General features: G+C 47.3%; 3 protein-coding genes and 1 long non-coding RNA gene across 4 annotated transcripts; 2 read left to right on the top strand and 2 right to left on the bottom strand.

The window, feature by feature from the left end:
* Positions 1-1,568: 1,568 nt before the first annotated feature.
* LOC119168330 (uncharacterized) lies at positions 1,569-32,359 on the top strand. The gene is made up of 6 exons (XM_075865616.1): positions 1,569-1,820; positions 25,773-26,039; positions 27,831-27,947; positions 28,786-29,017; positions 30,531-30,682; positions 32,080-32,359. The coding sequence occupies exons 1-6, from the start codon at positions 1,571-1,573 to the stop codon at positions 32,175-32,177; spliced, it is 1,116 nt and encodes a 371-aa protein (XP_075721731.1). The 5' UTR covers positions 1,569-1,570; the 3' UTR covers positions 32,178-32,359.
* Positions 32,360-36,419: 4,060 nt separating this feature from the next.
* Positions 36,420-42,793, bottom strand: LOC142765048 (uncharacterized). The gene is made up of 4 exons (XR_012884038.1): positions 42,509-42,793; positions 39,338-39,571; positions 37,199-37,378; positions 36,420-36,639 (listed from the first exon to the last, which is right to left on the bottom strand). It is a non-coding gene; the product is annotated as an uncharacterized LOC142765048 (long non-coding RNA).
* A 25,185-nt stretch (positions 42,794-67,978) lies between these two features.
* On the bottom strand, positions 67,979-75,583 carry LOC142765047 (amblin-like). The gene is made up of 4 exons (XM_075865615.1): positions 75,481-75,583; positions 73,177-73,362; positions 70,744-70,923; positions 67,979-68,176 (listed from the first exon to the last, which is right to left on the bottom strand). The coding sequence occupies exons 1-4, from the start codon at positions 75,557-75,559 to the stop codon at positions 68,067-68,069; spliced, it is 555 nt and encodes a 184-aa protein (XP_075721730.1). The 5' UTR covers positions 75,560-75,583; the 3' UTR covers positions 67,979-68,066.
* A 28,635-nt stretch (positions 75,584-104,218) lies between these two features.
* On the top strand, positions 104,219-143,598 carry snky (ubiquitin protein ligase sneaky). The gene is made up of 13 exons (XM_075865614.1): positions 104,219-104,345; positions 105,221-105,289; positions 107,459-107,642; positions 107,850-107,987; positions 116,951-117,078; positions 119,140-119,294; positions 120,422-120,521; positions 120,782-120,877; positions 130,229-130,355; positions 139,988-140,247; positions 140,818-140,931; positions 142,259-142,447; positions 143,239-143,598. The coding sequence occupies exons 1-13, from the start codon at positions 104,220-104,222 to the stop codon at positions 143,311-143,313; spliced, it is 1,761 nt and encodes a 586-aa protein (XP_075721729.1). The 5' UTR covers position 104,219; the 3' UTR covers positions 143,314-143,598.
* The last annotated feature ends 581 nt before the right edge of the window (positions 143,599-144,179 follow it).

The following is a 144,179-nucleotide window of genomic DNA, read 5'->3' as shown; positions in this document are numbered from 1 at the left end:
AATCGGCTCTCGCTGTCACGGTTGCGCTTACCGACAGCAGTCACGAGCTCCGATAATCGTGTTTCAGTCTCCGAGGAGTGTACCTTGAAAGATCAGTCAACAAAGCAAGTTGGCTCAGCTATATCTCAAGAAACAGCTGAAACATGCACTGGCGAATAAAGAAAAAGACGTTTGCAGTCTGCCTACACAGTATTTTTCTATTGTCAATATTTCGCGAATTTTCGTTCTTGTAGAATAAAATCAGTCTTGTACAACAACCTTTTGCTTTTTGTGTAACATTTCGAGTTTTGATCTATACTTTAAATACCCCTCGCTCTCTTTAATGTCTTGTCGCGATGCAGGTAAGGCGTATACATAATACATAAACGAAAAGAAATATCGTCGCTGCCTCACCCCACAGCTCGTTGTCCTGTGGGTTGCCCTGGCAGTGGCTCCAGCACATCAGTCCTTCGGCGGGACAGTCGACCACAGTCGACATGCACATCACCAGAACGCCAGGGGAGGCACGAGGAAGCAGTCTGGATCAGGCAAAGAGTTTCTCGGAGAGGGTGACCAAAGGCCCGGCGTACCCTCTAACCCCTTTTGTGAGTACTTGCAGCTCTCTCGAGTGGAAGTTAGCTTGCCTTACACGCGATGCTACTTTAGCTTCTTCAACTACGATGCTTAAGGTGATGTCCACAGTACCTCGAAGGATCTTGCAGACAGTGTTGGCTGTGCATGGTAACGGGTCTTTTTAAAGTTTGCACTGCGAATTGAGGTAGCCCCTATTTTACGACAGATGATCAACCACCATGTTGTTGCGCTGCTCCCTGACGAGTAACGCCTATATGCAAGATGCATATTTCACAAACTTGCACAATGAAATGGTACCGTTTTGGGTGAATATCGCTCTCTTCACTTCCCATAATATGTTGATTACTGTTATTACACATGTTGGCAATAAAGGTGCTGGTTAAGAATTTAGAGTATTTAAGTGATTGATCACTCAATCTTGAGTGTAAAAGGAAATGGTTTTTTAGGGGCGAAGCTCCTTAGGGCGTGGGCTGTGCGTCCCCTGTATGTAGCCACCTCTAGTTTAGTTCTTGCAGTGTTCACTGGATGGCGGTACCGTCCCCTGTATGTAGCCACCTCTAGTTTAGTTCTTGCAGTGTTCACTAGATGGCAGTACCGTCTCCTGTATGTAGCCACCTCTCGTTTAGTTCTTGTAGTGTTTACTAGATGGTGGTACTTGTAGCTGATGATGAAAAGATGCAAGATGTTATAAACTAGAAAGCGGTACTTGTAGTTGATGAAAGACGCGAGATCTTATAAAATAGGAATGATGTCACATATGGCGCGTGTCATTGGTTGAAAGCAATCGTTCGATTTAGTGCGGCGACGTACGCTAGGGGGAGCGATGTAATAAAATCGAGTGGGCAAAATGTACAGAGGATTCATGGTTTACCAGGTTTACCTCCGGAGCTTCGCCCACTCATCATCATTCACTTCGTGGATATGGCGGCACTTTTTAACGTTGCCTCCTTTTGCTCCTCTATTCACTTCCTTTCACTCTACTTCTGCAGCAGCGCCCATGCTGAACTCAAACTCACCGCTATTGGCCACAACGTACTACTACAACCCGCACCGGCAAGGGTCGGGTTCACCATCGTCCTCTTCATCCGCACACCACCGCCACCACGACCTGCTACTCAAAGAAGGGGCCGACCAGGAGATTTGCCGGGCGGCTGACGGCCGTGACGGCACCTGCTACGATGCCGTCCAATGCTTGAACCGGGGCGGAACGCCCATGGGACGTTGCGAGGACGGAGTCTGCTGCGTTTGTGAGTAATACAGCCAGATTTACTGGGCGGGACCACTTTGTCCTAGGTATTGGTAATTCACGGACCTTAGAGCATCAGATTTCAGTTGGGCTCAGCGGTGGAACATTCAGTCATCCCAACACAACAAGTAATGTACTATTTATGAATGACCATGTCGAGTATTAATGAAACTGCATGGTAAATACGTCGGAAGTGCGTACATGCTATAATGAAGCCGAAGTTTGACCTTTGAATTACTCTAGCGGAATTTCACGGTTGCTAAATCTAGCTAGAATGTGGTGAGAATTGGCTTGAACCATATGCTGAATTGGGTTAATGTACCTCCTATGCAACTTCAGCGCACAACAAGAATGACTTTAATTCAGCTAGCCTCGAAACTTGGATGGCCCACAATCAAAAGTGACTTTTCATATTCTCGAATCGGGCAGAGCACGAGTTGAGCAACAGCCTATACACTCTCAAAACTGGCCCGGAATGTCTTCTAGCGTTGTACTGCGTACGTGGTATGGCGGAAACAAACTACCTCACTGTTGTTAGAGGAGACTGCATTATATAACGTGTGAAAAGTGATGGGTAGAATCGGATGTGGATGGGCATGCGCAAAGTAATCATGACGCAAATTAATTTACAGCAAGGCCACGGGAAAGCTGGGCTGCCTTGTTTTATGGCCGTTGCGGTCAGAATAAACAATGCTTAACTTAAAAAAAAAGAGGGTTCTTCTCTTAGCTTAGATCCTTACGGGCACTCATTCTAACAGTCATTGTTCGGCTTCGCCACCGAAATGCATTAAGATATTATATGCAAATAAATTAGATATTTGAACGTGTTTAAACGGTTCTGACCTTCATCGAGGCGTCCAACGCTAACTCACCACGGATGAATTTCAACCAAAGGAGTGTGAGGTGGCAATACTTGTAATATAATATAGATAGATAGATACATAGACAGACAGACAGACAGACAGACAGACAGACAGACAGACAGACAGACAAGCGGACAGACAGACAGACAGACAGACAGACAGACAGACAGACAGACAGACAGACAGACAGACAGACAGACAGACAGACAGACAGACAGACAGACATATATATAGATAGATGTTTATTTGGATGAATCTTCATATCAAAGGTGGCTGATGGATGAATAGGTTAACAGGCGGATTAATGCATGGGTAGGTGCATGGCTCAACGCTTTTTTCGAACACCCGTCCCGACCTTGAATTAAGATAATATTTGGGAGTGGATGACATTTAGTGGCATAATCTACAGTCTCTCTCAGTAACGGACAGAACATAAGTGAGATTGTAGGTTTAAATAGGCATATATACTCGGACAAAAATTCAGAAATATGTGCCCCCCCCCCCCCCCCAAACGATGGAAGCGCTGCAGGCACTTGCTTAAGCTAATAAAGGAATAGACTGATGCACTCGGCAGTGTTTTCTGAAGGCAGTGGGCTGCCCGCTCGTCCCCCTCGTGACATCAGTAGGTTATGAAAGCATAATAATAATAATAATAATAATAATAATAATAATAATAATAATAATAATAATAATAATAATAATAATAATAATAATAATAATAATAAATTGGCAGATCCCACGTACAGAGGGAATCACTGATATGCGAAGCACGAATTAGGAAGCTTGATACGTAACTTAAAAATCAGGACAACAATACGAGGCGGAAGTAAATGATGCCGTACGCGACTTTCATCTCATGATTATCGCGTTTGGACGTGTCATTCACCTTCGTCATCTATTCACGTCACCCGATACCGAATTTGGTATATATGTGCAGCTAGCGAAACAGCCGCGAGCACGCGATGAGCGTAACATGTAGTAATGTTTTACACGACACGAATATCGCGATTATCATATTCGGACGTGTCACATACCTTCGTCGTCCATTCACGTCCCGTAACGCCAAACTTGGTATACGTGAAGCTAGCGAAACGGCGGCCAGCTTGCGTAACGTCGACGCGCGCCCATGCTGGCTACAGCGACGCTACGCTAGCAAAACGCGAGTACTCTATTAGAGAGTTTTAGTACTGCGGAACGGTGCTACGTACGCATCACGCAAGCGCCTTGCGTTACGTGGCGTCCTTTGCCACTAATCGGCTTTTAGTACGCCGTAGAACCCGCGTACGTAACGAGCGTGAAGCGTGTTGCGCCATCTGGTAGATCAAAATAGAAGTACGTGTTGTTGACAGCCAATGTGAGCCAATCCAAGTGTTATAGCCAGATTATGGCCATATTTTAAGCCACAGATATTCCAGCCACCCTACCACAGAGCCGGTCGGTGCTTGCCTACGATGCCGCCATTTTGCAAAACGAAGTCTCGCGCTGTCGCGAACTTGTTCGAGATCGGCGCGATCACCTCATACGTATCGATCACCTCATACGATCACCTCATCAGTCTCATGCGTGCGTACGTAGCGGCTGCGTACGTAACGTGATACGTGCGCGTTGTGGTCTGCGCATGCGCACTATGCAGAACTTGGCGTCCTTACGTACGCAACGCCGCCACGTACACAGCGTACGCAATACTAAAACTCTCTATTGTTTGACACCAGGCGTGACCAGCGTTTGTCAGCGAGGCCTGGCGGCAACCATGTCGAAGTGCGACATGTTGCATTTCGCGCCGACGACTAGGTAGTGGTGGTAAAAAACATTTATTTCAGAAAAAGTTTACTAGAGAGTGCCGACGTGGCCCATCGGCGTGCTAGAGTGGCAAGACCCTATTCCGGGACGCCAGTGGAGCTGGAAGCTGCCCGTGCGCGCTCCACCAAGGAGCGTTGTGCAGCCAAGGTAGAGCAGCCGAGCAGGTGCTCCTCCCAAGCCTCTCTAGTTGGGATAGGAAAAGGGGATGAGAAAGGGACGGTATTAACTGGGCACGATGCTACGACGTGATATGTGTCGGCGAGCACATGACAGGTCGAGCAGGTGCCATTGATTTCCGGCAAAAAGTGCCTGGCGACCGCCGGACTGATAAAGGTGTTCGTCTGCAGGCGGCGTAGCAGTCGTTCGTCCGCTTTCTCCAAACCGCGTGCGGGGTCCGGGTAGAGGCGGCGCGAAGCCCGGTAATAAGCCAAAATTTCGCGAAAGCGCGTCAGGTTGGTATTGCCAGATTCCGTCTCGGGACATGGAGGGGCAACGACCCGGACAGGAGAAGCGCGGGCAGCGGCATTTGCCGCCTCGTTGCCGGGCAGGCCCGAGTGGCCTGGGGTCCACACTATACGAATGGGATGAGGGTTAAAGCGCCAAGAGGCTGCCTGTAGTAGGCTAGCCGCCAGCGGAGCAATGGAACCCTGAAGGTACTGAGAACAGGCCGAGCGCGAGTCCGTCAGGATGGTGCGTGAGGCAGGGTGACAGGCGGCCAAAGCTATGGCAACCTCTTCAGCATGCGTTACTGTGTCTGCTCGAAAGGAGAGGCCATCTGCGTGTTTGCCCTCTGTAATCACGGCAGCCGTGAAGTGACCCGAGGGGGAGGGAGCCGAGACGTCCACGTAGAAAACACCAGGACGATCGGAGTGTCGGGTATGAAGGGCCGCGGCGCGTGCTAGTCTACGGCTAGGATGGAGGTCAGGGTTCATATTATGGGGTAGAGGTTCCACCCATAGCTTTTGACGCCAGAGCTCTGGTACCGGCTGCAGAGGGTCTTGGTCAGATATCGGGTTAAGGCCAAGTCTGTGTAGAAGACGGCGCCCTGAAGGCGTCTGTGACAGTCGATTGATTTGGTTAACGCGATGAGCTTCGCGCATCTCTGCAAAGGTGTTGTGTACCCCCAGAGCCGTGAATCGGCTGTTGGAAGTTGCAATAGGTAGGTCCAGAGCGCGTTTGTATACTGAACGAAGAAGGACGTCCAGCTGGTGCTCGTGTCGACGACGCAGGCGAAGGTAAGGCAAGGCGTAGAGGACGCGACTGGTCACAAACGCGTGGGCCAATCGGAGGGACTGAGACCCGCGGAGGCCGCCGCGCTTGGTAGAAACTCGCTGTATCATGCGGCTCACCGGTTCGCTGGTGCGTCTGAGGCCTGCTATTGTGCCCTTTGGATCCAAGGACGATGTGAGGTGAAGGCCAAGAACCCGAATATTTTGCACTGACGGGACGGGCCCGGACGGAAGTAAAATTTGAGGCGGCGGTAGCGGAGAGACTGAAAGAAGAGCCGATTTAGCTGGAGAGCACTCCAGGCTGCATGAACCTGCGTAGGTGTCCACCAGAAGGGCAGCCTTTTGCAGGCGTTCTTCGATTTGCGCTAAGGAGCCGGTGTTGGTCTAGATTGTGATATCGTCCGCATATAGTGCGTGTTGTATTCCCTCGACCTCGCTTAGAAGAAAGGGGAGGTTCATCATCGCCAGGTTAAAAAGCAGAGGAGACAGGACTGCCCCTTGAGGTGTACCCCGCGTGCCTAATAAGTATGGGCCGTGTTCGGTAGAATTAAGGCGAATGAAGGCGGTGCGATGTGATAGAAAGGCGCGAATGTAGTTGAAAGTCTTCTGCCCGCAGTTTGTGGTAGACAGGTTAGTGAGTATAGTGCTGTGTTTGACGTTGTCGAACGCCCCGCGGAGATCGAGAGCGAGCACGGCTTTATCGTTATGGCGCATAGTAGTCGGCTCTATGATATCGTGTTGAAGCTGGAGCAGGACGTCCTGCGCCGACAGATGTGGGCGAAAGCCAAACATCGTGTCGACAAAGGTGCTCCTGGCCTCCAAGTAGGCGGAAAGGCGTTCGCGATCCATGGTTTCCATGAGTTTGCCTGCGCAAGACGTAAGTGAGATAGGTCTCAGTGCCTCAATACTAACGGACTTTGCCGATTTGGGAATGAATGTCACGACCGATGTGGTCCATTCTGTTGGAAGCGGAGAACCGTCCCATATCGAATTTATAAGCTGGAGTAGCGAGAGGTGTGCTTGGTCGGGAAGATTTGCCAGGAGCGATACTGTGATTCCGTCGCGTCCAGGGGCCGTGCCCCGTCGCATTTTCGTGAGTGCAAATCGTAAATCAGAAAGCGTGTATGGGGCGTCGAGGTCGGTGTTAGGGGCGCCGGCATACGTATATGCTGGGCCTGCGGGATCAATTGTGCGGCAGATGTAGCGGTCACAAAGTTCTCGCGCGAGTTCATCCGTAGTGCCCTGAAATGCATGCAGAACACGGTGGAGCTGGCGTTGCGTTTCTCCCCTGGTGGTGCAGGGATCGAGAAGGCTTCTAAAGAGTCGCCACGCACTCTTAGAGCTCATCTGGTTTGCAGCCTTCGAACAGGTGTCTGCCCAGTTAGCATCGGAAAGTTGTGCGGAGTATGCGGCCGCCTCTGCAGTGAGCGCCTCAATGCGAGCGCGAAGTTTCCGATTAAGTTTGTTGCGTTTCCAGTGCCTTATGAGCCCGCGGCGAGCGTGCCAAAGATGTAGGAGGTGTGGATCGATTGCAGGAGTCAAATTAGAGGTTGCAAGGGTGCGAGTGTTCGCTTGTTTCATATGAAGAGCGTATGATGCCCACGCTGCATATTCGGTCGAGGAGAGGCCGGCGGAGAATGGTTGCATTCTGAACTGAGTCCAATCTGTGAGACGGGCTTGGCCCCAGTGTTGGCGCATTTTCTGCCGCGGTGTGAACGAAATGCGGAGTAAAAAGTGATCGCTGCCTAGGTTTTCGCCTAAATTTTCCCATGTAGCATCGCGGATGTGACGGGTGAGGGAGAAGTCGGGGCATGTGTCTCGCGTGACCGAGTTGCCGGAACGTGTGGGTTGTGCCGGATCGGCAAGAAGCGTCAGGCTCAGCGAGGAAATGAGCTCCTTGAGCTCTCTGCCCCGGGCCTTCTCGTAGTGGTAACCCCAGTGAGGGCTGGGGGCATTAAAGTCCCCGACAATCACCAGTGGTTGTCGGGCCGCTATATGCAGTGCCCGATGGAAGAGATGCGCAAACGAAGCCCTCGAAAGGCGAGGGGGACAGTACACGTTTAAGATATGTATTGATAGTTGGCCCCTCCGCTGAGACAGCACTGATATCATGCAGTAGTCGTAAGGAAGATCCAGATCGAGGTCGATCTGTATCGCCGTGTAAGCTTTATGCACGAGGAGGCATGTGGTGGTGCCGCCTACATAGGAGCAGTATCCAGAAAGGGATGAAGCAGGGCCAGATTCCTGGAGCGCCAAGACGGCCGGCTGAAAGCCAAGTGAGCTGAGGAAAAGGGAAAGATGTGAACGCTTTCGCCTGTTCCCGAAGCCTCCAGGGTTCCACTGTATGATCTCGAATTTAGACGCAATGTTTGAACGGGACGTACGATTGGCAGCCATCTTGACTGTCCTAGGTTTTATTTTTTTATATTTGGTCCTCCATGTCCCGCTCGGAATCCTCAGAGGCAGGGAGGGGCACGGAGGCCGGGTTGTCCGACGGCGGGGTGGTGGTAGCCACCTTACGACGACGCCGTGGAGCTGTACCCTCACTGCTCACCGAGCAGGAGCGGGAACGCGATGCCTTGGGTTGAAACTGGGTGATTGCCCAGGCTTGAATAGCCTGGGTAACCTCTACTACTATGCGTTGGACCGAGAAGCTGGTGAGGAGGTGATTAATCGAAGCTTCGACGCGCGTGAGGCGTTCCTCTACGCGCGGGGTGCGCTCTTCGCTAGGGAGAGTTTGGTTAGCGGGCCAGATAACCTGAGGTGCCCCAGGAGCCTCAAGAGCTTCTGGAGTAGATGTGGCACCGGTTCCGAGTGCTTGAGTACAAATGGTTGCTTGAACCGGCGGTTTAATCTGAGTGGGCTTAGCGCCAGGACTAAGCTTGGTTGTAGCTGGTGTAGCCGCCTGGACAGAGGAGGCAATAACGGATGGCCTTGCAGTGCACTGTTGTTGGGGTTGAAGTCGCTTATTTAAGAGTTCGAGTTGTTTAGTTAAAAGAGAATTTTGCTTTTGAAGTGCCGCAACTTGCTGGCGAAGGGCCGCAAGTTCGGGAGAAGGAGGATCGACAGAAGGGGGTGAGAGAGGCTTAGAAGCAGCTTTCCCTGCCCAACTGCTCACCTGAGGTACCACCGCTGGTGCTTCGAGCGGTGGGAATGCCTGAGTGTCGGCGTGGAGTGGTGGAGCCGACTGATGCAGGTTGGTGCCGCTGTCTGGCTGTGACGAACTTGAGGTGGTCCCTCGAGCAGATGTTGAGGGCTGCTTGCGTTTCCGATATTTTCGATATTTTGCCGTGCAGCCACTGGTCCCAGTCTCATGGGCGCCGTGGCAGAGGAGGCACTTGGGGTGGAAGTCGTGGGCATTGAGACCTGCAGGTGCGGGGGTTCCACATTTGGCACACTGCGTTGGAGCGGGGTGAGGACACTGAGGTGGTCGATGGCCGATGGTACCGCACTTGGTGCAAACCGGGACCGTTTTCTTGTAGGCGCGGATGTACGTCGCCACGCAGTGGTAGAAGAGGAAGCGGGGTAACTTCGTGCCCTCGAAAGTCACCACCGCCGCCGCGGAATCTCCGAGTTTGCGGACCGCAAGGATAGTACCTCGAGGCCAATACAGTTCAGACTTTATCTTTTCCGGGCTTTCAGCAGGGTTTACGTTGATGACGCCCCTGCATGTATCCCCTGGTGCCTTGGCGTGGCCTCGAACGGGCAGCTGCTGATCCCCCACTTGCAGCTGGAAGTCCCCGAGGAGTCGCTGTGCCATAGGCAAAATGGTGGTGCTACAGACCAAGATGTTCTGTTCCCAGATTGGCCACATTTGAATTTGCGTGGTAGTCCGGTCGCCGAGGTAGCTGCGGATGGCGTCGCCCGCGCGATCGGCCGGGACAAATGTGCGTAGCTCGCAGGGAACGCGAGGTTTAACTCCTACGATGTAGTCGTCGCGAGAGAGGCGAGGAGTTTGACGCGGACGCCACTTGCGTTGCTTCGCTGGCTGCGAGGACGGAGCAGAGGTAAGCACACCACCGGAGGGATGGCGCGCCGCCGTTCCTTGCAAGGCTGGGGAATGGTGGCCCGCTGTGGCGTCTCGTTGTTGTTGAGACGCGGGCTTCGATTTCGCTTGCTTGCGTTGCCACAGTCTCACCATGTCGTCGAGGTATTCATCTTCTGATGGCATGGTGTTTTCGGAGGATGAAATCTCCATAGACAGCATTTGGCTTGAGGTAGGATCATAGCCCGTAACCACGTTAGCGGCCGCCATCGCCGGGCTGAGAGCCCTTAGCGAGGCGGCGTTGTAGCCGGGAGTGAAGGACGTCCCTCAAGTTGTCAAAACTGGACCCACCTGGACGAAGGTGTTGTCTAGGCGAAGCGGAGAACTTGGCGGTGACGATAAATCCAAGTTTCAGGGGTACCAAGGTGGATGTCCGCAGAAATAGCAGAAAATCTACGGAGGCGATGTGGAGTGCGTCCGTCACCATCGAGCGCTCGCAGCGCCCCCCGGCGAAGCGGAGAACTTGGTGGTGACGATAAATCCAAGTTTCATGGGTACCAAGGTGGATGTCCGCAGAAATAGCAGAAAATCTACGGAGGCGATGTGGAGTGCGTCCGTCACCATCGAGCGCTCGCAGCGCCCCCCGGCGAAGCGGAGAACTTGGTGGTGACGATAAATCCAAGTTTCAGGGGTACCAAGGTGGATGTCCGCAGAAATAGCAGAAAATCTACGGAGGCGATGTGGAGTGCGTCCGTCACCATCGAGCGCTCGCAGCGCCGCCCCGACGACTATAGACAGCACCGCGTCTGCTTAGCTTCGTGACGGATGGACGTCGGGCGCGCTCAAACGCGCAAGCGTCATAGCAACGCACCGCGGCGTGCGCCTGCGAGTACGTGCCAGGCAGATTGGCGCCTGGCGTGGCATCGCCAGCGTGACACCGCCAAACGAACGCCAGCGTCGGGTCTCGTCGAAGTGTTTTGGCGCCTTGAGTGTGGCAACAAGTCATGTTCTCACATGACGCGCATCTCATGATTATCATGTTTGCACCAGTCACACATACCTTCACCATTCCATTCACATGACGTAATACCAAATTTGGCATATGTGAAGCGAGCAAAACGGCCGCGACCGCATCATGAGTGTGGCATGTATGTAGTCTTGTTGTTACATGACAGGCATGTCATGATCATCATGTTTGAACGTGTCATTTACATACGTCATCCGTTGGCGTCACGTAATACCGAATTTGGTGCATGTGAAGATAGCGAAACGACCGTGAGCGCATCATGAGTGTGGCTGTAGTCACGTTGTTACATGACACGCATCTCATGATTATCATGTTTGAACCAGTCATATACCTTCGTCATACATTCGCGTCTTGTAATACCAAATTTGGTGTATGTGAAGCTAGCGAAATCGCCCCGCCACGGTGGTCTAGTGGCTAAGGTACTCGGCTGCTGACCCGCAGGTCGCGGGATCAAATCCCGGCTGTGGCGGCTGCATTTCCGATGGAGGCGGAAATGTTGTAGGCCCGTGTACTCAGATTTGGGTGTACGTTAAAGAACCCCAGGTGGTCAAAATTTCCGGAGCCCTCCAATACGGCGTCTCTCATAATCAAATGGTGGTTTTGGGACGTTAAACCCCACAGATCAATCAATCGATCGAAGCTAGCGAAACGGCCGCGAGCGCGTCATGAGCGTGGCACGTAGTCACGTTTTTTCATGACATGCATATCATTATTATCATGTTTGCACCAGTCACATACCTTGGTCCCCCATCCACGTCGCGTAACACCGAATTTGGTATATGTGAAGCTAGCGAAATGACTGCGAGCGTGCCATGAGCGTGACGCGAAGTCATGAATCTGACCTACATGACACGCATGTTATGATTTCAACGTTAGGATCTGTCACTTGTGTTCACCGTGCAGTCACGTCATACCATGCCAATTTTGCAACATGTCATGCGAAGGAAACCGCCGCGAGAGCAGCAAGACCTTGAAATATAAATCATGACTTTAATGACATATATAATGATAGTCATGTTCTGACTAGTCAATTATGCTTGTAATACCGTCATGTTATGCCACACCAAATTTGGTATTGATACCATTAACGAAACGGCCAGGATAGCTGAAAGTCGTAGGCGGCTAGATAGATAGATAGATACATAGATACGCTCAAAGTCGCCGAAGCTCGTTAAGAAATGCTTCGCATTTTATAATAATAATACCTAAGTTTATTGCTTGTTTCGCATTCACCTTGCTCAAGTAAACGACGCTTTGTTTATAATGAGGCTCCAATAGTAGTAGCAGGAACTCGCAGGTAGACTTTTTATTGCCTTTACAAGAATTCCTCATTTTTTCCCCCAATTTTTAGAGGGTATGTCTCCTTCTGAAGAAGGAGGAGGAGGAGGAATAAATGAGGAAGGACAGGGAGGCTAGCCAGTTCTAAGACCGGCTGGCTACCCTGTACTGGGGAAGGGGGTAAGGGGATAAAGGATGAGAGAAAAGAGACGTAAAAAAAAAGAGAGAGAGAGAAGGTCATCAGACGATCCACGACACTGTTTACAGTCTGTCTCTAAGACCACTTGCCCGCAGAAAGCGCAACAACGCTCTCAGTGCCTTGCGTGCAGAGGACGGTCTCGGCCAGTGTCCTAATACCCTTTCTTCCGACAATTGGCGATTGTCTATTCTATCTAAAGCTTTTGATCTCCTTCCGAAGTTGAGCATGGCGTCTATGACGTGGTGGTTCTTTGTATGGCCCCGAACGCGGTGAATTCCCACTAAAATGTACCCCCAACGCTCGAATTGTTCCTCCTAATCGCTTTTTTTTTGTGCGTATCTGACTTTGTGAACGCGTTAACGAAGTGAGCGAGACAAAACTGAAATCAGCTACCCACTGCCATACCATACGTGCGTTCCAACACGAATATGCGGAAGCCTCATCCCCGTAGTCATCGCGCCGATGCCGCGGTAAGTTGACGCTGAGTGAAGGGAGGTGCAGTTCCAGTATAGAGCCACAAGGGGCGTATATACTTCGACACCCCTAGAGAAAAGGTGTCAAGGTACTAATATTAGTCAAGGTTTAGAGTCAGCTATAGTCGGTCATAACCAAAGAATCAATCCAAGCACCGCCTACAGAACTGCGGCTTACCTGCTATTGATTTGTGCAAGATAGCCACACCACGTATACATATAGTTTTCATTCTAAAAACATATGATGGGGGGCTCGTTGGTCAAAGATTTAGGAAAATTATAACGGCGGTAAAAACGAGACACGAGAATGAAGTGGACTGGACGATCGCAATTTCGCAACCGAGTTGCAACCTTAGATGAGTTTCCACTGCTAACATAAATGCCATAAGAAGTTCGTAGTCCCTATTTCAAATAATATGTTGTACAGATAGTGATGTCGAAATCTTTGCCGAAATCACGCAGAACGTCAACGTTTTTCGACCACAAAGTATAGCACCAACATATCTGTGTGTTGTGAAAGCACCCATCTCAAACGTGCGAATGGTACATTACTTTCACGAAAATAAGTAAATGCGATTTAGGGACTCGCCAGGGGGCGCTCGTCCAGTGCGGATGTGGGAACACGTCGGCTCCCGATTGTTCAAGTGTTCTGGCACGGATTTTTTGCCTCAACTAGCAAGAACTGTGCATCATTCGACGCCGTTTGTTGTAGTGAACCAGCAGATACCAACATCTTACCGGTGGGTGAAATTTTTGGACATCCCCAGGACTTTTACCCACGCCACGCAGACGCCTCGCGCGTCGACGCGTTTCTCGGGTGCTGCAACAGCGTCGCGACGACGCCTAAGGCGTCGTCGAGCTGAAGAATGGCCTCCAACCCCAATGTGTCGGTTTTAGAAGGCATGGACATCAATCCGGAAGAAGCGGAGTGCGCGGGAAGGATTGAAGTAGCCAGCAAGAAGAAGAAACTTGCCGAGCGGGCGGATTGTAACGCTGGTAATGCGCCCACGTCAGCGACAGGAAGCGGTAAAGGCGGCTCCCGCACTGCCGCCTCACAGAACGTGTTGAGGCGTGTTGTGAAAGCTTCCAGGATCCCAAACCTTCCCAGGGATCACTTTAAGACCATTATACGGCCACGTGGAGGGATGGATGTCAAGAAGACAGACCTTCTTATCTTCAAGCGCTCGCTCGCAAAGGCGGCTTCCCTAACAGCAGAGCAGGTGTTCGACGACACGCTGTGCACGAACCCCTTCCAGAACATTTTCGTCGTTGCCACGCCGTTCGAGGCGAATGCGCGCGCCTACGCCAGGGTCCAAGAGATAAGTATGGGCTCGACTGTCATAGGCTTGGCGGCTTACGTGGCTGCGTCTGACAACACATGTAAAGGAGTGATCCGTGGAATCAATGTGGATCTCAGTGACGCAGAACTGACAGAGATGATCGTCAACCGGAGGAACCCTGACGCTCTGGGGGTTCGAAGAATCAAGAAGACACCAACAGTGATCGTGTTGTTTGACGGACAAAAGGTCCCCCAGCACGTCGTGTGTGATGGTGTTCGATACCCTTGTTCCTTGTATCGCAGGCAAGTGGACGTGTGCTATGCATGTGGTGATTTGGGCCACAGGTCTGATGTTTGCCCCAAGGGCGATGAACAGAAGAAATGCCGCGGATGCGGCATGCAGTCACCATCACCGGATCATCAGTGTGATCCCACGTGTGCCATCTGTGGCGGAGCGCACCCAACGGCGGACCGCAAGTGCAGAAAGCGCTTCCAGATGCCCTACATCGTGCGCCAAAGACGGCGGCACCGCCGTAGGCGCGCGCAGCGTGGCTCCGACACAGCTGGAGGAGAAGAAGGACTGGCGGAAGAAGAATCATTCTCCAGCGCTCATTGCAGCAGATCGGCATCTAGAGGACGCTCCCGCTGCAGAGGACGCTCCGGCATCAAATCGCGCTCTCGCTCCAGAGGGCGTGACAAGGGCAGCAGTCGCTCCCGTTCGAGAGGACGATCGGGTTCCAAGGGCCGCGTTCAGAAGCAAATGTCTTGGGCGGACAAGGCCAGGATGAACATCCCAAGCGGCCAAAAGGTAACGCAGGGCATTTTACTAGAGCAAAAAAGAGAACAATCAGAGATTTTAATGCTTAAAAAAGAAAATGCAGAACTTAAAGAAGCACTGCGAACGCTGAGGACCGAGTTCGAGCTCTTCCGCAACTCGCGTGAACCCCGTGAAGTAGCCACACCCATACCGGTTCAAGCAGGAGGGTCGAATAAGCGCAAGGCCGTTTCGCCCCCCGCGATCGCGGAAAGCGTGGCGATGCAAAGTGACGAGTCCCCCGCTCAGGTCCCTGAGAAAAATGTACTCGCGTCTTTAACGGCGATTGAGGAATCGCTCAAGCAGGTGAGAGAGGCCTTAGCCATTCAATCTAGCACAATCGAACGTATGGACGGGAGCGTCTCCCACCTGACACGTCGAGTAGGAATCCTCGAATCTAAAATGAAAATGATTGACTCTAGCAAACTCAAGACGACCAACACTGGTACGATTGCAAAAGCCAAGATAGTACAGCAGGATTCGGACGCTACGAGTTCGCTGCAGGCTATGTTCCTTCAATAATATTCAAAATGGCGAGCCAAACCGGAAACATAACTATCTGGCAGTGGAATTGCGCAAGTTTCTTAAGGCGTAAAGCTGCTCTACTGCAGCTCATCAAAGCACAGGCGTCAATGCCGCACGTCCTGCTCTTGCAGGAAACACTTAGCGAGAAGGTAGTTCTCTCGGGCTACCGTTCGATTAGTCAAAAAGGCGCAAATGGCAGAGGTATCGCCACGTTGGTCAGGAAAGATACCTCCTTTGAGCAGCACGAAGTCAAAATTTGCGACTCGGATAAGAGATCCGGTCTCGAGGCACAATTAATTGAAATCAACCCCAACGGCAAAATCCGAAGCAACATATTCGTTTTTAACCTGTATAGCCCTCCTTCGGCTTATAAACATAATATCCGCTCACTCCTTCATGTGGTCGCAACTGCCGCCAGATCATACCCTTTAATAGTAGCTGGGGATTTCAACGCTCCCCATCCGTCTTGGGGCTATGTTACGAGGACAAAGAAAGGGGCCCATCTAGTTGCAGCCAGTATAGACTTAAACCTAACGCTTATTTCTGACCCGCGTTTTCCCACGAGGCTGGGAAACTCGGTCGCCAGAGACACGATGCCTGATCTCAGCTTCACTAGAAATGCGGTGGTCGAGTGGTCCAACTTACAGGAGAACTTGGGAAGCGACCACAGCATCATAGAACTCCGGATGGAAATAAGAGCACCACCCCCAAGAACCTATAAATATACAGACTGGGACCTTTTTAGGCAAATCAGAGGTGAAGATGAGTCAGTACATGACACCTTCAGTGAACTTCTTGTACAAATCCAGAAGGATGTCGAGAAGGCCACCAAAGAAATAGTAACAGAATTTGATGCTCCGGGGATGGATGCAAGGTTAGCGCACCTCCTGGACGCCAAACGCTCTCTCATAGTGAGATGGAAAAAACAAAGGGTAAATAGCAGGCTACGGAAAAAGATTGCGGAGCTCAATCGGCATATTGAGGAGCACTGCTCCGAACTCCATAAACAACAATGGAGGGACGCCTGCTCGGCTGCGGACGGGAAAATGCGCAAAGGAGGCAAATGGACCCTCTTCAAACACCTCCTAGATGATGGACAATCCAAAGGCAATCAGAAACTAGCCATAGACCGACTTATTAATAAGGAGAAAATGGCAGGCATCTCAGAAGCTTCCCAATTTCAGATACTTGCCAACAAGTACCTCCCGCTTAGCCAGAGCTCAACTTCTGTCCCCCACCGGTATGAGGGTGTGCCTTCCCCAGAGTTGGACGCTCCCTTCTCGGAAGCTGAGATCGGGGAAGTGCTCCATAGTCTAAACGGAAGGTCTGCCCCAGGTCCCGATGGAGTTACGAATCAGCTCTTAAGAAATTTGGATGACAAAGCCATTCAGGCCTTAGTGAAGGAGATAAACAGGGTATGGGAGGAGGGCGTCGTACCAGAAACTTGGAAGAGAGCCACAGTGGTCTTAATCCCCAAGCCAGGTAAATCACCCAGCTTAGATCACCTCCGCCCGATCTCCCTTACTTCTTGCCTTAGCAAAGTGGCAGAACATGCAGTACACAACAGGATATCGCGCTACATCGAGAGGAATGACCTATTTCCATATAATATGGTAGGTTTCAGGCCCTCACTTTCCACGCAAGATGTCATGCTCCTCCTCAAAACACAAATAATTGACTTTCCAAGCAAAGATGTAAAAGGGGTCCTCGCACTGGACCTCACTAAAGCATTCGATACTGTCAAACACGACTATATTTTTAAGGAGATATCGGCTTTGAACCTGGGAGTTAAATTCTTCTCCTTCGTTGAATCTTTCCTTGAGAGTCGGACGGCGGCAATAAAACTGGGACAATCAGTCTCGGAGCCTTTCAAACTCGGACGAAGGGGTACTCCCCAAGGGGCAGTTATCTCCCCCCTTCTATTCAACATAGCCATGCGCAAGCTGTCGGCAAGCCTTTCTAAAGTTCCTAATGTCGGACACGCTTTATATGCTGACGATATTATTACAATCTGGTGTCCCGGAGGATCGGAGGCGGCGGTTGAACAAGCTCTACAGGAGGCTCTGGACGTTACAGAGTCTTTCCTGGAAGGTACGGGACTGGCGCTTTCGCCGGAAAAGTCGGAACTCCTGCTGTACAGACAGGCTAGACGAGGTGTTAGGGGACTCACCCCTCTCGATCAGGTGCCCATTAGCGTTTGCACCAAGGATGGTCGCACAATTCCTAGAGTCGATTCTATGAAAATTCTGGGGCTTTTATTAGACTCTAAGGGATGCAACGCAAAGACTATAGCCCATCTCACCACAAAAACAGAGAACATTCTGAGATTAATTATGCGGGTGTCCAACAAGAAGGGCGGCATAGGCGAGGATATCCTCCTTAGGGCCCACCACGCTTTCCTCATGAGCCATATCATATACATAGTGGCGGCTCTCAATTGGACCAAAACGGAAAGAGATAAATTGGACACGCTCATGCGCAAAAGTGTCAAAAAGGTGCTCGGCGTCCCAATTACGACTAGCACAGAAAAACTCATGAAGTTGGGAGTGCACAACACCACTTCGGAATTAATTGAAGCGCAAAGGTCAGCACAAATAATTCGGTTATCGAGTTTCAAAACAGGAAGAAAACTGCTCGATGCGGCAGGCCTCCGTCCTATCTTCAATCAGGGATAAACTACGCAGCTTGATTATCAAACAAGGAATTCCTTTATTGTGGACCCTCTTCCACGAAACATCCATCCCCAACACAATAAAGGTCGTAGGTTGGCGAGGGCTAGGGCTTTCATAAAGAACCTCTCCGGAACAGAGACATTTGTGGACGCGTCGCGCCACGCCGGCGGCAGCGGGTTTTCCGTGGCAGTAGTCAATGACAGGGGAGAACTTGTCTCGGCAGCTTCAGTGAAGACCTCCTTGGTCGATGTAGCAGAACAGGCTGCTGTAGCGCTGGCATTACTGGACACGAAACGCACCACGGTGTACACCGATTCCCGAGCGGCCGTTAGGGCGTTCGCATCGGGATTGATCGCCACAGAGGCAGCCAGAATTCTCCACAGCAAACCCCCCTCAGACGTTATTCATCACATAGTCTGGTTTACCGCTCACATGGGACCAGACGTACTGCCGGGTCACCTGAACCCAAACGAGATAGCCCACGACTGTGCGCGAGGTTTCACAAGCCGCGACGGGGTGGTCTCTCGGGTGGGTTCGGGAGAGCTCGTCCACAGTGATCCTCTCGTTACTTTTCACGAGATAACATCTCATTACAGAGGAGAGCGACAGACTTTTCCTTTTCCCCATCATAAGCTCCACAGATCACAAGCAAGCACGCTCCGCATGCTCCAGACGGGGTCTTACCCCTCTAGGGGCTTTCTGAGCATGCTTCATCCGGATATTGATCCACTTTGCCCAGATTGTGGTGAATTTTGCTCTTTGAGTCACATGCTCTGGCAGTGCCCTGCGTTACAGGATTTTAAAACAGAAGAAGACTGGACGACGGCAATCACAGACCTCAGACAAGACGTCTAGCTTCAGGCTGTCCAGAGGGCCCGTGAACGAGCGGAGAGGCATGGCCTCTCTGTTCCTACATGGGACTAGCCAACGGCTGGGTGGGGACCTACATAGTTGGCCCGCTGCCTTGCCTCTCAGGACCAAATAAAGTTGTTTGTCTTGTCTTGATGCGATTTGATGAGCGACCTGTGCAAATATTTTCCGGGTGGGAGAGTTATGGTTGTAGGTGGAGCTTACATTTATTCTTAAATTGGTTACAAGCGACTGTAGTATTTATTTTCTCACTCTGAAGGATAACACAAAAGTCAAACCTCGAATGAACCTTCTGTGCGGTATCGGTTTGGCGGTATCGGTTACAGATAACATTCTGCTTGAGGCATATAAATGCTTACTTTGAGTGAATTATAGTAAAAGATGAGAAAGAGCTATGAAGGGAAAAGCCGAAGTGGTACCTTGATTTTCTTCTCTGGGATACGTATGCAAAAATGTCAGAAAACTTTGCAAAGAAACCAGAGTGCGCATGGTAGCTTTTAAAAAGTTTGATATGTTCGTAGTGTCTTAATTTCGACGCTACTAGAACCATGCCAAAGCCAGCATCAGTAACATAGGGACGGTTCACTGCTCTCCCATAGTTGAGTACCAAGTACTCAAAATCGTTCAACATTTTTTTCTAAACACACAGTAGAGTATGCTGTACTCTAAATCGTTACCCCCTTTTTTTTAATCCCCTCCCCACCAGCTTCGAGCGTCAATATATGCACTTCTAGGCCTACGGGACGGCTTTATGCTCTCCCATAGTAGAGTACCCAGTATTCTAAATCGTTACCCACTTATTCTAAACACATGCTTCTCATAATAGAGTATGAAGTACTCAAAGTCTTCAAGCACTTTTCTTAAACACACACTTGTTCTTTGTGCGTTGGAGCGGGTGGGACTCATGAAGCGTCAGATAGTGTGTGTTTATAAAAAGTTGTTAATGGTTTAGAATACTAGGTACTACTATGGGAGAGCTCAGGTAGTACTCTGGTAATCTAACTTGTTCCCCACTTGTTAAATGCGAAGCATTTCTTGGCGAACTTCAGCTACTTTGAGCGTATCTATCTATCTATCTATCTATCTATCTATCTATCTATCTATCTATCTATCTATCTATCTATCTATCTATCTATCTATCTATCTATCTATCTATCTATCTATCTATCTATCTATCTATCTATCTATCTATCTATCTATCTATCTATCTATCTATCTATCTATCTATCTATCTATCTATCTATCTACGACCTTTAGCTCTCATGGCCGTTTAGATAATAGTATCAATACCAAACTTGGTATGTTATAACACGACTGTATGACGAACATAACTGGCTAGTTGCAACAAAAAAATCATGAATGTATCTCATAAAAGTCATGATTTACTTGTGATAGTCTTGCTGCTCTTGTGGTGGTTTCATTCACATGATATGTTGCAAAACTGGTATGTGATGACATGACTGCATGGCGAACACAAGCGACAGACCCGAACATTAAAATCATGACATGCGTGTCATGTAACAACATGAATTTGTCCCACACTTATGATGCGCTCCCGGCCGTTTCGCTATCTTCACATATGCCACCGAAGTTTGGTATTACGTCACGTGAATGGATGAAGAAGGTATGTGACTGGTGCAAACATGATAATCTTGAGATACGTGTCGTGTAAGAACATTATTACACGCCACATTCAAGGCGCCTGTACACTTCTACGTGATACGGCGAGCGTGCGTGGCGGCGTTCGTTCTATCGCGTCACGCCAGGCGCAGGTACCCCCCTAGTAGAGATCAGTGGATCTACCCACTGACCTTGATAGTGGATCTGCATGCCATATACTCGCAGGCGCGCCATGCTGCGTTGCTTTGACGCATGCGCGTTTAAGCGCACTCGGCGTCCCTCCGTCACGAAGAGAGGCGGATGCGGTGCTGTCTAAGTAACGTCGTCGGTGCGAAATGCAGCATGTCGCATTTCGCGCAGGTTGCCACCAGGCAGTGCCAACGAACGCTGGTCGCGGCGGTCGCGGCTGGCGGAGGGCTCGCGTTTTGCTAGCGTCGCGTCGCTGCGCCCAGCCCGAGCGTGCGGCAACGTTGCATCGAAGTAAATTTGGCCCTTCAAGGAGAGATGCTACTCGAAGACGCTCGTTTTTTTAATATTCACCCTAGAGCAATAAAACTTGAGTTGTTTATGGAACTTTTTATGCTAATTTCAAATATATAATTAGTTTTCTCGCAAGTTGCTTACTTTTAGCTCTGCAAAATGACAAAGTGAAAACCTTAACCCTTTTGCCCCCCCCCTCTTTTCATCCCTGAACTTTCGTAATTTTTTACCATTCATAGTTCATAATGTTTGAAATAAAGTGTAAAATGCAAATAACTAATTAGAAAACACATATGTACTAGGTGTGAAATATAATAGACGTAAAAAGTCCATATTTCACCTACCCTAGTAAAGGATTACATATAATTTTTTATTATGCCATAAAATATTGAAATTTAAACCAGATAATTGCATTCGCCCTACTTTGAAAAAAAATGCGCAAAATTTTATGCAGATCCTCACACTAGAAGTGCCCGAAAAAGAAGGGGCACATTAAAAAAAATGGCAAAATTTGTGCTTTGAGAAAAACGAGTTTTTGACTTAAAATTGAGTTTTTATACAGTAAAGTTATCATTCAATCTGACGAAATTTGTACACAAAAAAAAAACAATGCTTCTTGTAGTGGCCACTGAGACTAACATACGCAAGCCCCATGAGTTTGTCCCTCTTGGCTTTTTCGAGCCGACGCCTCACAGACATTTCACTCACAGACAGGGCCATGAAACGCTTGCCAAACTTCCGCTCCACTTGGCGGAGTCTTGTTCCAACTGCAAGCTAGGAAGAAGTTCGACAAGACTGCGAAATCCAAACTAAGTGCAGTGTCATGCCAATTTGCGGCCATGTTTGTGCCACATACCGTAGTACATAATGGCAATGTCGTCCCTGCTAAGTTCTCTCACTGCGAGCTCTTTCGACCTCGCAAGATTGGTGCTGACGTCATCCACTGCCGCATCACGAGCTTTCCGGCTGATGGGTGTGAATGACTTTTGATGAATTGGTTTTTGCAAGCCAACAACTGCCGCAAATCAGACCAGCTGCTCATAGCCTATTCCTACAGAGCGTGCCGCACAACGGCTTTCACTTGCGAGCAATGCTTTTTTCCTTCATAACGGAGATAGGTACACGAGAAAAGCATTGTTCAGCTGCGCTGCTCGACAATACATGAACCCCGCAAATAGGCTTCACAGCACATACAGGCGCGCAGCGGCTAATGGCGGTCCCCGATCCTTACCACATGATAATCCATCCAGTCACGGCGCTCGAAAAACGAGCAGAAGCGTGCTTCTTTTTATTATTTCTTGCGGAGCATCAGTGAGAAAAACTGTTGTTATTTGTTGAGTGAGGATCGACTGTTCGACTCATGAGATCAACAATGGCGAGCGGCGGCGCATTATCGACAGCAAGGTGCTCGAAGACTGCACACTTTCGACCTTTTAACAGGCACCTTGTGCTCCTTTGATGCTATTTTAAAGCATTTCCAGTCAAGCCTCGACCTGTATTTTTTTTCCATAACAGTTGAGCTACTAATGTTATCAAAACAGGCAAAATAAAAAAAATCTGTAATTTTGAAAAAAAAAACTCACGTTTTTCGACCCGCATATCCACTCAAGACGCGCTCGCCGCCCTTACAATAGCTCCCATGTATCAAATTTGGTGTTACGTGACGTTAATGGCTGACGAAGGTAAATCACATGTCCAAACTTGATAATCATAATATGCGTTTTATGTAAAACATGACTACATGCAACACTCATAGCGTTCTCGCGGCTGTTTCACTAGTTCCACATATACAAAGTTTGGTATTACGTGACGTGAGTGGACGATGAATCTAAACGACACGTCCGAATATGATAATCATGATACGGATTTAATGTAAAACATGACTACATGCTACGCTCATAGCACGCTCATGGCCGTTTTGCTAGCTTCATATATAGCAAAGGTGGTATCAGGTGACGTTAATAGATGACGAAGGTAAATGGAACGTCCAAACATAATAATCATGACATGAAGTCAAGTACGGCGTTATTTACCTCCGCCTTTTAACGTTGTGCTGGTTTTCAAGTGACCTATCACCCTTCCTCACTCGTGCTTCGCACATAATCGATTCCCACTGTACGTGGGATCTGCGAATTTTTTTAAAGACATTAAAGGCTTGAGGAACGCTTTTCTGCTCTTCCCTAGTAGAGCACCAAGTACTCACTAGTGTTAATTACTTCTTTCTAAACGTCTTCTATTTTGCGTTCGTTTACCGGGACGGCTTGGTGCTCTCTCATAGTACAGTACCAAGTACTCTGAATTGTTAGTTGTTTCCTCTAAACACACTTCATTTCTCTGTCTCTCTTTTTTCTTGAGTCCGCGCTTGGGCCGGGTCTTTGCTCTCCCATAGCAGCGAACCAAGTGCTCTAAGTCGTTAAACACTTTTTCTAAACACCAGAAGCCAGCGTAGGGACGTCGGCCTAGTGTGTTAAAAAGTGTGATTCCCACAGGATGCCTTTGTCCAATGACGTTGCTCGACTCCGTGCTGCTTACGCGGAATTTTAGTCACCACGGCCTCATTATGTGTGAGGCCCATGGAACGGCTTTCTGCTCTCCCATAGTAGAGTACCAAATTTTCAGAATCGTTGACCCCTTTTTTCTAAGTACATTGCTCTCACCGGTTAATTCCCTATTTGCTCTTGCATAGTACATCGTATTTTAAATCGTCGAAAGTTTTTCTAAACACACGTTGGGCATGAACAAGTCCAACTTCTTTTACGGCCAACGTGATGCTAAAGCTGTACTCACCGACAGACCAAATCGTGATTCGAGCCGGTGGATTTTGTACTAGGTCACCATACGTCAGCCATTCCCACTTACGCGTGAACTGATTCGCGCAGCAACGGAAGCGTGAATTTCTGTTGGGAGGCTCGAGAATCAATAAAAAATCCTCGCTTGTTTCTGATTCCTGATTCTCCCCGGTCGTGTGAAAGCTGGCTGTGGAGAGATCCGAATCGCGTAACATGTCACGCGGCCGATATATCCGCGATCACGTTCGTTGTGTGAAATACTTAAACCTCACCGTCAGGTGGAGTTGATTTGCTTGTCTCCTTGCCCTTTTTATCTGTGTTCAGCACCTTAGTATCTTATGTCCTGGTGAATCTGCCACCAAGTTGATGTACGCGATTGAAGAGTATGTGCCTTATACTCATTTACCCTGTTTCGTATTGTGTCAGTTGGGAGTTATGTGCATCTGTTGTTATGTTTATCAGACTTCTGCTGATCACTCTATGCGAGAATATTAGTTAAGGTGACGTACAAGTGTGAATGTATCCCTGCACACTGATTTGTCACATAAGAACCATTTTTATTGCGATAGCAATGATATTGATCCTCTCATCTGTTTTCGCCGTCGCCGTAGCGTCTTGTCGCGGATATTTATTTGTACATACATTTATGCACATCAAAGACATAAAGAAAAATGAATCGAAAGAAAAAATTCCACGGCACCCACTGGAGATACAAATCAACGACCCTTCGCTCTCAGCGGGCTGCATGAGCCAACTAGGCCATCACGCTCGTACAGTTCCTTACACTAACGGCGAACTACTTATCTACACCATTTGCCGCTGGCTGTTAATGGACATATAGGAAACATTCTGGAATGAAGCATCTACTTTGTTTGGACAATCCATACTGCTTTTCGTAAACATTAACGTGTCCGACAGCTTGATCATGTGATGGGTGGGTTCACTGAAGCAGATACAGATGGATGAAAGGGGCGTTCCAAAGTGTCTTGGCTGCACTTTCACTGAGAGGCAACACGGAAAATCGGTCAAATCAAGTACAGCCCTATTCGGGAAGTTTATGGTGCTGTCATACTCGTGAACCCGTCGATATGCGCTCCGCCACTGCCAGTTTAAACGGAGAAGCTGAACTCGCTGCCCAAGATGAGTTGCGGTGAGGATCGCACTGTTAAAACATCAGATGGTTTCATCGTCACAACAGTGTACATCTCAACAGGAACCTTGCGGACTGACATCATTAACTTCTTGCTGCACAACCTCCGTGCGGCATAACTACAGGGTGTGCCGGTGATAGTAACTGCAGTTACTATCACCGGCACATTGACATTGTATTAGCATTGAAGTCACCATGGTGACTTCAATGATAATGCACTTCGATATGAAAACCAGTGGCTTGTCACGTTTATGGATGCCGAACTTGGACTTTGGCTCCTCGAGGACGTCAGCAGTAAACTACTCACAACCCCACCTATTTCAATACCGTGATTACTGCATTACTGTCAATTCAAGCATAATCAACCCTGTTCACTGCATTTTGTATGGTTCCTAAATCTGGTCTTACTTCGTATAGAATAATAAGCGTGCCAAAAACGCTTCTTATTCTATACGGAACTAGCGTACACGTCAAGTGATATGCACCGAGCATGAGAAGCTTGCCGAGCAAGCTACTAAAACGCCACCATTCTGTGTTGTGTGACGGGTACTAAGCATGGCAGTACAAAGGCTGACGCCACTGCATCCTATCCTTCTTTTTCCTTCTCTACCCCCCTTCCTCATGAGCTACTCTTTAGGTGCCCTCCCACTGAGAGACAGTTACGGGGCTCACTTTTCTCTTGTTTTCATTTGTAATCACTCCACCCCTCCTCCCCCTGAGAGACAGTTACGTAATCGGCCCCCCCCCCCCCCTTTACTGCTTCGGCAGTGCGTTAATGAGGACCCATGTCTATTTACCAAAGCTCAGAGGGGATTATAGCTGTGCCCAGGGAGCTTTCTGCGAAGGGGTTACTAATCGAAGAGCTGCCCTTCTGGTCACGAATTTCGGCGTTTCTCGCAGTCGAGGTGTCCTGCGGGGAGGCGAGCTCGGAGCGCACGGCGTACGTTCGCAACCCGGGCTACCCCGGCACGCACAACCGCGAGGCCATGTGCAAGGTTCGTGTCTCGAAGCGGGACGCCGACGTGTGCCAGTTCCGGCTGGACTTCCTCACGCTGGACCTGGCGAGGCCCGTGGACGGAAACTGTTCCCAGGACATGCTCGTCGTCTCTGGCCAGAACGAGAACAACCAAGTGCCTCGAATATGCGGCCTCAACACCGGCCAACACGGTATGTAGCCACCACGGACTTTCTTAGGCACAACGTTGCACCGAGATATCACGAATGTTTCTTTCAAGAGAGCGCAACGCGTGATCTGACACCCCAGCCCTTGCCTAATTCATTCAGCTGTTGTAACACCCCAAGAGAGCACAACACGGCATCCGACTGGCACTTTCTTAGACGCTTTGTAATACCATGGATTCACTGACTCTTCGCTATAGATAACGTAACTTGCTTTCTAAAGTCGCAGTATTAATGTACTTTCATTACCTGTTTCTAACTCCTAGCATTAAAAAGCTTTTTTTTGCAAGCCGCTCCAGGAAGATAATGGTGCCTGAAGAGAAGATCTTGGTCACCTTGTTGACACCTGCATGAATTTTAAGCCTCACAATGAGACTGAATATTTTTTTAAACTCCTTTCCCTTCAGCTTGAATTCCTTATTCGAATTGCACCCTTATTATATTACTCTGAGGAATTCCGGATAAATCGTTGTCAGATAGTGACGGAGCGGTAGTTCAGAAAATATATATATACACCACCTACAGGAGCGAAAGTGGTTGATTTGAAAGCACGGTGAGGTGTGTAGGGTGTTGAATTTCCCGAGCTCGCTCGCCTGTAGTTTTTATTTTTCTTGTGCGATGAGCCTTCTCTAAAGCTTCCTGGTTCAGTCGCGGGTTTCAGCCCCAAATGTAAAATATGTGGCCCACTGAACAACTGACACGAACTTAAGAACTCAGACAGACGTTTATTAGCGTCCATATGAGTCCAAAACAGCTTCTCATAGTCTTCTTCTATTGAGCCCATGATCTCACTCGCCCATAGTTTTTGTTCTTCTTGTGCGATGAGTGCGGGAAATTCAACATAGGGAGAAGGTATTGTGAGGAAATCACTGTACAGATATAATTAATGTGCCTTTGCGTAACTAAGTCGTTACAGCTCTACAATACGTTTTAAAATATATCACAAAGTGCCATGCTATACAGGCCTCGAACCGAGACACGTTATCCACACCTCAATAAATTTTACACATTGTTTTAGAGCACAGCTTCTAGGCACCCATTCTTGCATTGAGCGGCGTCGCTGTGGGCGTTGCCTTCACTGTGGGTAGCGTAACCAATAGACATAAAAAATAAGTAAAAATAAAGCAGCACCCAAGATTCAGACAGACAGACAGACAGACAGACAGACAGACATACAGACAGACAGACAGACAGACAGACAGACAGACAGACAGACAGACAGACAGACAGACAGACAGACAGACAGACAGACAGACAGACAGACAGACAGATAGATAGATAGATAGATAGATAGATAGATAGATAGATAGATAGATAGATAGATAGATAGATAGATAGATAGATAGATAGATAGATAGATAGATTCACTCTACACGTCTCCACTTCGCTAAGAATTGCTTAGAATTTAGTAACAACCAGTCATCATTTGTCAACAATTGTGTGGTTTAATGTTTACCACCATCTGGAATATGGTCAGCCCTAATTGTTCTTCGTAATATGGTCAGCCATAATGTTTCACCGTCATCAGCCAGGTTCACCATCAACAGAGTGAACACATTGCATAAATATGTGTAGCTGTTTCCTAAATTACCCACAGAAAGATTAATAATATCGCAGTGGTTGGTGTGCTACATTACGAAAATTATGATTCATGGGATAGTTGATTTCTAGTAGAAAGCAAACACTTCAGTTGCAGTTGGCTTTGGCCGCACCCGAAGCGGCGTTCAGAATTTGCCTTCGGCAGTACATTTATCGTTGGTGAATTTTTTTTCTTTCCAGCATACGTCGACGTGGAGGAGTCGGGAGGCATCAGCTTGAACCTGATGATGGTCGGTAGCTACTCGAGAAAATTTGACATCAAGGTTACGCAAGTGGAATGCGAAGGCCCCCAATCAGGCAAGTGCTCGAAATATCATACGTTGTAGCATTTCATTCATTTTAGATTTACGGAGTTTGAAGTGGTGATATTCGTAGAATAATATTTGTATGCGTTGTCATCTGATGCCATACGCACACAGCGACAGATAGGTGAAATAATAATTGCTACAAAAATAGAAGAGGCCACTTCAGCATTGAACACATGTTTAAAGGGACACTGAATAACAAAATGATTTTTCGCGTATTGAGTACAATTTCACACTCCCGAAAACACCATCATCACCGCGACGTAATGCTCGGTGATAAAACGTGTGAAAAGGAAGTGCGAGTGGAGACGCCACTGTGAGATTCCCGCACCAAAGCCCGTGACGTAGTAAATTTCAAAGGCGTCTACTACATAGCTAAGTTCTATATAGCTTCTACTTGATAAAATTGAAGTAAATGTCTACATTAGGTGTCCTAGACCGAGCATGCAAAGCTTCAGAAAATTTCACTGAGCTAATGCCAGGAAAGTATGAAAAATATTTTGAAATTTGCTGTGTCACGTGCGCAGGTTTTGGCGCGAAATTTTAAAAGGAAACTTTTCCACTTGAGTTTGCCCGCAAATAAGACAATTCTTACAGGGATACTTTACTTGTGGAACTCTACTCGTGTCAGTTGGCTCGATGTTTTTCTTTCCCCGTTAACTCCCTGTTTAAATAACAAAACTCTTTTTTTTGTTTCTTTGAAGAACATGTACAAATGGGATAGTAGGTGTTACGCGAGCGTGTACTTCTTAACAGCAGACCAGTTAGAAGGGATCAGAACAGACGAGAGTCGACGTACACTGACTATGATGGCGTCTTCCCGCTCGCAGCACCCTCTCACTGTCTACAATACTTTTGGGGCACCCACGGCACGGTGAAAAGCTTCAATTATGACGAGGCCGGGGGTAGCTTACACCACCAGGGCTACCCCAATGACCTGGACTACGTGGTTTGCCTGCGAAAGGAACCCGGGTTCTGCTCGGTCACCTACGAGGTAGCCCCGGATGAAGAGCTCGGCGCCTCGCCATTCGGAGTGGGTGCCATTCCCTCACAGAGAGAAAGGTTAGGCTTCCCATTAAGTCTATGTGGGATAGGATTTTGTATATGACGTTGCATAAAAAATATATAATCATATTTGTGTCACTTGTTAATAATGTAAGCAAGTACCTTCTAATGGCAAATAACAACACTGACATTTCGGGGTTCGTAAGGATCCCCTGTTCAAACTGCCATGTCTGTCGAAAGGATGGTTATGCTAGCAATGCCTTCACCCGGAAGGGCGCAATTGTCCTTCAAATAATGCTATCTTCATATTTTCATGTGCAATTTTAAATTATCAGACGTTAGGTTAACAACTTTTGATATGTTTGTTTGCAATTCCTCTTAATCCTAGGTCATAAGCAACATGTCTTGTTTACTTTCTTTCAAATTATTATGTTCACTTTTATGTTCTCCTGGTTTTGCTTCAGTGATTGTTAACCATCTGCACTAATTTTTATACATTGACGCCCAATCGGCCCCAAACAGTTCTAGATTTCCGAGCACCCTTGACTGACTGATTTATTTTTTGGTTGATTGATTGGGAATACATTTCTCCTCATGAGCCTTTCTCAAAGCACTTTCAATTCAATATTTACGCGCACAAAACGCAAAGGACTTCTACCTAACGTTTTCCCAAGGAACCAGTGTCGAAGGTGTTCCTGAGAAATTATCCTCTCCTCGCTGAGTGTCTCTGAGGTGAGCACGAGTAACATGGTTGGTGAGAAAGGTCTGCATGAAGCACATAGTATAGGCTATTTTTCCCATGGATTGTAGTTTGGTTATACTTGACCGTAAACCTGGTGATCTGGATATACTTGATCATTGAAAACCTGGATAGGCCTTGGAGATCTCCATGAATAGATCAAGGGCAGAGAGGCCGTCTTCTCGGTGGTGACAGACACCACGATTTCCACGCCACCTCTTTGCTTTTTATCTGATGAATGCACCTCTGACGTTTCGGGAATCGGAGTTGGCGCTCAGAAGCTTCCACCGACATTGTGCAGCGGTCCGTAACTCATCAGTAATCAGATGCTCGTGAAACTGCCGACACCTCGAAAACAAGATCTCATAGCTGTATGTATTCAATGTAGTGTGGAACACGCGAGACATTCCGAAGGTTTAGAAAGGTATATAAATAGTGCCCATTTCAAAACAAAGAAAAGATGCGGCTGACTAGGCTTCGTCGTATCACCCAGTTTCCCGATTAACTTGCGTCCAAGATTATTGAGAAACTGATCCATTGCCATCTGAATTGGTATTTGGAACAGAAAAGTGAACTTCCTACATGCATGATTGGTTTAAAACAGCGACTGTGTGCTCAAGATAGTCTACTAGAGATTGATTATTTGCTGCATGGTAACCTGAAGGCCCAAACGACAATGGCGTGTTGAAAAACAGGCTGCAAGAATCATTGTGCAAGATGAATGAACAAAACTGCTACATGGACTAAATATATTTATTTTGGTCACTCGGTTCTCTCAAGTTACTGTTTCTCATCTTCCCCCCCCCCCTTTTTTTTTTTCTCTTATGACAGCGTTCAGCTGACCTCCTCGCCGATCATGGCTGAGTGCCCGGATGATTACATCATCATCGGAGGAGTGCGCATGTGCTCCACGGGCCACGAAACCGAGGTTGAGCAGCGCCACACGCGGGATCTCAACGCGACAGGCCTCACACTCATTACAGGTAAAATGTGGCAGCATGTCTCTTTGCCTGTGAACGAAACATGACTGCTTCGCCCGGGGTATCTCCTATGCATCGTCTTCGAAGTACCCCAGTTTTGGAATAACACGGAAGCTTATTGTGCCTAAATGTATGACCACAGGCATGTGTACAGGAGGGGTGTGCAGGGGGAGGGCCAGCTGTACCCCGATATTACTCAACGCTTTGTGCCAAGCCTGCGCCACGCATTTATTCGGTTGGACCTTCACCGCAATTGTAAAGACTTCTATGTTATATAAATGCTCATTTTTTACCATCATGACGGCGGATGATTCCTGATATTGCATAGCGAAAATTGTTCCCTCCCTGTATTTCGACTTGGAAAGACGGGTGGTAAAGGCGAGCCGTTTTGACAAGCCCTCATCTCATTTTCATTTTTGCGTTATTGCGAAGGGGTTTTTTCGCAATACCGGGTGTTTGGGAAAAACGGGTTATCGCAATAAAGAGGTTGTTGCGCAGGGATATGTACCAATTCGCTACCTCTCGCGGGGGATTTAGCGCACGCCTGTGGTCATGAGTTAGGCTGGGTTTCGGCTGGACTTGTGTAAAAGAACTGAATAGAGCCAATATTTTCACAAGAGGGCCATGCAGAGCCTAACGAAACAAGACGCGACAGGTGCTTAAACAACCATAGCAGGGCAGGGTGGATCGGTGAATAAACTTAGACGCAGGAGGGACCATTCTTATAGTTGACCTTATGATAAAAAAATGGACCTGAGTGGACCTGAATGACTTGTTGATCAGTGAGAGCAATGCATACCGAGGAATGGAAAGTGTAATTTGGGGTGACAGAGATAGATGGACTGATGAAATTGAGAAATCGCTGCGCATGAACAGAAATTGAGTCACCAAGAAAAAGAAAATTTGAAGGTCTGTATACGTTGTTACGTGGTTTGCAGGAACTTTATCAACGGGCAGTGGAACATAACCAAAAAGGCGTCTTGTAGGAAGTCGCAGAAGTTGACTGTGGTATACTGTGGCTCGCGATTGACATTGGTATTGTCGCGTAACAATATACAGAACAGGCTTTCTTGATTGGATTGATTGATCTGTGGGGTTTAAGGTTCCAAAACCACCATATGATTGTGAGAGACGCCATAGTGGAGGGCTCCGGAAAATTTTGACCACCTGGGGTTCTTTAACGTGCACCCAAATCTGAGTACACGGGCCTACACGATTTCCGCCTCCATTGGAAATGCAGCCGCCACAGCCAGGATTCGATCCTGCAACCTGCGGGTCAGAACAGGCTTTCTTCAGGCAGTGGGCTTATAACTGGCTGATTATGATGACAATATCTCCTGAAGTTAAAGCTGCTTGATGTAATATCCGTCGCTGTATCTCCTGCTCTTCTGGATTCGTAGATGGCACGCCCGGTCCGTTCCTGATGCGCTTTGTCTCGAACCACGTGAACAACGCCCGAGGATTCAAGCTACACTACCGCCAGAATCCGTGCAAGTGAATCAAAGCGAATGGCTCCAAAAAGGTCTCCTCTTTCTTCAGCCATCTGATATGCATCTAGTAGCATCTGATACTCCTATAACACAATTCGTTCTGGTGTCATCAGTGTTTGTTCATTTGTCCCCCTCTTCTGTAACTTGTATCCATTGTATGTGAATGTGTCATTAAACCAATAAAACAACAGGTTAGAGTTAACTGGCGTGTTTTATTTTTGATGGACTTACCGCAACATAGAACCCCTTGCGTTATTACCACAGGAACTGCTTTCTGGTGTATTAGCACATCTTCGAAACATCAACACAATTAAACAAGTGAGTGTTTGGGCGGAACTTGAAAGTTAAAACCAAAACAAAATCGTTGTATGCGCTGGAATTTGGATTCTGGTTTTCAAGTAACAAGAAGTCGAGATAGTTGACAAGGAGGATTTGTCCAAGTTGAAAGTAATGCTTGCAAATACGGCCCCAGAGTTGTTTGAGTTGCTTCGTTCTGTTCTAGTGTGTCTGTGTTTTCATGCTTTATCCTCTTTCCGCATTATTGAGATCTCACCGCAAAACCACCCAGTGCACAAAGAGAGGCTGTGTACCTGAATTTTCACGCACGTCTGTTTTATACGCCCATCATGACACAAAAGCTAGGTAGATTGCGGAACCCTTTTTCATAAAAAAGGATAATGATAGCTGGGTCAGCTCTCACTGTCTGTATTGCTTTTACATTGTGAAATGTTTCTTGACGACATTTGATCCCGATGGAACCTTCTCAATCGTATTTATCTTTCCCTTTGTGTTTTCCGGGTTATATTATCATCCATAAGTAAACCAGTTTCATTCTGCGCTTTTCGATGTACTTTTTCTGCGTGCCGCTATAGTTTGCTCAGCCAGTATTTAAGTATGAATCACCCAAACCGTCATAGCCTCGATGAATTGTCTCCAAGCAATTTTTTAAAGACTATAGCATTCTTGAGAAATTTCGACACAAAAATTTTGATCCGCCTGTCTATCTGTCTGTCTGTACATTTGTCTGTATGTCCGCCCTTAACGATACCCTTAACGGCACCAAACGGTACCCTGAACGGCCAACGCCATTCGCAGCGCCCACCAATATTGCTCAAGATTCAGCGCTCATACTTGTGCGAGAGCCAATTAAAAAGCAAATACAGCACATATCATTGGCACCATAAAAAACACGTCAGTAATCTGTATTTGTGCCTTTTTACAACAAAATCCATACAAAAATAATTACAAGGGCCGTAGAGTTTATAACGCTACGCTGACAATGCAAAGATTGCACGAAAAGGCAAGTGTTTCTAAAGCTTTGGTAAAGCTAAAGCCCCTATACTTCGTAAAAGTACCGCTATCTGCTCTTCCCTCGCTGCCTTCTCTCCGGCGCGTTGCTTTTTTTTTTCTTTCGCTTGCGACAGTGGCACCCTCTGTAAGGCGCCACGAGCTTGCAGGTTGCTTTCGAGCCGGTCATGCACTGCCGCTGCTGCATTAGTCACAGCCGCTTCTGTACAGCCGAGTGCCGTGGATCGCATACGGCCTTATGTAATGATCCTTCTCTGTTGGTTTTCTCAGCAAGACTGTGTGCGCTCACCATCAATAATACGGCAGAAGAGCTGCTGCAAGTCACGCACAAGATTTAGTGATTTGCAGGTCATTTAAACTTCTTTTCGCAGCGTAGTGTTTCCTTGTGTATTTGGCGCTGATATACATAACTTGGTTTATTGAGAACAAGTTGTAATTAAGTTAAGAAAACCCGGCACGCTAAATATTTAACTGGTAAGAAATATTTAAATCGCAGCTGCGGTGTCTTTAGCAAAGCTGTTTGGGAAGGAGTCGCTCACGTGTGTACAAAATATCTCGATATTTTATAACTGCAGCAATGTCAACAATGTACATGAAAATGCTCGCTCAGAACTTCGTGACATTTCACATGCGACCTCTCCTCTGCCTGTCCAATGACTTGTACACGCAGTTCGCCGTTCTGAAAAGTTCGTCCTCTGCGGCACAGTTTGCAACCGCTGTCTTAAGGTTTTACAAGTCTTAGTTCATGGGCGTTGCAGATAATGTAGGTGATAGAGGTCAATCTTGCACACGGGAACCATTTCGAATTGCTGGATGGCCAAGATGTTGCCGTGATGTAGAGGTAAAAAAAAACACAGTCGCGTCATCACTGTGGAAATTACCCCTCGCCCATTTCTAGCAATGTATTCTCTGAACTCAACGCACAGTATCACCTCAAAGCAATAAAGCAGTTCTACACATCGTTATGTGTACTGCAACAAAGCTTTTTTTTTCGGCAAGTGTCAGTGGTTCACTTCATAAGGAGGACACGCGGCGTGCACGCTGTTATTGTGCTTGAGAACAGCCGCGATAATCATGAAATTCGAAACATTAACCACTTTTGAGAAAAATGCTCTACAAAGTCTTGCACTTTGCAAGCGGCGAACAAGCAGCACAGTGGCGCTTTGGCGCATCCAACATGGCGGTGAGCGGTGACAACCGATTTTTCGCCGCATCCACCCGAAGAGACAAGAAGCTCCGGCGGGAAGAGGAGAAAGCGGCGCAAATCAAAAGAAGGCTGTACTTTTCCGAAGGTATAGAGGCTTTAGCTAAGACGACACGGTGGTGGCACTTACCCGTGGTCTTGCGTTCTACACCTTATGGCCTCCGAGACAGGCGCGCACGCCGCGCACTTCGTTTTCCAAGTTAACTACCAGATAGCGCTCATGTATCACGTGTGACGTGACTCGATGCACTAGTTCGCCTTCGCTGAACGGTCGAGGAACACTAAGGCAGCGCCTCCGGAATACCGTTCACCAAATTTATTCCGCAGAACATCAAATAAACATTTTGTTCACTCTCTCTAGACGCCAGACTATTGTCTTTCGGCGATATTTGCAGTGTAACATGCTGATGTGAAGCCAATTTTTTTTAGCTCATCTTGCTGGATTTTCTAACAGTGGACCATTCCGAAGGCATGCCATCATTCCGATAAATGGCGGTGAAGCATGTAAAATCACTGTCGCACAGAAAATTGTGCTAACGGAATGTTGGAAAAAAGAAAAACAACTTTATCTCATCTGAAGAAAAAGGGGCTGCGAGAAGGTGAGGGATACTGCTCACGGTAGACCTCTTCTACCACCTCAGCCCCCCCCCCCCCCCCTCCAGGATAGCTTCGTGAAGATGAGGGTTATAGCTGTGCATGGCAGCCTCCCACAGCTCCCGACTACTTATTTGTTTACGAAGGCTCGGAAGAGAGGAGTGATTACGACACTGCTACAAATTGTGGTTAAGGTCCACTTCCTTACCGTACAAAACATGCAGTTCGAATTCGGGTGAATTCCGTGATAAATTTTGTGGCGTAAGGTATGAGAGAGAAAAGTTCGAGCTTGTAGTTTACGCCGGAGGATGGCCTCACGCCTGCGGGAGTACTGACGTTGTAAAGGCAGTAGGGTTCTGCGACCGACACGGCAGTGCCCGCAAATGTCATTGTATGTAAGTAATCCTTTAGATATAAATGCAGTAAAGAAATCGTTGGTTTCTGAAGCATCCCGTAGGCGAGCTTGCGCTTGGATCATGAAAACTCGATCGCTTGCGTGTGCCGCTTCGTTACCAATTATGGCTGAGTGAGCAGGTGTCCAGATTAACGCAACAAGTTGCGATGGCGGATTACGGGAGAGATTTGCTAGGGGGCTGACCTCCAAACCCTATCCCCACTCCGAAGTTGTATGTGGAAATACTTGGAGGTTAGCAAGTCCATATACCAACTGGCTGAATTGTGCTCATTGCGCTAAAAATTGCGCTAAAATATTAGCAAACTTGAATTGCGCAAAAAATATTAGCAAACGTGAGTGTCTCACATAAAAGAAATACACGCGTCACCTCGAAATGCACGAGGATGAGTGGGCAAAGCTAAGTCCTAAGGTCCCCAATGTCTACAAAGTCACCGACCAGTATAAGGGACGGATGGATGGACATATTAACCGGGCATTTGATGACGCATTGTGCTGTCATATACTTGACATACTCATAAAGCCAGTTTTTAACGCAGATGTCTCTTTTCTTCATTGCGCACGTGATCAGTTTGCATTTTGGTTCTATGTAGTGTGATGGACGCCGACAAGGCTTGGCTCCAGGGAGCTTCGCCCAAAAAGAGAAAAAGCTCTACCCGGCACTATAGTGAAGGGACAAGAGAGGCGTGAAAGTAGGAAAGAAATGAGAGTGGAAAGTAAATGACATCCACGTTGGAGTGTTACAATCGTTTAACAAGGTGGGTCACTCGTGAAAATTTCAACAGTGCCTTTGTCGTACTCTTGTGTGGAGCTCGACTTTTCAGGCTGTCCAAGATAGTTCACTCAGAATAAGCCAGTCAGCCTGCCTACAAATGACCATATCCACCAGGCTTCGGGTGCTGCTTGTGTTGAGTCCAATTAAAGCTGGGGCAGGCCGTTTGTACGTTTCGATCTGAAAATAAAGTAAGCTGTTCTGAGAAAATTGCCGCAGTTAAATAAAAATTGGCCCGTTTGAAACGTTAGATGTCATCACGTAGGAAACAGGCAAGGCTACATGCAAAAGCGACTGAAACATACTTATGTTCGCAAAACTTCTTAAAAAAGCCATTTCACCTATACCAATGGCGCATGACCAATCAGGGAAAATGGTGACGTCGATGTTGAATGACTCATGCACCGCAGTTACCTTATTTTTAATATAGCGCTTAAATTTCATGTGTCTCTTCATCTGTGAAAAATTGTTCGAGATGCTTTTATTTATAAAAACACTTCGCGTAATCGTCCCATTATGCCAATTATTTTTCATGACGTGTGCATATTTCCTTTTTTTATGATAGCCCTTCTCCGCAGATCATCTCGTAAATTACAATATACACAGTAAGAAATGTCGCTACTATAAATTAAACTATAATCCAGTAGGCATTAGTATAGAATAATGCGGGGCCCATGAACTAAAAGCCAGTATGAGTAATTCGCAAAACAAACAAAAACAAAAACAAAAAGAACTTTACCGGTGCATCTCAATGTGCATGTTGCACATGACGAAAATTTATTAGCAGTGGCTCCACATGTTCCGGGTGGGAAGCTCTTACAGAATCCACTTTGCATATCAAAGTACCACGTTTGCTTCATCGCCGGACAGGGACCAGGTTTTGGAACAACGCTGCACAAAATTTGTTGCCGTAGAGGAGCTGCATTCAGAATAAATCGAGTCAAAATGTGAGAAAATTCGACACATCTCACGTATCTTGGCAATCGATCTTAGTAGAAGCAAGCCCACGGAAGGTGACCATGTTGTAAAACCAAATACGTCTTATATAAACAGTTTTTTTTTCACAATTGCGTAAGGATGCCAGCAGCCAGATGGCTATTAGCAACAGCAGAAGCACTGAGCTGATATGGAGCACTGGTGCTCGCGGAGATGGTAGCCCTGGATACTCGCACATCAGTCAACTTCAGAAGATGGCACCTAACTAAAAGTGACATTAACCCAATTTGACAGCTGTGCCATAGAAGTACACATGTGACATTCATAAAGTTGAATAGCCAACAATGCAACCTGAATTGATGTTTCACTAACATTAGGGTCTACTTAAAAAGTGGTCCTGAGACTTGACGTGGCATTGTGGTGGAATGTGCTCAGAAAAAAGTGGGGAACAATTTAGAGTATTAGGTACTCTACTATGGGAGAGCATGAAGCCATCCCTTGATCCTCTGTTGCAAGCGTGGCGCAGTTTTGTGTACCAGAATACTTGATTGGTACACAGAATTCAAGGGTTTGATTTTTGCTGACTGTGTGACATTTATTATTTGCATACATGGGGCATTATTAGGGTTAACACTTCAGATGTGAGCTATTCCCTAACGCCCAGGCGTTAAAATTACTCATGCGTGCTCTCGCCGTTCCTGGATGAGTGTCAACCATTTGTGGCACATACCTGCATACCAGTGGCACACACCCACCCGCGGGTATGTGGCACTGTCCGGCAGATTGTGTTTGACGACGTACATGACAGAATTATGACATATTTCATGTCATGACCACCAAGTCGTGTTGAACGAACCATCTTACGCTCCTATACTAAATTTGGTTTTAAGGGGTCGATCGCGAGAGCACCCAGACGTAGGCGGCCAGATAGATAGATAGATAGATAGATAGATAGATAGATAGATAGATAGATAGATAGATAGATAGATAGATGGATAGGTAGATAGATAGATAGATAGATAGATAGACAGATAGATGGATAGGTAGATAGATAGATAGATAGATAGATAGATAGATAGATAGCTAGATAGATAGATAGATGAAGTAGCTGTAGTACACAAATAAATGCTTCGCATTTTAAAACTTGTTCGTCATAAGGTTAAATTTTGCTAGGCAGAAGATTACGTTTCAATGCCAACTTCATTCAGCAGAACCTCCACATCCCACCCCAAGCTACGCTTGCCGTTGATTTTTAGCTGATGCCAGCCTTATCTGAATACGTAAGTTATTTTCAGAGTTCCGGAGAACGAAGAAATATATCCATATTTATAGAGTTTAGCTTGATGTTTTTTTAGCAATTCTGCTGAACTGTTGAGCGACATTTACCTAATAAATGCTTTATGTTAGCTACATGGCATGCGCATCAGCCAAGTACATAAACAATGACAGTCGGTATAGGTTATGCAGGTGCAAGCATAAGCCCACTTACCCCGAATGCTCCTAAGTGTGGCATACGTAATGGCTTTATTCAAGCCAGTGCATGATGAAGGAATGGGCAATGTAGCGGAGATAATACCGCGGCATGCTTAGACAGTATGTCGGCATGTGATGTAACATCTCGGAAACTAAACCTAAAACAGAATCCGCTACCTAAATACTGTGCCATTATGCCAATCTGCCTATATATTAGTCTCCCTCTTCTTATGTGGTAGTTCTGCAGCGATCACTACAAGATTTTTTCATTGTAACTTTTTCATTGCGCAAACTGTTCGAAACGTCAGTCTAGCTACTTCACAAGTGGATCTTGAAATTCCCATCGATTGAGAGGAATGAAGCGGAAAGGGGGTTTAGTGATTTTTAAAAACGCACGAGAATTCTTAACATGATTTTTTTGCACCTTAACACACTTGTAGAATATTGTCATGTATGTTTTCGTACTTACGCAGGCATTGTTGCTGGCATTGAGCTTCGGATGGGAAGCTCCTCCTCCGTATCCTTGTTGACACCGCCGTCGCTGTTGCTGTTGCTGTTTGTGCTTTTGTAACATTACACTGGTATTCGACATACATCTTGCATGACTTAATTCCGAAGTCAACTGCCCAATCTTTGGCATGTTGTTTGCACGTTTCAACTGCTACTCGCGTAAAACAGTGCTTGTATATGAAGCTTCCAACAGCTGAAAAGAAAAAAAATGACAAGAATCTGGGGTGGTAGCTGAGATTTGTTCTTCTGTTGCTATTTGAATAATGTTCATGAAACCACCTGCCAGCTGACTACTTGCGGTGAAATTGTTAACAATGTTTTGTGGCAATTTTTGTCACGTAATTGAGTCAATGAATGTCTCCTTATGCTACTATACATATTTTGTGGTCGCGCTATGATATTCTTTTGGGGTCTGGTTCCGCACTGTTTGAAAAACTGTGATCAAGTCACCCTTTCACCTCGTTCTACCATCGTATACTTTCCATCGGCAATGAAAAATCTAGGAGAATCGAAAACTTCACCAAGAGCCATCGGAATTTGCTACTGAACCACGGCAACTGCATCGCAAGAGGCATTTGTCCCAGTTGAGTGAAGAAAATGCAGCGTGATGCGAACATGCCCCTGCCAAGAATACAAACACATTGCACAGATAGAATAAATTGCGGCCGTCAGCAGTGCGTTCACCATTGCAGATTCTGGCGAAGCCACGACGAGTACCCCTATAACTCAACCACCCTTCAACCTTAAGCCAAGTCTTCCCGCTTGCGAACCGCAACAGCTCGGATGCCTTCTGCAGCAATACAACGAGAATGTCTCGTCATCATCAATAGTTTTACAAACGCCCCGAGCTTAGCGCCGTATTATACCAGACGAAAGTACTCGACCACACCGCTAGAGTTCCTTCCAGGTGTCGACACGAGAACGAGGAGTTGTGAAGTGGCAAGTCGACCAAATGGTGTAGGACCTTAACATACATCGATCGAAGAGTCTCTGCAATTCGCCAGTTGTAATCGCGAAGAAGAATGCGTTTGCGCAAACTCTTCCGTTGCAATCACTTTCTCGAGTCACTTACGATCGATAGTACCTGAAGCGCTGTGCAGATGCTGTACACGTGTTTTACTTTACTCGAGTGTATTCGGTAACTCGTGCGGGTTTATTTGAGTGATACGCTTGCATTATCCTGAATGCGTTCACACTAGAGAAGTTTCTTTTATATTCCTGTTATATGTTCTATCTTGATGATCACAAACGTGCATCCCAAAACGGCACAAGCGCCCTCGTTCAACATCATTAAAAAGCCTGCGCGGCGAAAAAAAACAAGAAATACTGAAGACAAGACAGTTCGTGAGCTGATTGAGGCTTTTCGTTCAAAAGCGGGAGAGATTGTACAAGCAACCCATCGATAGCAATTTGTAAAAAAAAAAAATGGTTCCAAATATGCTTGTTACACCGCAAATGTAGTCGAAAGACGATGATTTCGTGTCGGGAGAGAGTGAACAAAACATTTATTTGATGGTCTGCGCAAGAAAATTGGTGAAGGGTATTGAGGAGGCGCTGCGTTAGAGAACCTCGAGCTTGTAGCGGAGGCGGACGAGCACATCGAGGCACATTAAACACAAGCGCCATCTGGCAGTTATCTTAGAAAACGAAGGCGTGCAGCCCGCGCAGAAGGATGCGTGCCAGTCTCGGAGGTAATAAGGTGTAGAACGCAAAATGACGGGTAGGTGCCACCACCGTGACGTCGCAGCAAAGCGTTGGAAACACCTTTTTTAGCATCGCGTTGCACTGTCAGCGCAGCGCGATAAACGCTACATTCCTTAGAATTACTTGTGTGTGCCTCTTTTAGTGCAAAGGCAGACTTACAAAACTTCGAAGTGTTGTTATGGCGCCTCAGAAACGCGCAATATATGCTTTTTTTGAAATTTTACAATCGCACAACTATGAACGCTAAACCTCGAGCAATATTGGTGGGCCCTGCGGATGTGGTTGGCCGTTTGGTGCCATTTGAGGTATCGTTAGGGCGGACAAACAGACAAGTGTACAGACAGACAGACAGACAGAGAGAGAGAGAGAGAGAGAGACAGACAGACAGACAGACAGACAGACAGATAGATAGATAGATAGACAGATAGATAGATAGATAGATAGATAGATAGATAGATAGATAGATAGATAGATAGATAGATAGATAGATAGATAGATAGATAGATAGATAGACAGACAGACAGACAGACAGACAGACAGACAGACCAAAATTTTTCCGTCGAAGGTCTCCATGAAAGACTATCGTCTTTAAAAATTTGAACAGTCCGCTCCGCCGCGGTGGTCTAGTGGCTATGGTACTCGTCTGCTGACCCGCAGGTCGCGGGATCGAACCCCGGCGGTGGCGGCTGCATTCGCGATGGAGGCGGAAATGTTGTAGGCCCGTGTGTTCAGATATGGGTGCACGTTAAAGAACCCCAGGTGGTTGAAATTTCCGGTGCCCTCCACTACAGCGTGTCTCATAATCATATGGTGGTTTTGGGACGTTCAACACCACGTATCAATCAATCATCAAAAATGAATGTTTATTGTTTACATTCATTGTGCTAAAACACTTGTTTCAATCGCGTTTTATTTTAGCAGTTTCCTGTGCGCATGTGTATGTCCCTACTTTTGGTGTTTTTGTTCTCTCTGTCCTATATATTGACTCGCTTAAGTTGTGAAAAAAGCAGTTGTAAGTTTGCGCATATGTCATTGTCTCTTCTTTCGTGGGCTGTGTTTTAGCGCAATCTTTGTTTCTTGAACAATGCATCAACTAAACCCTAAATGTGCTCCACTTGTATTTTATATATCACACCCTCGGCTCACATCCTTGTCTTGAGGCTAGCAGTAGTGTGAAAAAAAGGACAATAACAAAGTGATCTGACATGCAACTCATGAAAGTAGTTCAGTACATAAAACAAAGGTATTCTTAGTATCAGTAAAACGTCTAAGACAAGGTGTCCAAAAGCATGCTGCAGGCTCAAAACAGAGCCGTATTTTTGTGCATATTAAGTGAAGGAAAACTTTTATAATACAAAAACAAATTATTTTTTTCCTCTCAATGGCGTTGTCGTAAGATAAAAAAATAACAGTTGTACGAACTTACCATTCACTTGAAAGATGCAACACGATATGACTAGAAAGCCGATGAAAATTTTCTTAGCTGCCGTTTTGCGGTGATCCGCTAAAACTGGTCGATTCTTCAGGATACCCGAATAATTCTCGATAGTTGCACTGTCTGCAGCAGTTGCTTCTTTTGAAGCCACTAGACAGCGTTTAGTCGGCGGCATTAATTTCGTGGCTCAAGTTCCGCGGAACACTTAAAAAGTTGTGCTGTGCTACTACAGAAATTACAACTAGACTTGATTCGAAACGTAAGGCACTTGGTGAGATGTCCACGGAAAATCGCCGCTTATTGGTCTTTCACAATGTGCCTTATTTTTTGCGGTCAGCATAAAGAAGCACTTGCGTTATCTGCCAGTACAATTCAGTCATTGTTTCTCTATCCGCAACGCATGTATAACAAAATAAAGCACTACACCCATAAAAACTTGCGTAAAGAAAGATCAGCACTTTAAACAATAATCCTTGGAGATGCCAATTTACATTTTGTAGGGGCAATTTATGTTCTCTCTTTGCTTTCCACTAGTGACAAAGCAAAGACCAGAAACAATGAACACGGCATCAACGACAAACACTAAATTATGCAACCTCGCGGCTTTTCGTTTCTTTTTATAACGTTAGTTCAGGGAATATTTTAGCGGGACGGCTCAGGGCTCTCCCATAGTTGAGTACGAAGTACTGGAAATAGGTAAACATTTTTTGAATGCTATCTATCTATCTATCTATCTATCTATCTATCTATCTATCTATCTATCTATCTATCTATCTATCTATCTATCTATCTATCTATCTATCTATCTATCTATCTATCTATCTATCTATCTATCTATCTATCTATCTATCTATCTATCTATCTATCTATCTATCTATCTATCTATCTATCTATCTATCTATCTATCTATCTATCCGGCTACGACTTTTCGCTCTCCTGGCCGTTTCGATAATGGTATCGATACCAAACTTGGTATTGAATAACATGACTGTATGAAAAACATATTCGACTAGTCATAACATGAAAATCATGACATATATGTCACAAATGTCATGATTTACATTTCATGGTCCTGCTGCTCTTGGGGTGGTTTCGTTCGCATGGCATGTTGCAAAACTGGTATGGTATGACATGATTGCATGACGAACACAAGTGACAAATCCAAACATGAAAATAATGACTTGCGTGTCATATAACAACATGACTTCATGTCATGCTCATGATGCACTCACCGCCGTTACGCTAGTGTCACATATACCGAGTTTGGCATTACGGTATACGTGAATGGATGACGAAGGTATGTGTTTGGTTCGAACATGATAATCATGAGATGCGCGTCATGTAACAAGATGACTACATGCCACGCTCAGGATGTGCTGGCGGTCGTTTTGCTAGCTTCACTTACACGAAATTTTGTATTGCCGGGCGTGAATGGAAGCCAAAGGCACGATACCGGCGCAAACATGAGATGCGTGTTGTGTAACAACATGTCTACATGCCACGCTCATGATGCACTCGCGGCCGTTTCGATTGCTTTACGTGTATCAAACTCACTATTACGTGACGTCAACGGACTACATACATAAATGACACATCCAAACATGATGATCATGACCTGAGTGTCATGCAACAACATGACTACATGCCACACTCAGGATGCGCTCGCGGCCGTTTCGCTAGCTTCACATATGCAAAATTTGGTATTACGTGACGCCGATGGATGATGAAGGTATGCGACTGGTGCAAACATAATAACAATGAGATGCGTTTTATGTAAGAACATGACTACGTGTCACAGCCAAGGCACCAATACATTTCGACATGACGCGGTCCGCGTGCTCGCCGGCGTTCATGTCGTCGCGTCACGTCGGCGTTGCCAAGCGAGGCGCCGGTCCTGCCATATACTCGCAGGCGCGCGCCGCTCTGCGTTGCTTTGACGCATGCGCGTTTCAGCGCATCCGGCGTCCCTCCGTCACGAAAAGAGGGAGACGCAGTGTTGTCTGCGTAACGCATCGGCATAGGGTAATGTTACTCTATGGCATCGGCGCCAAATGCAGCATGTCGCATTTCGCGCTGATTTCCGTCGGGCCGCGCCGACGGACGGTGTTCGCACCTGGCTTCAAACTATAGACATAGAGAAAAAAGAAGACAAGAGAGGACACTCCGCGAAACCTGGCCTCAGGAAGTGCGTCACGACTACGTAACGAACTAGTGCTCTCACCAAACGTCAGAGGGCGCAAGTGCAAAAAAAAACAACAAACAGTTATAATCAATGCAACAGAATTGTTTTCCCAAAATAATAATCATACGCCCGAATTCGGTATGTTCTTTATACATAAAAACAATTTATTCAACACACCTTACGCGATTATTTTTCTTCAGCCGAACTGTCATAAACACCATCTACCCAGCGACAAGCCCATGCATGATTGACAGCGAGAAGCTTTCGTCGCTTTCGTCAACATCGGCTGCGTCGGCCTTTTCGTGCGTGAGATAACAGGTGAGGTACGTTTTCAAGCGAAGCTTGTTGAATGACATGTTGTTGGTCTTGTTGGGTCATTTTTTCAGAAAACGGTTACACTTGCGCGAATAAGACACCATGCAACAAACATAGAATGATGCACACACACACGTTGCGCTTCGTGTGTGCGAGTTTGTTTCTTACGTGGCGTCTCATTCACGCAGTTGTAACCTTTTTCTGAAGCTTGTAAGGACTGGGAGGTTCGCTAAAAAGAAAGTTTGTGGCTCTATGCGGCGGCTAGACGGGAACATTGTGCAACGTATGCAGTATAGCAAAGGCGGCACGGCGTCAAGCCGAGGCGACGCGTGCTGCGTCTGCCACGGACGCAAGCGTCTGTGCGCTGAGCATAGCTGGGCAGCTAGGTCATAGGCTCGGTGGCTCGGTGCAAAATATTGAGAAGCGTTCGCTGGGCCTCGCATGCTTCATGACGCGTTTCCCGAAGGCTCGGAACACGAATAATTCTTGGTGTGCCAAAGGCAAATCTGGACTAGCCAAGTGGCCATCATCTTCGTTTCTTCGCTAGCCTTGTGCCACTAGTGCAAGCTGCTCACAAATTTTTTTGACGTTTCCAATATAATTTTACCGCACAAATTTCAACTACGATTTTTCTTGCCAATGTACTGCTGATACTGCGTACGTACGAAAGTGTTCTAAAGTTCCCAGGCCGCGATACCATTGCATTACAAGGGATAGTGGCCTGGAAACTTCTGAAGATCTTTGTACGTGGTCTTGACGTATATCTTTGTAAGTCAGGGTTTTATGTGTCAGAGATGTATCACTGGTTTTGTATTGTGCATCGATTAGCTAATCATTCAAAGGGGTTTGTTGGTACACTTATGACGTGCACATATCTTTTTCGTAATTTGACAGCGAAGCATCCACTTACTAACATTTTCAGACCGCGCTGATGCCATGCCGTCCGGCGGTCCAAGCTACGGCAGCTACTGCTGTGTATCGTGGTGCTTCAACAATGGCAGAACCCACAAGAAGCCTGGGACGAGTTTCTTCCGCATACCACGGGACGGCAGGTGTGTTAAAGCTTTTGTATGGTTTGCATGTCTTTAGGCTTACTATTCATACTTGCTCAGTGAGGGTAACAATAAAAAATCACTATTCAAGCACTTCCCCTTTCAGCTGATACTTCATTGCCAATGCAGGATGAAAGCATGGATGCAGTATGCTGGACGAGATGATCTCCTGAGTAAGCCGGCCAGCCTATTGTACGCAACGTACAGGGTTTGTAGCGACCATTTCACTGCTCAAAGTTTCATGGACCCTGGGCACACAAGGCTTACAAGAATCGCTGTGCCCAGTGTGCAACCAGCTGCACCATGTAAGTGATTGACTGAAACTCAAATATGTGCAATAGCAGCCACTTGTATTGAATCAGTGGCGACAGTTAACCGCGAAGATCTTTGTAGCCGATGGATAAACCTCACTATAGAAGTAACACTTGGAAAGTCTTAAATTTTGTGAATTGTGGGCTATTACCTTCCTAACAGCAGCTTTAAATTTCTGTCGTTTTTTGATGCTCTTGACCTGCGCAACTTGTTTTGAAAGACTTTAAAGGGCTATTTCACGTTATCTTCAAGCCTGAGTGCACATGTACATATACCTTTCATCGGTGAAAGCTGGCACTGTTGATAATTACAAAAATCACAAATTACTTGTTTCCTAGTTGGTGCCTTCTCTTTTCTTCCACGTTCGACCAATTTATGCGTTTGAAAGAACTGTTTAAGTTTCCCCATGCTACAAGCTTTGTAACTTGTACCAACTGCACATATATGCACGTTCTCCGAGCGTCGCTTCAAATAGTGACTGTGACATGACTGCAGAAGCTGCACTGCAAGGTGCGGATGAGCTTCAGTTTGTGTTATTTTAAGCCTCTTACTGATACATTGTCGTAAGTTCATTTCTTCAGGATCTGCGGTAGAGGCTTCAAAACGCGGCTCCCACACATTGAGGTGCCCCGATGAGCAGGGTGCGTTCAGTGTCGCGATTTCTTTTTTTTTTACCCAAATTGACTGTTGACCAAACCTCTGCAGGTGGCAGCTCCCTTGTAGCTGGTGAAAGAATTTCTGCTGACTTCGTCTTGCCGGAGAAAACCTTAACCAGTCGTTCAGCTGTCACAAAAGGAACTTGTGTGACCGGTAAGTTGTATGTTCACTTCAACACCAGAGTGGATTGATATAGAGACTTCCACAGGCCGCTCGCAAGATTTTTTCCGACAGCACTGTCCGAGGCACTGAACAAGCTTCAGAAGACCCTCCAGAAGATGTCTCCGCTAACAGCTCCACGCCTGAGTGCCCTAGAGAAAATGGTGACTATGCTTTTATTGCAGTTGTTTTTATTGTGCTATTTTATGTTTAGGACATTCTGAGGAAACTATCCTCAAAAGGACACTACGTGTGCACTTACAAAATGTAAGGGTGGGCTCTCAGTGATTTTCATTTTTTTTGTGCCTTGTCAACATTGTGAATGGTTTGTTTTTAGGTAGTGGAATCGAAAACTTTGCACCACAGAAAGTTGTGAACCTTGGGTCTGAAAGAGCGAGGAAAGTGTTCGTATGGGATTAGTTGTTCTTCGCTTTTACATCCATTCTTTGTTTATTGAAGTGCGTTCCTGTGTGCCAGCGACAATGTCTCCATCAATGAAGTACAAGCAAACCATTAAACATCTGCAAGCCAAAGTAGCAGCACAGCGGACCCACCAGTATTTTACAATGCTCAAAGCATACCACGTCCCCAGCAAACTTTTTGGGAATCTCACTGTGCCATCAGAAGCAGCTTTTGCATACGTACAACAACTTGAATCTCATTTCTTGCCATGATTGAAGCCACTGCACATCACCTGAAAGTGTGCGATGTTTTGTATCACCATCTGTCAAGTGTTGGCGATTTTCATTTCTGCTCTTCTGGGTGTCGCGCGAAGTTTCTGAAAATGTTTTGCTGGCTTCGTTTATGTTGGCATGTGCGTTTTGTGAACCGAAACTTAGAAAGGGTTAGGTTCCAGTCTTCAGTATCAGGCATACAGCTTGACAAGTTCAAAGGTTAACAATTAGCGGCGGGTTTACACTAAAGTATTCGAGTTGAGCCGAATCCTGCAATAGCTTTGTTATGTTATTACTTCGTTACAGCAGACTTCATTATGGTCTTATATGCTTATATTCAGTTCAACTGGACTAACCACTCCTTCATTGCATACATTATTTAGGTTACCCGCTATGCGGAGTAGGGACACTGTGTATTCGCTCGAAGTGATTTGCATAACCTTAAAAAGAATGTTGGGTATCCTGTCTGTATTTTTGTAGCAGATCCGGGCGAACTGTAAACTTTACTGTGCGTCGCTTGGTCACTGTGTATGCTTTATCTCTCCAGCTCAAGTAATATATCGATGACAAAACCGCTTGTTGAAATGTCTTCGAGCGGGTAAGGAACACAGTATGAAGTGGGCACGGTTCACGTTATCACACTTTTCGTATTTTAGCTTCTCATCAACCTCCTCATCTCGCCCCTTCAAAATTTTCAAAAGAATACCCAATTTTGTAGCGTTTGATGGGGCTGCGGACGCGGCCATTTTATTTTTATATAGCTTGTGAGTGATAACGTACCATGTAGAGCCTTTGTGAAGAATAATGAGCCAAAGTGGTTTCCTTCTGCTATTTATTAGCCCTGTAATACCGCTCTCGTAGCACCAATTAAGGTCCACAATTCTGTATAAGTGATGACTACAATCTATTTCAGCTCGCGAGCGTCACAGCAACACCCAGACGCAAATCACTTGGGATCTTAAGTTTTTGATGAAGGCGACGCATAAGAAGAGCCACAAGACCTGCCAGTGTTGTAGCATAAAGTTTGTCTTTCACGTAGTGAGCAAGCTGCAAAGCCCTACCTTTCTGAGGACAAGCAGGCATCAAATCTTCTTTTTTTCATTTTGGACTAGCTGCTCTTAAGCACACCCAGCACACTGCACCTTTGCCTTTCTGCTATATTGTGTCGTGTGGTTTCTGTGCGCTCTTTTTTTCTATGCACTATTTCGGTCAACTCCAGGCGTGATTCGCGACTTCATTGCTGTGTATATTGTTATGCCAGCGAGTCCTCGTCAAACGTCCGTGCCTCTGAAAAAGGCAATCTGGGTCAAGGCCAGCCCGCAGTCCGCCTGGCGCGATCAACTCGACGGAGTGAACACGCGCGGCGCCTCCCTGGCCCACGTGCATTGAGTCAGCTGCGCGCGTGACAGCGAGCCGGCGTCCGCGTGTCTGGTGATCTGACGCATGGCGCGGCGACCCCCATTGGCGGAATCTGCCCTGACGACCAGCGGCGCTTCTGATTGGACATTTTGGTTGGACCCGGTGTAAATAAAAGAAGCCCTGCGGCGCGTCGCGATCGGAGGTCCTACGAGAGAGGAGTCCCCGTGTCGGAGAGCCGACATGTGTGTGAGTCAGCGGTCTTAGGCGAAAGGCTGACCTATGTGTTAGAGAGGAGAGCTCGGCTCTTCGAGTCTCTGTCGGCCCCAGTGCCGAAATTGTAACGCCTCTGTATATATGCTGTACATAAACCTTGTTTAACTCACCGTCGTCTCGTCCGCTCGTCTTATCAGCTCTGCGCAGAAGCAGTCGCGAGCTGATAAACATACGCTACCAAACGGCTGGTGACCTTCCCGGCGGAGTTGGAAGCAGTGGCGCCATCGGGACCGTGTTGGCGTCGCCGTCTTTCGCAACAGTGGTGGCTTCGGCGGGATCGGTCCGCCTTCGCAACAGTGGTTGGCAGCTGCGGGATCGGCCGGCGTCAGCGACATCGATGCGGTGAGTGCCTGATGTTTTCCCCTCAGTTCACCAGACTACTCTAGCTCAGGTTGTAGTAGTTTAGAGAAGGGCTTTGTGAAGCATTAGAGTGAGCTTTGATCGTTTCAAGCAAAGTCGAAGTGCTTTGAAACCAAAGTTAATGCGGAGGGGGTAAACACGGGAGAGTGAAAAATTGCTTGCGCGTCTTGCTAGTTGACTTATAGTGGGTACGGCAAGTAAATTGTTAACAGGGGCAAACAGCAAGAGGCTAGTGTGAACGATGGAGAACCTTAAAGTGAAGGAACTCATCGAAATTTGTGAGGAACTCGGCATTACTTTGGGCCGTGCGAAACGAAAGCAAGCGATCCTTGAGATCATGAAGGATGAGGGAGTGTCGGCTGAGGAAGTCGATGAGGCCTGGGTGGATATTAAAGCACGCCGTGAGGAGGCTGAAAGGCGAGAAGTAGAAGCTCGCGAAGAAGCTGAAAGGCGCGAAGCTCGCGAAGAAGCTGAAAGGCGCGAACGTCGCGAGGAGGCCGAGAGACAGGAGCGTGTCGAGTTGAAACGACTAGAATTGGCAATCCTACAGTGTTCGCAGGCGCCTAGCGTAGCTTCTCCAACAGTTCAGGTCAGCGGTTTTAGAATTCGGGACCAACTGCCACCGTTCGTAGTAGGCGAGGACATGGCGAAGTACCTCGTCAAGTTTGAACACGTCTGTGAGCGAAACGCTTTGGAGCGGTCTCTTTGGGCGCAGAACCTGTTAGCTCTTCTTCCCGGCGAAGTGTCCGACGCATTAACTTGCTTGTCTAGGGAAGCGTTTGAGAGCTATGACGAGGTTAAGGAAGTGCTCTTGAGACGTTACAAGTTGTCACCCGAGGCTTTCAGGCAAAGGTTCCGGTATGCTGAAAAGGGGAATGAGTCACACGTTGACTTCGCGTTTCGTCTTAAAGCCGATTTAATTGAATGGCTCAAGGGCGAAGGTGTTTATGACGACCGCGATAAAGTGGTGGAATGCGTTGCATTGGAGCAATTCTACCGCTGCATCGAAGATAATGTCAGGCTTTGGCTGCAGGACAGACTTGGTGAAGTACAGCTAAACAAGGCAGCAGAGTTAGCTGAGGAGTATTATACTCGTCGAAAGTTGCACAGCAGGGCAGTGCGCGTTGAAAAGGATGAGAGAAAAGGGGGCTTTTCAAAGAAACCTGATCAACGGAAACCCGCTCCGCACCGTAATTTCAAGGACCCGTCTCTTACGAAGGACAGTGTAGGGGAAGGGCAAACAGAAGCGGAGAAATCGAGTGAGGTTTTTACCACACAGGCATTTGAATCGGAAAACAAACGGAAGCCGCTAATCTGCTACAACTGCAAAAAGGAAGGGCACATCGCGAGAAACTGTCAGGAAAAGTTTGCTTTCGCAACGATCCGAGAATCAGAAAAAAACGTGCGGTTGTTGGAGCCGTATCTCCAAGAAATTAGGGTGAATGAGAAAACGTGCCGAGCACTTAGAGACTCAGCGGCAACCATGGACGTTGTCCATCCTTCATTGGTGTCTCCGGATGACTTCACAGGAGAATGCGCGTGGATCAGGCAGGTCGCCGAGGAGCAGAGTGTTCGCTTACCAATCGCCAAGGTTGTCATTAAAGGCCCGTTCGGTGAGCTTCGCACCGAAGCGGCTGTGTCTGCCGCGCTAAATGATCGTTTTCCTTATCTTTTCTCCAACAACTCGGAGCAGCTTCTCAAAGAGCAGGGCAAATCGTTCTTCCCCGGCTTTGCGTGTATGGCCCTCACGCGATCGCAAGCGCGGAAGTTATCGCGGCAGCTTGATCTGGTTCAATGCAGTGAACTCTCAAGTGACCTTGTCGGCGGGTCGACGGAACCCCAGAAAGAAAATTTTCCGCATGAGTCATGTGAGCAGTCACGCGAGCGGCCCGTCGCGGAAGCGGCCGGCGCGGTATGCCTTGGGGGAGACGGCATGGCGCCATTGAATCAGAGCGAGAGGGTTGCAACGCTCTCGCCTGTAGCGGAAAGTTGGAGCGAGCTGCCGAGAGTTGATCGAGAGACGCTCATTCGAGAGCAGCGTGAGGATCTCTCGATTGAAGCGCTAGTGGAAGCCAGGTTGAAACGCTAGTGGAAAGCCAGATTGAAGCGCTAGTGGAAAGCCAAATTGAAGCGCTAGTGGAAAGCCAGAAAAACGCGGCAAAAGTGCTGTCGAAGGAGCACTGCGAGAAATCGGTGAAGAAGCGTGCTTTTGAAGTTGATAATCAGGTAATGCTGCTGCAGCCGTCCAAAAGGAACAAGCTTGATGTTGATTGGGAAGGGCCCGCCAAAGTAGTATCGAAGCCTTGCGATACAAATTATGAAGTGAAATTAGGAAGGCGGCCGGACAAAATTTACAACTTGAAAGCAGTCGTAAATTTACTTTTAAGTGCTTCAGAGGAAGAGGGAGCGGAAGTTTTGAGTTCTAGTGAGGTAATTGAAGGGGGACCGAAAGTAATCCGGGAGCAGATAAACCTAGAGCCTAGCTTAAGTGAAGGAGGACCTGAGAAAGAGGACCTGAGAAAGATTGGTTCCGAGTTTGAGGACGTGTTTTCGGACCACCCCGGAAACACGAGGGTGATCGAACACGATATCGAGCTAAGCGGTGAGGAGTCAATCCGTAGCAAGCCGTATCGTTGTTCCCATGTGCAACGTCGCAAGTGTGAGCCGCTCTTGGTGCCGCATAGGTATCGTCGCCTAAAAGTGGCCGGTTACTGAGGTGGAGCATGTTGCTCCACAGCGCAACTTTGACGTTCACTATCAAAAAAAAGGGAAAGCTAAACGCTAATGCAGGTGCATTGAGCAGTGCGTTCTAGCTAGTACCTTCTCAACCTTTCGGTTTCTGGCTGGCGATTCGGGGCAAAATTTTGACCTCATCACGACCTGGGCCGAGCGCTCTCGTCCAGAGTGAGCTCAAGGAGCCAACTTTAAGTTGTATTCTAATTCGTTACGTTGTTGTACGTGGGAAAAAAAATTGAGTTGTCATTTTAAGGGTCTTTTGTCCCACATGTGCCTCTTGATGTAGAGGGAACAAAATTCCGATAAACACGTAGTTAGGTATATGTTGTACTATACTTTGTCTGGTGTTCTGTCGGGTGACCGAGGGCACTTGCTTGTGTCGTGTGTTGTCTGTTGTCGAACCGTTCTTAGCAAGTTGCAGAACCATCGACAACTGCCGAAACCGAAGATGGTCAGAAGAGACGAGTGAAGCTGGTCGACAAGTTGTGGCGACAAGCCAGTGGAGCTGGGATCCGTCATCAAAAATGGGATGTGTTCCCGGAACAGTTTGGAGCTGTATTCTCCCTATGGCCCTGGAGGCGAACCTGGAGGGACCTGGCGAACGAGCGCACCTGACATCCGAGCCCCGTGGAAGCAGCTCGTCTTTCCGGTGCATTGTCTGGCGGCGGGGGTGCTGTTATGCCAGCGAGTCCTCGTCAAACGTCCGTGCCTCTGAAAAAGGCAATCTGGGTCAAGGCCAGCCCGCAGTCCGCCTGGCGCGATCAACTCGACGGAGTGAACACGCGCGGCGCCTCCCTGGCCCATGTGCATTGAGTCAGCTGCGCGCGTGACAGCGAGCCGGCGTCCGCGTGTCTGGTGGTCTGACGCATGGCGCGGCAACCCCCATTGGCGGAATCTGCCCTGACGACCAGCGGCGCTTCTGATTGGACATTTGGGTTGGACCCGGTGTAAATAAAAGAAGCCCTGCGGCGCGTCGCGATCGGAGGTCCTACGAGAGAGGAGTCCCCGTGTCGGAGAGCCGACATGTGTGTGAGTCAGCGGTCTTAGGCGAAAGGCTGACCTATGTGTTAGAGAGGAGAGCTCGGCTCTTCGAGTCTCTGTCGGCCCCAGTGCCGAAATTGTAACGCCTCTGTATATATGCTGTACATAAACCTTGTTTAACTCACCGTCGTCTCGTCCGCTCGTCTTATCAGCTCTGCGCAGAAGCAGTCGCGAGCTGATAAACATACGCTACCAAACGGCTGGTGACCTTCCCGGCGGAGTTGGAAGCAGTGGCGCCATCGGGACCGTGTTGGCGTCGCCGTCTTTCGCAACAGTGGTGGCTTCGGCGGGATCGGTCCGCCTTCGCAACAATATGTCACTTCTTCCTTCTTCATCAGCATTGTGCGCTGTGTTTTTGCCATAGATCCTTACTTACCCACTGGCCCGGTGTGTCATACTTCACCAGCTTCTCGGCTTCTGCCATTTCTAGCGATGTGTGCGTTGTCTGTGTTCTCTCTGTATTTGTTACAATTTATTTGTAAGGCGAGATGCATTTGTTGTCTACCTTTGTCATATTGTGCTTTTTATATTCTCAGACTCTACCTTACCTTTGTATAAAACATTGCGGATACTCTGTCTCTTTGACTGATATATACATTGATCACTTGTTCCAAAAGAAAAACACAAGCGCGATGAATAAAACCGTAGTGAATTATCATTACCTGCATCTCTTTTTATTATAACTTAATCGAAATAAAAATCACGTCACGACCAATTCGCAAGAACCACTGAACAAAACAAAACAGGGAATCGCTAAATCAAAACGACCAACAAAAACTATCCATTTGGGCGATGAAAAGTGGTCTGAAATCATGAACTTTCGTCATAGCCAAACGTCGGTTACGCAAAGTAATTCAAAATTTGCGCCAGTGCAACCGAAACAGGAAGCGCACGCCACTTGCTCTCACCAACCACCAGGTGTGCTAGGGTCAATTGGGCCGCTGGGGTCTACGGGAGTGTCCACTCTTAACCTTTTTTCATTTCTCTATGCTATAGAGTGCTCGCGTTTTGCTAACGTAGCGTCACTGTGCCCAGCGCGGGCGCTCATCAACGCTTCATTGGAGTGCATTGGGCCCTTCATGATGCGCTTGTGGCCGTTTTGCTAGATGCATATATACCAAATTTGGTGTTACGTGACGTCAATGGAAGACGAAATATATAACATGATAACCCTGACACGCGCGTCATGTAAGAACATGACAACATACCACGCTCATAGCGTGCTCGTGGCCGTTTTGCTAGCTCCACATATACTAAATTTGGTATTACGTGACGTGAATAGATGACGAAGGTAAACGACACATCCAAACATGATAATCATGGAACGGAAGTCATGTATGGCATCCTTTACCTCCACGTCGTAACATTAAGCTGGTTGTAAAGTGACATTTCAACATTTTTCATTCATGCTTCGTATATCATAGATTCCCACTCTTCGTGGTATCTGCCAATGTTTTTTTTTCTAAACACACAGTTCTGGAGGAAGCGCAAGAGGCCTAGAGACGGCTTTATGGTCTCCCATAGTAGAGTACTTAGTACTCTAAATCGTTAATCACTTCTTCTAAACACACAGACTTACAGGTAACTAAAGGTGTTCACCAGGAATGCCCAATCACACCAGTGCGTTTTGTTCATTCCATACATCATCTCCTTAGGAAAGTGACGAAGTGCCCTAATATTCAGGACTTTCTAATGGTCTGGAGGCAGCATCACCGCTTATGCGGATGACATCTATGTGTTCGTGCGAAACCAAGCCAGTTACCGCGCTTTCTTGGAGCTGTACGAAGAGTATGCCAGTTTATTAGGTGCTTTCCTGAATTCGGGGAAAAGCAAGGCTCTTCGTTTCGGTGGCTTCCACGGCTCTTTGCCGGGTGGTATTCAATACGTGGACGCCGTAAAAGTTCTCGGGGTATACTTTCAACACGGGGAGGTGGCCAAAAGAAATTGGGAGGGCGCCGTACATAGAGCCACGCAGGTCTTCGCACATGCCAATGACTTAAATTTGTCACTTTGTCGTCACTTCGTCGCAGGTCGTACGAACAACTGATATGGGAGATCAGACAAATGCTGCACTATGCGACCGAACAAGGACACAACGTTGTGTTCTAGTGGATACCAAGTCATTGCGGTATCTCTGGCAACGACCTCGCCGATAAAGCAGCCAGCACTGCACACGTACAAACAAACCCTGTGTCCGTATATTTATCAAGGATTTACTCGGCTAGATACCTAAACGAGCTTGCGCAGGACATGACACTTCATAAGTGGCAGTCATCACAGTTTGCACATAATCGACTATATTCTCTCGACCCATCTCTACGACTGCGGCTACCCTCTGGTTTTTCTAGGGAGGAAGGTACAGTGTTGTGCCGTCTGCGTCTGGGCGTAGCCTTCACCAATGCTTACTCATTTAAGATAGGGATGACCGACAGTGTGGAGTGCAACGACTGCGCCTTCGATGAGACTATTGAACACATCGTTAACTTACTTACAGCGCAACACTGGAAAAAATACAGGACAGGGAAGGAGTAGAATAGAAAGAAAAGACGGCGCTGACTCACAACTGTTGTTTATTGAAAAAATACGGGTTGAAAAGTATATATATAGGTGCTGGTAGCCTACATCACAACATGCGCAGAATACGAGGTGCATCGAGGTGCATTTTTTACCTTGAAAGTACCTTTGTGTCGTGGCGGGAGATCTTTATGTACAAAAGTCTGGTGTCTGCATAGGGTCGAGCGTGGCCCCTATTATTAGTGACATTATTTTAGGCTACATTGACAGGCAGCTGGAAGGTCACCTTAGTAAGTGCTGCAGTGCTGTTTTTCGTTACGTCGATGATTTTGTAATTTTTTCCCACAATGACATTCACCATAAGGACATTGACCACATTCCTAAATTGTTCAGTCAGCATGGTATAGGCCTCACCTTCACTCACGAAGTCTGTAACGATTACGAGCTACAGTTTCTTGACCTAAAGCTAAATTTTGGTAAAGATCATTTGTGTTGGAAATATGACCCAAGATCAGTTAAGCCTAGCTTAAACTACAAGTCTGGCGATTCTAAGATTGTGAAGAGAGTGATTGCAAAGACAATTTTAAATGCGTCGCTCAGGAAATCCTGTGTGCACGTGTCGAATACTGCTTTTCATAACCAGGTAAAACGCTTAGTAGATGCTGGGTATCCTGACAAGGTGATTTCGTCTGTGTGTGAGTCAATGGTTCGGAGCGTTGCGCTCGTGAAACACAGAGGAGCTCAAGAAAATTCTGATGGAAAAAGAAATAGAGGAGTTTTCCCTTATGTACACAAATCGGCGCATGGGCTGAAAAACGTAGGCTCAAGGTATGGTGTCGACGTTCTTTTTTTCGCCGAACACAAGGTAGGTCGCATTTGCCCGATGGTTGATAATGCGCTGAGGAACAAACAGGCCAAAGGGAGATGCGCTGTGAATCATAAGAACGAGTACATCGCATGCGTAAAAAAAGCTGTGTATTTAACTCCATTATCGTGTGGTAGGGAGTACGTGGGACAAACGAAACGATGTATGAATGTTCGTTTAAGGGAGCATGAGTTATCTCTTCAAAGAATCGCGCGACTTCATCTGCCGGAACATTGCAGGTCATGCGGTTGTCGTCCCATTTTTGAGAGAACCACCATCATCTTCAAGCATTCTAACCAGCTAACTAGAGAAATCACCGAGGCATATCATATAAAGATTAGGGGTAACAAGTGCGCTAGTGAACCATCCGTCACACTGCATGAAAAAGAATTAAGTTATTTAGGCCAAGCTTGTTTATTGCCATGAGTGTGATAACGCTACCTCGATGCACCTCGTATTCTGCGCATGTTGTGATGTAGGCTGCCAGTACCTATATATATAGTCGCTACCCTTCTGCTAATGCCGGCAGAGTGCGATGTACTGGGCTGGCAAGCTGAGATCAACGCCTTGCAACTGGCTATCCTCCTGCCTGTCAACGTGTCAACCGCACATGCGCACCTGAGCGATTTCTGGACTACGCCCCCTTCATCGACAGCAGTTGGTGCTCTGGCGGGCCTCGACGGAGGAGCGATGGCGCTACAAGCAATTCACTGGAGTATAAAGCCGGATCGCAACCATCCAGACGCCATAGGGCACGGCAGCATCACTGGCATGACGTCTAATCCGTTTGTTTTCATCTTCCAGGTGAGAAAACATTACGGCAAATGCTTTCGCTCAAATAACCTTTGTCTAGTTGTGCTGCCGTGCCCAGGGCTGCTCTGCTTAATATTGACTGAAATGCTGTCTCATATTAAGAAATTACTGCTACTTTGTGGAGACGTTGAAACTAACCCTGGACCTGGACCAGACCTAACCCTCCTCCTTAAACAGATTCAACAAATTGCTGATGATGTCAAGGAAATTAAGAATGACCGGCTCACTGCCATAGAATCCAAACTGGAAAAAGTAGCAGCTCTTGATGAGAAGGTTTCCTCATGTGTAACCGCGGTAAACAAATTACAGCAATCACTTTCTGCTATGGAAAACAGGCTAGATGACCTTGAAAACTGTTCCCGACGGTCTAATCTAATACTGTATGGAATTCCAGAGAACGGCAAAGAAAATGACAGGGACCTTGCTGAAATGGTTAATGAAGATGTAATAAAGAAGGTACTCGAATTAGAACCCGTGGCTATCGAACGGATACATAGACTAGGAAGACATTCTGCCAACAAAGCACGGCCGATAATACTAAAGCTTTTAGATTTCCGGGAAAGGACTACCATACTGAAGAATTGCTATAAATTAAAGGGATTAAAGATCGCGATGGGGGAAGATTTCACTCCCCGTGTACGCGACATCAGAAAGAAACTGTGGCAAGCAGCTAAGGCAAGGAAACTAGAAGGTGACAAGATAAATCTTGTGTTTGACAAATTAAAAATCAACAACTTAGTGTTTGAATGGGACGATGATGTAAACTGCATTCGGCCTGTTAAGCGCGACCCTCAGCAAAAAAACGAAGAATCCCATGTGCGCGCGTTGCGACCACGCAACACTCAGTCACGCACCAAGTAAAGTTCGCAAACATAAACGTTCGCAGCATTCTTCTAAAGACAACCTGCCTAGAATCATTTTTACTCAGCACGGATCCCGACTTTGTCGCCCTCACCGAAACGTGGTTGTCAAGTGATGTCAGGGACTTCGAAATAACGCCACCCAACTATGTAATCTTACGTAAAGACAGAGCTACACGGGGGGGAGGTGTGGCCATCCTAATAAGAAAAGATATCGCCTTCACGGCCCTCTGCGATGTCGATGGGGTGGAAGCAGTTTTTTGTAAAATGCACTTGACTGCCTGTCCAATGGTAATTGGTTGCGTTTATCGGAGCCCCTCGTCACACTCGGAAGCAATGCATTCCCTGTATAAATACCTGCACATTCACGCTCTTGCATGTAGGCTTATACTTGTTGGCGATTTTAACCTCCCTGATATCGACTGGCTCACCATGAACCATCAATCATCTTCATCCGACATTATTATTGATACTATGCTGACATTCAACCTCTCCCAAATTGTTAAAGAGCCCACTCGTGTACAAGGGTGTTTCTCAAATATACTTGACCTAGTTTTTATTAGTGACCACTTTCCTGCAGATGAGGCCATCATTGAGCTAACTGATGGTATATCAGATCACAAGATAGTATTGTGTTCGATTCCCTTGCATGAACGTATCAAGAATTCAAATTCAGTTTTGTCATTTCTTGATTTCAGCAGCGCTGATGACACTAGTGTACTGGACCACTTATCATACGAATTTAGCTCATTCGAGCAGCTTGCCGATAATCCGGATGTTGATGTCGAAACGTTGTGGCAGAAATTTAAAGACATTGTTTCGTATTGCGTCTCTCAATATATACCTTCTAAAACAAAGAAAGAAAGACAATTGAATCCATGGATAAACCGCGACATTATTCATGCTAAACGTAAAGTAAAGCGCCTAAGAAAGTCTTTCAAACAAACATCGAATCCCATAACTGGTAAAAACCTTGCGGAAGCCATCAGTTCAGTGAAGTCTCAAATTAAAGCAGCTAAGAATCACTACTTTTCTTATACTCTACCTAATTTTCTTAATGATGCACCTCGAAAATTCTGGAACTACCTAAATCCAAAAAATAAAAAATGTAGTACAATGTCTCCAGAAGAAAGTAGAGACCGAGCTAATCTGTTCAATAACTACTTCCACTCAGTTTTCACTACAGATAACGACATCCCACCGCCTCTCGAAATTCATGGAGTAAGCCCCATTGAACCTCTCCGTATAAACGAAACAGGTATATTTGACCTTTTGCTAAAAACGAAGATCAAGAAACAACCAGGGCCTGATGATATACCTAATGAGTTTCTCACACGTTACGCCGAATGGGCAACTAAATATCTGTTTATTATATTTAACATGTCCCTAACAAAATCTTCACTGCCCAATGACTGGAAAATAGCACAGGTCATACCAATTCACAACTCGGGTAGTGAAGCTGACGTCACTAATTATCGCCCGATATCCTTAACAAGCACAATCTGTAAAATATTTGAGCATATTATTTTTACACATATAACTACTTACCTTGAAAACGAGAACATTTTGACACCATCTCAGCACGGGTTTCGTAAAGGTCTTTCCACCGTTACGCAGCTTACCAAATTAATACATGAATTGTCATCGGCCATTGACCATCAAAAGCAGATCGACCTCATCTCACTCGACTTTTCTAAAGCATTTGACCGGGTTTCGCATCAAAAGCTCATGGAAAAATTGCAGGTGACAATAGGTAAAGGACCAATCACAAACTGGATTAGAGCATATCTAACCAAGCGGACGCAGTTTGTGAAAATAGACCAGCAAACATCGGAACTAACGGAAGTTACCTCAGGTGTACCACAGGGCGGCGTCCTAGCTCCTATTCTATTTCTGATTTTTATCAACGATTTGCCCCAATCCATCGGGACGAACATAAAGCTTTTCGCAGACGATTGTATTATTTACAAAGAAATTAACTCACCTTCAGATCATATGGTCCTCTGCAATGCTCTATTATCAGTGTCAGATTGGTGCACGAAATGGCAGATGACATTAAACGTAAAAAAATCAGCCTTGTTAAGAATAACCCGTAGACAAAACATTTCAAATTTTGCCTACACTATTGGCGGCACGCAACTAACTTCCCTGAAACAGCATAAGTATCTTGGACTAGTCATTTCTAGTGACCTTAGATGGGAGGCACATGTTAATTACGTTACATCCTCAGCCTTAAAAAGATTAGTTTTTTTAAAAGACGACTACAATCCGCACCACCTCAAACAAAACTCTTAGCCTATAAAACCTTCATTCGACCTACAATAGAATACGCTAACTTAGTCTGGTTCCCGGCCACAAATAACTTAATTAAAAAGCTAGAAAGTGTACAAAGAAAGGCGGTTAGGTTTATCTACAACAAATACAGTCTGCTCCATTCACCTACTGAATTAATCGCAAAAGCTGGGTTACCAACATTGCGAAATCGCGCTCAACTCTCACGTTTAAAAATGCTCTTCCAACTCATTCCTAAACAGCTAAACATCGACAGCTCTAGGTTCATATCAATTTCGGAAACTAGACAGTCATGCCATAAACATCCATTAACTTTACAGGAATACCGTTTCAACAGCAACTGCTTCAGGTATTCTTTCTTCCCACAGTCAATTAGAGAATGGAATAGATTACCCGACTGTATAATTAATAGTAAAGATTTGAATACATTTTTGATGTTGCTTAATAATCATATTCGTGCCACCCATAGTTAAATTGATTTTTTTTTGCTCAATTCTTGAGTGCCTTTTGATCATGATAAGTATATCAGTGTCGTACGCATGGAAAAGTCTTTCATGTTTATTAGTGATATTTCTTGCATGTTATTATTAACCGTCTATTATGTACCAAATCTGTGTTCTAAATGTTTTTCACCACATTGTTTATGCTCCCATATAATCCATGTAATATCGTATAAAATCTGTAGTCATACATTTTCACTTTTTCAATGTAAGTGTATCTATAGTATCTTTTGATTGCCCTCCTGCAATAGTCCCCATTGGGACTGGCAGTATGTATAAATAAATAAATAAATAAATAAATAAATAAATAAATAAATAAATAAATAAATAAATATTCTTTTCACCCCGTTTTTTCCAATAAACAGCAGTTGTGAGTCAGCGCCGTCTTTTCATTCTGTTCTACTCCTTCCCTGTCTTGTTTTTTTTTTTCTGGTGTTGCGCTGTAAGTAAGTTCACGATGGATCCTAACCAATTGGCCCAACTTACCGTCTTACTACAATATATTGAACACAACTTATGTTACTGCCCAACATACACAAACGAAAGGCTTCACCTGCACTGTGTTTTAAATCAACTAGACAAAAGTGATTTCGCTGTCGAGAAAGTATTGGGACCGTGACACTGCTCATCCAATTTCCGAAAGGCAACGAAAGCACTGTTGCATTTTCTCAAAGACACCAGCCCGTTGCATCTTTTGTGATGGTGAAATTGTTACGCGTCGGCCCAGTCAGTGACCTTTTCTCTCCTCCTCTATAACTTTCCTTCCCCCTATCCCCTTCCCCAGTGCAGGGTAGCCTACCAAGGCTTAGCCCTGGTTAACCTCCCTGCCTTTCTCTTTGTGTTCTCCTCCTCTCTTGACGCGTAAGTGACGGAGGTGAAAACCAAAGCATGTGCATATGCTTTTTATATCGTGCACTTTGCACTCATACCCAAACTTTTTGCGAGCCGCCTTGTGTCATTAGTTGGAGCCTTCCTATGGGACGGGAAGAAGCCGAAAGTTCAACAAAAGTTCCTGAAGCTTCCAAAAAGTTGTGGAGGACTTAGTCTGCCAGATGTTGCGACATTCACAAAGGCACTTGCAGCGAAAACATTTCACAAATTGTTTCAGGACGATTACTATCCTGGTCGTAGTTTACTGCTATTTTGGACTGCAACTCTTGGAGCCGCATTCACGTCGGAGAGGTACCGGGGGCCTCAAGCAGAACACCCACATGCCTTTTATAAGGCAGCAGAGGGCCCCAAGCATTCGGTTGATGGCGACGCCGCCGAAGAATACTTTGCAAAGCTTGCACCTGCACGTATTAGCGAAATGTTAATCAGTCGCTCGATTACTGTCAAGAAAAACGAGATATGGAAGCCCAGAAAGTGGAAGAAATGGCGGAACAACCACGTACCGGAAATAGTTAGAGAATTTGATTGGCTGTGGCGGTGGGACGCGTTGCCAATCAGAGACTGTCAAAGTGGGGTATAGTCCCCAATGACCACTGCCCCAACTGCGGGAAAAGAGAGACGATCCGCTACAGGATGTTTGAATGCGTAGCGGCCAAAGGCGTGTGGCACGTCGTGCGTCGTCAATTCGGAGTGTCAATTCCTTCGGGCTGACAGCGCAGAAGGGGCTTATTTGAACAACTCGTGCTGTACGTCACAATGTTCGTCTTGTGGCGTTGCCGCTGCATGGCCGAAGCACGGTGATGACCCCAAGAAGCTGCATACCCAGCGTTACAGAAGATTAGAATGATCATGGTTCGGTACCTTACCGAACAGATTGAAACGCAGGGGGAAGAAGCCTTCATCAGAAGGTGACATACGCGTTTTTTTGGAGTTCGGATTGGGAATATTGAATTTCCTTTAGTGCCTTTTTAACTCGTAAATAATTGCTTCTCATCGCACGTAATATGTGAATCTGTTCCAACTTAGTGATTTTTGCGTTTCTTTTTGTCTTTGGTTTCTTGGGTGATTCATCATCTGTGAGAATATTGAAGTGCTGTGTGTTACATCCTGTCAGTGTTTTGTTGTTTCAACACGTCACTGAAGTGATTTTGTTACACCAGCCAGTTGTACTCACTTGAAATGTTGTTACCAGTTTGCAATAAACTTCTCTGTCTTAATCGCCGAACGCCAACAGCTCATCATGCCCCTAGTAAGATGGCTGCCGCAGCCGCCATCTTATGGTTGGCAAGACTTCAGTCGAGGGCGATAATTTCCACTCCAGCAATATCGTTTACACCTCCTTGGCTTGTGTTCACTTGTGTTTCCATTTGTTGGTTCAATTTGTACGTTTTCATGTATGTTTCATTTGTGTGTGGAGTTGTGTGTATGTTGCGTGCCCCTTGTATGCCCTCTCCCCTCCTATTTGTGTGCATTACCGTGCGTGTGCCGCAAAGTGAACACCCAACGCTGCTAGGCGAGTGCAACAAAGCGAGCGTGCGGAACGTTATATACGAGCATACAAATGTGGCTGAGAGATAAACTAGAGAGGAGAAATGAAGGGCAGGGCAGTACACCAGTCCCTACTCCGTCCCACCTTCTCGCATCAGCGCGAGGAAAGGGGGGAAAGTGGGCGCATGCCCAGTGGAGGAGCGCACAGCCACCGAAAAACAGACATAGCCCCGAGGAAAAGCTGGTTCGCATCTAATATCGGATAGACCCACTATTCACCAGTGGTGCAGTATATACGAAGGACCGGCCATTGGTCTCTAGGGTTCATTTCGCTAGGATGCTGATACGAAGGTCGCAAGCTCTATATTCAGTGGTGGTGGCTGGATTTCATCAGAGGGAAAATGCTCAAGACTCGTGTATTTACAGTTAGATGCCGTTTAAACAAGACCAGCTAGTCAACATTTCAGAGTCCTCTTTTACGATGTGCCTCATAAACACATCGTGGTTTTGAGGCGTTGATACCAAAGAATGAAAAGATTACTAAATATGAAGCACAGTACACAACAGTGGCAAACACCTATTTAGTTCGTGCACGACCGGGCTAGCTGGTATTCCACGGCGACGTGAACAACGTGTGAGACACATTAAGATAAGGCACCGACAAGGATGAGCCATAGCTTCGACGTGTGCTATCAGGCTTTTTTTTTACTATGTTCATCTTAATACATTAAACTTGGAATCAAAGATAGTCCTTGTCGGTTTTTTGTCTTTGTGTGTCTCACGCGTCTTTCACCTCCCGTCGATACCCAACAGGAAAAAAAATGGCACATGTCGTTTCGAAGAGACACAAGCTGCTTTCATGAACAACTTTACAAGTAGCGGCTTTCTGGGCATACATTTCCGATTTAACTGCACTGTGTGTGATAGGCTGTGGTTCCGAATGCTCTTTACCTTTTCGTCGTGTAGCACACAGCTTCGATGGTCATCCGCTTTCACAACGTAGAACGACTACTTCCTTTTTCTAAATGCCGGGGCTGCCAGCAGGCAGAAAAAGGGCTACTAGCAGGCTGACTGAAACTTTCGCGCTTGAACGCACATGCATACCCATTAAGGTCAACGGGGCAATGACCGCCGCTGAAGCTCAGTATGCAGGACATCGGACGCGTTATTAGAATGTCGAAGTTCGGTCTCTGTCAACAGCAAGTTAACTTTTCGTCCACTTTTCTTCACATTTGCATCACACTTACTACAAATAACATCCCCTATACTCTTCCTGCGTTTCTTGGTTGTTGTCTGTCCGTTCTATTTATTCTGGTGCTTAACAAATCAATAAGGGAAATAACACAACTCACCGCTGGTCCTCAAATATGTAGAAAGGAACACACTCGTGACAAACAACATTTGAAAATACCCTCAACACCCCGCGTTTAAAGACGAGGGAGTGGATTCTGCCACACCTTCAGTACCTTTCCAAAAGAGGGTATGTCCTCCTCACCACTTATTTTTTAAAAGCACGTCTACAATGTGAGCACTAAGCGTTGAGCTTATCAACATTTCGCGCTTGTCGGCTACACACTGTTATCGCCACTCGTCAAGCTTTTTACGCTTGTGCATTGTCCGTGGCCACCAGCATGGGCAATAGTTCTCATTATAACCGCTAGAGGAGTCGCTACGCTCTATCTCTGCTGTTCGAGGCCAGAACATGAGAATTGCGGACTAAGACGTACCAAGCCAAGTACGAAGGCACAGGCACGTTATGTTGTGCGCGATGAGAAGAGGAGGAAACGGCTGAACATTTGATAATGTTCTGAAAGGAACTCCACCACAGAACACCTACATACTACCATTTGCTCCACTCTGTAGTCCAAGATAATGGCGAAGAATTTTTCAAAGCGTTGGAGTTTAAGTACAGTGAAAGCAAAATACACTTTAAACGGGTAGAAATAACCAGGAGTAGGCTAACTGATTGGTGGCTACAATCAAAGCATGAGTAAAATGCAATCCGCCAACACATAGTGATAGTACTTGACTTTATGGCTAGGTGGCGTGAGCCACCACCTGATCTAAAGGGCACAGCCGGATACATCCATCCGTCCAGCTGCGTTCTCTCTAGTAAGTCACTGAAATGGCGCGCCGCCGCTCAGGCGGTGCCCGCATACTGGGCGTTGCGTGCTCTAGTTATATAGGTGACCGCTTTGGTGCCACACCTGCATACCCCGCTCGAGTCGGGCACATTTTCCTCCTCATCGCTGGGAACATCCAGCTAATATACAAACTCTGGAAGAAAAGCTGGGTCGGAAAAGCTATAACCACCCAAGCGTGGACATCCTGAAACGTTGTCATTGCTGCCATTACAATAATTCAAAGAAGTGCTCAATATAGCAGTTTAAAACACTCATATTCTCGCAGTATTTATTATAAACAAGTGTGTTCTCGTATTGTAAACGAAACTAAATTGTGTGGTGTTTATATCGACTACATTAGGGAAGAATACAATTGCCACCCATACAATTTACTGCGTGCGAAAAGGAGCGCTTGCTGGTTTGTTCACTAGATAGCGCTAAGACTTTTCTATAGTAGCAACGTTTGAGAACATGGGCGTTCACAGTGCGGTGGCTTGCGCAGGCTCATTTTCGCGCTAGGTGAATTGTATACAGTGGCTCGACATCCATGCTTATTTTTTTGCCATGCAGCACCAACTCGACTTTGTGGGACAAGCACTTATTGCGGTGCAACAGAGTTCCATGAAACAAAAAAAAAAAATGCTAGCGGTAAGTGGACTTCACCTGAAAGCTGAGTATCATTCTATCAGGGTGGCACCTGAGTGTTGATAAGTTTTAATGCATGGATTCTGTTGGGAGCTTTTTCTGTAGAGTCTGTATATCATGGCTAGGAGCTCCCTGAGTGAACGCTCTTTGTTACCGCTTAACAGCATTAACACCTCAGAAGCCAAGGCACCAGCGTGGCAAGCTCGCAACGCAGCCGTAGCTCGGGCTTGCCGCCAAGACCTTGAGGAGAATTCCCGGAATACCGAAGCCAAGAGGGCTCAACGTCAAGCAAACCCGAAGATGCGTATCAGTAAAGCAAAAGCAAAGGGGGTGAACCGTCAAGCAAGCACGGCACGTCTTTATATAATAGTAGAGGAATGTTCATGGAGCATTCGTGGGTCACCCGATCATCTTCGAGAAAGCTCTTCTAACACAAATAACTTTGCGGATATGGCAATGATGTCTTAATGAGGATAGCCTTTCTTGGGGGCCTTCGACATAAATATTTTGGTCTGTCTGTGTGTACATTTGTCTGTTTGTCCACCCTAACGATATTTCAAACGGCACTAAACGACCAACCCCAACCGCAGCTCCCACCAATATTGCTCAAGGTTTAGCGTTGATATTTGTGCGATTGTCAATTAAAAAAACAAATGTTGCGCATATCTGAGGCGCCATAACAACACGTCTATGTTTTGTATGTCTGCCTTTATATTAGAAGAGGCACACACAAGTAACTCTAAGGACTGTAGCGTTTATCGCGCTGCTTTGACAGTGGGACGCGATGCTCAAAAAGGTGTTTCTGACGCTTTGCTACGACGACGTGGTGGTGGCACCTGCCCGTCGCTTTGCGTTCTACACATTATCACCTCGGAGACTGGCGCGCATCTTTCTCCTCGGGTGCGCATGCCTTCGTTTTCGAAGATAACTGCCAGATGGCGCTTGTGTCTACCGTGCCTCGATGCGCTCGTTCGCCTCCACTGCACGCTCGAGGCACTCTAACGCAGCGCCTTCAGAATACCATTCACCAATTTTCTTGCGCATAACATCAAATAAACGTTTTGTTCACTCTCTCCAGACGCAGAGTCATCTTTCGACGACATTTACAGTGTAACATGTAGATTCTAGCCAATTTTTTTCTTCTGATTTATTTTTCTTTGCGCCTTTTACATACATACATACATACATACATACATACATACATACATACATACATACATACATACATACATACATACATACATACATACATACATACATACATACATATTCCCAGACATGAAAGCGGCGTTAAAGGTTCACCAAGAGCGTCCACATACAGGCTGTCGAAATAAAAGGAAGCCATAGGGATAACTGTCTTGTTGCTATTGGCAGACTTTACATCAGCGTACTGTTGTGCGTGCTCGAGCATTCAAGGAAACTAGGGACGCATCCCTGATCAATCTGGCCCTGGGTGTTTTTTCTCCACTCTTTCTGCATACCCTTTTTCTTTCTTCGCCTTTGTTTTGACAAGGTGAGACAGGCCACAAACTGCATTCTCGCTGCTATCTAGAAAGAGAACGTTAGGAGGAATACGATGAAAGAGCATTACGCAAAGGGTTCATAAGGCAGTAACAACGCCAGAATGATTAAGAATGATGAAAGGAACCAACAACATTTGCAGTGCAATCTTGGTAATACTGCTCTACGTAAAACGTTTTTTTTTTAAATTGTGGCGTTACGTCTCATGGCAAAAAAACCTTTTAATACGTTTACCACGTTTAGATTCTTCTCCTAAATTGAATAATACAAGAGCAAAAGTAAGTGTTGCCGATATGTTTAGAAATCAATCGTTTACTCTATGATATGCCAGCGAAAACCACGTTCTAACAAGCCACTCTAAAAGCCATGAACCGCACTTCACAGAACCGCTGAGGCCGCAGCAATGTCAGTATTGCGGAGGTAAGATCGCTATTAGGCGCGGCTACTGCGTTCAATGAGAAAAGGTAAACGTTTGGTGCGAATCGAAGCGTTACTACCATGTTTCTCAATAAACGTACGTTGCTGATGGGGTCTCTATATTTCCAACTTTTTAAAACTTCTTCACTTAATGCAATTTTTCACGCTACTTTTAATTTCCCGGTTAGCGTAACTTTTTGTTTTCTGGTTCCCGTAACAATTGTGTGGAAGAGGTTCCGCTGTAGCCTGTTTTTACTGTATGACGTTACGAACATTGAACCTACATTCTTGAATATCTTATAAATATTCACTTATTTTATATACTAATGATACTAATGTTTCCAGCATGTTGCACTCCATCGCACTGGAAGACCGAATCCTATAGCACTTTCGGTACCATGTCAAATTAAACATTTAAGTACGGGACTTACTGCAACACATAACAATCCGCAGTGTTACGGACAAGCATTTAGGTCACCTTGACGTTCTTAATCAAATACACTGTTCGTCGCCCATGCCCCAGGGTTTTGTGCAGGTCTCGTGCTACCGCATAGCCTCCGGGATTGGATACTATCCAATATACTATCCAATTTAAAGCAGTGCTTTAAATAAGCGACCATGCCTAGGTATAACATCGTGAGTTCATGTGGTCATATACGTAAGTCTTAGGACCTTATGATGTCCGTAGTTCATGTTCGCAAGGTCAAACCGCCCCACACCACATCATACTGGGTACTTATCTATAAGAACAGTCGTGCTTAATTTGACTTACAATAGAGGAGTGGCTGGCCTCATGATTCGAAAGATTGCTCATAGCTTTAACTTGGCTTATTTTAATTTCCAAACACGTTTTTCTCACTTGGAGGCAATTCCAAATAAGAAAACTCGGCAGATCCCACGTACCTGAAATAGACGTTATCCAAAGCATGCGGAAGCAAGGTGATCGCGAGTTGAGATTGGGATGATGAATGTATACTACATCGAGAACTTGGTGTCGATGTGTGGAGTATACGAAGGGCTCGGCCAGTAACGCCGACATTAATAAAAACTCAGCCCAGTGCTTACTGTACGGTTGGTTAAGTAGCCACCCTGTCATGTGGTTGTAAATAAGTGTCAGTGGGTGAATAAACTGAAGTTTGCCGGGAAGTGAGCAAGCAGTCCAGTCCTTCAACGTTTCGTCGTGATCATCTGAACCACAGGGATTGCATCCATCATCGCAGTCTTAACTGGCGCAGTCGACAGGATTCTGCCGTATATCCACACGTATTGTTACAGCATCGCGCCACATTATCTTGTCGGGAGCCGTGTTGCGACAACGACCACTTATTTCTCAGTCTGGATACCGCCATGCGGGTGACTCCCCAGCACGAGGTGCGGGGAGTCACCAGCACCTTGTGCGGTCAAATTGGGTTGACAGCACTGCAACCAATATTGACGTTTCACGAAGATTAGCGTCTATTTGAAAAGTAGCTCCGAGAACTGGCGTAGCTCTGGGGTAGAATGCTTCATTGCCACGCAGAATGCTTGAGTCTGATTCCAGCTGAGACCCTGACATTTATTCTTTGCATTCGTTGGGTCGACGCTACCGATGTCGAGTATTTCTTAACACCCGAGCGCTCAAAATACCTATGTGTTATCTCGTCGTTCCTGGGTAGATACTTATTGTCAATCACTTGTGGCACATACTCGCATACCAGCGGCACATACCCACCCGCGGGTATGTGCCACTGTTTGGCGGAAGTGTTTCACGGGATCATGACATTATTCATGTCTTCCCCAGCGCGTCATATTCGCAAAATTATCTTATCCTTCCATGGAAATTTCTGTTCACGTGAAGTTAAGGGAGTGACCACGAGAACACCCAAACGTAAGCGGCTAGCTAGCTAGCTAGCTAGCTAGATAGACAGATAGATAGATAGATAGATAGATAGATAGATAGATAGATAGATAGATAGATAGATAGATAGATAAATAGATAGATAGATAGATAGATACTCTCAAAGTCGCCCAAGTTCACTAATAAATGCTTCGCATTTAAAAGTGACGTAGTCAGAAAGGACAGAAACGTGTTTATAGCTCGAAAATGAAGAAAGCAAGGTAGAATACGAAGGCTTAGCCTTTCTCAATTCGTCACATTTTGGGAAATGAGGCATGAAAAAAATGAAAAACAAACTTACGACTGCATCTGTGCGAGCATGTCTTACACGAGGGAAAGGCGTTAGGATTTGTTCCACATTTTGCGCCAAGAAATGGTTTACAGGAGCCACTTCTAGAATCAAAGTACCACGTTTTATTAAGTTGTGAACAGGGGCCCGGTTTCGGCATCAGGCTGCACGTGAGCTTTCGTTGTGGTGGCGCTGCAGAAAATATAATTGAAAAATTGTAACAGTTGCCTAATCATGCATGACGGTGGAATGCGCCACATTATTGAGCACACTAAAATGTTCACTGCAAGAACAAAAAGCAACGATCTACGATTTAATTGTCTGCTACGAAAAGTAACAATATCTTATCTACCCGAGCAAGAAAGCTCACTGAATTCAAATGCCACTGTCAGACAGTGCTTCGCCCTATCCGTGACAATGTCAGTAATTTTATGCAGTACGAAAAAATATGCAGCCAGTTGAATGGCTTAAAAACGTCAAAACTGTCGGACAGTGAAGCCGTTGGCGCGAGAGTGTAGGTGATTAGATAGCAAGATTAAAGACTGTCGCGTATCTAGCGCTTGATTGCCAGACTAGTCAAACTGCAGAAACTGCTACTTTTTTGCCACCTCCCCATTTTTATATACCTGTTATATATCTTCATTTTTATATAGCTGTTATATACCTCCTCTTGAGGGATAGTGGCAATCTACCTGTCATGATTTGAGAGTGCTTGCCAAATGTGCTACACCCCATTGTTATTCTTCTAGTTACTTCTGTCTTGTGGTTCGGCTCCACGGTTATTACGTGTCCTAAGTAAGCATAGCATTTTACAACTTCAAGTGCACTATTACCTATCTTGAAGTGCTGTTCTTTTTCTTTTCTGAGGTTGTTGCACACTACTTTCGTTTTCTGCAGAATAATTTTAAGACCTACTTTTCTGCTCTCCTTGTCTAACTCCGTAATTAAGAGTTGCAATTCGTCCCCTGAGTTACTCAGCAATGCAACGTCATCGGCGAAGCGCAGGTTACTAAGGTAATCTCCATTTACTCCTTGCCTAACTATTCCCATTATAGACTTCTTAAAACTTCCTGTAAGCACGCGGTAAATAGCAGTGCGGAGATTGGATCCCGAAATGCAGAGGCAATGAATACCCCCGCTTTAGTCTTTTCTGATTCCCAGTAAGGCTGCAGAATGTTACTCCGTGGTGGACTACCGAATGTCGCCTTGAGAATACTAGGCGACAGGCTGATACACAACCTTACCATAATATCGTGCTCAGGCCGCGAGGGTATCTCAGAGATTGAGCTGGCCCACAGTTTCCCTCTTGATTTGAGCTACAGAGTGAAGAACGACACCAATAATTACTACGAACCTTGGACTGCACTTGATATACTCGAGCGTCAACGGAAGACAAGACAGCGATATGCTTCAACGCATAATTGACTTAACGTTGACGAAGCTCGCCACCTTAGATTCAGGATGATACCTATCCCCACTTAAAAGGTGGCATCACATAAACCCAAATGCATATGTAAGCCAATGTCCATGGTGCACGTCGAGACCGACATTGCATCACGTCACATGGGACTGCCGGAGGAAGCCTATGGAGGTGCAGTCGCCTCTGATACTCACACTACTGGGGGAAACTTGGAAGGCCGTCCTCGCCCGACCTGACGACCCAAAGGAGTCTCTTGGATCAAGCCGGGCGAGCTGTGGTGGCCACTGGTGTCCTGTAAAGGGGAAACCACCCTACACACGTGCACCTCCTCTTTTTTTTTCGCAAATAATATGTTGCATATTCTTCTTTATCTGATCGGGTTTCAACGAACACCCTACGTCACCACGGCCACTGGTGCAGCATGAATTCACGTTCTGCAAGCGTAGTTCTATCGCCATCGAAAGCAGCGTCGAGTGGCGCCACTGCTGGCAATACCCATGAAGCGTTCTTTTGTCACTGCTGCATCCCGTCCCCGCTTTCGCGCATGCGCAGATCGCTCGGGTTGCATCTGTGATGCGTGAAGGCGTAACCGTTGTTGATTAGTATTGCCCCGCATCGAACGAGCAGCGCCAATGCCACTTAGGTGGCATTGACAGCACGCGCACGCATGTGTCCTTGCCGCAACTGTTCACTGCGGTGACAAATCACCTTCGCGAGCAGTGCCTATGGCCAGTCAGAGCACGGCACCGCGAGTGTCACGCCCAAACTTGATCTTAGGTATAGCCCAGTCGTTACGTATGATATTGTCGTTTTGGGACGGCAAACCGAAAAAAATTATATGTGACCAAGTGGTTAGGACACGTACTATCTCATTGTGAGGCCCGGGTTGAAATCCTGCCTCGCAATAAAAATCGACTTTGTTATACCCTGCTTTTGGAGCGGCTACCAAACGTCGACGCCACCTACGCCAGTGCAGTGGTGATAAAGACAGCTTATTTGCAAAAAGAGTACACTACAGTACTTACGTACGCACATATGCTGACACGCCTTCTCCGAAACAAACCTGGTTGAGTTCGTTGAAGTGCAAGTATCAGGTGGGAATAACTTGCATGCTCTTGTTACGAAATCAATGCCCCAAGACTGCGCATGCTCTCTGCATACACGGGCCGTTTGCGGTGTGAGGCAGTACTTGAAGATTAACTGCTTGATGCCTGCATATATGCAAAGAGGAAAAAAGAAAACGCTTGCAACTTTTCTTGCGGATCATGGATATTTTTAATCTCAGGTTTTATTGATTGATATGTGGGGTTTAACGTCCCAAAGTGACCATATGATTATGAGAGACGCCGTAGTGGAGGGCTTCGGATGTTTCGACCACCTGGGGTCGAACATCCGGATTTGGGCACACGTTAAGGATTAACATGCACCCAAATCTGAGTACACGGGCATACAACATTTCCGCCTCCATCAGAAATGCAGCAGCCGCAGCCGGGATTCAATCCCGTGACCTGTGGGTCAGCAGCCGAGTACCTTAGACACTGGACCACCGCGGCGGGGCAAATTTCCGTCTTAGGAAAAGTAACTAAAAAGGTCTATGGGATTCATAGCACTTCCGTTCCAACTTTTTTTTTTGTATAAGCAATGCCATGGTCTAGCTCCTAAGTTTCATGGTGGAACATTTTGAACTTGTTCAGCTAAGGGTCATAGCCTCTTGTTGTACACATGCGCACGAGCACACACACAAGCTCGTTCGAACACTCATACAGAAACATGCATGTGACGTCAGCATAGCGCATTTATATACCAGATAAGTGCAAAAAAAAATATAAAATGTGGCGATGGCGGAGCTGGACCTCGGGTCATCTTCCACAGAAGACGAATGCTGACGCCACACCACACTAAACTCTTTTTTGTCTTTGGGCTAAAAAGTAATGACCCTTTACTTACATTGTTTGCAACTATTTGCGCGAAACATAGAAAAAAAATTTAGGAATCTCTGTTCTGTCTTGAGCCTGCAATCCTGGTATACTTTCCTTCTTTCCTTCTTTCATTCTTTCTTTCTTTCTTTCTTTCTTTCTTTCTTTTTTTCTCAGCACGCAACGGTACTCCTGCATCCTTTCAGCATGCTGAACATAGTAGCTTCAGTCACGTGCTTACCAGTGCAATGCTACAACTGGCTTTGTAAGAACGATGTTAATGTGTCCATAACCCGACAACAATGAAATGTAGCAACCGCAAACAAAACACCACCTTGACGGATGACCAGATTGCCGTATTAAAAACAGCACCAAAAATTCCTAGCCGGAACTTCCTAGATCGAGAGAACATCAGTCATTAAAAGATGGCCTATACGAATAAACGTACAAGCGGCGCACTTGAGAGAGCTGTATTTATGTACGCTCGCAGTGTTTTCCGCGTAACACAACACCTTTGAAGCCACCAACGTCACTAACTTGGAGCAAGCGTTGCTTCAATATGCTGTGCTCTTTTGGGGAATGAAGCTTCTTAGGCTCGAGCCATGTCCGCCGTCGTCCATCTATGACGACGACGATGACGCTGATTACAATGAAAAACAAGCGCGTTGCAGACTACACGTTCTCTTTCTGCCATCCCGGCATAGCACATGCGAGGTAACTACTGCACGTCATGGGAATGACGAAGACGATGAAGAATTTGCTAAGCCATTTATCATTCTGCTGAAAAAGCGAGGTACCCGCTACACATGTGTAAGAAATTTTATATGACTATAAACAACCAATAACAACCAGCGGAACGTGCATAGACCTCGTCTTTGTGAACTTCAGCTTACATCCCATCCATGAACCCTTGGTTCTTCATTTCGCTGATAATACGGCATTCTCAATGAAAGGATAACGAAGTCCACACCTCAATAAGTATATGACCAATGAAACAAAACTGTATAAGCGGTACACACGTGTCACTCATTTGCGTGTTATATTGGGCAATGTATGAGAGATGGACGTTTACACAAATTATACCTAAGAGTTTTGCCCACTCATCGTTCACTTTGTGAATACGCTGTGATTATTGTTTCCGTAAGAGCTGTATTATCGTACACAAGCGGACATTTCCAGTCAAAGTGAATTACGGTCCTGACTCAACCCAGTCAAAACAAGCGTTACCTTCCCACACTGCATTGAATAATACACTAGTGAAGTAGTGAGAAGCTAAGATTGGTCGCAGAGTACCGCATGTTGAAATGTGCACTCAATTTGTACACCTAAGCACGGTAATTTCTGTTATGATATGTTATGTGTGTCGGCTACATTTGTTTCAAAACTTCCTCATAAAACAAAAAGTAAACTTACCAAGTGTTTCATCAGCGCTGCACAGCAGAACAAGAAGGCAGGCCAATAGTTTCATGGCGTTGTTCTCGAATTCAAGCATGCCGCTGTGGCTTTCCTGCTGCCCAATACGGTAGAAAAATACGCATTGTCCAGCGTTAATAAATGAAACGTTAGATATTCTTATTCTTCCAGTGGCAATGCTGCTTTGTTGTTTCCCTGCGTAGCATGAACGCTGAAACTCTCGCAAGGACTCCAGGTGTGAGTGGCGAGAGAACTCAGTACTTCTCTAATAGAGTGGTGCGTAACTCATTACAAGTAATCGATTACTTGTAAGCACTTGCATCATCTAATTTTGTAATATAGCCGAATGAATTTCCGGTACTCTAATGTTTTCGGTAATTGAACTACATTTCCTTTGTAACAGATGACAGGTAATCAACTACATGTAATCGATTTGATCTTGGACGCAAGAATGTAGTTGATTAGAGGTATTGCAACGAAAAAAAAAAACAGCGCAAGAAGACAGGAATGATAGGGGCGGGGATACAAACACGAGCGCTGACTCACATTAGACTTTTATTAGGAGGAGCACATTAAATATATGGCGTACACAAAACAATAAAAATCCGTTCAACCAAATCCTGCAGTTATCGTCTACGCATAACAACCGCTCACTCATCTAATTATACGAATATGATAACAGCTTTTCTTTGCCACTCAGTGCTATTGGCGTCATGTTTACACATGGGTCTTCCTGTTTTTTAATGCCCGCAGCTTCAATAATTAACCTTGTGACATCGTCGAATGAGCGGCTGTGCATATATAGTGGGATACGGTAGGTTACCGGAAAATGTATGGAATGTCCTGAAGTGTAAGCAGAAATGCGCAATCGAAGAACAAAAATCAGCTCCTGAAATTTTAGCATATGTTCGCTCAGTGCCAGAAGAGTTTACCGACCCGTGTGCTCAGATTTGGGTGCACGTTAAAGAACCCCAGGTGGTCAAAACTTCCGGAGCCCTCCACTACGGCGTCTCTCATAATCATACGGTGGTTTTGGGACGTTAAACCCCACAAATCAATCAATCAGAGTTTACCGATGCAGTATGTGAAATATGCATGACTGGATCACCACGATCAGTGCACAAAAAAACACAAAAAAGCACGAAAAAGTGCCCGACACAAGCACTGTATAACAACTGAAAGATTAACGGAAGGAACGTGTCATGTATATGCTAACACAAAGGCATAAAAAAATTTTGACAACTCCCTCCAAGAAGGTAATCATGTATGCTGTAGATACGAAATCTCGGCATCTGTGAGAGTGATTGAAGGCGGACTCAGCCACCTGTCTCTTGCTTTCATGATTTCAAACGCTTCAGAAATTTCACACCTGCATTGTTTTCTATGCCTCATCACCACAGTGGCTTCGTTTAACTCTGCTGCGCAGCCGCACTTCCGTCAATGGAGGGCAAGATGCGTCTACCTTTCAGAGAGCTAGTGCTCCCATAGACAGACGTTGAGGCAACGTCCCGTCTGCCCAATGTACGTACCCCCGCATGACAAAGAGAAGGAGTACATCACTCCGCTCGCACGATTAGTGAAACGTTCAGAGTGCCTAACAGAGCAACCTTCAGCGCTTACAGGGGCCTGCCGCTTCTGCACTCGTTTGACAACTCTCGCAAACACGCTTTCTAGCTTCTTGCCAGCACAGAAGACAACATTCATGTCATGATGACTGGCCACATTTTTTTCAAATGATCCGACACGGAGGACATATATGGGTAATTACGAACTGTTTTCTTCTATACGAGGCTACAATCAAAGCGTCAAGACCCACCGTTGTTCCCTTTAGAGGGGATGAAACAGTCGCTGTGAAGTGGAGTCAAGGACCAAGCACAGGAAACCAGCCGCTTCATATCCGGTAACCTGTCGTAAGCTCTAACGTACAGCGTGAGGACGGGACATCTTCACTGCCGAATTGAAACAAAGCGTAGCCAATACATACTTCACAATTGTTGAATTAGCAGAGCGATAACTTTAAAGTAGTTTTGTGGAAGGGAGAGAATAAGACTAGCAAACATCATCCTTCTGGAACTGTAATAAAAGATCTAAAAGTTGCAAGACGTTGGCTCTTGGTACTTCAGAAGTATCTGAAGACATGTATGTACTTACGAAGTGTCCTCAGCAAAGCAAAACGTGTGCTCTAGGAAACATTGTTAACTATATATTTAGAGTACATGACTTGACATTCATTCCCGCGCATAAGGAGAGCGGCTTCGTGGTTCCGCGTAAAGGCATGTGCTGTCAGCGTGAAATTAAACCCGTACAGCAGCAAGCCTTCACAGTGGTGTAGTGCACACAGTCCACTAATTACCATGGACAGGCCCACACATATGCGTAGACCTGAACAGGATGAGCGTGCCTGTTATCGGTGATAACTGTTTTGATTTCATTTGGTGTAAATAGCACAACGCAAAGCTGTTTTTTCAGCCTTCAAGTCATTCATTGATGCGTCACTTACAAAGTTCAGAGCAACGAGGAAAAAAAAAGAAACGCTCGGAAAGTTCCTCGACAAGCTTGCGAGAAGGATAGAAGGAAGCAAGAATGGCGTTCTAAAGATGTTTATTGCTGTAAAACGCCTCAAGATGAAATGCCTAATCTGTGTTATGTGTCCGAAAACGGTACGTAGCAAAAAAAAGTTACCCAAATAGGAACATTTGGGAATGTTATATTGTGATGATCTTTTTATAATTCAGAACTCTGAACAGGTTGTTAAGCTTGAGGAGCATTATGAAGATTGTCAGAGAGTTGGTTGTGGCGAAGAGCAGGTATGGCTGCCACAGAATCTGAACAAATGTGGTACCGAGGAGAAGCGTCACGTGCGACGCATTCTTGCGTCGCGTGAGCGATCTCTGCAATTGAGGAGATAACGACGAGGTGGGAAAGCAGAAAGGGCTAGCACTATAGATGTGATTGGAATGCCAAGAGGGATATAGGTGTTCTAACGCAGGCAGTGTATCCAATGGCTTGCTGATATGCCGCGTCAACATGAACGACAGTGTTTGGAGAGAAAGGGTGATGGAATTTCTTCCCTTCCCTGTTTTGAACACTCTAGTAACGATGCCAGGTCGTGCAGAAATTACCACCAATCTGCTCGTTCGCGAGCTTGCCCGCGAGAATGATAGCTGGGCGCCAGTGGTCCCCTGGCTATACCCACCCATAGCGGACGAGGCACAGTGCTGAAAGAAAAAATTGCAGCAGCCCTACAAAAACCTCCGGCATTCAATGCAGACAACAATCCCCATGCCCTTCCCACTCCTCTGCCCAGGCTCACACACTAAGAGCCATGGAACTCAACAGTGTGATCACTCCAGTTTGCCTATTACTTTGTATGCCTACTGCTCGAACAATTCTTGTCCCAATTGCCCACGTATGTACGCAAACGTAGAAAACGTCCTCTTTTCATGACATGCTACCCTAAAATACCTTCACTATTCCAACCCGCCCATCCACTCTTCACTAGGAAGGGTGGTTGGCGTCGGCAGCCTTCATCGACCAGCTGGCCGTGGTCCTCCTGGTGGAAGAATATTTATAGGTCATAGCTTGACCGGTGCACCTCATCACCAGTGTACTTCATCATAAGCTTTTTGAAGACTTGATCAAGAGAATATCATGTTTCTTTGTTCAGAAGTATGAATTTTTTTCAAAAACTGCACCAAATGAGCGCTCCTTCTCTGCCCTAATTTTTGTGGTATGCTTTTAGTATAGCAATCTAGTATTGAGCTGATGTATTTCCCATAATAAACAGCGGTGCTAAGAATATTCATGATTACAAAGATTACACAAATAAGACACCACAAAACCTTTCTTTGTGTACTCTGCCACTGGTCAGCGAGCTTGTAATGTAATGTTCACCATCGTGATTGGCTGAAAATATTCGCTCACAAAACTTTTATCCGAAAATGATAGTGTGAATACGAGCACAGTTTGAAAGAAGGAGCGCGTTATTTTGACAGGATGAATGTGCGAAATCTACGTGGATAAACACGAGGGTGTTTTATAAATTTCTCAGTACATCAACACGAAAATTGCGTGAATTCACCTGAACCAGGAAACCTGCTAAAAAGGACCACTACACAAATAAAACCAGGTGGTTTCAAGTGTCGATGATTTCTTTGTCGCGAAATCAGTGCTTCGCAATTCTGTTCCCTGAACAATGCAATATCAGAGGTGATGTTAGCAGCAGCAGTGCATGCCTGAAAAAAACGTTACACTGCTGAAGCTTCACTCCACAACCTTTGTTCTATTTTTGTTAAACAAATGTTTGCGCTTAAACAATGAAACTAGAGGTTCATGCACAAGGAAGCCAGTTTTCATGCGACTGTTGTTCGCTTAGGAGTAAGAATAGCCAGTGTCTCACGCGTAAGAATCCCGAAAGTATAGGAATATTCAAAACCCACAATAAGCACTTTAGCTCGCTTTCATCATTCCAACTTTCTCTTCGGTAGAAGAATGTCATAGCCAAAAGTGTTTTAATGAGAAGTTCATTCATGGATACGCTTTAGCAGGAGTGGATATACCAGGGTGGATGTATGTAGCTATGCTACCGTATTACCACAAGTTTTCGTCACTCCATTACGTCGCCGCTTCGTTGGATAGTGCCCGACACGAAGAAAAAAATTTCGCTGTTCTTACGGTGTTTTTTTTTACGCGAATTATGATGTGATGTGCTTGAACGATGTTTTTTGTTGTTTTACGAGTCACTACGGCGAAGGACTATGTGAATGCGTGATAATGTTTTCGGATGGACTTACGTGAACACTCCTTTTTGTGCTTTTTCCATGCAATCTTTTTTGTTGTCCAAATGCTTAGGAATTCTGTACTGCCTGAAAATTATATAGCACCTGAAATAAGGTACACCTACATCTCCTCAAGAGTACATGATCAAAAAGAATTGTGAAATGCGGTTAGCGAGATCCATGCATAGCGGCAAAAGTACTTTGCATATGAAGTAGTTGTAACATAAAATTTCCCAGCGTTACCATGCACAATTACACTAAGCTTCGCGCAAATTAGTCATCGTTGCCTATTCTGTCTGTGAGAAAAGAAAAAAAAACTACGAACAGCGTTAACTTGCACGCCTACCTGGTGTGAAGAAACACGAGCACAGCGTTCAGTCCTACTTGTAAGAAAAATAAACATAAGTGGTTTCTCTCTCACCCGAATGATAAAACGTAAGTGAAAGGTATCTTCACAAGAGAAGTTGCTTCTTTATTAGGCAGTCATTTATGAGAGCTTGTATCGTGTCAGTTGGTGTTTGGTAGTTATAGCATCATTTGCCGGGATGCACCCCGATTGCATCTATACCACAACCAATAAGGCCCATACTTCAATAATCTAAGGCGCACAACAAGGCGAGTGGACTAGTAGGAGAAGAAATGATGAAGTGATAAATTCGCCGACTGAGGCCCATGATCATGGTTTAACAACTGTGGTAGGCGAAGCTGCTAACTTACGCCTGAACACAGCATATTGGTAATCACGCGCGAAGATATAATCAACAACAACATAAATACTGCTATTCAATAGGCACTTCTTGAAAGCACCGTTCATTCAGGAGAGGCACGGCGTAATCAGTGGTGCCAAGTAATGGAGTAAACTACGCCTGTGCTCACGCTTACACTACCACACGGCGCTTCAGCAACGCGTGAGGCGGAGATTCGTGGCTTCAGTCGCGAACGCGTGTTGATACTCCACGTCATACATGGGTTCGCGAAGTCAGAAAAATCGCCAGTAAACATGGTTGCCTTTCTGTGGCGCTTATTGAAATGATGTTGTCTATTGGTGCTATTCCACTGGAAGCAGTACGGGCCGGAGAAACACCGTTGGTGCATGTACAAGTGGCACTGTTCCGACAATGAACCGTCGCAAGCTAAGATGAAGCGAAAGGCGTAGAACGTGCCTGAGTCTCAGACAACTGCTCGAAACTAGCGCGGCCAGCACTCCTACCCGCTCGCATATTGGCCAGCAGACACACTACAAATGCATCGACGCCGAGCAGCCTCATGCGATGCCACCGAATAACCTCGTAGTTCAATTTCGCAAAATTCAGAGGCTTAGCAGCGCTGTCTTATGCCATAGTATGGTTGATTATATAAAAAAAAATTACGGGTACAAATTATGAAGTGATGAGGCTATACAATTGTTATATAGTTCAATAAAATAGAATTGCTATTTTCGTAACGGGGTCCGCGGAACTCGTCTACTTAAATGAGCTACCCCCCCCCCCCTCCCTCCCGTAGCAAAAGAAAGCCACATTTTGCTGAGCATCGCAACTTTAGTTTTTAGTACACATATTTCGCATGCAGATTCTCTTTTCTAGTGCGCGCTAGCGGCACACTTATGACGGGGTCGTTCATGTTTCGGTATTCCCTGAATAGTAATTTTGTCTGCTTGCCCATCTAATTAATGAAAAGCTTCCCTCGCTTCTTTCAAACTTTTGACGATGAACTTAAAATAGATCAAGCAGCTCCACACGTAATTTTGTCATGCGAATGTATAGGCGTTCATTGCATAGACACCAAGTATTATGAAAGTCCGGCGAATAGTTCCGGCCTATATAGTCTATAGTGTTGCGAAAATTTGCTTTTTAAATCTGCAAATCAACACGAACAAACAACTCTCATGAAGATTCTCTTATGTACTCGCCTAGGGCGACTGCGGGGCCCATGCTGTCTCATTTTTTTCTCGGTTGCCGGTTGTTCTTGCCCCGCCCTCTCCCGATAGCCTTCTGCATATATAATGGGGCATTGGATTGCCTCGAGAATCGAAAGCACGTCACCGGGTTTAGCACTGCCCCTGCAATTGGCCCGCCGTTCACCAAGTTATGATGTCATGTGATGACGTCCTCGCGTGATGATGACTTTCTGCATCACCCACGTACACGTCGCCGATGCGGTACGCTATGGCAAACTTTCGCGTTATTTGAAACATTTAAGACTTGTGCACCTGCAAGAAATGCAGTTCTGTAGAATCCGGTAGAACTCTCAAGATGGATTAGTTTGCGGCATATTATTGCGAGGTAGAGCAAATATGTAACGTGCAAATTTGTTGTACGTTACTCACTGACCCAAATCACTGACTCAATCTTTTAGGCTCAAACGACTCGCATGTTTCAATCACTCAGAAGGAGAGCGCATATTACCGTAGATTTCTTTGTTATGACTACTTCTTTCTCTCAGTTTTATATAGAGTACGTTTTAGTTCCTCCTACCTCGCCCAGTTTCTGCCAGCTGCCGCATTCAGCCTCTTTAGGACTTGCGAATCTGTCAGTTTCCGTATTCGTATGATCTCTGATGACTGTGTATAATATTGACTTATTATCCATAGCGGCCATAAGCCTTTATCTGAGACGCAAGAAATGCCGTCGAGATGAGAGGCTTCATTCTCTCATAGATTGCATCGAATATCTAAATTTAGCCCTCAATTCACTCAGATGTTCTATGAACTGCCCTGATCCAAGCTTTTATACCAATTTATGAAACCACCCAAGTTTTCGGCAGTCTTCAGTAGTGGGTATGGGTCACAGTGGCTTTGCGAACGAGAACAAGTCCGAGGAGGACATGGAAACTGGAGCTGTGTATTTACAATTCCATGGTATCCGAAGATGTAAGTATGAATCAGTCTTACGTAAAAATGAGCTTTTATTTAGGTTAACAGGGCTGCCCCTAATGATAAATGTTAACTAGGTACGTACTAGAAGACCAAAGGATATCGAAGCGGCAGTTAATGACGAGCTTGATTTAGATTCTTATGTTCTTGTGGCAATTCACAAAACGTGAAGTGACCATGCTGGTAGAGGGAACAATACGAAATACCTCCCACAGTGTCATGTATCCAGAATCATTGACACGCAGTATTGCCTGGCTTTAGTAAAGCTTGCTGCACAAAAAAAAATAAATCTCTGTATTTCCAGAGGTATGGTATGTATTCCAGAGGTATGGTATGTTATTCCAGAGGTAGGGTTTAGAAAGACACTAAATAGAAATGTAAACGGTTATCCACACACCAACACACACACTCTTTATCTTTCTCTCGTCTTGCCAATTAAAGCCAACTATGAATTACTGCTTATCGTTCGAGACCTAAAGTATACTGCAAGGAAAGCCTAAGGTATAACACCGTTCAGCTCCTATCTTTATTGCATCTACCTGGAATTTCAGCTGATGGCCAAATGTGGCTTATGGCTCACAGCAAGAGACACTGTCTTCAACGTCGCAGACGCCGACACCGGAAATTCAATGAAACGAGTTCTTTAATGCTATTGCGTTTAAACAATTTTTATTGTGTTAGGTAATTATTTCCTCAAACAATAAAATCACTTCTTTGTCCTCGAGAAGATGCTTTAAAAGCAGTAAAATACATAAAAAGAAAATGTGTTTGGCGATGTCAAATTGAATGTCTTGTACCAGTCGCCGTGACGTCACAGATTTTAACAGCTTGTACTAGGGCCTCCACAGTGTCTGATCAGTAAAATAAGTACACTGTTTTCTGAAAAACCTGGGGAGTTGACATAGAAAGTTGCAGGAAGTTTCGTTGAGGCAGTGTGACCAAAATACGCAAACACTTCATGAAATCAACGGGCAGTTATATTTTACCGTTAGCGTGATAGCGGAGGTTAAGGTAATAGCGTTACCGTGCAGCAAACCTTTGTTGTAGACACCGTCTTATAGTTTAGCGGGATAGCGCTTACGTGGTTTACGTGCCCTAGCTGGGATGTTGGCGCCACCTATCGGATGATGAATGAGGTAAAGAACCGTGAAAAGGAAAAGAAAACGAGAATGCTTGCCTATGCCACGGCACGAAGCATTGTTACAAGTTTATTTTTGTAATATTAAAAGTAAATAAATATTGTCACGCACCAAGAGCCTTGAAGACAAGACAGGAACAGCGGGGCAGAAAGACACGAGCGTATATCTTTAAACGAAGCGCTAACACACTACTTCTTCGTTCTCTTTGCCCTTTTCGGCTCGCTAGGGCTTGCCGGCTCACAACTCTAGGTGGCATTATTCCCCCTCCCATAAGAGCATCTACTCGATGCTGATACACAAGGGGAGAACAGGGCCAATAAGGGCATAAAAAGAAAGGGAGAGACGATACTTAAAGCTCACAGGGCATATGCAAGTGCAAAAAAAAAAAATGTCTGTGGTTGCTCATAAGAAAAAAAAACATTAATACAGTTCAAAGTTCGTTCGAGACCTTACGGACAACGAACACAAAAAGAAAATGTTTGCTGCCCTGGCACAATAAAGCGAGTATTACCGCGTAAAATAAGGCTTTAAGCGGACGACATGCACAATCTCTGTTTGTGGTGAGTGGCGCTGGGTCGTTGCCGAGCCTCCGTCTGGAATAACTTCGTAGTTGACCTCGTTCAACCTCCGTGATACTTTGTAGGGTCCGAAGTACTTGCTCGGGAGTTTCTCGCTGAGACCTCGCCGTCTAACAGGAGTCCAAACCCACACTTTGTCGCCAGTTTGATAGGTAACTGGTCGATGGTGGATGTCGTACCTTTGGGAGTCTTTACATTGCTGCGATTTTATGTGCACGCGAGATAGTTGACGTGCTTGCTCTGCACGCTGAATGTAATCCTCGACATCGGGAGTTAGCAGCTCGTGCTGGTCGATGTCACAAGGAATCATGGCATCTAGCATGATTTGCACGTCTCGACCGTCAACGAGGCGGAAGGGTGTGAACCTTGTCGTTTCCTGGGTTGCGGTGTTATTCGCAAACGTTACGTATGGTTGGATCTCGTCCCACGTTTTATGCTGCACATCCACGTATATAGAAATTATGTCCGCCAGTGTTTTGTTTAACCTTTCTGTCAAGCCGTTACTCTGGGGGTGGTATGCGGTTGTCTTACTGTGGTTCGTGTAACTGAGCTTGAAGATGTCGTCCAACAGTTTTGCCGTAAACGCTGTCCCTCGGTCAGTGATGATTACTGACGGGGCGCCGTGACGAAACGCTATGTGGTGCATAAAAAACTGGGCGACTTCAGGTGCTGTACGGCGTGGCAGTGGCTTCATTTCAGCGTAACGCGTCAAGTAATCAGTTGCGACGATGATCCACTTGTTTCCAGAGTGAGACAAAGGAAACGGTCCAAGGAGGTACATTCCAACTTGGTAAAACGGCGTACGCGGTGAGTCGATGGGTTGTAGGAGGCCTGCAGGCTTTACAGGTGGTGACTTGCGACGCTGACATCCGCGGCATCCTTTCACGTAGCGTTTGACACAAGCCGCGAGTTTTGGCCAGAAATATAGCTGTCGTACCCGGTCGAGCGTCTGTGAGTATCCTGCAGATGGCCGGATGTCGGCTCATCGTGGCAGGCTAATAGGATATCATCACGAATGTCTTGAGGAACGACCAGAAGATAAGATCTGCAGCCGGCATCGGCGTTTTTCTTGTATAATATGCCGTGTCGTAAGCAAAATGACGGCCACGTACAGGAAAGTGGTCGAGGAACAGACGCGGTACTGCCTTCTAAATGATCGACGATGGGCCTTAACTTGGGGTCCGTTCGTTGCTTACCGAGGAGGTCCGCCCCACTGAGAGTCCCCAGGAAGGCACTGTCGTCCTCTACAGCTGTATGGTCGGATTCCAGAGGTGCTCGTGATAGCGTGTCGGCGTCTTCATGCTTTCTACCCGACTTGTATACGATGGTGACATCAAACTCCTGAAGTCGCAGACTCCATCGTGCTAATCGGCCAGAGGAGTCTCGGAGGTTAGCCAACCAACATAAAGCGTGTTGATCAGTCACAACTTTAAATGAGCGCCCATAGAGATAAGGCCTGAACTTTGTAATCACCCTTACTACCGCGAGAAATTCTTTTTCTGACGTTGAATAGTTGGTTTCGGCACGTGATAAAGTGCGGCTCGCGTAGGCAATCACACGTTCGGTGCCATCATGTGTTTGCACCAAGATAGCTCCGAGACCATTGTTGCTTGCGTTAGTGCGCACCTCTGTGCCAGCGTCCTCATCAAAATGACCAAGCACAAGAGGGGAAGACAATAGGTGTTGCAGTTCCGCAAAGGCAGTCGCTTGTTTGACAGTCCACAGAAATGGGGTGTCGTCACGCGTAAGTCTGATAAGTGGCTACGCAATCTTAGAGAAGTTTTCGATAAAGCGGCGATAGTTTGCGCAGAGCCCCAGAAATCGTCGAAGACTTTTCTTGTCTGTCGAAGCTGGAAAAGCGGCCACAGCGGCAGTCTTCTAGGGATCGGGCCGAACGCCTGCAGTGCTCAAAACGTGGCCCAGGAACTTCAGTTCTTTGTAGCCGAAATGACACTTCTCAGGCTTGAGGGTAAGGTCAGCGGATCGTATAGCTTCAAGAACACTCCGAAGGCGATGAAGGTGATCGTCAAACGTTCTTGAAAAGACAACGACATCATCTAGATAGACGAGGAAACTTTTCCACTTGAGGTCAGCGAGAAAGGTATCCATCATTCGTTGGACTGTGGCTGGAGCGGAACAGAGACCAAATGGGAGCAGCCGGAATTCATACAGACCGTCAGGAGCTACAAAAGTAGTTTTTTCGTGGTCACGTTCATCAACTTCAATTGACCGCTTCATTGCACCTTACCTAGCACTTGCACCAGTTTGTCACGCACCAAGAGCCGTGAAGACAAGACAGGAACAGCGGGGCAGAAAGACACGAGCGTGTATCTTTAAACGAAGCGCTAACACACACTATATACTTCTTCATTCTCTTTGCCCTTTTCGGCTTGCTAGGGCTTGCCGGCTCACAGCTCTAGGTGGCAATATGAACCACGCACCAAACGCGAAAACATTTATGTTGGCGATTTGTGAACATCGATCTTGTATATAGTTAGGCCTTGATGCGTTCGAAATGGGAAGATATGTCAAAAACTACGCCAACTTATCCGTAATATTCGGTCACCGAAGCTGACTGAAGGCAAGCGAAGCTACTTTAAACAGTCGTTTGCTGCGAACAAGGTGAATCTTTCAACAACTACGCCAAAATCACTTCGAAGCGGACGTCCGAGAGTGCCGCCATGTTCACGTACACTAGGTACATCTACGCTACCACGGTAACGTGAAATCTAAAAAATACCGCTCGCACAGGAAGCGCTACGGGTGAAGTACGTACCTGCGCATGCGCACTTTGATTCCGCTATCACGGTACACCCGGTATCCCGGTAAGCCCGGTATACTATAAATCTCTAATGCCATTGCCATCGGAGATTTCGGCACGAGAAGTTTAAAATGAGACCTCTGACACCTGTTTTCTAATCTGTGGTGGTGAAATTAATGATGCTGAAGTTTTCAGAGAGTAATTTAAAAGTTCGCACTAACTTATTAATTTCTGTCTTTTATTGTACCTATAACGTACGATAGCGAACTCGAGTGATGCCGTGGTGACATACAAGCCTTCGGTGGACTCTTCCGTTTAGCAACCGAGCTTCGTAACCATTTAAGCCACAGCGGCGTCTGGTTGACTGAAAATAGAATACAAGAAGAAGGGACATATGGAAGAGATTTAGTATTCTCGGCAATATCATGGACTGCTGAAGTTTACCAGGCATAGGTTTTCTCATAATTCTGGCAATGTACCTGAACAATGACTGAGGATTTCATTACATAAAATATCGGAAAAACTATTGCCGCGTAGTTAGCATAACCTTCCTCACCTGGCACAGGTGCGTGATTGTTGTTCTAAATAGACGGCTTTTTGCTCTCCCATAGTAGAGTACCAAGTACACTAAATCGTTAACAACTTTTTTCTTAACATCCGCGTGGTACACGGGTGTTTCGAAGGCCATTGAGTCAATGGTCCATTGACTCAACAAGGCACTCCACACCTCCGTTGAAACTTCAATGGCTGTTCAGCGACGGAAGCGGAAACAATCCAAACGCACATTCTCATTACCAGAAACCTCAATCTTATCATAGTGCCTTGAATATATATTCTAGGCACCATATAGCCATAGCCAGTTTGTTTCCGCCGCCACATTACGCGTAGCGTTGTGAAGTTGTGCCCTGCTTTTTATGTGTGTGTGCCTGAGTGAAAAAAAGAGTTCTGGGGCGCGTTTTTTTTTGCTGGTGTAGATTTTGTGCGTTTTGTGTAATATAGATGAGGCGTCGCCGAAAAAAAAAAAAAGCTGCTCCAGCACCACGCCAAGTCTGGGGTGAGCAAGAAACAGCGTTTCTCATCGACTTGTCGGAGGACCAGCTGCTGGATATTCGATGGCAGAGGCGGAACGCCAGTGTAAATCGTCGAGGCCCTGCGACAGGCGGGCTATGTAAGGACTCGAATCCAGGTGCAACACAATATAGAAAATCTGTTTCAGACATATCGGTTACCGCGTCCATGGTCGTCATACAAGCGTTTAGGAGCAGCAGCTCTTCTTCGATGGCGTCGGCTTCCTCCTTTGCCGCTTTAATGCCTACATCAACGCAAATGCGCAACGAAAATTCTGGACGTGCACATGTAGTCGGCTCATCGCAAGTGCGCCTGCAGTGGACGTTTTGGGGTAGTTTTAAATGGCCAATGTTACGCACACAGATATTTCTTTCCTTGCTCGATACGCACAGACAAACGCACGGAAGGACGGATGGATGGAAGGAAGCACGCATTGCACAAACGGACGGACGGATGGATGGACCTCCTTACCAATGACTGCAACGTGCAACACATGCTTTCCTATTACACACTCAGATGTGCCCACATGCAACTTACCACGATCCGAGGGACGTGCATCGACTTGGTGTTTGCAAACTTCCCACTGCTTGATTGATTGATTGATTCACATGTGGGGTTTAACGTTCCAAAACAACCATATGATTATGAGAGACGCCGTGGTGGAGGGTTCTGGAAATTTCGACCACCTGGGGTACTTTAACGTGCACCCAAATCTGAGCACACGGTCCTACAACGTTTCCGCCTCCATCGGAAATGCAGCCGCTGCAGCCGGGATTTGATCCCGCGACCTGTGGGTCAGCAGCCGAGTACCTTAGCCACTGGACCATCGCGGCGGGGCAAACTTCTCACTGCAGCCAGTACAAGAGCATCTCTCACTTTAGTTCATGTACCATAACGCCTTAAAAATGAAGTCACCTCGCAATCCAGCCACCTTGACAACGAAGAAATGAAAATAAAAAACGAAGAAACGAAAGGACAAATCAACAAAAACAAAATAGAAGTTGATTTTTCATGTTAGACGCACAGTCTTATTCTTTCTAATGACGTAAGGGCTAACTTTACACGGGAGAGTTACGGTTTACAGATGACCTCCCCCTCTCGAGCTTCGCCCAGTTATCATCATTCAATCCGTGAAGATGGCGTGATTTTTTTTTTCAATCAAGAATCTCTTAAGTGTACTGAACGCTGGGTAAGTTGGTGATTCATAACTAGAAAACTGCGCGAAAAAGCGACAAGAAACAAAGAAGGCACACACACAAGCGCCCACTAGCAACAGAAAGTTTATTGAAAATTACACATATATAACTAGCAAAAAAAAACAAAAAAATGGCAGATCCCACGTGCAGTGGGAATCGATGATATGCTAAGCACGAATGAGAAATGTTTTGTCACTATAAAATAAGCACAACATCCCGAGGTGGAGGTAAATGATGCCGTACATGACTTCCATGTCATGATTATCATGTTTGGATGTGTCGTTTACCTTCGTCAATTATTCACGTCACGTGATACCAAATTTAGTATGTGTAGAGCTAGCGAAACGGCCGTGAGCACGCTATGAGCGTGGCATGTTGTCATGTTCTTGCATGACACGTGTGTCAGGAATATCATGTTTGCACCATATTTCGTCATCCACTGACGTCCCGTAACACGAAACTTGGTATATCTGTATCTAGCAAAACGGCGGCGAGCGCATTATGAAGAGCCCAATGCACTCCAATGTAGCGTTGACGCGCGCGCACGCTGGGCACAGCGACGCTATATACTTCAGCAAAACGGGAGCACTCTATAGTTTGACGCCAGGCGCGACCAGCGTCTGTCGTTGCAGCCTGTCGACAAGCGGTGTCGCATTTCGCTCTGATTCGTTACCGAGACAGCACTGCGTCTGCCTCTTTTCGTGACGGAGGGACCCCGGAGGCGCTGAAACGCGCATGCGTCAAAGCAACGCAGTGCGACGTGCGGCTGCGAGTATATGGCAGGGCCGGCGCCTGGCAAGGCAACGCCAGCCTGACGCGACGAAATGAACGCCGGCGAACACGCGCAGCGCGTCACGTCGAAATGTATTGGCACCTTGACTGTGGCATGTGGTCATGTTCTCACATGACACGCATCTTATGATTATCATGTTTGCACCAGTCAATACCTTCGTCATTCATTGGTATCACGTAATACCGAATATGGCATATGTGAAGCTAGCAAAACTGCCGCTAGCGCATCATGAGCGTCGCATGTAGTCATGTTGTTACATGACACGCATCTAATGATTATCATGTTTGCACCAGTCACATGCATTCGTCATCCATTCACGCACTGTTATACCAAATTTGGTATATGTGACGCTAGCGAAACGGCCGTGAGTGAATCATGAGCATGGAATGTAGTCATGCTGTTACATGACATGCATGTCATGATTTTTATGTTAGGGTGTGTCGCTTGTGTTCGCCATGCAATCATGCCATACAATACCAGTTTTGCAACGTGCGATGTGAACAAAACCACCGCAAGAGCTGCAGGACCATGAAATGTAAATCATGATATTCATGACATACGTGTCATAATTTTCATGATATGACTAGTTAATTATGTTCATCATACAGTCATGTTATGCATTACCATGTTTGGTAACGATACCATTATTGAAACGGCCAGGATTCTTAGGCGGCTAGATAGATAGATAGATAGATAGATAGATAGATAGATAGATAGATAGATAGATAGATAGATAGATAGATAGATAGATAGATAGATAGATAGATAGATAGATAGATAGATAGACACGCTCAAAGTCGCCGAAGTTCGCTAAGAAATGCTAGGCATTAAAAAAATATGACGCGAAAAATTAGAGGTTGGCAGTGAAATACTCTATCTCTAGTTGGTGCAAAGCCACCGGAGGCCTCGAAACACAACTGTCGCAATACTTGTGTATATAAACAGCCTCGTCTAGGAATAAGTCGGGCCGAGTCTGCGCAGTGGTGGATAGAAAAATTGAAGGCGATGAAATAAAAAGCGGTGTGATTGTGAGGTCAATCACCGGGAAATGTTTGTTGAATGTGGAATGGGCGCGGTGTATCTTTTCCCCTTGTCATGTGGTAAGTGCTATATTGGGCAAACTGGAAGGTGTTTGAATAACAGACTAATGGATCACAGGCCATCGCTGAATACCCAACCTTCGTCGAATTGGTGCCTACATTGCAGGGATCGCAAGTGTTACCCATTACTTCACGAAACAATTAAGGGTATTGTCCCGGCACAGAGATAGGACATCGAGAGAAGTAATTTTTTATATACACAAGCATGGCGACAGGTGGGTTGCGGGGCCTTCAGCGGCCTTGCACCAGCTAGAGATAGATTATCTCACAGCCGATCTCTAATCTTTTGCGCCACTTTTTTGCCATTTATGTATGTGTTTTCTTCAATAAACTATCAGTTGCTAGTCTGCGCTTGTGTGTGTGTGCCTTCTCTGTTTCTTGTCACTTTTTCGAGCAGCTCTTTAGTCAAGAATCTCTCTGACAGACACTGCCTGCATCTGTGTGGCAAGGTGAGGGAGGGGGTGACGAGGAGGAGGAGGGAACAAGCACGCGCTATGGGGGTGTACACTTCATAGGGAGGGGTGCCTATTGGAGAGAGAGCGAGGATTGAGCGTAGACTGTAGTTACTGTGTACGTATGGGTAGCATATACAGTAATTCTAGCGTAGACTAACAGACTCTGCCAGCGCCGACGTTGTGAGGCGAGAGAGGGGGAACGTAGGGGAAAAGATACAGGGAAGGGGAAGCGCATGCGCAATAGCGTGTGAACACTCCAAGAAGGGATGCTTAGAGGAGGAAGAGGGGGGGGGTGAGCCTAGGCCAAGAGACGCTGCCCGTGAAGGCGCTGCGAAGCAAGAGAGGTAGTTGTAGAAGAGGAGAGAGGGAAAGGAACGTGCATGCGCACTAAGGGCGGTAACGCCGCACACCGAACGGAGCCCGACCCTATGATACTTTGAATCTGAACTGAGCACGCACGTGATATCTAAAGCTCAGCGGCTCACGCACAATATAAAGATCATAGCCGTACTGTGCGCGTTGTGTTTTGCACTCCATGCTAACTGGTGAGGATTGGTCCATTGATGGCGAATAAGCAGGTCAATCCATGCTCTAGGAAGCACGCCATGAGATACCTGGAGAGTGTTAGCAATGCGGTGTACAATAAACACTAAGGTACGGGCCGGTGTTCTAACGATCGTACAAGGGAGGGCCACTTGGTGTTCAGCAGAAACATGGGCGGTGCGGTACGTTACAACCCAATTTATTAGCAATCAGCCCAGATTGTTAGAGAATGAAAGAATCCCTTAGAAAGATAGCTTGTAGCATAGAAAGTTCAGATTGTGCACTGCCAGTTTTGCTTTACACTATAGTGTAAAGCAAAACTTAGCACGAGTTTATGCATGGTAACGTGTTTTCACGGCTCTAGTTAGTGCAGCCCCCTGCAGATGTCGGGACACTCTTTCATTGGAGCATAACGAATTGCTAGTTTTTTTTTATTTGCCTCTTTCTGGTATGAGATTGTTAGACAGCCTATGTATATATTGGTGAGGTTTATGTTAATGAACAGTTGCAAGCTGGCGCTCACATGTGTCAGTTCGTGTCTTTGCTTCGTCGCCATTCTATCTGCGCCTTACTCGTTTTTTATTGATGATTGCATTTCTTCATGGCATATTCCAATTTCTTGCTATTGTATTCAATTCTTGTTCTTCGGCCTTGTCGTGAAATCGTGGCATTTTTTGAACAGTGAAGCAGTCAAAGCTGGATATGAAACGTTTATACGACCTTAGAAAACGCTCAGCACCATTGACTAACAAGAAACAAGCCACACCTACTCACCACTTCGGTTTTATCGTGATTTTGGGACGTTAAAACCCACAAATCCATCAATCACCACCTCGGCTTAGCCTCTTCTGAACGCACATGCACCGAGAAGCAGCCGTCGCCCAGCCAGTCCCACCGATGGAGACAGCACAACCACTGCGCCGAGCGCCGCCACAGCTGGTGCGTTGTTAGCGTATATATATATAGCCGCGCATGGCTTGTATGCACAGGCCATTCGCGGCTACGCTAACAACGCCATAGCTAGTTTTGCCTCGTTGCAGCAGGTTGCACATCAGAAAAGGGTTCTTAGATGGGCTAATTGATTGATGAACAATATTTTCTTACAAGATGCTATCCTTTCCGCGGAAACCATACTTGCTTGTTTGAAACATTGACGTCACTGACAGTTTGGTATATGGAGTTTTGAGAACTCTATGAACGGGAATGCCTAGATTCCTGGGCTGTGCAGTTCTTCAGATTTCACAAGGGGATATGGGGGGGGGGAAGTGGTTCTTAAAATTGGAAAAGAAAAGAAAAGTGAACCCCGCAACTGTCTGCAGCTAAGTGCGACACCTCAGCAGTGGTTCACATGGGAAGGGGAATGGGGGATAATAGACTTGAGCGAAGAGAGGAAAGAGAAAGGAGAGAGCGAGCAAAGGAAGGGGGGGACGCACAGATCGTCTACCAAAATCACGGGGCGCGAATTCTCTAAATTCGCTCACGCAGTCCGCTTCCGTCTACAAAGTCGAGCAGCGCTGAAAGGGCACGCTTGATATGCGCGCGGCCACTGTTCGGGAACAAGAGGTGCTCAGTTGTTGTCCGAGGCAGGCCGAGAGCTCCGTACGTTGCGAGCATCACCTGTCTGCTCGCGTCACCAGCCGGGCAATGAAGCAAAAGGTGGTCCAGAGTCTCCAGGTCGCCGCAGTCCATGCAGTATGGACTGCCACGCCCGGAGTGCCGATGTTTTCGCTCGGCGGTGTAGTTGTCTCCGGTGCGGAGACGGAGAAGGAAACCGCGGTCTCGTCTTGGGAGTCCCTTGAGAGGGAGCCGCCGCGGCGGCTTTCCAGCTGCTACGCGAGGGTCGGGATGACGCTCGCGCACGTAGCGGGCGGTGAGGAGACGGCCGGCATCCGCGGAGCACACGAAGTTGGTGACGCCGGTGTCGGGGTCGTGCGCATCCCTCGCGGCACAGTCGGCCGCCTCGTTGCCGGGTATTCCGATGTGCGAAGGCACCCAGTGCAGCGAAAGGTCGCACCCCGTTTGCTGCACGGCGTGCAGCTTCCGGGCAACTCTCTGCGCAAGGAGGCTGCCGTCTTCCTCGCGCGAGATCGCGGCCAAGGCCGCCCGGGAGTCGCAGATGATGGCTGCAGCGCTCATGGGTGCCCGCTCACTGAGGAAATCGGCTGCCAAATTTATAGCGGCGAGTTCCGCCACAGTGGAGGAGGCGAGGGAGGGGAGGCGGCACTTGAGAACCGCGCCGACTGATGGCACAACGCAGGCGGCGGCCGCGGAGCCGTCGCGAAGCACTGACCCGTCGACGTAAACAAGCAGCCGGCCGTTCAGCTGTTCGTGAAGGAGGGCGGAGCACTCCTGCTGCATCGCTGCCAGCGGGGTGCGCGCCTTCGCTTTGATGCCGCCAATGGTCTTGGTGATCACCAGAGGGGTGTGGCGGTAGGGTGGGATAGCCAGCCAGCTGGGGTACTGCATGTCTGGCACAACCGTCAAGAGCTCACTCGCCCGCTGCCCCATGGATGAGTGAGGTAGAGCATATAGCCTGTTCACAAGGAGCTGCCCCTGCCTTGTGGTTTTCAGCCGCAGTACATGATTTAGTGTCCGCTGGGTCACCCGCAGGGAGATGGGAGTTTCCCCCGCTTCGGCGAGCGTGGGGCCCACATGGGAGGTTTGGGGAAGTCCGTAGTACTCCCGCACGGCGTTGCGATGGTCCGCGTCCAAGGCAGCTAGCTGGCAAGCACTCAACGAAGCCACTGCTGCAGTGTAGATCACGCGTGCCGATGCGACTGCGTTGTAGACTCGCAGGGCAAGGGCAGGGGTGCAGCCGTGCCCTCGCGCGAGGAGACTGCGTGCGGCGCCGAGTACCTTGCGGTTGCTCGTCCGCAGATCGTTGACGGCCGGTCGCCAGCTGAGCCGGTGGTCTATGGTCACCCCCAAGTAGCGCACCTTCGTGCTCCACTCGATGGGGAGGCCCCGGAGTGAGAGCCGAGGCGTGGAGCGGCGTGTCGACGCTCGCGGGTGGACGAGCAGTGCCTCCGTCTTGGAGGCGGCGAGCGCCAGTCCAACCCCGTTCAGGAATGCGTCAACCGCGTCGATGGCCACCTGGAGGGACTCGAGAAGGGCTGCCCGGTGGCGACCGGGGCCGCAGGCAAACAGCGCAATGTCATCGGCGTAAATCGCCACATGCACTTCACACGCCGTGTTGCACGGGATGTAGTCGGGCAGCTTGGCAAGAGCCAGATTGAACAGAAAAGGGCTCAGTATGCTGCCCTGGGGTACGCCTGCGGTGACGGAGTGGGGACCGCTGATTGTGGAGCCAACACGAACGCGAAGAGTGCGGTCGCCCAAGAAGCTCTCCAGGTAGTCAAACATCCGCCCGCACACACCGAGGTCACGAAGTGCGTCCAAAATCGATGCGTGGGGCAAACAGTCAAACGCACTTCTCACGTCGAGCAGCACGAGGATGCCGTAATCGCCGCGGTACTTGGCCTCCTCGAGGGTGGCGATCACGTCGGCCAGTGAGTCGAACGTACAGCGCCTTGGGCGAAATCCGCTCTGTTCGGGAGGGAATGCGTTGGTTGCGGTGGCAATCCAGCGAAGGCGTCGCAATGCCATGGCTTCCATGACTTTCCCTGCGGCCGAGGTAAGTGACACTGGCCGGTAGGATGAAAGCTCCGTGGCCGGCTTCCGTGGCTTCAGGATGGGCACCACGAGCGCCTCTTTCCAGCCAGGAGGCACCTGACTTGTGCGCCACACTTCGTTGTAGGCCTCCAGCAACCGGGGCCGCGTGGAGGGGTCAATGTTGCGCAGCACCTGGTAGGTGAGGCCGTCCACTCCCGGGGCAGACCGCTTCGTGCGGTTGTTGAGCACTGCGGTCAGCTCGCTGAGAGTAAACTCCTCCGTGCACAATGCGCGGATCTCTAGCAGAATGCCCTCGGTGGGAAAGTACCGCTCGGGAGCGAAGAGCTCAGGCCTGTTGAGTGCAGGCACAGGTGGTAGTCCCTGTGGAGGCTGTGGGCAAGCAGGAGGGGCAAACTTGTCTGCCAGCAGCTCAGCCAATTCCTGCGTGGCGATCTTCATTGCAACAGCAACACAGAGAACCGGGCAGCGAGGCTCTCTGGTGCGAAGAACGGCAGCGAAAATGCGCCAGGCTTGGGCGTGGTTCTGAGGGTCATCTAGTGACGAGCAGAGGCTCCCCCAGCTCTGGTTGCGACGGCGTCTGGCGTGCCTGCGGCACACCGCGTCAATACAGTTATAGGCACGCCAATGTTCCGCCTTCTGCGAGCGCACCGCCACAATCTGCGCCCTGCGACGCGCGGCGCGAAGGTTGAGGAGGCTGATGTCTGGTGCGGGGGTGCCCGCAGGCACGGTGCAGTGGGTGGTAGCTGCGTCGTGACACTCGGCCAGCGCGGTGAAGAAGTCTGCAGAGACTGGCACTCTAGCACACAGTTCTCTGAAGCGAGTCCACTTCACAACACTGTAGGTCCGAGTGTACCTGATGTAAGCTGAGGGGGGTGTGACCACGATGGGGTAGTGGTCGGAGCCCTGAGAGTCCGGTGCACGTTGCCACTCATATTCACACGTACCACCCACGAGAGTCAGGTCGATGGCACTGTCGGACACACCACGGCGCGCGAGAGTACAGCTACCCGTGTTTATAACGAGCAGTCCGGCCTTTTGCACGGCATCGAGAAGGTCGCGCCCACGGTGGTTCGTCACGCCACTGCCCCAGGAGGTGTGGTGAGAGTTAAAGTCGCCACCGATGACCGCGTCGCGATTTAGGCGGTCTGCGAGGCGGCACACGAATTGGGTGTCCCAGCGTGCCGAGTAGTTCGATGTGCGCACGTACACACTAGCGACACTGGTGTCCGTGCTCCCGATGCGCACAGTCAGGGCGACGGCCTCGAGGGTGTCACAGAGAATGTCCTCGATGTCCACTGCAGCGTGAGGGAGGTCGGCGCGCACATAAACCGAAGCCCGCGACGTGCCGGGAGGATGCGAGGGAGTGCTGCACCGGACTGCGCTACACTCTTCAAGTTCGCACTGCGTGGTGCTGTGATAGCCGACAAAACCAGGTAGGTTGAGTGTTCCGACGCGAGCGTAGGTTTCCTGCAGCAGCAAGACGTCGTACTCGCGTCGGAGGAGTTGGGTAGACAGCTCGGCGTGACGGCAGCGGAGGGAACGAACGTTCCATTGAAGAATCCGCGGCCGAAACACCTTGCCGCTAGCCATGTTGAATGAGGGCAGCGTGGGCGGCCAGGGCCGCGTTGCACAGCTCGAACACAGGGCCGGATTGCGGTATTGTCCCGATGAGGGCCTGCACGGCAGCGGCCAGGGCACTAATCACCATGTCCTTTTGCACCTCGCAGTCGGGGGCCGAGGGTTCGGCGGCCGGGGGCGAAACAACCGCGCTGTACGCCCGGCCCGGTTGCACTACCGAGGAAATACCAGTGCACGGTGCTCGAGCAGGCACGGCTTTTCCCTCGCTCTTAAGGTTCCTCTCGGCCTCACGACGAGAGAGGGGCGGGTCCGCAGAGGCCATGATTTCTAGCACCTTCCTCTCGTGTTGCCAGCGAGGGCATCGGGGCTCGGTGGCGGGATGTGGGCCGCCGCAGTGTAGGCACTTGGGGCCGGGTGCAACGCAGTCGGCGCGGGCGTGGTCGCCGCCACAGCGCGAACAGCGTGGGGAGCTGGTGCACGTCGCATGAGTGTGTCCGAAAGCGCCACAGCCAGCGCACTGGAGAGGGCGGCGACGACGACAACGTACAGGGCGGGTCTGCTTAAATAACGCCACCTCAGTTGGCGGTGCGTTACCCACAAATCGGAGAAGGACATTGCGTCCGGTACGGGCACAAGAGAGGATGGGAGCAGAGCTCTCTATGTTGTTTTTGAGGACCTCCTCGTCAAAAGCCGCGTCAACGCCGTGAAGTACGCCGGTACAGGTTCCTTTGTTGGCGGTCTTGGCGTTGACAGCCACATTCCCGATGCTTTCCACTGCCAGGAGAGCGGAGGTGTCAGCTCCGGGTGTGGTGTCAACCGCAACAACGTTGCCGCTGAAGTTAATGCGCACACGCTTCGTGCCGGGCACCTTCGAGAGCTGTGCTGCAATTGCGTCGCGGCTGAGGGAGAGGAAGTTGTTCTTCCTGCCCTTGGGGCGGTAGAGGATGGTGGCAGAGGTGCGGCGGGGCTCATTCGCGACCAGGTGTTCGATAATATCGAGTTGGTGCTGGCGGCGACCTGGTTTCTGGCGGGGCCCCTTTCCCTTGCTTGGGGGAGCTGCACTGGCTGGCTGCCTACTGGAAGGGGCATTTGTAGCTGTTGATGCCTGGCACGGAAATCCGTTTTTCTGCTGATGCTTGCGTCGGGCCTCTTCATAATCTGCTTCGGTAGAGGCGTCCACCGTCAGTGGGCGCATGGGGCCGAAAGCAGAAGGAGGGTGTGGCGCGGTGCTAGCGGCAGAGTTCGGAGGAGCTGCGGCCGTAGCAGACGACGCGCCCGTGCTCTCCTTTGAGCGGGAGAGTGGAGGAGAGTGCTGTTGTTGTGGCGAGGAGGTGGGAGGTAAACAAACCACCCCATCAGACACCGGAGAGGCCGCTCTCTCTGGAGGACGGGTCGGACGGGTTGCGTGACCGGAAGAAGGTGGGGAAGGCTCGAGGAGGGTGGGATTTCCTGTGGCGGTCTGGGAGGCTCCCGCTTGCGCAAGAGACTCCAATGTTGCCTCGGTTGCCCTTCCAGTAGAGGTCATGCGCGTTCCTTCGCCTGGAAAAAGGGGAGAGACAGCACTGCGTGCACACCCCTCTCCGAACAGGTCTTCTTGACGCCCGGCGCGGCAGGCTTGCCCGGCCAGCAGGCAAGGGCAGAAAGTGGTTGCCGGCGGCGCAGAGTGAGCGCGCGCTCGCTTGGGGGGAGCTGCAAACGACGCCTGTTGTGTTGCTCGTTGGCGGCCTGGTCCGTCAGCGCAGATTCCGGTTCTGAAAAGGGCCAGACCCTTTGGGGAGGGCGACAGGGACGGAGAGGAGGACGGAGGCGTGTTGTGCTCCCAAGAGGAGGATGATGTGGGCGAGGAGGAATCGGTACTGGCCTGTTCCTCGCTGTCTGCCGGTGTTGATGCGACCGATTCTTGGTAGTCCTGCAGCTCAGCCTTGCTTCCCTCTTGTAGTGTGGGTACAAGATGGAGTTGGGAAGGCTGTGGTACTAAGGAAATGGCGGCGGCGGCCTCCTCGGCTGCGGCCGTTAGCTTCGCGCTTTTCGTGGTGGCGGCCTTGATTGTTGGTGCCTGACGCCGGCGTGGTGGCAACAGTTTCCCGATCCTTCGTACATGGGGCCGAGAAGTTGGGGTGCTGGTAGATGAGTGCTTTTGAAGACGATTGGCAGCAGCCTTCAGTTTACGAGCCCGGGTAATCATCGGGGCCGCAGGCGATTGTTTGGGTGAGCTGGGGCGGCTCGTTGCGGTAGCATGCAGGCTCGCGCAGAGGGTGATCTCGTCAGGAGCGTCCTTAGAAGGGGTGTCCGTCATTACTGGTAGAGGCGATGGGCCGTACTAGGCGAGGTCATTACAGATTAAAAAAAAAAAAGAACTAAGGGGAGATGAGAGGGCTCTACATTTCCTCAATATCTTGATAGCCCTGAACAGGGCTTGAGACAAAAAATGGCTCAATAGGACAAGGGAGGGAAGAAAAAATTAAAACGGCGCACGGGTGTGCGCAAAAGCTATCAAAATAAAAAACTGGGGGAGAAAAAAAAAATGGAAGCATGGAAGCGCCCGTAAGGTACGGCGCCTCACTAGACGCTCGCGTGCTCCTCCAGGAAAACCGGTCGGGGACCGACCGAAAAACACGTCTGCTCTCTTCGGCGGTCGCGACGAGACTCCAAGGGGATATGCATTTAGTGCAAGATATAGAAGCACAGTGATTGCACAAAAGACAAGATTAGCGCTGGATTCATATCACATGAAGTCCTACATTACCCTCTACATTAAGATTTTTCGGTAGGTGACCTCGAGAGCAAAGTTTAACCTCAGGTTATTACCACGTATAAAGCTAACAAAAAATTCAAGAGTGCAATACCGACTCTAACTCACGCAGGGTGCAAGCGTCACGTTCCTTTGCTGGTGCTCAAGTTTTTCTTTGGCGAAGATCAACAGTGTAGAGTGCCACGCATCGTCTTTGGATTCGTCTTTGGACTGTTCATGGGCTACTGTGAGTACTGCATCACTGCAGTTAATTGTAAAAAGCAGAATGAGCAAAATTATCTTCGAAGAAATTGATTAATATACCGCGAATGTAGCCCTTGGCGACGCATTAGGATTCACTTTCAATGAATGCATAAACTTATATATTTGAGGGTAGTATACGCAGTTAGTGTGAGAATACATTACTGTGTATAATAAGGCAACTAATGTTATTTACAAGATATATATATCAAAGTACTGTACAGTTCCTCATCGTGCATTTCTTTAGAAGCACGCATGCATGATCTATTCGTGCACATAAATTACATGAGATAGCTATAATCTAAAGGCAAACATTTTTAAATAATGAGTGATCAAGCTTTAGGTCACAGAAGGGCGATAGGATCTTGAGAGACACCATCATTTCTAAGAAGGTAAAAAATAATTTGAAATTCCTGCGGAGATATCCCAGGACTGACGTCTCGTTACGCGTGGTTCTCTCTCCACTAAATCAATGATGGAAAGAAACATATTTCAACCAAACAGGAAACAAAGGAAGGTTGGACAATGAGAATGCCTAATTTGCCGTTAGTACAGTGTTCTCAATCTCTTGCTTGCTTATAGTGCAGAAACACCTGTAGAGGCAAGCCACGTGCTTGAAGGAGAACGCGGTGTAACACAGGTGTCGGTAGACTGAGTAGGGATCGAGGGTATAGTCAATCCCAAATGTTTACGCACCACGTGAACACGTTCTAACCTAGTTGTTCATGCCAGATAGCACTGCGCCATCTATCATCAATGATAGTGCTGGGCTGAAAACATGGCTTCGTCATATGCTCTGGTACAGTACATCAACTTTTTATTGTCATGAAGCACATTAAGTTTGTTGTTTTAACTTATAGCTTTTACCCGCCTTACGAGCGCCACACTGCTACATTGGTAGCAGAAGAGGAGTTCTTACCGTGGGGGCACCTGGGAGTAACCGTTGTTTACGATTGTTTAGGGAACGCGTAGTTTTAATCGAAACTTTGATAGAGATACGCGAGAAATATTCGACACCAGTGTTATTGCAAAAGAAAGCGCCAACTGGGCCAGCGCCCTCTCGATCACTCTCGGTGCAAAGAAAATCGCATATCGAGGTGATGCTAGCTTGCGCTCTTGGAATGCATTCACACTTGAACATCGAAATAAAAATGACAGAGCGACCGAAAAGCCCAGTTCGCGCGCGCCCAGAAACTTCACATTCGCAGCGCAATTCGTACATGCTTCCGCCGCCACTACCTTCGTCACTATGAAAATTTATTCCATTTTTCCCGTTTTCAAAGCGATAAATTTCGGACTGAAGTATAGTTGGTCACGAAAAGCATTGAAGAGAAGTAGTTTGTACATTTTCTAGCGTTGTTTCGGGAGATACATCGGCAGAAATGACACCAGGGAATACGCAGGCTGCGGCGGTGGTGGTTTCGGCCGGCGGTGCAAAAGTTAGACATGTTATGACATGCCGATTCATTGCTGCTTCACCGCCTGCTTACAGTGTTCTCGGTGTTCGTGATCCCAATCGACGAACACGCCCTTGCCGAGACCCTGAGCTTTGTCGTGCAGCCCGGACAATTTGCAATCGCGACCATGCTAGCTTCCACCCCGACACCTTTGCCACCATTTTAAATTCGTGGCCAGCTGTCTAATTCACGTGGTTTGAACAAGTTCAGCTAAAGCCGCGAAGTGGAAAGGCGATCCGCTATTGCGTGGCAGAAAATCCAGTGCCCGACCGATTCGTTTGCGTAGGTTTTGCGGCGTGGTTTTCCGGCCACTAAAGCGACGAAGAAATAGAAATACTGGTAAGTTTTGCCGGTACGGCCTGCTTCATATGGTGTTCCGGAAAGGGGGGGGGGCGAGGTAGATCTTACTGTTGTGGAAGAGAATGACATTGATAACAAATACGCTGATAGAATTTTTTCGAGAAGAAGCACGTAGTCACGACTACCAGAGAACGCGTCGTGCTAACGAGGGAAAGGTTAAAAATATTTGTGCCTGGTGGGCAAATATCTAGGCCATTGATCATGCGATAGACGCCTTTTGAGCCTGGCGCTGCTGTCGATACCCGCTAACGTGGCGGAAATATCACAAAGAGGCTCTCGGGCACGTGTTCGCGTGGTTTACAAGCTATTCCTGTAACGGTACGTAACGTGACCCGAAGTGAAATTTTGATTATGAAAACTTTCTGTGTTACCCTTTGACATGTTGGGACTTTCCTTCTTGCGTGAACGCAGTCTTCTACTTAGGAATCGTGCGCGAGCTGTTCACCACAGAGCTGACGCTTCGCTGCATGGGAACTGCCGTAATACTGCTCACTGGCGCCGGCTACGCGCTGTCTGCAAAGGCCCGTGCGATAACCTGGCTCTTGGTGCCCTTCCTTTGCGGCCGAGCCGGCCGGTCGGCTCTGGTCACCGCTAGCGTCTCGCTCATTCTGGGAGGCAAGTTGAGAGGGCGCTCTTTTCGGCGCGTTGTCAATCGATGTACAACGGAATCAGTGTTCGATAGATGTCAAATAAATTTAGAGCTGTGGTAGACAGATAACGAAAGTGATTAACGAAAAAAAAAAACTAGTGAGTTAATCTAGCGGTAATGTAGTTGTTTAGGTCTGCGTGTAATTCAAGAATCTGCGATGTCATGCGCTAACGTGGTTAATGTGTACGCCCTTGAGTAGATCTAAATCTTGCGCTATATGCTGTGCTGCTGCCAATTATGGGTAAGTATTGGTGGGGTTATAATCGCTGCTCTCGACGTAGCTTCACTCCCGTGAAACCCGACGATGTATGTAGCACGGGGAACCCAGCTATTCCCTAAGCAATCGCGTAATTGCCAAGCTTGTAGCGCACTTTCTTGTACGGCGTGAGTATCAGCTGGATGTTTCACAAACGCTTAGCATGTATTTATCTGATTGCCATATATGGTGATTATTCCTGTAGTTTGTTATTTTAGACCCGCATATATTATTTTCTACTGAATTTTAACGTTGTTAGCATTGTTTTACGCTTGCGTTGACCACTGCGCGACCATGCGACGTGAGAGGGTGGATGGAGCACGCACCAGGCCTCTCCAATACTTGAAGAAACCGTTGCCGCTGGAGTCGAGGTTGAACATGTGGTCTTGTATATTTCAACGCAGCAAGCACTCGTCAAAAGCTCTTAGAGGGAAGGTCCCAGTGCCTAGCAGCCGTATAGCTATTTGCTTGTTACTGTTTATGATGTTGCCCTGCTGAGCAGTAACGTTCTATGTAGGTCCGATCGAGAGTATGATGACGAATAGCAAAGTAGCTGTGGACTCATTCATGTGTCTGGGTGCTCTGTCCTACAACCACACCAAGGAGCGCCTTCTGCTGATGTACAAGCCCATCAAGCGGATCATCTGGGACTTTGACGTGAGTTTTCGCTGGCGTGTATATCGGGAAAAGAAAACAAACAAAATCAAATCAAAACAATGTATCTTTTGTCTTCCTGATAAGAAAGAGGGAAGAGTGACTTTAATAAAATTCAAGGTTATGTAGGACCATTGCATACTTTGTTAGAATGGTGTCGACTGATGGTAGAATTTTCACCAGTCATAAACGACAAACGTGTTTATGTCAGATGTGTTTCACCTGTCAAATGAATGGCATAGGTTTCGGAAAGCTATAGTCAGATGCAAATTTGAAAGTCCATGGCACTTCTGTCTCAGAAGCGGATGCACATAAGTCTGTAGTAATAGACGTGCACTCCAGACTGACGTTACGGGCCGGATGCCCGGTGACCACGCCTTCATGGAAACTTGCAGCGGGAATAAATGGGTCGGTTTCTTTCGTTTCAGGGGTTACCGGCTGTCACGCTTCAGTAATTTGGGCGGGGCCTCTCCGGACTTCTTAACTTTCTTTCAGAAGCCTAAAATAAAGGACTTGTATCTTTACGGAATTGTGCGTATACTTTTCAAGAGGCACATAATTTTTTCAACAAGTTTTTCATTGAGAAGACTGCGAATGGACTTGAAGATACAAAACCTGAATAACTGGTAGTGGCAAAGCTTTTTGATGGTAGGTGCTCGAGTAACAGTATAAGAATTCGCTCTTCACAACTGAAAAATAAACCACAAAATCTCGTTAGAACAGTGGCACGCTTCTGCAGTCGTGCAAGGAACAACTTTATAAATATGCTGCCGCTATATTTGTGACTGCATTTGAATGAGTTAATGTGTCCGTGTGCGTTTTAGATTTGTAAAGAAACTCGTAATTCTTTACGTTTTGCATTTCGATCTTGTTTCTAGGAGCAGGCGAAAGTGATCCACAATGAAACTGCGGCCATCGACGAAGAAGTCAAACCAATTGAGAAAGAGGTAACCGCCCATGCACTCATATCTCTCCAGCTGCCTAGGGTTACACGGTTGCATTTCTTGCCATTTCTGTTTGATTTCACACCATTAGGTTGCTCCTAATATCTTGCACTGATGTGGGATCGCTAAAAATACCTCAATTCCGTACGTTAGGTTGGCAATCTCACCACAAAGTTCTCTAGAGAAATGTTTAAATATGGAACCACAAGTGAACTTATATAGCGTTCCCAGTTGCTGTCCGCGTTAAAAACGTACCTTGCAGTCATGCCCGATATGAGATGCGGCATGCGGCCTTGTGTCAAAGCGGTGACAGCACTACATACACAGGGGGACCGACATAAAAATATTTGGTGAAGTAAATTCTGTGTCGGCTCGTGGCATTTGCGAAGACACTTTTGCTGTTGTTACAGCGTAAGCTTGAGCTTCATTCATAAACTATGGCCGCAGCGTTGCAACATAAGTTTAACGTGACTTTATGACCACAAATACTGCAACGTGCAAGTATTTGCTGGCTAGACCAAAAGCCTAGTGACCACTTATCTACATCTCGCTATACTTGTCTGTCCTATCGCACCATTACCTCAGTGACAAGTATCAAGCCAAACGCTTATTTATACATGTGACCCATGTTATGATTTGCGATGGGACCTACATGCCGTCATAGTTTCTCGTCAGCGTGAATTGCCGTTGTTTCGCAAAAGAAGCCGGCGTCCCGTACCCGCGCATTGGATTGACTCAGAGGTATCGACAACAGCCACGGTGCGCGAAAGTAGAGCAGCAAATGTCTCAGCAATGCCAAGTCACTAGACGACCGAAGTGATCCTTCACGGTCATTCGCTTCGCAACTATATTGCTCATGCAACCGGTGCTAGTCGCAAGAAAGATTGGGTCTTTAAAAGGGTCATGAACAACACTTCGTGCTTGACGAGCTAACACACTTTGTGGATAGCAGATGGTACTATGAAAATGTCAACCAAGGCTTGCTCTCGTGAGTGACAACGAGAGTTGACAAGTGGAGCACGAACACATAGTCGCTATTTACTCAGGTGTTACGTTCTCAAGTACGGGGCTGTACTCACTCGCTTCGGAACTGTCGGCCTCGCTGTGTGACGTCGAAGAGCGCGTAACATTCTCTTGGCCAATAGCTGGCATAAATCAAGTACGGCATTTAGATCGTTTGATCTTTTTGCGAAAGAGTACCTCCACGTGCCTGCGCAGTCCTTCATCATCTGCCAATAACGCACAGTGAGCCACACGCATACACATAAATAACAACGGGAAATGTGCTCGCATTTCATCATGCGATCTCGTAGTCATGATGCACCCAGACGTAACTTTTTTTCCGCCATGCCAGCTCTCCCTGTGTAGCATCTAATGCACTGGTAGAAACGTCCAAAAAGAGAAAGCACTCGAAGCACCCGACAAGTTCGTGTAACTCCACTTCTTGTCTATCCAAAAGAATTTTGGCTGCAATCGACTAGTGATACCCTAAACTCCGATGCCAGCGCCATTCGATGATTACGCGAAAAAGCGGCTCATGACCTCTTTATCATACGCTTATCACTATCGACTAGCCATCGGTTCTCTTTGTCATAAGGTACCTCATGCAACGTAAAGATGACAGTGTGTTGACTAATGAAAGCTCAAGGTTAGAGTCCCTGGAGCTTCGGCAAGGCAGTCTCCATGCGTTGTGCAATGGGGACTGCCTTGCAGTCTTCGTTTGTCTTAGCAATCTTCATTGGTTAATGATATCTGTGTAGAAATTCGCCTGGTCTTTTCTTAGCGTTAGCCAAGGGGGCTACAAACATCATGTTCGCCTAGTTCTATCTCTTGAATAGGTGATCTGGCCAATGTTAGCCTAGTGCATCTACTATCAGTGTCATAAAATGTTAGGTGTGCAAAGTCGCTCCTCCACGCTCTTTAGTATAAGCCCACACTTATCATGGTTTTGATGCTGCGGAACACTTATCAGTCATAGATAAAAAATACACATAGAACATCAACAAAGACAACAAAGTGGTAACTTTTTTTTCAACTTGATCGAAAGTCCACACAACCCAACGATTACTATCCCCCTTCAACTTGCCTGTCACAGTACGACAGGTATCAATATCGCAAAAACCATCAGCCATTTCTCGTCAATCGTGTGAACCCTTCTGCAACGTACGGCAGGTGTCCGGAGACGTGCGCGAAGAGAGGGCGCTCGAAGCGGACGCCGAGTACGTGGACAAGGTATCCGACAACGATCCACGCTCGAAGTTGGTGAGAGAGAAATACGAGGAGCTCAAGAAGGAGCTCCAGAGCGATGACCAGTTCGAGGCCGACTACGCCAAGAAGCTAGAGCTGCGATGCGAAGGTGAGATGCTCGCCCAGCTCTGCATAGTTCTCGCTTGGATTACAAGAACAACAACAATGAAAAGAACAACAACTAAAAATAACGAAGAATACGAGAGCTTGGTTAAAGAAATCTTGTCGAATGAAAGCAGGAACTTTCGCGTAAGAGATGCCGACTTCTTGGCAAGAGTAAGGGCTCCTCTTTTTGTTTTTGTTTTCTATCATGCAGGCATTTTCTCTCAAGGAGTCAGGGCTTGCCGGAACGCGTTCAAGTCGGCCGAAACGCGCTGTTTCGAGGCTCTGTCTATCCTTGGCTACCTGTTCTGCTGGCCGATGAAGCTGACTCTCCTGTGTCACGTTGTCAGCAGTAAGCAACATCAATACTATAAATGTCAATGTGCGATTATAATACGACTGTTCTGCAAACGTGTTGAAAACAGACTGTTTACCAATCAGTAGCAGTAAGAAGACAACAGCAAGACGTGCGGAAAGGCGCGCGTTCTTTTGGCGAGTTTTAGAATCGATTATATAGTACTTCCTGGGTATATGTACGAAGAATGTTAATACATGCTCTATATCTTAGAAAGTAAAAAATTAATTGTCGAATAATACAGCTTGGTATCCAGATAAAAATTGGCATAGCTTTGCTCTATCCTTCTATTCACTTGTGTGCACATGCATGCAAGGTAGCATTTTTTTTGTTGTGGTTTCCAAGTACCATAAGTTCTAAAGTGCTTATTTGGGCCGGTTGGTACATGGTCAACGAAGTGAAAAAACAGCGCGTAACACAGGACACAGGACAGAGAAGAGACGGACGAGGCGCTGACACAACGGAAGAGCGGAGAAAGGGGTAGGATATAACAGAGCCCGATGTATTAGAAATGAACTGTACTAAAGTGCTTATTTGGGCCGGTTGGTACATGGTCAACGAAGTGAAAAAACAGCGCGTAACACAGGACACAGGACAGAGAAGAGACGGACGAGGCGCTGACACAACGGAAGAGCGGAGAAAGGGGTAGGATATAACAGAGCCCGATGTATTAGAAATGAACTGTACTAAAGTGCTTATTTGGGCCGGTTGGTACATGGTCAACGAAGTGAAAAAACAGCGCGTAACACAGGACACAGGACAGAGAAGAGACGGACGAGGCGCTGACACAACGGAAGAGCGGAGAAAGGGGTAGGATATAACAGAGCCCGATGTATTAGAAATGAACTTTACTAAAGTGCTTATTTGGGCCGGTTGGTACATGGTCAACGAAGTGAAAAAACAGCGCGTAACACAGGACACAGGACAGAGAAGAGACGGACGAGGCGCTGACACAACGGAAGAGCGGAGAAAGGGGTAGGATATAACAGAGCCCGATGTATTAGAAATGAACTGTACCCTTTCTCCGCTCTTCCGTTGTGTCAGCGCCTCGTCCGTCTCTTCTCTGTCCTGTGTCCTGTGTTACGCGCTGTTTTTTCACTTCGTTGACCATGTACCAACCGGCCCAAATAAGCACTTTAGTACAGTTCATTTCTAATACATCGGGCTCTGTTATATCCTACCCCTTTCTCCGCTCTTCCGTTGTGTCAGCGCCTCGTCCGTCTCTTCTCTGTCCTGTGTCCTGTGTTACGCGCTGTTTTTTCACTTCGTTGACCATGTACCAACCGGCCCAAATAAGCACTTTAGTACAGTTCATTTCTAATACATCGGGCTCTGTTATATCCTACCCCTTTCTCCGCTCTTCCGTTGTGTCAGCGCCTCGTCCGTCTCTTCTCTGTCCTGTGTCCTGTGTTACGCGCTGTTTTTTCACTTCGTTGACCATGTACCAACCGGCCCAAATAAGCACTTTAGTACAGTTCATTTCTAATACATCGGGCTCTGTTATATCCTACCCCTTTCTCCGCTCTTCCGTTGTGTCAGCGCCTCGTCCGTCTCTTCTCTGTCCTGTGTCCTGTGTTACGCGCTGTTTTTTCACTTCGTTGACCATGTACCAACCGGCCCAAATAAGCACTTTAGTACAGTTCATTTCTAATACATCGGGCTCTGTTATATCCTACCCCTTTCTCCGCTCTTCCGTTGTGTCAGCGCCTCGTCCGTCTCTTCTCTGTCCTGTGTCCTGTGTTACGCGCTGTTTTTTCACTTCGTTGACCATGTACCAACCGGCCCAAATAAGCACTTTAGTACAGTTCATTTCTAATACATCGGGCTCTGTTATATCCTACCCCTTTCTCCGCTCTTCCGTTGTGTCAGCGCCTCGTCCGTCTCTTCTCTGTCCTGTGTCCTGTGTTACGCGCTGTTTTTTCACTTCGTTGACCATGTACCAACCGGCCCAAATAAGCACTTTAGTACAGTTCATTTCTAATACATCGGGCTCTGTTATATCCTACCCCTTTCTCCGCTCTTCCGTTGTGTCAGCGCCTCGTCCGTCTCTTCTCTGTCCTGTGTCCTGTGTTACGCGCTGTTTTTTCACTTCGTTGACCATAAGTTCGCTAGTTTTTGTGGCACCTTGCATAAATGAGCACTAGTGACACTTATTTATTGCCAGCTAGTAAACCCGATTTAGACGTTTGATCATGGCCTCCAGGATGCCGTGTCTTGTGCACCTCTTGTTTAGTGTCGTTCTGCTTTCAGTAATAGTAATTTTGTATTTATCGCTTCATTTAAATAAAGAATGGGCTATCATGATGGAAATAGGGAAGCCGTAGTTGAACTACGTTTTTCCTCGAGGGAACGTTGTCCATTGATCCTTTCTTTCAGCAGTATATTGGTTCGTTAGTCCGTCCATGTCCATTTCTACATTCTGCACCGAAAGCATTGATTAGAAAGATCTCATTTCTTGTCTCTTCCCTCAATATGCCTCCCTCGTAACAATATATTACCCCTGCAATGGCCAATATCTTCAATTAATGGGTCTTCGTTCTGGGGAAGAGAACTTTGTTGAATTGATTATATAGGTTTGTTTTTTTGCATAGACAAAGTGCAGTGAAATCTTCAGTGGACTTTCCAGCACTTTGTAAATCACACCATATGCTTGTGTCCAATGACATACTACTAACGATGCGTGTCAAAGTGTCAAATCACCAAATCAGTGCTCTGTGCAAGTAGATAACAAGCAAAATGTTATAATATACGTATATTATGACGACTCGGTTGTAACGATGTTTATTGGTCGTGAACTCGGGAACAAACAAGCGCAACGGACCCGAAGAAGAAGCGCACGTTTCAAGAAGATGATGATTGTCAGCCAGAACATATGATGATGATTGACTGCTGTTCGGATGAGGATGAAGCGCATAATAGATGCCTACACTGATTCCCCCCCCCCCCCCCCCCCCATGGAAGCGGCCAGCCTGGCCGCTGCGGGCGGGTAGTCAAGGTGACGAGGAACGTCGTGTGAAAAGCTTCATGCGGGAAACGTGTACAATTTCGGTGCTGCGGCAACGGCGGTCAGTCGGCACGACAAGAGGCGTCACACGATAGTTGACAGGTGAAGTCTGCTCTAAAACAACATATGGGCCGATGAATCGAGGCTGGAACTTGTCGCAGAGACCAGGTGTGCGAATTGGTGTCAATAGCAGCACCTCGTCACCCGGTCGGAATGATACCACACGATGAGAGGTGCCGTAGACGGCCTTCCTTGCTTGTTGCGTAGCTTCCGTGTTCATACGAGCGCGCTGGCGGCACTGGGCAAGGCGAGAAATATATTCTTCGCAAGAAGATGGTGATGGAGGGCCATTGCTGGTGAAGAAGGAAACATCGATAAAGAAAGTAGGTGAACGTCCGTAAACGAGATAAAACGGGGAGTAGCCGGTTGTGCGCTAAACAGCGGTGTTGTAGGTGAAAGTGAGAAACGGTAGAAGTTTATCCCAGTTTCTGTGATCTGGTTGAATGTATACGGCGATCATGTCGGCAAGGGTTCGATGAAATCTCTCGGTCAGACCATTTGTTTGAGGATGGTAGCTAGACGCCATCTTGTGTGTGGTACCAGAAGTGCGAAGAACTTCACCTAAAAGCTGTGATAAGAACACCTTTTCACGGTCACTTAGAAGTACACGAGGAGCACCATGACGTAGTATTATGGCCTGAAGGACGAAGTCAGCAACTTCCGATGCTGAACCAGTAGCTACTGAAGTTGTCTCGGCGTAGCGTGTCATATGGTCTACGGCGGTGACTATCCATCTATTTCCAGCACCAGTAACAGGAAGGGGCCCATAAAGATCGACACCGACGACCTCGAAAGGTGTTGTAGGGCACGTCATTGGCTGTAACTGACCAGCCGGGGGAGATGTCGGAAGTTTGCGAAGTTGGCACGGAGAGCAGGAACCCACGTACTTTGCTACGCTGGTAGAAATCCCAGGCCAATAAAAGCGGCTTCGAATGCGGTCGTAGGTTTTGTGAAAGCCTAGGGGGCCAGCAGTCAAATCGTCATGAAAGGCGTTAAGTACCTGATGTTGAAGAGCACGTGGCAGAACAGGTACCCAGCGTTGCCCGTCAGGATGATATATGTGACGATACAGCACACCGTCCTGAAGTTTGAAGTGCTCGAGTTGTCGACGAAGGCGTGCATTGGGTGGACGCGTAGCTCCTGAGAGGTGGTCTATAATTCGCCGACAATACGGGTCAGCCTGCTGGCGAGAACTGAAGGGTTGTTCATCGTCGATTGGCGGTTGGTACAGCGAGGCGAGCAAGGCAACAGAAGTGGGAGTCACGTCCGCACTGGTGTCGTTGGAGGTGGCAGCTGGAGTGTCGAACGACGCCGTAGGTAGTGGGCAACGAGAAAGAGTGTCAGCGTCTTGATGTTTTTTACCCGATTTATAAATAATCTCAAACTGATACTCCTGTATGCGAAAAATCTAACGACCCAAGCGTCCGGACAAGTTCTTCATTGTAGAAAGCCAGCATAAGGCGTGGTGGTCCGTTACGATGGTGAATTGACGGCCGTACAGATAAGGACGGAACTTTTGTATGGACCAAACCACAGCGAGGCACTCCTGCTCAGTGATGGTATAGTTTTTTTCGGTAGAAGTAAGCACTCGGCTAGCATATGCAATGACTCTTTCCCGTCCAGAGTTATCGCGTTGGAGGAGAACAGCACCTATACGCAACCGCTGGCGTCGGTATGCAGGAGTGTTGGGGCGGTGTCATCAAAATGGCTGAGTACAGGCTCTGACGTGAAAGCTTTCTTCAATAGGTGAAACGTTGACTGACATTGCTCGGACCACACAAAGGGTGCATTAGATGCAAGTATTTTGTGAAGCGGCGCAGCTATTGAAGCGAAATTTCATATGAAGCGACGAAAATATGATGCGAGGCCAAGAAAACTTCGCAAATCCTTAAGTCTTGTGGGGCATGGAAATCGAAGGACGGCAGCGATCTTTTCGGGGTCAGGGCGAATACCGTCCTTGCTGACGACATGACCGAGAACCTTGATTGATTTGGTGGCGAAACGGCACTTCTTAGTGTTGAGCTGCAGACCCGCAACGGCGAGGCATGTTAGAACGTCATCCAAGCGCCTCAGGTGCTGCGAAAACGTTGATGAAAAGATGATAATGTCATCAAGGTAGCAGAGACACGTCTTCCATTTCAGACCACGCAGGACGGTGTCGATCATGCGTTCAAACGTCGCGGGCGCATTGCAGAGCCCGAAAGGCATCACGTTAAATTCGTATAGGCCATCGGGGGTTGCAAATGCCGTTTTTTCTTTGTCGTCATCGTGCATGGGAATTTGCCAATATCCCGAACGCAAATCAAGGCTTGAAAAGTATTCGGCGCCTTGCAGTGAATCAAGGGCGTCGTCGATGCGTGGCATGGGATATACATCCTTGCGTGTGATGTTGTTAAGTGCCCGGTAATCAACGCAAAAGCGCACGCAGCCATCTTTTTTTCGTACCAAAACAACAAGGAATGACCAAGGGCTAGTTGATGGACGAATTATTTCTCGTTGGAGCATGTCAGCGACGTTTTCCTCGATGATTTTTCACTCAGCGAGAGACACGCGGTACGGGCGGCGATGTACAATAGATGTTTCCTCCGTCTAAATGCGATGCGCTGCAGTGGTAGTTCGGCCCAACGTTGAGGAGCAGGTGTCGAAAGAATCGGCGTGTTTTGTTAATAACGCAAGCAACTGCTGCGCCTGGGTAGCTGTTAAGTCATCACTGATAAGAGCTGTGAAGGGAGAGGATGAGCCAGGCTTACTTATAGAACGGTCGTTGGTAGAGGCAGGTTTAAGTGGCGTGACGCTGACAGGCTCAGCATCCACAACACAGGCTACTGCAGTGCCCTCTGGCAGGAGAACTTTCTCTGGCGTTTCATTCGTAGCAATGACGAGCGCGGAGCCATGGTGAAAGCGTACGACACCTGATACAAGGGCTACGCCTTTTGCGACGCAAGTCTACGAAGGCGACACCAAGACGTCACCATGGTCGATGTCCTTAGAGATCAGGGTCACAATTCGTTCTTGATGTGGCGGTAGTTCGAGATCTTCGCGAGCGAACAGGTGTAGTGGCTTGTAGACGCCTTCGTCGAACATGGAGTCCGTATTAGTTAGGTGCAGAACCCGTTCACCACAACATATGGCGGCTGAAGAAGAAGATAGGAAGTCCCACCCTAGAATTAGCTGGTGAGAGCACCGGGTAAGCACAGTGAACTCGATGTAATGCAAAATGTCATCAATAAACACACGAGCAGTACAAAGAGCAAAAGGGCGGATAGTGTTCCCCTGGGCTTCGACTAGATTGGGTCCATTATAAGGTGTCATTACTTTTTTCAGGCGTTTGCACAAATCATACCTAGTCACAGAAACTGTAGCACCGGTGTCCACCAAAGCGTCCACGAGAATTCCTTCCACCGTAACAGAAACCATGTTGAACGGGCGTGCTGGAGGAATATGAGTCCTACTGTTACATGCAGTTTCTCCTCCGAAAACTGCATCATTTAGTTTTCCGACCGGTTGTCAGTCGTAAACGAGGCTGGCTGAAGAGGAGAGGAGGAGCGACGGAAGGGCGAAGGTGATCGGCGTTGGCTTGAACGGTAAGTGTTCCGCGTCTCAGTCGACGCGGGCGGAGCTGGAGACCGCTGCTGTCCAGATGAATAACGCTGAGCGTAAGAATCCCCACTGGAAAAGTCCCGTTCACGCATGTCGTACCCGCGACGCTCGTCCTGCTGGCGCTTGCGGCAGAAGCGCGATATATTCCACGATATCCACAGTAAAAGCATGTTGGGCGAGACGGGCGCCAGGGCGGGTAGTAGAGGGCGTTCGGCGCACCGGGAGATAGCGCACTCAAGTGGAGAGACGGAGGGTCGGGTGGGATTGGCCGGAAGTGGACCGGTGGTGCAGCAACCGGCGTGAATGATGGCAGCGGCGAAGCAGAGTTTACGTTGCGAGGAGGCGCGGCCGCAACTTGCGCGTACTTTGGAGGGCTAGACGGAGGTGGCTGTACGTTGGCTGGACCGGTGAATGATGATAGTTCCTCCCTTACGATGTCACGGAGGGCCATGCTTGAAGGCTGTGTGACAGATAGAGAAGGTTGTGAGATGCCCATTGATTTAAGTTCTTCTCGTATGATCTCCCGTATCATGTCACGCAGGTCCCGGTCTGCTGTACGGTGTTCACTAATGCCCGACTGAAGGCGAACAGAATCAAGTTCGTCGAGACGCTGACACGTAGAGACGACGTCAGTGACAGTAGAAGGATTCTGGGCAACAAGGGCATTGTAGGCAATGCTTCCGATGCCCTTCAGGATGTGGCACAGTTTCTCCGACTCGGACATCGAAGAATTGACGCGCCGGCAAAGCGCAAGGACATCCTCGATGTAAGATGTGTATGACTCGCTGGGATGTTGTTGGCGAGTATCTAGGGTTCTCCTCGCTAGAGCGGATCGAACGGCTGGCGTGCCGAATACTTGGCGAAGCTGCTGCTTGAAGGCAGGCCAGTCGGTGAGGTCGATCTCATGGTTCAAGAACCATGTCTTGGCAACGCCCGTGAGATAAAGCGATACTCGGCGGAGCTTGTTAGAGTCGTCCCAGTGATTAGTAGCGCTTACTCGCTCGTAGTTATTGAGCCAGTCCTCCACATCTTCGCCGCGGAGACCAGCGAAGATCGGAGGGTCACGCTGGTGGTTTACGATGTAAAGAGGAGGGGCTTGCGGCGCAGAGACGGGAGCAGAAAGGGCATCCACCCACTCACTCTGAGACATGTTGGCGGACTGAGGGTCCAAGCGGCGGCCTGAACGGAGCTCCAGCGAGTAGGCGTTGTAAGGAGAGGTACTGGGAACGTCAATCCACCTCCACCACGTATGACGACTCGGTTGTAACAAGGTTTATTGGTCGTGAACTCGGGAACGAACAAGCGCAACGGACCCGAAGAAGAAGCGCACGTTTCAAGAAGATGATGATTGTCAGCCAGAACATATGATGATGATTGACTGCTGTTCGGATGAGGATGAAGCGCATAATAGATGCCTACAATATATACAGGGAATTAGTACTGAAGGACACTGCGGGTGTGTAAATTTGCGTGTGTCAGCATTGGACGCTGACAATGTTAGTGGCTCGGGACAGTGCCATAGGCATGCACTGGTTTCCTTATTATGAAAATGAAACTTCACCGCAAGGCATCCTTCTTCTTCTTCCTGCCATCAGTCAAGCTTGAAGGAAAGCAAGCTTCGCAATCGAGAAACTTAATTTTTATGTGTGCAAAAGCTACAATTATGTGTGCAAAAGCTGTGTGCAAAAGCAAAAATTAAAGGATGACTTGTTCACAATGGCCTGCCCTTGCTTTCCTCTTTACCAAAAAAATATGGCAAGTAAACAGTTCCTTTAAACAGCATGAACGATCCTTGGTCGCCGAAAGCCAATGCGACTGTAATCAAGAACTATGAACTATTATTGGATAGGTTCAATAGGAGAAAAGTGTGGGGCAGGCTACTCCATTAGAAGATGATAGAAAGAGAGGAAGAGTTTGGTTATCGAAACCTACACATCGCCTTAGTTGTTACACCAGGAGCAGCAAATGGTGTGCGAAATATCAGAGCTACGAATGAAATAAAAAGAAAAAGAAACGCAGGAGCGAAAAACAAAAATGAAACAAAACGTAGAAACAACTATGATATGAAATCGCGCATGCAGTGGCTTTTGCAAACAAAGAGCCGCACATACAGTGTACTTCAATAGCGTGCAAATTTCGGCCCCTTAGCTTAACTTCATACGAAGCAGCGAGAAAATGACGGATACTTAAGATTAAGAAGTGCGCAGCGCAGGCACTGACTCAGCGTACTTGTCTGAGATGAGACAGGTGTTTTGCGTCGTTTCGGTCATTTGATGCCTTCATTACGACAATGCAGCCTTCCTTGGCAAGAGAACCTGTGACGGCCTGGAACCCATCAACGCGGGTTTCGGCCAGAGCATCTCCGCCATGGAGGCTGTCAAACGGGAATTCGACGCCAACTTTAAGGTCAACGTGCAGTACAAGGTGAATTGGCTGATCACGAAACAGCTCTGATAATTGCTCAAAGGGGCCCTCGAACACTTTTCAAGACCTCATTGTTTTACACATTTCACTAATGGGTTGCGTAGACAGAAGGAGTAAGAAATTAGTGCAGCAAGAACGGTATTGAAACAAAGGGACACGCATTTCAAAGTTATTCGGCAGAGAAAACCCAAAATACGATGAAATGGACGGCTATACCTCAACTCGATTTTCGCGGGCTCGCCAGAATACTTTTCCGCCACCTCATGACGTCGGAGGGCTGCCCAATAAAATGAATTGAAAGTTATTACGTACATGGTAACAAATAATGTGGTGCTTGAAGTGTGAACCACACGTTGAAAACTTGGAAGCTAACGAACGCGTTTAATGCTTTTTCTGTTGTTATTGGTTTTTCTTGTTGCTACGGTGTCCATGTATCTTTGCTTTTATGTTTTCCCCCCCTTTACTTTCTTCAAAGAGTGGTGGCTGGGGCGTCTCGGCACGTTCTCTTCAGCGCAATGGCGTTCGGGCCTTCTTTGACACACGCTGTAAGAGTGGGATAGCTTGTGAGGGAGAAGCCGCGCTAAAAAATATACCCTACTATGAGAGAGTTACGTGCTGCTGTCGGACGTGTGTTTAGAAAAAGTGGTTAACAATTTTGAGTACTTAGTGCTCTACTATGGGAGAGCTGAGAGGCTCCCGTGGACTACGTGTGTTTAGACCACGTGTGGTTAGAAAAAGTGGGTAACGATTTAGAGCACTAGGTATACTCTACTATGGGAGAGCTTAAAGCCATCCCATCGGCATCTCCGTGCTCACATCTTGACTGTTTGCATGTGTGTTTAGAAAAAGACCGTGTGTTTAGAAAGAGTGGTCATGATTTTAAGTACTTAGTACTCGACTAAGGGAACCTAAAACTGTCCCGTCCGAAGACTGGCCGTAAGCCGTACACCAGACGCATACTTGGATTGTAAACAATTTTTTCTTTAAATGCTTTGAGGTATATCAGTGCGTATGACTTGGTCTTACAAGTGCGTCTATATGTCCCTAGTTTTACTCTGAAAACCTCAATGTCCTGAAAAATACCACGGCGTATTCTGACATCAGCCTTTGCCAAATGTCATGTGTTACAACGAACTGATATAATCCAATCAGCCTAGCTATTTGCATCCACTGAGCGAGGCACTTTTGAGCATACTGCACACATGACCGCGTAAATATCGCTCAGGTGCAAAGTGGAATCGGAGTGATATAGCTTGAAAAAAATCACAGCATATCCACGGAGTGAATCATGATGGGTTGGGTGAATTGGATTGGATAAACTTTTATTTGATTGGATAAACTTTTATTAAGAGGTTTGAAGGGTTTTATTCGTAAACCGTGGAACGTCCGTCTGTCCGTCTGTGTCTGTCTGCCTGTCTGTCTGTCTGCCTGTCTGTCTGTCTGTCTGTCTGTCTGTCTGTCTGTTTGTCCGTCCGTCCGTCCGTACGTCCTTCCATCCATCGATTTGTCTGTCTGTCTGTCTGTCCGTCCGTCTGTCTGTCTGTTTGTCCGTCCGTACGTCCTTCCATCCATCAATTTGTCTGTCTGTCTGTCTGTCTGTCGGTCTGTTTGTCCATCCGTCCGTCCTTCCATCCATCGATTTGTCTGTCTGTCTGTCTGTCTGTCTCTTCAAGTGTTTTTTCTCCTAGGCCTTTATTGTCATCAACGCCATCTTCTCATACATACTAAGTAGGCGCCTGACATAGTCCAACACAATTCTCTTTTTTTATAATAATGAGATTTTTCTCTCGCTAATTGCTATGAGTTTATGTGATACTTGCTTTCCCGTTTGTACGTTGTATTTGTTATCAGTGACCATATAAAACAACAGTTCATAGTTTTAAGTTGCACATCTTTTATCATGTAAACATTTGCTTTGCTAATTCATTGAACGTCTTTTTCTATTTTAAGGCGGCAATTGATTTCAGGCCCATCTAACTGCTATTGAAAGGTTAGATACCTAAAGTTGTAAAATATTTTTTTTTACTGTTTTCTTCCCTTTGTTCATGGATCAACATACAGCTGATAACTCCTGAGGATGCGATCAACGTCATCAGCCCAGAAGACCTGGCCAAGGGCGTGCAGGCCGAGTTTGAAAATCGACACAAGGCCATTCCTCTTATTGCCGTTGCTCTCAGTCGACTATTCGCCGTCGTTCTTCTTTCGGCCGTCTTAGAGTGAGTCCCGTTGATTTGGTCTTTAACTTGGCAAAGTAAAGCAAACAATACCTTACCAGCCAGGACAAGAGACGATTTCCAAACGCCCCATTTCTAATTATTTCTAAGATGGAAAAGCTTGACGCAGGCGTGAGACAGCCTGTTGTTGTTCAGCATGAGAACAGAAATATGAAGAAAAATATGTTCGTTTATTCATGAAATGAGAATCTGCTGGGAAATGAAACCTTCACCTAAACCACAATACAAGGCGAATAACTAATTCATAATTGTCGCTGATTGAGCGGCAAATATTGCTAAAATAGAGTTTATTGGTGGGTAAAAGAACTATTCAGCCAAGTGAAATGCTCTGATTTGTGGGGTTTAACGTCCCAAAACCACCATATGATTATGAGAGACGCCGTAGTGGAGGGCTCCGGAAATTTTGACCACCTGGGGTTCTTTAACGTGCACCCAAATCTGAGCACACGGGCCTCGACATTTCCGCCTCCATCGGAAATGCAGCCGCCGCAGCCGGGATTTGAACCCGCGACCTGCGGGTCAGCAGCCGAGTACCTTAGCCACTAGACCACCGCGGCGGGGCAAGTGAAATGCTCTGAAGCTTTTATCTCTTAAAATGAAATCCCACGTTTTCACAACGTTAAGAGGCAAGACCACTTTTAGCCAACACGTCTGTTGTAATTTCAGCAGCAAGAATAAACAGTGCGCGACCGGAAGGAAGATATGACATGCATAACCAGTGGAATGTCTGATTTGCATCACTAAATGAAGTACTTCGTTTGCTGGTTGGCTATTTATATATATGCATGGTTTCATGGATACTTGATTTGCCACTTCAACAATTTACTGATGAGAAAGCTATCTTTGGCACTGATTACAACTGTAAATCATTCAAGCAATGTGCTTCGAAAGGTATGTGAAATGCGCCTCAAGGCATGTCATAAACAAGGGAATTACTCTATGACCTTTTCTATAAGACCAAAATATACCTGTAAGGTTCATCAAAGCATGGTGTTGATGCATAAAGACATTGCATGTCCTAAATATCTTAGCAAACAGTGACTGTTCTGCAAGATATCGCGGCACCAATTCAAGTCCAGCAGTTATCTAAAGTTTCACTTTTGTTACAGGGCCAAGGGTTATGTTGACAGCTACCTGGGAGACATGGCATTTGACAACATGTACGTTACCGAATATTTCTGCAAGATCGACGCCAGGCGAGAACGAAAGGTAATTTTTCTGCAACAGAAAATCGAAAGGCATCGCGCACATTTAACCCATTCATTCACCTACCAAGAAGTCCTTCACCTTGTAGGTAGATCGCTGAGTGGAAGGGACGTAGCCGATACTTGACCCAGGCAATGAGTCTAGCACTAGCTCTTTGACCCATAGCATCCTTGTAGCTGTTGCAGTGTGTACACTTCGCCTGCATATGCGCTTTCTTAATTTTTTTTAGAACATGGTCTTCTTGTGATTTACTTGTAATGCAGGGTCTGAGCACACTTCTGCCACTCAAAAGATACGAAGCCATAGACATATACGACCCACTGGAGTTCCGGTTCTCACGCAGGGAAACAACAGTTCTGGTAATCAACCTTGCCTCGTGTAGTGTCGCTGTAGTGTGTTGCACTGTGTGGCATTGCACTACGCTTTTACCATTTTATCACTCGATGGTTGATACAATTTGAAATTATGTTTCAGGAATGCATTAAGGAAGCTATAGGATTTATACCCCTCGGTGTAATATATATATATATATATATATATATATATATATATATATATATATATATGGGATATGGCACAACGGATATATATACGGGGTGGTACATGTGTATAGAAGGCATATAATGATTTATAGACCACGCAACAACTAGCTCTTGAACTCGTGAGGGAAGTATATCACGTGGGTGTCGACCATTAGGAGGCATTGCATTTTTGAGATGTCACGGCGATATTTGATAAGCAGAACAACACTGATATTTAATGGATAAAGGCTAGAAACGGTCCGATCGTTTGTTTTCCAAATCGCCCTACGACTTCCTCATATAGGAGCTTGTTTGCAGCTTTTTTTTTGTCAATGGCAGGTATTTGAACATCTATTGAAACACATAAAAAGAATACATCTAGAGAGCGCATCTTTCTCTGTGGTCGCGCACGCCTACCTTCGTTTTTGAAGATAACTGCCAGATAGCGCTTCGAGAATACAATTCACCAATGTTCTCGAACAGAACATCAAATAAATGTTTTGTTAGCTCTCTCCACATGCAATACTATTGTCTTTCGACGACATTTGCAGTAAAACATGCAGATACAGAGCCGATTTTTACCCCTTCTTCAGTCCCCTACACGGCAGTGTGCTGTCTCTCTGATTAGGCAGATAGAAATGAGGTGCCTTTTCCTTTACTTCAAAAACGACTACTACTGAGCTTTAGCATCTGCAAACAAGGAAGTTTCAACTTAAATTGGGGATGACGCAGCGAGCGATGTAAAGTAAAATGATAGGTGTAATTTTGGGAGACAGGGAGAGAACAGAGTAGTCCAGGGAACAAATTGGGAGTGAAGGATATCATAGATCTGAAATCATAAAGAAACGGACAATGGCTGGGCACGTATCGCGGAGGCATGCAGGATAACCGCTGGTCGCTAGGGTAACTTACCAAATTTCCAGTGAAGGCAAACGAGTCAGGGAAAAACTGAGAGGCTGGCATGTTAAACAGCAAGTGTACTGCTTCACAGATTTCATTTTTCATCGTTGGCAAAACGCTTTCATATACCTCAGTTCAGTTCATGTCTAAAAAGCATAGGTGTGAGGCCTAGTACACAAGACCTTTGATTTCAGAACGGAGAGACATTAGTATAAGCCCCTACCTCAGAAAGGGAAGTCTTGTCTGGAAAACAAACTTCTATTGAAGGCAATACGCTTTAAGCCTGCTTGACCGGTAGGGGGAATATAAAACAATGTTGGATGATTAAGACTATTTGGTACTCTATTGCCGGAGCACACTCAGTAGGGCAGGCAGAGTTTAGAAAAAAAACGCAAACGAGTCAGAGCAAGTATACTCCCCTATCGGAGAGCTAAGTGCGGCTGTCTTGGCCTAAATGATCATGGTGTGTTTAGGAAAAGTAGTTAGTGATTTTGAGTACTTGTACTCTACTATGGGAGAGCATAAGGCCGCTCCTTGGGCCCCACACTTATGAGCGGTACGACGCGCTATACAAAGCCCGCACTTTGCTTTGTATGTTAAACTCCCAAGCATTTCCCCGAGGGTGAGCATGGTTAAGTGCGAATGCACGGGGTGATGCTTTGAGGGGGAGTAAAGTTAAAAATCGTTGGCATTCGCCAGTGAGTTAACGTAAACTACCCCGTGTGATCACATTGCGATTCCCAGGGACCATTAGACCCTCTCGGGAACTCTTGGTGAGTTTACGCGCATATGTGAGAGTAAATGCGCACTCTAATGATGTTTATGTCCGCGGCCCGCTTCACCCGCTTGCGCTCGGCATCACGGGCCCTTCGCCGCGCTGCCTTGTCTTCAACCGGCGCGACAACTTCAACGACGCGTGCAATGCTCGCATTCGATTGCGTTGTACTCGTTGTTGGAGGTATCACAGTCGAGGTTGATGCCTGTGATGGATCCATACCTATGACGACTTGCCGATCTCGAGCAAGTCGTGGAGCGGAGGGTGGAGTGCGCGCAATCACGTGGTGTGTGACATCGCTGCACCGTCGCTACAGACGCTCCTCTCCGCTCCTCGTGCAGTTGCTAGGGGAGAGGAGGAGGCGCTCCTTGGAAGGCGAATTCAGTGTCGCTTATAGAGTGCATTCGCACTTAAAAAAGTGGTTACGATTCAGGGTACTATAGGTACTCTACTATGGGAGAGCATAGAGTGCATTCGCACTTAAAAAAGTGGTTACGATTCAGAGTACTATAGGTACTCTACTATGGGAGAGCATAAAACCGTCCCGGTCGGTGAACACGAAGTCTTTATGTGTTTAGAAAAAAACTGGTTAACGATTTAGAGTACGTGGTACTCTACTATGGGAGAGCTTGGAGCCGTCCCTTGGGCCTGACAAGGAACAAAATAACTCCAAGGGGGTCACGCACTTGTAAGGTGTACCGTAAGTTCGCTGGTGTTGCGACGCGCGCCTCCGACGACGTTACGAAGGGCGCTACGAATCTCACCGCTGCAACCACTGTTTGGAAAGACGGTGACGCCAACACGGTCCCGAAGGCGCCACTGCTTCGAACTCCGCCGGGAAGGTCACCAGCCGTTTGATAGCGTAGGTTTCTCAGCTCACGACTGCTTCTGCGCAGAGCTGATAGACGAGCGGACGAGACGACGGTGAGTTAAACAAGGTTTATGTGCAGCATATATACAGAGGCGTTACAAATTCGGCACTGGGGCGACAGCTTGGAGACCCGAAGAGCCGAGCTCTCCTCTCTAACACATAGGTCTGCTCTCAAATAGGTCTGCTGTCAAAGGGGTCTGCTGCTAACAAATAGCTCAACTCTCTATCACATAGCTCTCTTCTCTGACACACATGTCTGCTCTCACATAGGACTGCTAACACATAGCTCAACTGCGACACACGGGTCTGCTCTCACATAGGACTGCTAACACATAGCTCAACTGTGACACACAGCTCAACTGCGACACACATGTCTGCTCTCACATAGGACTGCTACTCGCGACGCGCCGCAGGGCTTCTTTTATATGCACCGGCTGGATTCTTTGAATAACAAAATGTCCAACCAGAAGCGCCGCTGGTCATGAGGTCAGACTTCTCCAATGGGGTCGCCGCTGGGCCGCGTTATTCTTTCTCATCGAATCTGGAGAGGCTGCGCTGCAGGTGGCTGCACCCAAGGACGAGTGACGTTGCCAGGCATTGCGTCAGACCCACCAGACAGGAAGGGGCCGGTTGTTTACTCGACGGGCTCGCGGGCTGAGGTGACTCACTGCACGTGCGCGCCAGAGAGGCGCCGTCGCGTGATAACGCCGTTGAGTTGTTGATCGCGTCAGGCGGGCGCGCGTGCTGGCCTTGACACAGATTTCCTTTTTCCGAGGCACGGATGTTCGCTGCGGACTCGCAGGCATAACACTGGTGAACGGTTTTTATCTTTCACGCTGGTAAGTGCAATAGTGCGTATCACATGGTTTACAAGTACGCCTATGTGTCCCTAGTTTTACTCTTGAAGCTTGAATTTCTGAAGAATACTACAGCGCATTCGGACCATGTAGCTTTGGCCCAAGGTTATGTTTTAGATAGCAACAACGAACTGTTATAGTCCGGTCAGCCTAGCCATTTACTTTTGCCAAGCGAGCAACTTTAAGCATACTGCAGACACCAGCGCGAAAATATATCCGCGGTGCTAAGCGAAATCGGAATGACCGAACTCGGGGGAAAAAATCACTGCCAAATCCACCAAGGAGAATGAGAAAAAAAATTGATGGAGTGGAAGCTCCCACTTTGCATTGCCAGCAGAAGCGAAGCCAGCTTTTGCCACTGCCAAGATGGCGGAAACATGCTCTTTTCAGGTAGCGCCCACTTAAATATGAAATGGCCTTGATATGTTAGTGTAAATTCTACGTTAGTTCTATATTAATAGATAGTTGTTCTCGACAAAATAACACACAGAAACGAGTATGGGTGACTGAATTTTCCAAGAACTTTGCCTCCAACCAGAGGCTCACTAAGGAAAACTAGCAACACTAGGACGCACTTGGAGCACTATGTGACCGAAAAAGTTTCCACATTACGTTCGTCGGGCGTGCGAAAGAATGACACCGTGAAAAAATTGCTTCTCGTCACACATAGTATGTGAATCTGTTCAGAATAAAGTTAGTGATTTTTGCGTTTCCCTTGCTATTCGTTTTCTGGAGTGTTTCGTGTTCTCTGAGAAAATCGAAGTGCTGTGTGCTACATCGTGTCTATGTTCTTTTGTGTGTACACGCCACTCAGGTGATTTTTTTACACCAGACAGTTGTACTCAACTGAAAAGTTGTCACCAGTTTGCAATAAACTTCCCTGTCTTAATCGCTGCACGGGGATACTTTATCATGCACCTACTAAGATGACCACCGCTGCCGCCTTCGTACCAGAGGCAAGGCTTCACTCCTAAACAGTGATTTCCACTGAAGCAATTTTTTTTCGATCCTCCTTGATAACCACATAGCAAATGAAGTTAGAAGCGCGTGCTTAGAGACGATCGTGTAACACTATTCTTGAGAAACACATGCATCCTCCAAACACGGTCCTCTACCATCGTATAAAGACAGGACGGGCTTGCTTGACGGCGTGCCACTTTCGCTTCTTCTTCGCTCTCCCGGGGTCGGCTTGACGACGAGCCCTCTGTGGTCAGCCGGGCTGTCCTGGCAAGGTCTTCGCATTGAGTCTGAGATGCTACCATGTCACGAATGCACCTCGCTGCTGCCTATGATTTTGCGGTGTTCATGCTGCGGAACGACGGGTGTTGGCTGTATGAGCTCCCAGCGAAAAGAAAGGGAACGCGCCAAACGTGGGCGCTGTAAACAGGCACAGCCCTTTGGCAGTATTCAATCTAACTCGAGCACGTGGCGCCAAGAGTGTGGACGGTGTCGGGGCGCCGCCTGCATGGAGGCTGTTTCACATGCTGTGATTGCAGCGATAAAAATTGTTCCGTTGGCTCCAATCGCTCTGTTCGCAACCGTCACTGATGGTGGTCTCGTTTCACATGGACCGCGAACGGTCCATGATTTTCGCTTTGCAAGTGGAGCGGCGAGCAAGGTGTCTCGCCACCGTTCGTTGTGGCAGACACTGTATAGAATTTTTCATATATAAAGTATCAGTCTGTCCGTTATGATTCCATTAACGGTAACGAAGAGCACTTGTGTTTCGTCGTTCAAAACACTTCCCAATCTAGCTACACTTTGAAATGCGCAATCATGGCCAATACCGAAACAGACACGTCAACGCGATTTCAACAGCTTGGCCGGCCCGGACCTATTTCGATGGGTCCCGAACAGAAATCGCTTCCGCCGCTGCGATTAGAGAGAAAATTTCCGACATGCTGGATGATCGCCGCTGACCAGTGCAACGGGGGCGAACTGGCCCTTTTATTAGGGGCGAAGCTTCTTAAAGTGGCACCCGCTTGTCCCTCGTAGTAGTACGTAACATGTCTTACGCTTTGACCTGCAAGGTGTTGCCGGTGGGAGATTTCTCCTGTGCTTTGTTAACAATGAGAAATTTGCAGCGTGCGCGTTCACTAAAAGCTGAATTCTCCTGTCTCTCATTTCCCGTTAGCAGTCATTGCCATGTACATTGGACACTATCCGACAAGAAAGGGTTGCTACGTTATACTCGCTGGGCATAACCTCCTTGGTTTTAGAGAGTTTTAGCGAGCGTTGGGCCGCAGTGTCATGAATACAGTGAACTAGTATATACCATGAACTCGAGGTGGTTAAAGGTGGGAAGTAGATATGAAGCGCAAGCCGTAAGAAAGTGTGCGCGTGCCACCTTTCGTTTAGTTCTTGGAATGTCTGCTGGATGGCGGTGCTTCCATATGCGGAATATATGATGAAAAGATGCGAGATGGTGGTACTTGGAGTGTTGACTAGATGGACGAACGGGCACACAGACAGATGCATGGACGGACTCACGGATGGCTGCACGGATGGACAGACGCATGGACGGGCGCAGGGATGTACGCATGAATGGAAGTGTGGACGCACGCACAGATGGGCGAATGGACGCACGGACGCTCACACAGACAGACGCGTGGACGGACGGAATCAAGAACGAATGGATGGACGAATGCTTTGCCCTACTCTCCGTCATTCACCCCGTGGATATGCTGCCATGTGTTTTTCTCGCTGCGAGCATATTTTCATACTGAAAATTGCTACTTTTTGTGTCATGTGAAACGCCCTTGACTGAACGAAAACAGTGCAGCTGCGAGATAGTACATCGGCGCCGCTCGAAGCAATGAGGAGTAATGTACACGCCGCCGAAAACTACCCTACATTCACAAGATACCCCCCCCCCCCCCCCTTCCCTTCTGCGACGTATTTACTCGAGTTCCTGCAGTGGAAAGACGCGGGTGGAGAATTTTTTTTGTTTTTGTCTGTTGGTTCCTACTTGAAGCCGGGATCGAATCCCGGCTGCGGCAGCTGCGTTTCCGATGGAGGCGGAAATGTTGTAGGCCTGTGTGCTCAGATTAGGGTGCACGTTAATGAACTCCAGGTGGTCGAAATTTCCGGAGCCCTCTACTACGGCGTCTCTCATAATCATATGGTGGTTTTGGAATGATAAACCACACATATCGATCAACCCACCTGAATTATTTTTTCAGTATGTTCTTTACAAAATCATTTCGATAAAACTGCTGCTTGGGTGAGTTGGTTCATGATTAAATTATATTTATCACCGCAAAAAATTAGGACGGAACATCACAGGAAGAAAACATACACACAGTGCTGGTAAATATATTTTCGAGATGGTAATTATATCTTTTCATTTCGGTGACGGGAATACGTTACTGCAGGCTTGGGTTCTCTGGCGTTACTAATTATGCCGCTAAGGAAGGCAGTCATGAAGTGATTTATTGCAGCATTTTCCTATTTATTTATTTCTCAATCATGCACATAGGTGAAAACTGTGGCTTTATGATAATGATAATTCCGGTAGTTTTACGTCCGAAAACCACAGTATGAATTTAAGAGATACCGTAGTGAGGAAGGTCTCCAGGAATATCGAACGCCTGGGATTTTTAAAACATGCATGTACAACCCCTATTCTTATGAAAGGACAGGAGCTCGTGGCAGGTGATTATTTGTGGGGTTTAACGTCTCAAAACCACTATTTGATTATGAGAGACGCCGTAGTGGAGGGCTCCGGAAATTTTGACCACCTGGGGTTCTTTAACGTGCACCCAAATCTGAGTACACGGGCCTAAAACATTTCCACCTCCATCGGAAATGCAGCCGTTACAGCCGGGATTTGAACCCGCGACCTGCGGGTCAGCAGCCGAGTACCTTAGCCACTAGACCACCGTGGCGTGGCGAGCTCGTGGCAGGTAGACACTGGTGTCGCACATGGGGAGTGGCGGAGTGCTAAAACTTGCAAAAAAAGAGAGAGTGGTGTCGATCGTTCCTTTTGGTACACTGCGTCACGAATGCCTGCTTATTTTACGCTTTAATCTTCAAGTTTATATTTTGCAACAACGAATGCTTTGGATACAAATTGTTGCTATCACAGCGTAAACTGCTGCATTAACATAAATAGAAGAAAACAACAAGAGAAAAAAACTGCTAGAAAGGGCCCCAGGCAATTGAAGGAGTGGCATGAATCTTTTTTTTTTACCTTCCGGTTTCATCACTGTGTCACGTTCTAGTCACGTTACATGCATGGCACGAGGCCGTTTGTCACACGCTAGCGGGTTACCTTTAATAAGAAAACAGTTGGCCACTTATCTGCATGTTAATCTGCAAATGTCGTCGAAAGACGATAGACGATCTCCGTGTCTGGAGACGATATCCGTGTCTGGAGAGAGTGAACAAAACGTTTATTTAATTTTCCGTGCAAGAAAATCGGTGAATGGTATTCTGGAGGCACTGCGTTAGAGTGCCTCGAGGACGCAGCGGAGGCGAACGAGCACACCAAGTCACGTCACACCTGAGAAATGAGTGCTGTCTGGCAGTTATCTTGGAAAACGAAACGCGTGGCCCTGAGACAGGCGTGCGCGCCCATCTCAGATGTGATAAGATGTAGAACGCAAGGTGACGGGTAGGTGGCACCACCGTGTCGTCTTAGCAAAGCGTTGGAAACACTTCCCTTTTCATGCAAGCGTTGCATGGTCAGTGCCGTGTGATAAACGCTACGGTCCGTAGAATAGCCTATGTATGCCTTTTCTGGTAAAAGGCGCACATACAAAATATATACGTGTTGTCATGGTGCCTCAGATATGCGCGATAATTGCTTTTTAATTGACAATCGCACAAGTATGAGCGCTGAAGCTTGAGCAACATTGGTGGGCGCTGCGGATGGGGTCGGAAGTTTGTGGTATTCGCTTGGGCCATTTGAAGTGGCCGGTATCACTAAGAGTGGACATACATTTGGTGGTGGACGAAGTACCTGAATAGCATAGACGGCGACTCGAAGTGAGGGGACACAGAAAAAAAATTGGCCCCGTATCTGCCTGGCTCTCCCATAGTACAGTATTAATTAAGTATACTCGCAATAGTTAACCATTTTTTTCTAAAAACATACAATTGAAACGACAGACAGACAATTTTTTTTGCGTCGTAGGTTCCCAAGAAAGACCATCGTCTTTAAAATGGCGGCTGTACCTTAATGTAAGCACATGGTCGTCTAGCATGTATAGGCTCCACGGTAATGCAGCGGCAGCTTGATCCCGCCACCGTTGGGTCAGCCGTCGATCACTGTAACCACCACGCGCACGGGTTTGCGCTTACAAAGTCGGCAGGAACCAACAGTGTGTATTCGGTGATTCCAGTGACGTTGGCGACGCCACGCGACCCGCTTCCGAAGCTGGCACACGGTGATGACAATCTGTGACGCATTTCACTCTTCGGTCCCATGGTAGTTATGGGCGTGTCTTCACGCAACGAGACGCCGATGCACTGCGGCGGGCTTATGACCACGTATTCTTCTGCGACGCGGATTGTCAGGAAGCGTATAACTCGTAACAGAGCCTCTTTTTCCTCACAAACAAGCGCTAAAACAGGCGAGCTCCGCCGCATTCAGACGATACCATCAAGCCACCAGGGTGACCATTCCCACTGAATGGGCGCGCACAACGAGAGGCGAAACTAGAGGGCCTGGCGTCTTTTGCTAGTCGAGACGCGAGATCGCCATCCACCATTTTGACCTACCGTTGCGCCGCCTATAGTCACTGCAATGGTTGAATACTATTTCTGGCATGACGATTCTGCAGATGCGTGCGGTTGCCTCCGAGCTGGTGCACGTGGTCTTCGGCAGCATCATGCTGGGCCTTGACTACCTCATATACGACGTCCTGGACATAATACGACGCAACGCCGACGTGGAGTTCATTCAGGAAGGTAAATTGTTGCTCGCGTGTACACCCGTCGTCTTAATTGTGAACCGAAATTCGCTCGCCGCGTTCCAGGGTTATTAACGTCCTGCTTTTGCACAACAATACGGTAATTAACATGCAAAAGTGCAGGCAGTTCACGCCCTACTTTCACGCGACAATTCCTCAATTAACACGCGAGAGCGGAGACAGTTTTATTGATAAAACACACGTGTACGAATACCAAGGTGCTGTGTTACCTCTTTCCAGAAACAGGGATTGAATACAAAATCTGATGAAAATCACGAATAAATCACGTGCGCACGACTATTTTCAGCACGAGAGTTGCCACACAGGTAGCTGTTTTGGAGTAAGAAAGCTTGGTTCGAAATATTTAGTCATTTTTTTACAGTCTTGCAAAAGGAACATTGCCAAGAAATGGCGGAACTAACCGCATGTTTGCAATTTTGAAGGCATTGTAAAATAACGTACTTCAAAGCAGATTAATGGGCCATAAGGTAAGTACAAGTTTTTCTGAAGAGCCCTCATCTGAGTCGGGACTTCAAGCCCACGGGAGATATTACACGCTGTAACTGACTTCTCCGGTGTGTACGTTGCACGGTCGGGGTCGTTGCGCCGTTGCGGAGGCAGATGATGACAAAATATTTATTATAAAAAAGAGAGGTACGGGGCCAAAGCATGACCCTGCTACATGGTCGGCGTCCTTAGTCCGGGACACCGCATGACGAGGCCCCTACTCGCGCCCGTCTCACCAGAGCCCATTGAGACTCTAGTGATGAGCAGTTGGGGAGGGCAGTCTCCCATGCCTCTCGGGAAGGGGTAGGGGAAGGGGGTAGGTGGGGATTTTTCGGACATGCCCACACCATGTGGAAGATATCACACGTCTCCCCACAGTGTGGGCACCGCCCATCTGTGTTCGCATCGAAATGTTTTAGGATTGCAGGACAGAGTAGAGTACCTGTCTGCAGGCGCCTTAGAGTTCGCTCTTCCGCCTTACTCAGCCCCTTTGCAGGAGCCGGGTAAACGCGGTGAGTGTCGCGATAATAGATCAGAATTTCTTTGAACCGCAGCAGCGGTGTATTGGCCTCCGAGTCATAAGAGCCAAGGTGAGGAGCCCGGTGGGTAAGCGCTCGGGCGGCCGCGTGAGCGGCCTCATTACCTCGTAAGCCTTGATGGCCAGGAGCCCATACTATGCGTTTCGGGGCTAGATCAGCGAGAGCCCGTTTTAGAATTTGGCTGGCTAGGGGGGATATCTCTCCTACCAAGTAATGAGCACATGCTTTCCGGGAGTCCTTGATGATAACTTTTGAGTTGGGGTCCGCAGCAGCAAGCGCTATCGCGACTTCCTCAGCGCGCTCTGGATTTTGTGCTCGGAACGAGAGCCCATTGACATGCTCTTCCCGGTGAACTACACAGGCTGTGTAAAATCTCGTGGGCGAAGGCCCTGCTATATCTACGTAGAATACACCAGGTCGGGAGCCGTGTTGCCTCTCAAGCATCCGAGCCCGCGCCCGTCTTCTGCTTTCGTGCGTGTGCTTATCCATGCTACTGGGAAGTGGAGAGACCGAGAGCATATGCCACCACAGTTCCGGAATACGCTCCGCCTCCTCTGCAGTGCAAGTGTGCTGTATATGTAAGCGGTTCAGCAGGCGGCGCCCGGGAGCCGTCTGCACGAGCCGCGTATATTGATTCATAAGGTGGGCCTCCCGCAGCTCCTGGTAGGAGTTGAGCACACCTAACGCCCTCAGTTTGGCGTTGGAAGTGGCCACCGGGAGATCCAGAGCTCGTTTAGTAGCCTTACGAATGATGGCATCTATTCTTTCGTCTTCTTGCTTGTTAATGCGAAGGTATGGGACGGCGTAGAGGATCCGGCTAGTCACGAAGGCATGGGCAGGCCGAAGCGCGTCCCTGCCCCGCAGACCACCCCGCTTGTTGGAAACGCGGTGGATCATGCGCCCTACCTGTTCACCTATTTCTTGAGTTTCGCTATAGTGGAGTCCGGTCTGAGTCTGTGGTGAATGAACAGGCCCAGAATCCGGAGCTCCTTCACCTCTCTGCTGGGAACCCCAGACAGGGAGATGTGTATGGCTGACTTATCTGTTGGCTTCGCTCTAACGTGCAGAAGCTCTGATTTGTTTGGAGCACATTGGAGTCCCCAATCGTTGGCACACGCCTGGACTATGGATGCGGCCGGCTGAAGGCGTTCCTGCATTTCACCAAGGCTCCCTTCAGTGGTCCAGATTGTAATATCATCGGCATATACTGCGTGTTGCGTGCCTTCCACCCTGGCCAATTCGCTTGGAAGGCGCATCATAGCAATGTTGAGAAGGAGCGGTGATAACACTGCTCCCTGTGGGGTACCCCGTGTTCCCCTAATGTACGGGCCATATTCCTCGTCCTCGATCCGAAGAAGTGCCTGGCGTTTAGAGAGAAAATCTCTGACATATGCAAAGGCTTTAGCCCCGCAATCGGTGAAACTCAAGTTAGCCAGGATACTGCTTTGTTTAACATTGTCGAAAGCCCCCTTCAGATCAAGGGCGAGGATGGCTTTATCATTGTGTTGCATAGTTATGGGCTGTATGACGGCCCTATGGGGCTGGAAAAGGACGTCCTGTGCAGACATGTGTGGGTGAAACCCAAACATGGTGTCTGCAAAGAAGCCCTTGCCCTCAAGGTATGGGGAGAGGCAATCCCGTACCATCGTCTCCATAAGCTTGCCCGCACACGAAGTCAGTGATATGGGCCTCAGATTTTCCGTACTCACGGCCTTGCCTGCTTTGTGGATAAAAGTCACAAGTGACGTTTTCCATTCGGAAGGGAGCGCACGGCCGTCCCAGATCTCGTTCATGTATTCCAATAAATGGAGGTAGGCTGTGTCAGGGAGGTTTGCCAAGAGCTTTACTGTTATGCGGTCCAGCCCCGGAGCCGTACCCCTGCGCATTTTAGCTAAAGCCGCTTTAGGGTCATGCAACTCAAAACAGGCATCGAGTGGGTGATTAGGCTTACCAGAGTACGTGTACGCCGGCCCAGGCGGGTCCTCCGTACGACAGAGATACCTATCGCACAGAGCATCCGCAAGCTGTGCCAGAGTGCCTTGTCACCCTTGCAGAGCTCGCCGGAGCTGCTTCTGCGCCTCCCCTCTCGTTTGAGAGGGGTCTATGAGGCTGCGAAGGAGACGTCATGTCCCCTTTGAGCTCATCTGACGAGCTGCGGCGTCGCAGCGGGCTATCCAATTTGAATCTGAGAGTTTGGCAGCATACGCTGCAGCCTGTTCCGTGAGTTGGGCTATGCGGATACGTAATTTGCGATTAGTCTTCTGCTTTTTCCAACGTTTTGTTAAGCTTCGGTGCGCCTCCCACAAGTGTAGGAGGTGAGTGTCAACTGCGGGGATTTCTTCGTTGGTTTGGAGGGTAGTAACAAGTCTTTTCTGAATGTTGTTTACGTGTTGAGCCCATTCTGCATAGCCTCCAGAAAATAGTACGGGAGGGATAGTCTGATTGTGAAATTGGGTCCAATCAGTCAACTTGGCTTGACCGCATTTTTTATGAGCTGACGTTTCCAGGAGTGTGACCCGGAGAAGGCAGTGATCATCACCCAAGAATCGCCCAAGTTCTCCCAGGTAGAATCCTTAGCATTTTTTACGAGAGAGAGGTCCGGACACGCGTCACGGGTTACCGAGTTCCCCACTCGAGTGGGGTACGCCGGATCCGTGAGCAGCGTGAGGCGAAGGGTGGAGATAAGCTCCGCCAGCTTACGTCCTCTGGCCTTCTCGTAGTGATAGCCCCAGTGAAGGCTGGGAGCATTGAAGTCTCCCACGATCACTAAGGGGTCCTTGTCTGCCAACTTGATCGCCCGGAGGAAGATTTCGCTAAAAGTTACGCGTGGCTTATGCGGGCGACTGTATATATTTAGGATGTGTATTGACTGGTCGCGACGCCTGAGAGGCAGTACTCTGACCATTGTGTATTCTTGTTCAGTACTTAAGTTCAAATCGACCTGAATCACGGTATATACCTTGTTCACCAGGATGCATGACGAGGGCCCCCCCTGGAAAGTGCTATAGCCAGAGAATTTAACGTCCAAACCGGGCTCCTGCAAAGCAAGCAATGCGGGCATGTTTCCGAGGGACTGCAAGTAGAGCTGGAGGTGCGACCGTTTTTTCCAGGCTCTAAAACCCCTGCAGTTCCATTGTATAATCTCAAATTTTTGTAGATATTTAGCTTGTTTGTTAGATCGGCTAGCCATCTTTTAGTATTTATTTACGGTGCAGAGGTCCGGTCCGGACCTGGAGCCGGCCCCGAAAAGCCTTCTTCTGCTGCCTGACGGAAGGCCGACTTGCGTTTAACCTGCGGGGAGTCGCTCTGAGTGGTGTTTTTAATTTGGGCGATAACCCAGGGCTGCACGGCTTTAAGGACTGAGTTAGAGACCTGCGCCACAATTTCGGGAAGTGCTTGCGTTAAGGCTGCCGTGAACATGTCCTGAAAGGACTCGCGGACTGCCGACATGATTTGAGTGGGGAGGGCTGCCACGCTCGCCTCTAATTGCTCGGTTTTACGCTCGAGGGACTCGATGCGACCGATGGATCCGGTAATGGAAGCTGGTCCAACTACCGTGTCCGCGTCCTGCCACGAGACGCTAGTGAGGCGGGATGTGATGGAAGAGCCATCATCCCCGTCCTCTGCCTCGGCTTCCTGCACTGGCTCGGATGACCCGACCTGCTTGGCTTCTAATTCCTGGATTTTGCGCGCAAGAATTTGGTTCTGGCGCCTGAGCTCCCCTATCTGGTGCTGTAGGGTGGTTTTGGTAGGGAAGGGAGAAGGGGGAGGTCCGGAGACTGCCCCACAACAACAGCTCACCTGTGCTAGGACGGGTGTCAAGGGTGGGAAGTCCTTGACCAAGACAGGAGGTTCCGACGGGGTCCCAGACTTTACATTGGTGGAGTGCCTGGTGTTGGTCTTCTTGGGTTCTGGTTGCGGAGGCAGAGTAGTCGGGTTAGTTGTGGGTATTGCATTTCGCAGTATAGTTCGAATCGGTCTGCACAGAAAGACCACCACGCCACCTACGCCACCAACTGTTGACCAGCAATATGGGAAATCGCAGGGAAGTGTGGGATACGATGGCTTTCGTTTCAACGGGCCCAACGTGTTAGCAGCGGCAAGCGTGCATTTTTGTACCGCTCCGTTGAAAAAAGCCCCTTTCCATGCAATGTCAGTGCTTTAGAAGTTGGTTTTTTTGTTTCTGCTAACCGTGACTGTGACGATGACAAGCTATGAAAGCCGTTATTGGTAACGTTTGATTGCACTAAAATGATCTGCTATGCTTTTATGCTGCTCGGGGGTACCTGTCAGCTTGGCTAGCAGATCAGTCGACACAGAAAACATTTTTCAGTGCATGATATGTTACTGCAGACAAAAAAAATCGCCGTTTCAAAGATCTCAGGAGATGGTGATAACTGTAACAGTGTGCTAAGAGTTCATTTCGGTATCACTATTTCGGCCGACATCGTCGGTCAATCGGCATAAAGCGCAGCACTTATTGAGCGCGTGGAGATACCTTTTTTTGTTTCTAGCCTTCAGCGCGCCATAAGATGCATTTTTTAGTCGAAACCAGATGCTTATTTAAACGCTGATATTTATCATGCTGCGTGGCACAGTGGCACATAAAGAATACAGTCAGACATAGACGGCGCCAAACAATGAAAATTTTCTGCTTGTTTAACGCACTTCTTCCTTTGGGTGCCGTCCTGGCACACAGTTTGACGAAGATAAACGCAAATGGACTCGTCCAGCGCTTCCTGTAAACTTGCTCTTGAGTGAAGCTTTCGCGCTTTTTTGTGATTTATATGGAGGCAATTGCCGGCGCTCATCTCGTATGGCAAGTAGATTTCGCCCCCGCGTTTCCATGTTATCCTTCTTTGCTAAGCGCGCCTGCGCGGCAATTGATTTCTCAATATTCACAGCAAATTCATGCGTGAGCCTTTTTTTTTAGTGTGAAATACACACGTACCTGCGATAAAATGGTTTTCGTTCATTCTGGCTTCAGCATTCCGTACTCGAAGGTTGACTGTCACGTTGGCTCGCTACACAGCCACAGCCCACTTCAATTTTTTTTTATTCCATGGGAATTGATACCTGCGTTTGCTTTTCACGCTCGAGTTGAAGCAGCCAACGGCCGAACAACCGACGATGGTTTGTCAAGACAAAGATAAACGGGTGACCGTGCACGCGATTGCTGAATAATCTGAGGCTCGCGGCGAAGCGGTTCACCGTCGTGTATACTCTTCTCGAACCGTAAGCCGGTAGCAGACGGTGCAGCCCACAATCACTCGCTCTTTTACTGGTCACCTATTGCAATAAAGGAATATAAAGAAAAATGATGTTCGTTCTCGTTGCTCAGTAAGAGCGGAAATTTCCACGTACTTTCTGCATGTCACTTCATCTTTATTCGGTGGACGCCTACATAGGCTGTCAGCAATGCACAGCGCAAACCATGCCTTGAGTGTTTGAGAAGCTTCACAATTGTAGTGGATTGTTATGTTAAGATAGCTCGCCAGACGCGAACACTTGAGCTTATTCCAGAGCTTGCGCAGTGACCCGTGATAAGGCTGTCAAATTTGAAGCGTGTTGTATGTAAGACAGCCCATTCCAATGATGACCAGTTTTATCGACGAACGACGCTCCGTTCGCCGATATCAGTGTACAGTACCGATGCCATCTTAAGACCTACTCACTGTGTCTGCTTCGTCCTCTGACGTCACTCCGTTGTGATCGGCTTGTTCCGCTGCACAGACGGGCTTATACGCTTGCTCTCGTCGCTCGGCAACCATGGATTGCAAAGCCCGACGAACGTTTTCTTGGCTTTCTGGTGTAGTACTTGTTGGCGACTCGAGAAAATTGTCTTTTTTCTGTGTCGGTGAACTGCATTGTGAATGTGTTTTGTGCACTGGATATTCGCGATCTGTACGGTTGCAAATCCAAACGGTTGGACGATGCTGCGTGGCAAATTGTCGCGGGAAACAGACCGTAGTGTCGAGTGTTCTCGTTTCCAACGGACAACTGAAGAAGAAAATGGGAGTGTGTCGTTCGTCAAAGCTGACGTCGACATTCGCTTTCTTCGTGACCTGAAGGTACGTGTGTCCATACTACATAATTCTAATTGGTTCCAATGGCCCCATATCCACCATGTTCCGTTCTTGCTCTAAGATAAAGGTGTCATGTGTGCTTCTGAATTTTCGGCGTAAGCCCCGGTACTAAAATAAGAAACGTGCGCGGCAGTACAATTTCAGAACAGGCGTTGTTCCTTCAGGGTGGGTAAACATTTTGCTATTGGTGATGAGCGCTGAGGACTTGTATTACTTCTGTTCATTTGGTTGATAAATATGGAATGATCGAATGAATTGTGCATTGGTTTTGTGTGAATACTTTTTGCCGGTATTTATACAACTTTATAGCGGTCAGCACCATTGTCTAAATGTTTTTTTTATTTAGATGTGTGTAGACACTTATGGTACAGCGCTTTCTTAATTTGTTTTCATGTGTGATTGTACTTCAAGCTAGAATATTTAAGAACCACTACCGAAACATACCGATCCAAGAGCCGGCAGTGAAGTAGAAGCGCCCACGGGGGCTACATGGTTTAACGTACACGCAGTACTAACATTTTTCTCAGGACCTAAGTTATACGACCGACTACGCACCACTGCGAGAGTGCCCAGAGCAAAGGAGGGAACGCCACTTCTTGTGTCGGTCACAAGATTTTTTTTATGAAACGAAATATTTTGTTTTCTCTTGCGATGGTCTTGACCCTGATAATCTGCTGAATAACATACTTGTGGCACTAGCACGAGCTCTCCTCAATAAGCATACGTGTCTATGAAGACAGATGTTCGAAAGAGTACAAATAAAACTGCGGAAGCTTTCTAAATGGGTAGAAACGATTTCTCGGCATGCTCTACATAGTGTACCTGCGTGTGTATGTGTGCAAATAAATAATAAATGAATAAAGTTCACAATATTTATTTAGTAACTTTGTTGGTCCATCAAATTTTGCTCTTGTAGATCAACCACACATTGGATAGCGTAAAATCTTTGACTATTTAGTGGAAAAAATGACTGACACGTGAATCTGTGAATGCTTTGAAGCGCAATGCAATACTTAAAACATCGCCTTTTTTCCCCCCCAAAGTTCAGAATAAAGCTGCTAAGCGTGTAAAACTTGCCGCCAACGTTCATTATTCTACTGGGAGACGATGGTGGCAAATGGATTCACGCCTTCCACACGAGCGTTCGCTCGGGCAAAGCGAGTGACGTCACGGCGGCAGTGAGCATGCCTGATAGTCTAGGTTTCATTGACAGTACTCACGGATTGAAACGGGACACTCGGAGTGGGTGGCCGACGGTACATGTGCCGCCACTCGTGGGTGCGCGTGGAACCAATGTGTTGCATTACGGCGTAGAGCGAGGGGGATAACACCCACGGACACACATTACCCCTGCCGGTCGCCAAACTGTCGGCTGGTAGTTCCCCATGTGTCCACTACCAGCGTGGTGCTGCAAGGCTGACGCACATTCGTATGTCCACCGAGCTGGCTCGCCGCTGCGCACCACTTGTATTGCCGTGCCCAGCTGACAACCCTCTCGTTTTGCGTGCTTAGGTGATGTGGTACGCATGCTGTGCTAGTAAGACACGGGATTTAGTTAGGAGATTGCACCTCGCGTGCGTTCGTAGACATGCATGATAAACGTGTGCACAAAAGCATAGAAAGTTTACCTCGTGGTTTCAGCCTCAACAAGACAGAAAATGAGTGGCATGTTTGCCTTAATGCAACATGGACATAATATCGTGTATTAATGTCTTCAGGGCAAAGTGTACCCCATTTTTGAATAAAAATGCAAGAATCTCGCTCATTCTTCTGTGGCCGACAGCTCTACAAATGTTCGCCACGCAGTATGGCCGGCACTATTCGCTGCTCGGGGCAAAACAACAAAATACTGAGTCATTGTTTCGATGTTGCACGGAAACAGGCCCGTAGCTGCTGCTTTTCTTTTCCACCGTGACAAAAACCTTTACAGACATCACTTGCTTTTGTGCAACTATTTATCACGTCTACGAGTAAATTTAAGGTACGACATCTTAGTGGTCTCTGATTTCTTACTTGCGCAGCTTACGTGTCTCATCGCCGAAGGGCGCCGATCGAGAGGGTCGTCTGCTTGCGCCACAATATAAATGATTCGCACCGACCACTCGATTCGGGCTGCATGCATGCGAAAGCGCGCGAGACTAGCAGCGTAACGCTGGCATGCAGTGTGCACTTTGTGAACTAAATGAAACTCTTTAGTGACCGGAAAGAGTAATCCTGCTCCGTAGGTGTTCTCACCCTCACTCTATACCACAATACAACACCCTGGTTCCGTGATCACCAAAGAGTGGCGGCACATGCGCCGGCGGGTGTAAACGCTACGAGTGACCTGTTCCAATCCGTGAGTACTGTACATACGTACAGCGTGCATTACTTGCTGTAGTTTGAGTCTGTTTCCCGGTCACATGTTCTGCGGAAATATTTTCGTCTTGGACACGTCGAGTCGACTGCTGCCGTTGCCGACGTCTTGGTCACGTGAGAATAAGTTTTCTATTGCGCAGGCTACCATCGAATCGCCCTGCAAGTCTTCGGAACGGGTGCTGTGAGTAACCTGGTGCGCAAAATTTTCAAAGACTTCGACATCGAAGAGAAGCTTGAGCGCATTGCCAGCAACGCGCACTGCTTGCCGAACCCCGTGAGGACATCTCGCTGGCTGATCCTCAAGGTCTACCTTGTCTACGGATCCCTCGTTGGACTCGTGTTCGCGCAGCTGTTCGCAACGAGGATGCGGAGAGCAGTGTGTGCCTACTTTTTCGACAAGGTGAGCTGCCAGCCTGGATCGTGCACTGTCGTACCGGCGATGTACTGCGCGGCTCACGCACCACATTCACCAAACGTCGCGACGCCATACACAGCAGCAGTGGAACTCTGTAACTTATAAACAGAACGAGTCTGCACCTAAAGGTTGTTAAAAAAAGGGCTAAGGCCGATGCTCAAATAGGTGGACCGTGCTTTGGCTTGTCATCCTTCGCGAGTTAGCTGTGGAGGATTAGGAGCGATGGAGTGTCGCTTCCCGTAATTGACGTCTACTACACGGCACTACGTTACGTTAGCGGTGTAATGCTTGCCAACAATAAGCAGCTCACTGTTCGCAAAATAAGCCAAGGAAGCTAATGAGTCTTATCTCTTTAAGTAGCGACGTCCTTCGAGAAATATAAAATTCCACCCCAGCGTCCTGCTCGTTGAGATGAGTTTGAGAACCCTCCATGGCCTGCACGATTGAGAACTATCCTGACCTGATTGTTACATTAAAAAGTTACGAAGTGGTTACTAGTGATTACTAAGACTCACCAAATGATTAAATGAGTGGTTGATGTCTTTCTCATTCCAGCGTGAGAAAAAGCGCGTTCTGCATCTGTACAACAAAATGCTGAAGCAGAGGACAAGTTACCTGCGGTATGTGCGCCACCGGATCAGAAAGCTTGTGCGAGACCGGGAGTTCGGCGTGAGTACTTGTGTTGAGTTACGCTGTCGTCCCCATTTGAACACGCCATTATTTTTACATATTACCATGCTCTAGTTCGTAGGAGCGACACGTTGTTCCCTGATGTAGAATTTGAGGTTTTGCATGAGTAGCATGTTATGAAGCTGCACAACGCGTAGGATATTGGTATGGTTTTTACTAGTCATAGAAGCTGAAATATACAATTCCTATGATACAGCATATACATGTTCTTTAAGAGGCGAAGCTCCTAAAGCCGTGGATCATACATGCATGTCTCTTTTGGTACGTGACTGCCTTGATCTATGATTCACTCAGCAGTCGTAGTAGTGGTGTGTATCCGCTTCTACTTATTAGTTGCCCTATAGATGGCGCTGTGTGTATATAACCCTGAGAACATTATAACTAGATGGCGTTAATGGTTTTCACAGCATAACTACGGTATAAATGATGATGAGTAGGGCGACATGTTCGTCCGTTCGCTAATGCTTCCGTCCATGATTTCGTTCGTGCGTTGCTCCATCTGTCTGTGCTTCCATTCATCCATGCATCCGTCCGTTTGTGAGTCCATCCGTGCGTCCATCCGTCTGTGCGGCCATCCATGCGTCCATCAGTTTGTCCAGACGAATGAACGCTTCGCCCTACTCGTCATCATTTACTCCTTGGATATGCTACGATTTTTTTCTTTGCAGTCTGTTCGAAGTTATTTTACAACGTCATATTTGTGAATTAAGTACGTCAGCGGAGCCATGGCGCATTACGCGGAAAAACGTTTTCGTGTTAAAATGAAGCGACAAGTGACCCCTGTAAAAGATCACACTGGCCTATCAGCTACGGGTGATTGTGAACAAGTTCTTTATGGGAGAGCGCATCAGTAATTGGACAACGGGCACGCACACGAATACTGATGTGACCATCGTACCTTTTATGGACGCATCTCAGTACACGCGCGCCGCTCGCTTTTCATGTATACGACAATGATGTCACTGAAATAGCCAAATCATAACATGTCTGGCACTTGTACTCATAACACCTATGAAAAGTTGAGCAGGACAATGCTTAAATTTTATGATGCATTGTTGTTATGTATTAGGGCAATGTATTTTTTTTCATTTTCATATCGTGATGACACGGATCATTTGTACTTATGACCCCCTATCTTTTATTGGGGTTAAGAATGTTGCGAAGCCGTCATTTGCTGTTGCGCAGTGACTGCTTGGCCCATCGTGCATAGTTCGCGCTTCGATGCAGACTAGATTAAAAAAAAATTAGGGCTTTTAGATAATTTACTGAGCGAAGTAGAGCGTGACCTCACTAAACGTGGTTCCAGCTTAACGTAGGTTGGTTCGAGTTTGTGCGCAAGGTGGCGCCACGCACCTACCGCCTGCTTCAGTTCCTGGGAATCGCCCACCAGCGCTGCTGCCTGGTGTGCGGCGACCCAGAGGGCTCGGACTCGTACGTGTGCCCCACCGAGGTGTGCCAGTGCATATACTGCTTTCCGTGCTGGAGCGAGATAGAAGTATGTAAAGAGTATTTGTTTGTACAATATTTAGTAGTTAGACATAGAGTAGAGAGTAGAAAAAAATAAAGTCTTTGGGGAGTATTTATGCTGTAACATCATCGTCATCTGGCTTGCTCGTATTTCCTTTGTCGAAAACACTGCTCTCGTCACTTTCCTATAAAAAATGTTATGGCAAGCCGATAACACAGACGCCAGTCGTAATCGGGAAGTGCTAGAACCGCGGTAATGAAGCAAGGGTAGATAAGTGTTGTTGTGCGGCGAAAGTGCTTCCTAAATACCCAATTTCTGTATTAAAGCGTACATTTTTCAAAATATCTAACCTTTTTCCTTATGCAATAGTGAAAGGACTGCTTACAGAGTTTATTTGTCAGTTATTTATGAATAGTAACCATAACCTTATGCAGCTCTTTTATTTCCGTCGCTCCATCTGGATGTACCAACCGATTGACGAACCGGTTTGTCGTTATGGCGTCTATGGCACAACTCAGAATCCTCTCACTTGTTTTTTCATATTTTCACACCTTAGAGATTAAAGTAATACATCTTCAAGCTGTTAAAGGATGGACGTCACAGACGCGTGTGCGAGCTAAACAGCTGAGACAGTTTTCCAAGACACGGTGCTTCCAACGTGTCCCTAAGTTTGGAGTTGAGGCATTTGTTTCCTAAAAGAAGCCTGGCGGGAGCTTTAAATTGAATTAGCGGTTAAAGAATGCGCTTGAATAATTTTTTTATCTGTAATCTGATGGAACCGAGATATTTATATCTGATTACTACACTCGTGTTTTCAGAGGTGCTACGCCTGTGAACCTTCAGAAGATGAAGAGTCAACGCTCTCCAGTGAAAGTCCGCCATTTGTTCCTTAAACAAGATTGTCGTCAATAGATGCATTTGTTTTCAGTTAACATGAAGTTGTGTGATATTTTTAATGATTGACATCCTTTTACTGAATAAGTATATATACATGTTTCTTAATTAAGCATAATATTCTAAAGCTGAAAAGATCTGACGTATTTTAAATGAGTAAATTTTAGAAAAATAAATAATTGCAAAGCTGAAAGGCAATGACATCTGATCACGCGTTCCAGGCTTCGCCATCACCATGTTTGTTTAAAATGAATAAAAATTGTTATAGTGACTCAACCAGAGAATGGTGCACCCATTCTGCCATGGCGTAAGGCAATCCCCCTCCTCGTTGCTCTAAAAAACAAAAGTTACAAAACTAAACAACTTTTATTTCTGCTCGGTTTTAAACACACGCTCCTATACTCTGGAGGTGTCTTGACCACTGTTCTTCACACGCCCACGCTAGCAGAATATGAGTATTTCTGAAGTAAAGCGTGCACCCACTTGAGCATCACAGAAAACATGGGTCCGGACGTTAAATAGTTTTGACGGCGGGCCTTGCTTAGGCCTGAAGGACACGGCTTAGGGTTGGGTTTAAGGCTGTGGCCTCATATCGGGCCTGTGTTCTGCTCAGTCCTTAAAAGTGTTTCACATACACATACTTGCTCCACTCATCGTATCTCTAAAAACACATTTTAAAGACGATACTTTCTTGGGGACCTTCGACAAAAAAATTTGGTCTGTCTGTCTGTACATTTGTCTGTGTGTCCGTTCTTACAGATACCTCACGCGGCACCAAATGGCTAACCCCATCCGCAGCACCCACCAATATTGCTCAAGGTTTAGCGCTCATAGTTGTGCGATTTTCAAATTAAAAAGCGAATAT

This window comes from Rhipicephalus microplus, chromosome 6 (genome assembly GCF_043290135.1).
Source record: "Rhipicephalus microplus isolate Deutch F79 chromosome 6, USDA_Rmic, whole genome shotgun sequence".
In the NCBI taxonomy this organism is placed as follows: Eukaryota; Metazoa; Arthropoda; class Arachnida; order Ixodida; family Ixodidae; genus Rhipicephalus; species Rhipicephalus microplus.
Note: the sequence above shows the minus strand (reverse complement) of the source record. Positions and strands in the feature narration are given on the sequence as shown.

Excerpts from the sequence above, each read along its gene's own strand:
- LOC119168330 (XM_075865616.1), top strand. The coding sequence starts at position 1,571 with ATGCTGAACTCAAACTCACCGCTATTGGCCACAACGTACTACTACAAC. Across the intron at positions 1,821-25,772 it reads GGACGGAGTCTGCTGCGTTT|TCGAGGTGTCCTGCGGGGAG; the intron begins GTGAGTAATACA and ends CGTTTCTCGCAG. Across the intron at positions 29,018-30,530 it reads ATTCCCTCACAGAGAGAAAG|CGTTCAGCTGACCTCCTCGC; the intron begins GTTAGGCTTCCC and ends CTCTTATGACAG.
- LOC142765047 (XM_075865615.1), bottom strand. The coding sequence starts at position 75,559 with ATGCTTGAATTCGAGAACAACGCCATGAAACTATTGGCCTGCCTTCTT. Across the intron at positions 73,363-75,480 it reads CAGCGCTGATGAAACACTTG|GCATCAAGCAGTTAATCTTC; the intron begins GTAAGTTTACTT and ends GCATATATGCAG. Across the intron at positions 68,177-70,743 it reads ATGCTCGCACAGATGCAGTC|ATAGCAGCGAGAATGCAGTT; the intron begins GTAAGTTTGTTT and ends TTCTCTTTCTAG.
- snky (XM_075865614.1), top strand. The coding sequence starts at position 104,220 with ATGATGACGAATAGCAAAGTAGCTGTGGACTCATTCATGTGTCTGGGT. Across the intron at positions 107,643-107,849 it reads GCTAGAGCTGCGATGCGAAG|GCATTTTCTCTCAAGGAGTC; the intron begins GTGAGATGCTCG and ends TCTATCATGCAG. Across the intron at positions 120,878-130,228 it reads GCAGGGAAACAACAGTTCTG|ATGCGTGCGGTTGCCTCCGA; the intron begins GTAATCAACCTT and ends ACGATTCTGCAG.